General features: G+C 47.6%; 3 protein-coding genes across 6 annotated transcripts; 1 reads left to right on the forward strand and 2 right to left on the reverse strand.

Moving 5' to 3' along the window:
* Positions 1 to 9,746: 9,746 nt before the first annotated feature.
* HOOK2 (hook microtubule tethering protein 2) lies at positions 9,747 to 72,098 on the reverse strand. 4 transcript variants are annotated; one of them, XM_077261885.1, is made up of 22 exons: positions 72,015 to 72,098; positions 43,279 to 43,364; positions 37,927 to 37,999; positions 37,666 to 37,716; positions 31,048 to 31,180; positions 29,953 to 30,020; positions 28,012 to 28,074; positions 27,562 to 27,642; positions 18,850 to 19,013; positions 18,529 to 18,669; positions 18,174 to 18,375; positions 17,977 to 18,087; positions 17,741 to 17,828; positions 15,339 to 15,405; positions 15,120 to 15,257; positions 14,940 to 15,027; positions 14,829 to 14,863; positions 14,299 to 14,381; positions 13,816 to 13,919; positions 11,702 to 11,806; positions 11,546 to 11,617; positions 9,747 to 11,465 (listed from the first exon to the last, which is right to left on the reverse strand). In XM_077261885.1, the coding sequence occupies exons 2-22, from the start codon at positions 43,362 to 43,364 to the stop codon at positions 11,304 to 11,306; spliced, it is 2,115 nt and encodes a 704-aa protein (XP_077118000.1). In that variant the 5' UTR covers positions 72,015 to 72,098; the 3' UTR covers positions 9,747 to 11,303. The 4 variants fall into 4 exon arrangements, with proteins under 4 accessions (XP_077118000.1, XP_077117997.1, XP_077117996.1 ...); XM_077261882.1 differs by lacking the exon at positions 72,015 to 72,098 and adding an exon at positions 56,060 to 56,197 and having other exon boundaries at positions 11,702 to 11,797; XM_077261881.1 differs by lacking the exon at positions 72,015 to 72,098 and adding an exon at positions 56,060 to 56,187.
* A 5,888-nt stretch (positions 72,099 to 77,986) lies between these two features.
* Positions 77,987 to 80,249, forward strand: JUNB (JunB proto-oncogene, AP-1 transcription factor subunit). The gene has a single exon (XM_077261886.1). It carries the CDS (start codon positions 78,109 to 78,111, stop codon positions 78,955 to 78,957), a length of 849 nt encoding a protein of 282 aa, XP_077118001.1. The 5' UTR covers positions 77,987 to 78,108; the 3' UTR covers positions 78,958 to 80,249.
* A 50,584-nt stretch (positions 80,250 to 130,833) lies between these two features.
* Positions 130,834 to 140,484, reverse strand: PRDX2 (peroxiredoxin 2). Its single transcript, XM_077261887.1, has 6 exons — positions 140,190 to 140,484; positions 139,871 to 139,978; positions 138,123 to 138,276; positions 134,683 to 134,805; positions 134,471 to 134,601; positions 130,834 to 133,252 (listed from the first exon to the last, which is right to left on the reverse strand). The coding sequence occupies exons 2-6, from the start codon at positions 139,971 to 139,973 to the stop codon at positions 133,167 to 133,169; spliced, it is 597 nt and encodes a 198-aa protein (XP_077118002.1). The 5' UTR covers positions 139,974 to 139,978; positions 140,190 to 140,484; the 3' UTR covers positions 130,834 to 133,166.
* Positions 140,485 to 144,179: the final 3,695 nt, after the last annotated feature.

Below are 144,179 nucleotides of genomic sequence, written 5' to 3' on the forward strand. Positions count from 1 at the left end.
TCCATTTTGAAGGAGGGAATCAGCAGAAATTTATTCAGACCTTTCAAATTAATGATTGTACGGAAAGATCCATCAGGTTTTTTGACCAGAAAGAGAGGGGAATAGAACCCCTTACCTTTCTGTACCGTGGGTACTCTAACCAGCACACCCTTTTGCTGTAGATCCCGGACCTCCGATTCTAGAGCCAGCTGTTCTGTGGAGGTAGAACGGACGGGCGTTATACAAAATTTGTTATAGGGAAAAGTCTGAAATTCAAATCTTAGACCAGCCGAGATGAGACTGAGGATCCATGGGCTGTTAGAAATTTTCAACCAGGCAGGGAAGAAGGCTGAAAGTCTTCCCCCCCACCTGGTCCAGCAGTCATTGAGGCTTTTTATAGTCCCGAGAGGTGTCAAAGATATAGCCTCTACCTCTTTTTCTGTTACTGTCCCGTCTGGATCTTTCTCTAAATGATCTTCTACGGTTGTACCATCCTTTGTTGTATTCCCGTCTATATGGGGGTTTTCCCAGGAAGGGGAATCGTTTTTTATTATCACCAGCTTTCTCTAATAATTCGTCCAGTACAGGTCCAAACAAATGTGTCCCCTCACAGGGAATGCCGCACAATTTTGACCTTGCCTGTAAGTCTCCCGGCCAACATTTAATCCATAAAGCCCTGCGGGCTGCATTTGATAGAGCCGAGGACCTTGCGGCTAATTTTACCGAATCTGCCGAAGCGTCTGAGAGAAAAGCTGCTGCCTCCTGAATTATAGGAAGGGAAGACAGGATTTCACTCCTAGGGACTTTGCTCTTAAGTTGGTCTTCTAGCCGGTCAAGCCACACCATTAGTGACCGAGCTGTACAAGTGGCTGCAATTGCTGGTCTCAGAGATCCTGCTGCTGTTTCCCAGGTCCCTTTAAGAAAAACGTCAGCCTTTCTATCTAACGGGTCTTTTAAGTTGCCCAAATCTTCGAATGGTAGCGAGGATTTTTTACATGCTTTGGCCACTGCTGCGTCTAATCTCGGGGCTTTATCCCAAGAGGACGATGACTCTTCCTCAAAGGGATACCTTCTCTTGAATGCCGGTGGGAGTGAACCTTTCCTTTCAGGCTTCTTCCACTCCTTTGTAATTAGAGTTTTTATTTTCTCAATCACCGGGAAAGATCTACGGGATTTTTTGTCCAACCCTTTAAACATTATGTCCTGCATAGACCACTCTGACTGAGGCTCCTCAATCCCCATAGTGTTATTTACCGCTTTAACTAGCCGATTCACTTTATCAAGTGGCAAACAGGAATATCCTGATTCAACGTCTATAGATGAAGAGGAAGACGGAGAGGAGTCCGAGGTTAACTCAGCCGAGTCTGACTCAATTTCTGAAACTGGGGAAGTAAGTTTCTTCCCTTTAGAATTTGTCTTTTGGGAAAGAGACCTAATAGAACCCCTGACTTCTTGTCTAACCATATCCCTCAAGGTAGACGTAAGGTCAGAAGCTTCTTCCTCTATAAGGCGCTGTATGCAAGGCCTGCACAGTTTTTTCTCATAAGCATCCGGGAGTAGATCCCCACACTCGCCACATTCCCTGTGTTTGGACTTGGCGGTACATTTTCTCCCCTAATAAGGATAAAGGGGGACATAACAGGGACATAGGATCACTAGGTGAACTTTCACGTAGATCACTTACCCAGATGCGTAGTGAATGGTACCGTAGATAATGGGGTGTCCTTCCTGGCCAAAGTAGTCTTATGACCTGAGGACTTGCTTGACTTTTGAACATTTTTGACTCCACCAGCGCGACTACTGCCACTAGATCGACGCTGGGAGATGGCACGGGTCTCTTCAAGAGGCTGAGGCTGCTGCCGCACCTGCGGTGCTTCCTGCTCCGGCGACTCCATTATAATAAAGGGTCAGAGACATGCAGCGGCCGCCATATTGCCCTTAAATACTGCCCCCAAGCGGTACCACCCCCAGATGGGGGTCAGCAGGATAATCCAGGTGCCCTGCCCGGTACACATCTAATTGGCCCCTACTGCTAGAGCCGCGCCCCCAGCCCAGGCCTCGGCACACCACCGCTCCTGCCCCATAACGCCGATAGGCCCGCACGGCGATCGCGCGTGCGCAGCCGCGCCAATGGACCACGCCGCTGCGTCACCAGGAAGCGCCGACGAGGACGTCGCCCGGGAACGCCCCTTCCGGTTACAGGCGCTCCCACCGAAAGGCAGGAAAATAGAACCGCCCCATCCGGCGCGGCCACCGCGCATGCCCAGCCGCGCTAATGGACCGCGCCGGCCGCGTCATTAGGAAGCGCCCCAGAGACACCACCGGGACGCCCCAGCACACGCGGCGAGCCCACAGACATATGGCCGATGCAGAGGCAGGATGTGACCGGACCCGAGGCGCAGACATAGCTCCAGAGCAGGTAGCCTATACTTACCTCGTACCTGTAGCAAAAAAGGGTCACCCAGAAGCAAGCCATGTCTGAAGGCTGCTTCTCTCTGCTGTCACCTGACACAAGCAGTCCCCCTGCTGTGTGGTGCTTCCGGCGCCCTGGCTAGTCCGAGGTAGGGGCCCTCCCGCTACCTGCATCGGACTACCAGGACTGGGAAATCTTCCTTAATCTTCAACCTTCTTCATGAGGTCTTGTCTGAAGAGGTTCGCCTGTCAGGGACAGGAAACCAACTGACGGAGGAGAGAGGTGCCGCCCTTTTATGTCTGAAGGTTTCCTGTCCCTGAAGGGCGGATCCCCTCTCTCGTGGTGCTGTCATGGCGACTGAATAAATATACACCACGCCGCAGTCACTCAGGAATACACTGTAAATGTGCAGGGCAAAATAAATACAAATATAGGAAGGAGTAAATAAGACTAAGGAAAATACACCACCAGCAACGAATCTCCAACAACCAGCTCTCCACTCCGGACCGAGATAACAACGCACAAGACAGAAGCTATAATCGGCGACGCCCAATGATCAGGAGAACTATTTAAAGGCCATGGGCATGGCCCAGCCTCCAATCCGAGGATCAGGTAAATTAACCCTGGAACAGCTGGACAAAACCTAGCTGACGCCAATGAGCAAATAGTGGTCAAAAGCGGAATTACCGCTGTCTGTCGAACGACCTGGTCTGAACAGCGTCCGACATGACAGTACCCCGCCTTCTACGAGGGACCCCAGGGCCCTCACGGCTTATAGGACCCGGCTTGCCTGGATGGCGACGATGAAAAAACCTGACCAGCCGATCCGCATGAATATCCGAGGCTGGTACCCAGGACCTCTCCTCAGGCCCATAACCACGCCAGTGTACCAAGTACTGTAAAGTACGACGCACTATACGAGAGTCAACCACCTTGGAGACTTCAAACTCCAAATTACCATCCACCAAGACTGGAGGTGGCATAGGCGCCGCGTCCACAGAACCCACCACCTTCTTTAGAAGAGACCTGTGGAACACGTTGTGTATTTTATACACCGTAGGGAGCTCCAGTCGGTATGCTACTGGGTTAATGCCGGTGGTGACCCTAAATGGACCAATAAACCGTGGACCCAATTTAAGGTATGGTATTTTGAGTCTTATGTTTTTTGTGAATAACTACACCCAGTCATCCACACTCAGGTCCGGACCTGGCACACGCCTACTGTCAGCCACACGTTTGTACCTAGCACCCACACTCAACAGGCGCTGTTTAACTCTCCTCCAGACTGATAATTGTGCTCCTAACTGGTCCTCCTCCGGAACGCCGGAAGAGCCTCTCTGACTCAATGTACAAAACGGAGGATGTAGCCCGTAAACACAAAAAACGGAGACTCCCCAGATGACTCCTGGCGGTGATTATTGATGGCAAACTCAGCCAAAGGAAGAAAGGTAGACCACTCCTCCTGATTATCAGAGACAAAGCAGCGTAGGTACTGTTCCAAATTTTGGTTCACACGCTCGGTCTGACCATTTGACTGAGGATGGAACGCCGAAGAATGAGACAACTTGATCCCCAGCCGTGAGCAAAATGCTCTCCAAAATTTTGCCACAAACTGAGACCCCCTATCAGACACGATGTCAGACGGAACCCCATGAAGTCTGACCACCTCCTGCACAAATACCTGAGCCAGAGTCTTAGCGTTAGGCAACGAAGGCAAAGACACAAAGTGTGACATTTTTGAAAACCGATCAACAATCACCAAGATGACTGTGTTCCCAGCTGAGGGAGGCAAATCCGTGATGAAATCCATGGAGATTTCCGTCCATGGCTTACTAGGTACCTCCAGAGGAAGTAGTGTGCCAACAGGACGGGAGCGGGGCGTCTTAGCCCTAGCGCACGTGGTACAAGCTGACACGTATGAGACCACATCCTGTCGGATCTTGGGCCACCAAAACCGACGTGACACCAACTCCAAGGTACCTCTAACCCCTGGGTGGCCAGCCAGGACAGCATCATGATGCTCCGCCAAAACCTTTAGGCGGAGATGAAGCGGTACAAAAGATTTGTTGATGGGAAGCTCAGATGGTACCTCCTCCTGAGCCTCGGCAATCTCAGCCTCAACCTCGGTAGTGAGAGCCGAAACCACAACACCCTTTTGGTGGATGGGTACCGGATCTTCCCGAGGTTCTCCCCCCGGAAAACACCTGGACAGAGCATCTGCCTTAGTGTTTTTAGACTCAGGTCTGTAAGTGACAACAAAATTGAACCGCGTGAAAAACAATGCCCAGCGAGCCTGCCTGGGGGACAGACGCTTGGCTGACTCCAAATACAGCAGATTCTTATGGTCGGTAATAACAGTGACCTGATGTACCGACCCCTCCAAGAAGTGTCACCATTCCTCAAAGGCCAACTTAATAGCCAACAACTCCCTGTTGCCGATATCGTAGTTACGTTCGGCGGACGACAGTTTCTTGGAGAAATAGGCGCACGGACGTAAACCACTCAAAGATGAGCCTTGTGACAACACCGCCCCCACACCAACCTCAGACGCATCGACTTCCACAACAAAGGGTTTCGATACGTCTGGCTGCACAAGAATGGGGGCTGAAACAAAACTGTTCTTAAGAAATTCAAATGTGCGCACAGCAGCCTCAGGCCAAACGGAGAAATTGGTACCCTTTTTAGTCATGTCAGTTAGCGGTTTAGCAATGATGGAAAAATCCTTGATAAATTTTCTATAGTAGTTAGAAAACCCAAGGAACCGCTGAAGTGCTTTCAGGTTATCAGGACGTTCCCAATGCAGCACCGCTTGCACCTTAGCGGCGTCCATTTTAAAACCAGAAGCAGACACAATATAGCCCAAGAACGCACAACTCTTGAACAGAAAATACACATTTCTCAAGTTTAGCATACAGCTTATTCTCTCTGAGAAGATGTGACACCTGCCTGACATGATCTAAATGAGTATCATGGTCGCTAGAATATATGAGAATGTCATCCAGGTACACAATAACGAATTTCCCCAAAACATGCGAGAACACATCATTGATGAAATGTTGGAACACTGCAGGTGCGTTAGTCAACCCAAAAGGCATCACTAAATTTTCGAAATGACCCTCAGGGGTATTAAAAGCCGTCTTCCACTCATGACCTTGACGGACTCTTATGAGGTTGTACGCCCCCCTGAGGTCAAGCTTGGTAAACCACTTAGCACCCGCCACCTGGTTGAACAAATCTGGTATCAATGGCATAGGGTATGGATCACGAACCGTAATCTGGTTCAACTCCCTGAAATCCAAACACGGGTGTAATCCGCCATCTTTCTTCTTCACGAAGAAGAACCCTGCTGCCACCGGCGAGGATGACGGCCTGATGTGCCCTTTGCTCAAACTTTCAGCAATATAATCTTTTAACGCTTGTCTCTCCGGACCGGAGATGTTAAATATCCTTGCTTTAGGCAACTTGGCCCCTGGTTTAAACCTGATAGAACAGTCATAGGGACGATGTGGCGGCAACTCCGAACAACCCTTCTCAGAGAACACATCCACAAAATCCAGAAGTGACTCCGGAACGCTTGAAGTCACCGCAGCCACACATGTGGCCAGGCAATTCTCCTGGCAGAACTCGCTCCACCTAATTATGTCCTGAGTTTTCCAGTCAATTACCGGGTTGTGCATAGACAACCAAGGAAAACCCCAAACCACCTGAGCAGGAAGATTCCTGAGCACCTTACATGTAACCCGCTCGGAATGTAGAACTCCAATGTGGAGTTTCACCTCAGCCACAAATTCAGTAATCTCCCCCTGAGAGAGAGGAGCAGCATTGATGGTGACCACGCGATAGGATGAGACAGTTTTTCAATCCTAAAACCTGCTGTGCGCGCAAATTCCTCATCAATGAGATTTGTGGCTGAACCACTATCCACAAAAACAGTAATTGGCAGCTCACTGCCAGCGATAAAAACCTTAGCAGGGAGCATGCACTGAGAAACCACCATGGAGGATATACATAAGCTCAGATTGGCCTCCTCCACACCCTCTGAGCTTAGAAGTTTTCCGCCGTTTTTCTTAGACAGCAGAGGACAGATGTTAATAAAATGACCAGTTTTACCACAGTAAAAACAGGCTCCCTGCTTCCTGAGCTCAGGGGCTCGATGCTTCACATGTGACACCCCTGCGATTTGCATAGGCTCCGTGGGCTCACCTGCAGCAACCACACGTGAACCTAAACCCTCTCCCATAGGCGGTGTCTCATGCTCCCCCTGACGCATACGGCGATCAATGCGGACAACAAGACTAATAGCGCAATCTAGAGAAGCAGGAGTCTCGTACATCAGAAGGGCTTTTTTAACCCTTCCAGAAACCCCATGAATAAACTGACTCCGCAGTGCTGGATCATTCCATTGGGTATCGATCGCCCAGCGACGAAATTCAGAACAGTAATCCTCTGCAACTCGCTCCCCCTGGCGAATACTGCGTATCTTAGATTCTGCTAGAGCCATTCTGTCTGGTTCATCGTAGATTTTCCCAAGAGAAGAAAAAAAACACTCCACAGAGTCAAACGCAGCAGAATCAGGTGGCAAAGAAAACGCCCATGCTTGGGGATCCCCGCTTAACAATGACAACACCAAGCCCACATGCTGAGCCTCATTACCCGAGGAGATCGGGCACATATGGAAATATAGTTTGCAAGCTTCACGAAAAGAAACAAATTTACTGCGTTCCCCAGCAAATTTTTCAGGCAAAGGGAATTTAGGCTCAGCAACTCTTCCTGTCGCTCCAGCTTGCACATTAGATACTGCTAGTCCCTGTTGCTGAACTGCCCCCCTCAACTCAGTGACCTGTAGGGACAACGCCTCCAACTGGCTGGTTATGGAAGTCATGGGATCCATGACAAGAGGAAAAAAAAAAAAAGAGAAACCCCCTTTTTTTTTTTTTGTTGGGCCGATTATAATGTCACGGGGAGACTAGGTGAGCAAGAGCTAATAACCCGGACCCCTGCAATTTCCCTCAGACTAGGGAAATCCTGACTGACCCTCTACCTAGAGTTTACACTGATGGTGTGCATGTCTAGGCCTCGACCCTCGCCCTGTCTCCTGTTTCAACCCGAGGCGGACACCTCCGCCCACCACCCAGTGAAGAGGTAATACACCAATACCCACAGTTAGCACAGACAAGGATAAAGGAAAATATACACCACGCCGCAGTCACTCAGGAATACACTATAAGTGCACAGGGCAAAATAAATACAAATATAGGAAGGAGTAAATAAGACAAAGGGAAATACACCACCAGCAACGAATCTCCATCAACCAGCTCTCCACTCCAGACCGAGATAACAACGCACAAGACAGAAGCTACAATCGGCGACGCCCAATGATCAGGAGAACTATTTAAAGGCAATGGGCATGGCCCAGCTTCCAATCCGAGGATCAGGTAAATTAACCCCGGAACAGCTAGACAAAATCTAGCCGACGCCAATGAGCAAATAGTGGTCAAAAGCGGAATTACCGCTGTCTGTCGAACGACCTGGTCTGAACAGCGTCCGACATGACACATAGGAGCAGTATTATAGCAGTTATATTCTTGTACATAGGGGCAGTATTATAGTAGTTATATCCTTGTATATAGAGGGACAGTATTATAGTAGTTATATTCCTGTACATAGGGGCAGTATTATAGTAGTTATATTCTTGTACATAGGAGCAGTATTATAGTAGTTATATTCTTGTATATAGATGGACAGTATTATAGTAGTTATATTCTTGTACATAGGGGCAGTATTATAGTAGTTATATTCTTGTACATAGGAGCAGTATTATAGTAGTTATATTCTTATACATAGGAGCAGTATTATAGCAGTTATATTCTTGTACATAGGGGCAGTATTATAGTAGTTATATTCTTGTATATAGAGGGACAGTATTATAGTAGTTATATTCTTGTACATAGGGGCAGTATTATAGCAGTTATATTCTTGTACATAGGAGGCAGTATTATAGTAGTTATATTCTTGTACATAGGAGCAGTATTATAGTAGTTATATTCTTGTACATAGGGGCAGTATTATAGTAGTTATATTCTTATATATAGATGGACAGTATTATAGTAGTTATATTCTTGTACATAGGAGCAGTATTATAGCAGTTATATTCTTGTACATAGGGGCAGTATTATAGTAGTTATATCCTTGTATATAGAGGGACAGTATTATAGTAGTTATATCCTTGTATATAGAGGGACAGTATTATAGTAGTTATATTCTTGTATATAGAGGGACAGTATTATAGTAGTTATATTCTTGTACATAGGGGCAGTATTATAGTAGTTATATTCTTGTACATAGGGGCAGTATTATAGCAGTTATATTCTTGTACATAGGAGCAGTATTATAGTAGTTATATTCTTGTACATAGGGGCAGTATTATAGTAGTTATATTCTTGTACATAGGAGCAGTATTATAGTAGTTATATTCTTGTACATAGGAGCAGTAATATAGTAGTTATATTCTTGTACATAGGAGCAGTATTATAGTAGTTATATTCTTGTACATTGGAAGGACGGGGGAGAGACAGACTTGTCTTAGTAGGTTTAATCCTCTTTTTGATTAGATGGCAGATTCTTGAGGAACAAGTGGATAGCAATGGCACTGGCATTGGACCCAGGAATTGTGGGAAAGGTTTAGATACAGTGAGTCCATTTCTTCTGTCGTCTATAGTAAAGCTGGCACCATATAAGAGACTGACCTTGGAGAGTGCACAGTCCTTAGGCCCCTTTCACACATCAGTTTTTTGTCATCAGTCGCAATCCGGTGAATATTGAAAGAAAAAACGGATCCGGCAACTGATGCCATCAGATCAGTTTTTTCTCATAGACTTGTATTAGCGACGGATGGCCTCACGTTTCATCCGTCGTTCGCCGGATCCATCGAAAATTGTTTGTCCGGCGGCCGGAGACAACGGACAAAGTAACGTTTTTTGTGTCCGTCGAAAAAAAGGACAGCGATGGATCCGTCGCCGTCTGTTTGCTCGAATGGAAGCCTATGGGCACGGATCCGCCAAATGACGGAATCTGGCGACGGATTCCGTATTTTTTTTAAACTGAGCATGTTCCAAGTTTTTTAGGATCCAAGTAGCCAGCCCCCCTAGTCGGATCCGGTGAAAAAACTGGATCCGTCGCATCAGTTTTTCACAACCTGCGACGGATCCTTCGAGCCAACGGATTGTGACTGACGGCAAAAAACTGATGTGTGAAAGGGGCCTTATACTATTGGTCACAGCTTCCAGTCGGATGAGCAGCTCTGGAGCACTCACTGCAGCTCGGACAGATATAATAATGTGCACATAGAACCAGATACATAAGAACTCTGCAGGTTTTATTAACGAAAAAAGAAAATATTTTTGTTTTGGTAAAAAGAGATAAAAGTTTATTTGCAGTGTATAAAATTAGATAACTTTATAAAGAATACTACGAATGGTAACTAACAGCAGATAGAACAGACATCTGTGATTTGGGGGCCTCCCCAAGATAAACCTCGCCCTCCTGAAAAGCCAGAGGTCATCAGGTGATCGTACCAATCATACAGACATTAGCCGTACGCAGCGCCATCTACAGCCCGCGGGGACGTACTGCACCTCCATCAAGATGGTCCGAAATGGGTGTTACTTTCTCAAAAAAACCTTTTCTAAAAGCAGCTCATTTCCTATGAAGTTTTAAAAGTTTCTACCTTCGAGCACCCTAAATATTACTGAAACTGAAAGGGTCGGGGAAAAGGGGGAATGACACAAACCAGACACAATAGACAAAAAAATGAAATAAAACAGGTACAAATTCAGAAAAAGAAGCGATTCACAGCTTAGAACGAATATAAATACAGGCAGAAAACACACAGAGACTAAAACACCCCGAAACAAAGACGACCAAGAGGTCCGTGCTTCTCCCAAGGGACAATAAGGCAAAGATTGAGGGTGTAAGGGGGCCACGTCCGTACCTTTAAGGACCCTCTATTGCACACGTATAATATATGTAGTGATATCAATGACGCCGATGTATCCAGAATATTAGTGTTACAGACATAAAAAATTAAAAATTGGTGCTGTAAGCCCCCTTCCAATGGAACATGTACAATCTAGCAGGATCTTACATCCCCTGTTCCACTACAAGGGGGACATTATAAAAGCAGTAATATTCCTATGTGCCCGGAATTGATAGAGGTGAATGTGCAGCCTACGGGGAGGTTCTTTGGTTTGTGCTCAGCTACGATATAATTAAAGTGCGCCAGTCAAGAAGACAGGAAGGGAAATATTGCAAAAAAGTTATTAACCCGGGGACAATAAGTGGAAACTTAAAAAAAAATAAATTATATTTTATCCGCACTGCAGTAACTATAGACAGCCACTAGGTGGCCGCAGCAGCGCAGGTGCAGGACGGAGGACGTGGAGGGGTTTCCGTCTCCCCTTTAATGTGATGATAATTACTGGGTGAACTTGTGTATGGAGGGGATTTAAAGACACACTGACTCTAATAAAGCCATGTTTCTATAGGAGGGAGTCGATACTTAATGAGCAGGAGATTTGCAGGGAGGGGGGTCTTCTATAACGACAGCTCATCCAGGCCTAGAAGTCCCCCAGATCACCTGTAGGGGGCACTGCGAGTGCTCCACTCATTAGGATTGCTAAGAGAAAGCAAGGGAGTGTAATACGCAGGGTAAGTGGAGGCAGCAAAAGTTATAAAAAAAAAAAAAAAAAAACACAACCAGGCAGGACCCCCCAAAAGAAGGGGAATGGTTTTCTAAAAGAGGACAATCAGCGCCCCCTATAGGAGTGTGATTGTCAGGGCAGTGACAGGTTAGTCCCTAGCAGAAGATAACCCTGACCCCCTTCTAGCGATCCCCGGCTCCGTCGGTCACACGTCATGCCATGCTCTGGCGCTTGTCGCTGTATCTGGGCAGCAATGAGCGGGAGTGTTGCCCACGTCGGGCATTGGTAGCCAGCCTCTGCTGGGCCAGGAAGGACTGCGCTCCGCTAGGGACCTGTGTCCTCTCGTCTGTGACCTTCTGCTGCAGCGCCATCCCCTGGGAAAAGAGAGTGGACAATATATATAATCTGTGACGGCCTACCCCCCCATACCCGGCCCCTCCGAACCGTCACCCACCATGTTATACCAGGCGCTTATTATCAGCTTCTCCTCCTGGTCTCTCTGAGTCTTGGTCTTCTCAAAGTCATTCTAGAGAATAAGGAGAAAGTGGGTGATTATTACATTCCCCCCCATAATAAATATAAGGACCCCCGCCGTGTTCGTCCTCCTCACCTCTAAGTGCCGGATCCTGGTGTCCTTCTCCTGCAGTTGGTTCTTTAAGGCCTGGATCTCCGGAGGATTGTAATTCTGCTGCTTGGGATCCAGGGTCTTAATAACCTGAGAAAGGTTCAAAGTGATCGAGGGAAATCCAAAATCTGTGGGATAATGAGACTCGCCCACAGCGGACATCTATCATCATAAGTGACTTCTACACCCCCATTGATACTTCCACCTCAGCTGTCTCGAAGCTTCTATCTCTCACGGCCTCGCTCAATGCTCCTCAGCCGCCGCTCACAAAGATGGCCACACACCGGACCTCACCTTCACCCGCCTCGGTCACCTATCTAACCTCTCCCTCTGTCTGACCACAACCTATTACATTCTCTTCCCTCTCCAGGTGCACAATCTCCACTCCGCAAACTTGCACACCCTCCCATACATCTCAAACACCTCGATCTACACTCACGCTCCGAATCCCTTCTCTCCATCTTACAGACATAAGTTCCCTACACAATGCAGATGCTGCCGCACTTTGTAACACCACAACAGCTACAGCCCTCAAAACTGCTGCCTCCCCTCACACAATCAACAGACAGCCCTGGCACACCAGCCTGACCAAAGAACTGAGGTAGGCTTTCAGGGTTGCTGAGCGGAGATGGAAGAGATCCCACTCCAACGAGCACTTATCGCATTCATACAGTCCCTCACTACTTTCAAGTAGACATTCACTGCAGCTAAACAAATATACGTCTCATCTGTCATCTCCTGTCTCACAACCCTAAACAGCCATGCAACACCTTCAATTCTCTCCTCCGACCCCCAGCACCTCCTCCCTCTCCTCTCAGCTGAAGACTTTGCCTCATTCTTCAAGCAGAAGATCGATGTCACAGAAAGCTTTGGCCTCCAGGCCCCACAGCCCTTCCTCATAACTACTCAGCCCTCCTCCTCCAAAACCAGCTTCTCCGGCATTACAGAAGATCAACTTTCCTCCCTACTCTCCAGATCATTACTCATCACCTGTGCACTCGACCCGATCCCGTCCCACCTCATCCCAAACCTAACCCATCTCTTCAACCTATCACTAACAACTGGTGTTATCTTTATCTAGCCATCGCCCTATATCACTTCTCCCCTATGCCTCCAAACTACTGGAACACCACGTCCATCTTGAACTGTCCTCCCACCGCTCTTCTTGCTCCCTCTTCAACCGCTTACAATCTGGCTTCCGGTCACACCACTCCACTGAAACTGCCCTAACTAAGGTCACCAATGACCTCTTAACCGCCAAGAGCAAGCGACACTACTCGGTCCTCCTCCTCCTGGACCTGTCGGCTGCCTTTGACACAGTGGACCATTCCCTATTATTACAGACCCTCTCATCCCTTGGCATCACAGACTTGGCCCTATCCTGGATCTCATCATACCTAGCAGACCGGACATTCAGCGTCTCCCACTCACACACCACCTCCTCACCTCGCCCCCTATCTGTCGGAGTCCCACAAGGTTCAGTCCTTGGGCCCCTGCTCTTCTCCATTTACACCTTTGGCCTGGGACAGCTCATAGAATCTCATGGCTTTCAGTATCACCTCTATGCTGATGACACACAGATCTACATCTCTGGACCAGATATCACCTCCCTACTAACCAGAATCCCTCAATGTCTGTCCGCTATTTCATCCTTCTTCTCCGCTAGATTTCTGAAACTTAACATGGACAAAACAGAATCCATCATCTTTCCCCCCATCTCACGCGACCCCCCCAACGAACCTATCCATTACAGTAAATGGCTGCCCACTCTCCCCAGTCCCACAAGCTCGCTGCCTCGGGGTTATCCTTGACACTGATCTCTCCTTCAAACCACATATCCAAGCCCTTTCCACCGCATACCGACTCCAACTCAAAAATATCTCCTGAATCCACATATTCATTAAGAATCTGTAAAACCATGCATGCCCTCATCATCTCCCGCCTCGACTACTGCAACCTCCTGCTCTGTGGCCTCCCCTCTAACACTCTCGCACCCCTCCAATCTATTCTAAACTCTGCTGCCCGACTGATCCACCTATTCTATGCCATAAATGTATAAAGTGTAAGATCCGAGACCCCCACAGCTCTTAGTTACTCACCGTTCGGGCTTTCTCCACATAACGCTTGTATCTCTCCTCCATGGCTCGCATGTCCTCGTCTTTCTGCTGCAAGATCTGCTGCAACTCATCCACTTTCCGAGACACTGAAGAGAAGCAGTGTTAGATAAGGAATGAGCGATTAACACAGGAAAGGAGAGAATCCCACAGTGGTCCCCAATGTAAAGAGGGAAAAAAACATACATATATATATATATACATACATATATATACATATATATATATATATATATACACACACACACACACATTTCTGTCCACCAGGTGGTACTGCACATGGATCGTTCCAGGTGTGTGTGTGTGTGTGTGTGTGTGTGTGTGTGTGTGTGTGTGTGTGTGTGTGTGTGTGTGTGTGTGTGTGTGTGTGTGTGTGTACAGGGAGCTCCCTCTAGTGGTGACTGCAGGTATGTAGTAATCCTTAAAATTAATAAAATTATATAAAAATAGGAAAAAAAAAAAAGTTACTGTTCAGGTCAGCTTTGGGTTGCAGGGTTTCGATATATTCCCGCTTCTTCTGCAATTCTGAGTGAGCATCGTGCAGCAACTCCCTAAACACAAAGCAGAGATGTCAGTGCACCCGATATTACGACCAATGTTTATTACATTTCCTAAAATCACCAGTAATCTCCTATCCATTAGGGACATCGCTGGAGGTCAGAGCGCTGAAATCTGCCTTGACTGAAGCAGTGATGCACATGCTCAGCCTCCTCTCATTGTCTATGGGACTGCTGGAGAAAGCACAGACCAGCCCTCCACTATTTCTGGAAGTCCCGTAGTCAAGGAATGGAGCCCCGATCTCCGGATGGGTGGTGTTCCCAGTGGTCGGACTTCCAGCGATCAAGCTCTCCAATGTATCCACCATCCGTTCCCCGCACTGTAATTGGCACTCCGCCAACACGCACGGGTCTGTCTGTCTGTGTATTAGAGGGTCCTCATACTGCTCTCTAGCTCGGACTGTCCGCTTTGTGGCATTAGAGTGCCGGCTCTGTACTTACAGATGTTCATCCAGTTTCCTCTTCAGCTGTGAAGACTGTAACAGAGGAGCGACACATTAGGGTCCTGTTCGGACAGTGCAGACGGATGGTCACACATAAGGGGGCACTCACGTCTTCTGCCCGGCTGCCCTGCTCCTTCAGTTGGCTCTGCAGATCCTCAATCTGAGCTCTCAGCTCCTGGATCTGCTGCTGATTCAGCCTGAAATGAGGAACAGTCAGCATTGCTGGAGGTCTGTACGGGGGGCACACCTGGAGGGGACAGATGCCCTCGAACCCCCGCCACCTCCTCACCGGTTCTCGCTCTCCTGTCTGTTGCGACCGCGGTTCGATTCTTCCAGAAGATTCTGCAGCTCGGACAGACGCTCCTGGTACGAGGCCTCCTGCACACAAAGCATCTTATTCTCCTGCTGCAGACGGAGCACGGTCTCCCTACGGGAAGCACAGGGGTCAGTACAGAGCCGCGGTATACAGCCCCCTACCCAGCGCTGTATACAGGCAGGGGACGCTTACTTCAGCTCTGCAGGAAGGATCTCTGCAGCCAGGTTGTCCACCGTAGAAGACAGTCCAGAGAGGGCATCTGGGAATAGAGGAATATCTACAGTGCATGGCCAACATCGGTATCCATGGGCAAAATGCCTCCTATTATATGTACTATCAGTACTTCCTATCCACCATCAGCACCCATAGGTGAAATGCCCCCTATGCTATATACCAGGGGTCCCCAACCTGTAGCTTGGGAGCCACATGTGGCTCGCGGTCCCATGAATTGTGGCTCGCGGCTGTCTGTCAGCTTGGTGCATTAGCTCCAGTTATAGCAAACAGGTATGAAGAGCAAATCTGAAAATTGAGAATTTTGTGAGCAGCCCTGCACAGAAGAGCAGATCTGGCAGCACATACACTCACTGGCCACTTTATTAGGTACACCTGTCCAACTTCTTGTTAACACTTAATTTCTAATCAGCCAATCACATGGCGGCAACTCAGTGCATTTAGGCATGTAGACATGGTCAAGACAATCTCCTGCAGTTCAAACCGAGCATCAGTATGGGGAAGAAAGGTGATTTGAGTGCCTTTGAACGTGGCATGGTTGTTGGTGCCAGAAGGGCTGGTCTGAGTATTTCAGAAACTGCTGATCTACTGGGATTTTCACGCACAACCATCTCTAGGGTTTACAGAGAATGGTCCGAAAAAGAAAAAAAATCCAGTGAGCGGCAGTTCTGTGGGCGGAAATGCCTTGTTGATGCCAGAGGTCAGAGGAGAATGGGCAGACTGGTTCGAGCTGATAGAAAGGCAACAGTGACTCAAATCGCCACCCGTTACAACCAAGGTAGGCCTAAGAGCATCTCTGAACGCACAGTGCGTCGAACTTTGAGGCAGATGGGCTACAGCAGCAGAAGACCACACCGGGTACCACTCCTTTCAGCTACGAACAGGAAACTGAGGCTACAATTTGTACAAGCTCATCGAAATTGGACAGTAGAAGATTGGAAAAACGTTGCTTGGTCTGATGAGTCTCGATTTCTGCTGCGACATTCGGATGGTAGGGTCAGAATTTGGCGTAAACAACATGAAAGCATGGATCCATCCTGCCTTGTATGGAGCATCTTTGGGATGTGCAGCCGACAAATCTGCGGCAACTGTGTGATGCCATCATGTCAATATGGACCAAAATCTCTGAGGAATGCTTCCAGCACCTTGTTGAATCTATGCCACGAAGAATTGAGGCAGTTCTGAAGGCAAAAGGGGGTCCAACCCGTTACTAGCATGGTGTACCTAATAAAGTGGCCGGTGAGTGTATACTGGTCTTAGGGGTTTTGAGATGATTTAAGTATGGTACGCTGGAGACAAGATGACACCACCTGTCAGAGAAGGTGTTGGAAGCCAGATGTGACAGTGTCTTCGGACTGCTTTATAGGAGAATACTGAAAGGGGGTATTGTAGGAACCCCTGGATCTTTGTATACTGCTTTGGGGTGGTTGATTTTTGTGGAAAAGCTTTGGTTACCATTATGCCTGTAATGGGGGCTTTAGTTGCCACTACTGTGAGGGGGCGGGAGCTGAATGTGGCTCGCGACTCTCTCTCAAGGCTGGATGTGGCTCACGACCCTCTGTCAGAGCTGAGTGTGGCTCTCAAGATCAGAAACGTTGGGGACCTCTGCGATATACCATCAGCACCCATGGGTGAAATCCCTCCTATCCACCATCAGCACCCATGGGTGAAACACCCATTATATGTACCATCAGGACCCATGGGTGAAATGCCTCCTATTATATGCACCATTAGAACCTATAGGTGAAATGCCTCCTATATACCATATGCACCATCAGGACCCATAGGTGAAATGCTTCCTATCCACCATCAGCACCCATGGGTGAAATGCCTGCTATCCCATGCACCATCAGCACCCATAGGTGAAATGCCTCCTATCCTATGTACCATTAGCACCCATGGGTGAAATACTTCCTATTATATACACCATCAGCACCCATATGTGAAATGCCTCCTATATACCATCAGCACCATGGGTGAAATGCCTCCTATCCTATATACCATCAGCACCCATGGGTTGGATGCTTCCTATTATATTCACCATCTACACCCACGGGTGAAAGGTCTCTTACTATATGTGCCATCAGCATTCAAGGGTAAAACTCCTCACATACCATCAACATCCATGGGTGAAACACCTCCTATTATATGTACCATCAGCAGCCATGGGCAAAGCACATCCTTACAAGTACCATTAGCACACATGGGTGAAACACTTTCTATAATATGGAGGAACAGACTCTGGCCAGCCGGCTGCATGCTGTATGTCGCAATGAACCACCCCCATCACAATGATCCAAAGATTTCCTTTAAGTAGCAACTAATGTATGTAATATGGAGGCAGCGTCCCGTCCTCCTCTCACCTGCTTGTACCAGGCACGTCTGCTGGAGGTGCGAGCACCGCAGCTCTTCATTCGTCTCGCGCAGAGAGTCTCGCTCTGCCAGCAGCCGCTAAGAGAGAGCACATGACAGCGGTTGGTCGGTGACGGTGCCCCCTGCTGGTGAAGAAGCAGCCGTGCCCAACACCTCCTATAACACCCGGCTACCCCCCCCCATGGATCTCCGGATAAGACCCCATAAATGTAGGACGCATCCTCACCTCTCGCTCCTTCTGTAAAGCCTCAAACTTTTCCTTTAAGGTGTGGAACTCGAATTGCCACTTCTCCGCCCGCAGAGACTCGGCGGAGTGCTTCCTGTTCATCTCCTGGACCTGCCATGGTGACAGAGGGCAAGGTAACGCTGCACCGATCACACACCTCCGTGTTGTTGTAGTCCGCCCTGGTGTTACCGTCTCACCTGTCGGCTCAGGCTCTCCACCTGTCCCCGGGACGCGTGCGCCTTGTGCAGCTCATCCTCCAGCTGACACGTGCGCTGCATGTACACAGTGTTTCGCTCCTCTAGGAGCTTCACCTGGCGGCGCAGATCGCCCAAATCCTCCAGCTTCTTCTTATAAGATTCAACCAGAGACTCCAACTTCCCCACACGGTCTGAAGAGTGCCTGATGGGGGAGAGGCAGAAACGAGGGGCCACGGTCAAATCTGTCCCGAGGGGCTCCAGCAGGTGCCCTCAATTCTTGTGTGATACTTGCCCAGAAATCAAGAACACTCCCCTTATGATCGCTGGAGACCTCTGATCGGGTCCCCACCCTTACCTGAGTATGTCCATCTCGTCCCGCAGAGACTGGGCCTCGTGGGCCAGACCTGTTAGGTCCTGGTTACGCTGATGTAGGTCCTGCACCTCCCGATCCAGCTCCTCACACCGCTGCCGGTAGTCATCACGCGCACTCTCCAGCCTGGAAGAAGGAGATGTGGTCACCAAGGCAGGTAAGATCGGCCATCTTTGACCACGGGGATCATTACCAAGCATTAGACAGCCCGGTAATTAGCATATTTATGCAGAGGGCCCTCCCCCTATCATCACGGTGTCAGTCTACACTGCAGAGCTGTCATTCTACTCTCGGCTCGGCTTGTACCTGTAGTTCTCCTCCTGCAGTTGCTCGATCTGACTCTGCAGCAGGAGCATCTTCTTGCCGAACATCTGGGGGGTCCCAGTTTCTCCGTCGGGGGAATCCTGCCGCTCTCGGAGGGCTCGGTTCTCGGACATCAGATTACGCTTCTCTTCCATCAGCAACGAGATCTTAAAAGGCGTAAAAGGTCGGGGGAGGGGAGGGTGGCACGACACGGGAAGGAAAGGAGCAAGGTGCACAAACACGGCGTGAGAAGGGTTAACAGGAAGAGGAGGGCAAGTTAAGGGGAAAGGGGGTCAGCGGCGCACCGCCTGCTGTGAACTACAACTCTCAGCATGCACTTGGGAGTTTTAGATTCACAGCAGGTTACTGTGTGAGGATCAACAGCTATTGGCAAAAGTGACTTCAGGAGCAGGCCGCAGTGGAACTACAACACCCAGCATGCCATCACAGCTGAGGAAGTCCCAGATGGCGCCAGCCCAACACTTTCGTGACTTGTAAAAATGTTTGTCGAGCAATCCCATGCATAGGGGGTGGGGGGCAAACTACGGAGATCGCATGCAACATTCTGCAAACCCCCTCACCCTCGGCGTCCCACCGTACGTCCTGGGGTGGGGGAGATGTGGTCTTGTGTGGCACCTATGGCAGAGGAGACTGTGGCTTCTGGTCTGTGCCCGCACACAAGCTGCCAGCAGACATATATATAGCACAACCTGGTCGGGAAGTAAGAAAGCGGGACAGCTGACGGGCGACAGCTGCTCCATGCTTCCCTCTCTCCACCCTGCAATGATGGGGGGATATGTGTGGCCACCCTGCACGGACAGTAAGATATGTGCGGCCACCCTGAACGGACAGTAAGGACGGGGGGGTATATGTGCAGCCACCCTGCAAAGACAGTAAGGACGGGGGGATATGTGCAGCCACCCTGCACGGACAGTAAGGACAGGGGGATATGTGCGGCCACCCTGCACGGACAGTAAGGACAGGGGGATATGTGCGGCCACCCTGCACGGACAGTAAGGACGGGGGGGGGGGGGGGGGGGGATATGTGCGGCCACCCTGCACGGACAGTAAGGACAGGGGGATATGTGCGGCCACCCTGCACGGACAGTAAGGACAGGGGGATATGTGCGGCCACCCTACACGGACAGTAAGGACAGGGGGATATGTGCGGCCACCCTGCACGGACAGTAAGGACGGGGGGGGGGGGGGGAATATGTGCGGCCACCCTGCACGGACAGTAAGGACGGGGGGGGATATGTGCGGCCACCCTGCACGGACAGTAAGGACAGGGGGATATGTGCGGCCACCCTGCACGGACAGTAAGGACGGGGGGTATATGTGCAGCCACCCTGCACGGACAGTAAGGACAGGGGGATATGTGCGGCCACCCTGCACGGACAGTAAGGACAGGGGGATATGTGCAGCCACCCTGCACGGATAGTAAGGACGGGGGATATGTGTGGCCACCCTGCACGGACAGTAAGGACAGGGGGATATGTGCGGCGACCCTGCACGGACAGTAAGGACGGGGGGGGGATAAGTGCAGCCACCCTGCACGGACAGTAAGGACGGGGGGATATGTGCGGCCACCCTGCACGGACAGTAAGGACTGGGGGGGGGGATATGTGTGGCCACCCTGCACGGACATTAAAGAACGGGGGGGGATATGTGCAGCCACCCTACACGGACAATAAGGACGGGGGGGATATGTGCAGCCACCCTGCACGGACAGTAAGGACGGGGGGATATGTGCGGCCACCCTGCACGGACAGTAAGGACTGGGGGGGGGGGGGGATATGTGCAGCCACCCTGCACGGACAGTAAGGACGGGGGGATATGTGCAGCCACCCTACACGGACAATAAGGACAGGGGGATATGTGCGGCCACCCTGCACGGACAGTAAGGACGAGGGGGGGATATGTGCAGCCACCCTGCATGGACAGTAAGGACGGGGGGATATGTGCGGCCACCCTGCACGGACAGTAAGGACGGGGGGATATGTGCGGCCACCCTGCACGGACAGTAAGGACAGGGGGATATGTGCAGCCACCCTGCACGGACAGTAAGGACAGGGGGATATGTGTGGCCACCCTGCATGGACAGTAAGGACGGGGGGGGGGGGGGGGGGGATATGTGCGGCCACCCTGCACGGACAGTAAGGACGGGGGGTATATGTGCAGCCACCCTGCACGGACAGTAAGGACGGGGGGTATATGTGCAGCCACCCTGCACGGACAGTAAGGACAGGGGGATATGTGCGGCCACCCTGCACGGACAGTAAGGACAGGGGGTATATGTGCAGCCACCCTGCACGGACAGTAAGGACGGGGGGGGGGGGGGATATGTGCAGCCACCCTGCACGGATAGTAAGGAAGGGGGGGGGGCTATGCGCAGGCACCCTGCACGGATAGTAAGGACGGGGGATATGTGTGGCCACCCTGCACGGACAGTAAGGACAGGTGGATATGTGCGGCCACCCTGCACGGACTATAAGGACGAGGGGATATGTGCGGCCACCCTGCACGGACAGTAAGGACAGGTGGATATGTGCGGCCACCCTGCACGGACTATAAGGAGGAGGGGATATGTGCGGCCACCCTGCACGGACAGTAAGGACTGGGGGGGGGATATGTGTGGCCACCCTGCACGGACAGTAAGGACGGGGGGGATATGTGCAGCCACCCTACACGGACAATAAGGACGGGGGGATATGTGCGGCCACCCTGCACGGACAGTAAGGACTGGGGGGGGGGGGGATATGTGCAGCCACCCTGCACGGACAGTAAGGACGGGGGGATATGTGCAGCCACCCTACACGGACAATAAGGACAGGGGGATATGTGCGGCGACCCTGCACGGACAGTAAGGACGCGGGGGGGGGGGGGGGGGGGGGGATATGTGCAGCCACCCTGCACGGACAGTAAGGACGGGGGGATATGTGCAGCCACCCTACACGGACAATAAGGAATAAGGACAGGGGGATATGTGCGGCCACCCTGCACGGACAATAAGGACGGGGGGGTATATGTGCAGCCACCCTGCACGGACAGTAAGGACGGGGGGGGGGTATATGTGCAGCCACCCTGCACGGACAGTAAGGACGGGGGGGGGTATATGTGCAGCCACCCTGCACGGACAGTAAGGACGGGGGGGGGGGGTATATGTGCAGCCACCCTGCACGGGCAGTAAGGACGAGGGGGGGATATGTGCATCCACCCTGCATGGACGGTAAGGACGGGGGGATATGTGCGGCCACCCTGCACGGACAGTAAGGACGGGGGGGATATGTGCGGCCACCCTGCACGGACAGTAAAGACAGGGGGGGATATGTGCGGCCACCCTGCACGGACAGTAAGGACGGGGGGATATGTTTGGCCACCCTGCACGGACAGTAAGGACTGGGGGGGGGGGATATGTGCGGCCACCCTGCACGGATAGTAAGGATGGGGGGGATATGTGCGGCCACCCTGCACGGACAGTAAGGACGGGGGGATATTTGCATCCACCCTGCACGGACAGTAAGGACGGGGGGATATTTGCATCCACCCTGCACGGACAGTAAGGACGGGGGGATATGTGCGGCCACCCTGCACGGACAGTAAGGACGGGGGGGGATATGTGCGGCCACCCTGCACGGACAGTAAGGACGGGGGGATATGTGCGGCCACCCTGCACGGACAGTAAGGACGGGGGGATATGTGCGGCCACCCTGCACGGACAGTAAGGACGGGGGGGGGGGGGATATGTGCAGCCACCCTGCACGGACAGTAAGGACGGGGGGGGGGGGGGGGATATGTGCAGCCACCCTGCACGGACAGTAAGGACGGGGGGGGGGGGGGGATATGTGCAGCCACCCTGCACGGACAGTAAGGACGGGGGGATATGTGCGGCCACCCTGCACGGACAGTAAGGACTGGGGGGGGGGGGATATGTGTGGCCACCCTGCACGGACAGTAAACGGGGGGGATATGTGCAGCCACCCTACACGGACAATAAGGACGGGGGGATATGTGCGGCCACCCTGCACGGACAGTAAGGACTGGGGGGGGGGGGGGATATGTGCAGCCACCCTGCACGGACAGTAAGGACGGGGGGATATGTGCAGCCACCCTACACGGACAATAAGGACAGGGGGATATGTGCGGCGACCCTGCACGGACAGTAAGGACGCGGGGGGGGGGGGGGGGGGGGATATGTGCAGCCACCCTGCACGGACAGTAAGGACGGGGGGGATATGTGCAGCCACCCTACACGGACAATAAGGACAGGGGGATATGTGCGGCCACCCTGCACGGACAATAAAGACGGGGGGGTATATGTGCAGCCACCCTGCACGGACAGTAAGGACGGGGGGGGGTATATGTGCAGCCACCCTGCACGGACAGTAAGGACGGGGGGGTATATGTGCAGCCACCCTGCACGGACAGTAAGGACGGGGGGGTATATGTGCAGCCACCCTGCACGGACAGTAAGGACGGGGGGATATGTGCGGCGACCCTGCACGGACAGTAAGGACGCGGGGGGGGGGGGGGGGGGGATATGTGCAGCCACCCTGCACGGACAGTAAGGACGGGGGGGATATGTGCAGCCACCCTACACGGACAATAAGGACAGGGGGATATGTGCGGCCACCCTGCACGGACAATAAAGACGGGGGGGTATATGTGCAGCCACCCTGCACGGACAGTAAGGACGGGGGGGGGTATATGTGCAGCCACCCTGCACGGACAGTAAGGACGGGGGGGTATATGTGCAGCCACCCTGCACGGACAGTAAGGACGGGGGGGTATATGTGCAGCCACCCTGCACGGACAGTAAGGACGGGGGGATATGTTTGGCCACCCTGCACGGACAGTAAGGACTGGGGGGGGGGGGGGGGATATGTGCGGCCACCCTGCACTGATAGTAAGGATGGGGGGGATATGTGCGGCCACCCTGCACGGACAGTAAGGACGGGGGGATATTTGCATCCACCCTGCACGGACAGTAAGGACGGGGGGATATTTGCATCCACCCTGCACGGACAGTAAGGACGGGGGGATATGTGCGGCCACCCTGCACGGACAGTAAGGACGGGGGGGGATATGTGCGGCCACCCTGCACGGACAGTAAGGACGGGGGGGATATGTGCGGCCACCCTGCACGGACAGTAAGGACGGGGGGATATTTGCATCCACCCTGCACGGACAGTAAGGACGGGGGGGATATTTGCATCCACCCTGCACGGACAGTAAGGACGGGGGGATATGTGCGGCCACCCTGCACGGACAGTAAGGACGGGGGGGGATATGTGCGGCCACCCTGCACGGACAGTAAGGACGGGGGGGGATATGTGCGGCCACCCTGCACGGACAGTAAGGACGGGGGGGATATGTGCGGCCACCCTGCACGGACAGTAAGGACGGGGGGGGGATATGTGCGGCCACCCTGCACGGACAGTAAGGACAGGGGGATATGTGCGGCCACCCTGCACGGATAGTAAGGACGGGGATATGTGCGGCCACCCTGCACGGACAGTAAGGACGGGGGGATATTTGCATCCACCCTGCACGGACAGTAAGGACGGGGGGGGGGGGGGGGGATATGTGCAGCCACCCTGCACGGACAGTAAGGACGGGGGGGGGGGGGGGGGGGGGATATGTGCAGCCACCCTGCACGGACAGTAAGGACGGGGGGATATGTGCGGCCACCCTGCACGGACAGTAAGGACGAGGGGATATGTGCGGCCACCCTGCACGGACAGTAAGGACTGGGGGGGGGGATATGTGTGGCCACCCTGCACGGACAGTAAGGACGGGGGGGGATATGTGCAGCCACCCTACACGGACAATAAGGACGGGGGGATATGTGCGGCCACCCTGCACGGACAGTAAGGACTGGGGGGGGGGGGGGGGATATGTGCAGCCACCCTGCACGGACAGTAAGGACGGGGGGATATGTGCAGCCACCCTACACGGACAATAAGGACAGGGGGATATGTGCGGCGACCCTGCACGGACAGTAAGGACGCGGGGGGGGATATGTGCAGCCACCCTGCACGGACAGTAAGGACGGGGGGATATGTGCAGCCACCCTACACGGACAATAAGGACAGGGGGATATGTGCGGCCACCCTGCACGGACAATAAGGACGGGGGGGTATATGTGCAGCCACCCTGCACGGACAGTAAGGACGGGGGGGGTATATGTGCAGCCACCCTGCACGGACAGTAAGGACGGGGGGGTATATGTGCAGCCACCCTGCACGGACAGCAAGGACGGGGGGGGTATATGTGCAGCCACCCTGCACGGACAGTAAGGACGAGGGGGGGATATGTGCATCCACCCTGCATGGACGGTAAGGACGGGGGGATATGTGCGGCCACCCTGCACGGACAGTAAGGACGGGGGGATATTTGCATCCACCCTGCACGGACAGTAAGGACGGGGGGATATTTGCATCCACCCTGCACGGACAGTAAGGACGGGGGGATATGTGCGGCCACCCTGCACGGACAGTAAGGACGGGGGGGGATATGTGCGGCCACCCTGCACGGACAGTAAGGACGGGGGGGGATATGTGCGGCCACCCTGCACGGACAGTAAGGACGGGGGGGATATGTGCGGCCACCCTGCACGGACAGTAAGGACGGGGGGATATTTGCATCCACCCTGCACGGACAGTAAGGACGGGGGGGATATGTGCGGCCACCCTGCACGGACAGTAAGGACGGGGGGATATTTGCATCCACCCTGCACGGACAGTAAGGACGGGGGGATATGTGCGGCCACCCTGCACGGACAGTAAGGACGGGGGGGGATATGTGCGGCCACCCTGCACGGACAGTAAGGACGGGGGGGATATGTGCGGCCACCCTGCACGGACAGTAAGGACGGGGGGGGATATGTGCGGCCACCCTGCACGGACAGTAAGGACAGGGGGATATGTGCGGCCACCCTGCACGGATAGTAAGGACGGGGATATGTGCGGCCACCCTGCACGGACAGTAAGGACGGGGGGATATTTGCATCCACCCTGCACGGACAGTAAAGACAGGGGGGGATATGTGCGGCCAAACTGCACGGACAGTAAGGACGGGGGGGGGGATATGTGCAGCCACCCTGCACGGACAGTAAGGACGGGGGGGGGATATGTGCAGCCACCCTGCACGGACAGTAAGGACGGGGGGGGGATATGTGCAGCCACCCTGCACGGACAGTAAGGACGGGGGGATATGTGCGGCCACCCTGCACGGACAGTAAGGACGAGGGGATATGTGCGGCCACCCTGCACGGACAGTAAGGACTGGGGGGGGGGATATGTGTGGCCACCCTGCACGGACAGTAAGGATGGGGGGGGGGATATGTGCAGCCACCCTACACGGACAATAAGGACGGGGGGATATGTGCGGCCACCCTGCACGGACAGTAAGGACGCGGGGGGGGGGGGGGGGGGGGGGGGGATATGTGCAGCCACCCTGCACGGACAGTAAGGACGGGGGGATATGTGCAGCCACCCTACACGGACAATAAGGACAGGGGGATATGTGCGGCCACCCTGCACGGACAATAAGGACGGGGGGGTATATGTGCAGCCACCCTGCACGGACAGTAAGGACGGGGGGATATGTGCGGCCACCCTGCACGGACAGTAAGGACGGGGGAATATGTGCGGCCACCCTGCACGGACAGTAAGGATGGGGGGGGGGGGGGGGGGGATATGTGCGGCCACCCTGCACGGACAGTAAGGATGGGGGGGGGGGATATGTGCGGCCACCCTGCACGGACAGTAAGGACGGGGGGGGATATGTGCGGCCACCCTGCACGGACAGTAAAGACAGGGGGGGATATGTGCGGCCACCCTGCACGGACAGTAAGGATGGGGGGGGGGGGGGGGGGGGGAGATATGTGCGGCCACCCTGCACGGACAGTAAGGATGGGGGGGGGGGGGGATATGTGCGGCCATTGTGCAGGTGGGCACAATCTCTAGTAACCGCTGACGCCCTCCCACCTTTGCCCACCAGACATATATAAGTGACACACAGACGACACGGGGCACAGGCAGCAGACAAGCGCGCGGAGACCAGGCAGAGCGTATCAGGGACACGGCCGATCCCTGGCACTGTGATAGCTGGGCATTGCCCCGGGGTTAGGCATTGCTGGCATGCAATAAAATAAAGGGTCAGGATTAGAGGCGGCGGGTACGAGGCAGGCAGTACACTCACCCAACATCTCCGGATGCCAAACCAAACTCAGCTTAAAACCTTTTAGAGGGTGAAATCACGCAGTGAAGAGCCATGTTTAGAAGATGCCCGGCCCACTACCACCACCCCCCGAGTCTGCAGGTCAGAGACCACGCCGGGGGACGGGCCACATCAGACGATAGGAAAAAAAAAGGGAACTTCCCCTTTAAAATATCCTGATTGCATTATGGGTGCAGGTATTGAAAGATTATAATTTGATGATCAATGAGGATTGTCATAGGGACGGGGCTCTGACAACCCCTACGGTGTGTAAAATGGATTTCACAGTAATGACGGCCCCGGCGTGGAGGCTCCCAGCAGACCGTCAGCAAATGCTAGATGCAGAGGTAGATGGTGACGTCACCCATGACACCCCCCGGGATATTTAGCATCAGGGGTCCATAATCCCCAAAAAATGCAGAATACGCTGCCACCATCACCACAAACAAGTGCAACGAGCAGCGAAGGCGCCATCGCCCCGCAGGGCAGTACCTGCTGCTCCAGCTCGTGGCAGCGGTGCAGGATGCCCGTCTTCTCATCCGTGTCCTCGCTGATGAAGTAATATTTACGGGACTGGGAGGAAAGAAGACAAAATGGAAGATGAGGAAGTCTATCACATGGTCTACTCCAGTCACAGCCAAAGCTGCAACAACACATTAGGCTTCTTGCAGCTTCCCGGTGCCCTGCTGGTTCAGTATCATCACTAAGCATTGTGGGGCTGCACTGGTGACACGGGGGTCTGTAACGTGCCCCTCACCTGCGGATTACAACTTCCAGAATGTCCTAGCATACTGGGAGTTGTGGTTCTACAAGAGCCGGAGAGTCGTGGGATACAGAACTACAAGTCTCACTGGAGATAGAGAGGATTATGGAGGGGACGCTTCCAATAAAAAGGGGATATAAAGCAGCGCGGGGCCACAGAGCCGCACGGGGGCCACTTACCTGACTGTCGTAGTTGACGTAGCTGTCATGTGTCACAACGTCTGTAGGTTCCTTGCTCAGGAGCTGAAGGGGTTAATACAGTGTCAGCAAGTACAGCCGCCATGCGGTACAGAACCTCACGGGCGAGTCCCCAGCCACCCAGGACCTCACGGGCGAGTCCCCAGCCACCCAGGACCTCACGGGCGAGTCCCCAGCCACCCAGGACCTCACGGGCGAGTCCCCAGCCACCCAGGACCTCACGGGCGCATGCCCCCCAGCCACCCTGGACCTCACGGGAACATGCCCCCAACCACCCAGGACCTCACGGGCGCATGCCCCCCAGGACCTCACGGGCACATGCCCCCCAGGACCTCACGGGCGCATGCCCCCCAGCCACCCAGGACCTCACGGGCGCATGCCCCCAACCACCCAGGACCTCACGGGCACATGCCCCCCAGCCACCCAGGACCTCACGGGCGCATGCCCCCAACCACCCAGGACCTCACGGGCGCATGCCCCCCAGGACCTCACGGGCGCATGCCCCCAACCACCCAGGACCTCACGGGCACATGCCCCCCAGCCACCCAGGACCTCACGGGCGCATGCCCCCAACCACCCAGGACCTCACGGGCGCATGCCCCCCAGGACCTCACGGGCGCATGCCCCCAACCACCCAGGACCTCACGGGCGCATGCCCCCCAGGACCTCACGGGCGCATGCCCCCCAACCACCCAGGACCTCACGGGCGCATGCCCCCCAGGACCTCACGGGCGCATGCCCCCCAGGACCTCACGGGCGCATGCCCCCAACCACCCAGGACCTCACGGGAACATGCCCCCAACCACCCAGGACCTCACGGGCACATGCCCCCCAGGACCTCACGGGCGCATGCCCCCCCAGCCACCCAGGACCTCACGGGCGCATGCCCCCAACCACCCAGGACCTCACGGGCGCATGCCCCCAACCACCCAGGACCCCACGGGCACATGCCCCCCAACCACCCACGACCTCACGGGCGCATGCCCCCAACCACCCAGGACCTCACGGGCGCATGCCCCCAACCACCCAGGACCTCACGGGAACATGCCCCCAACCACCCAGGACCAAACGGGCACATGCCCCCCAGGACCTCACGGGCGCATGCCCCCCCAGCCACCCAGGACCTCACGGGCGCATGCCCCCAACCACCCAGGACCTCACGGGCACATGCCCCCCCAACCACCCAGGACCTCACGGGCGCATGCCCCCAACCACCCAGGACCTCACGGGCACATGCCCCCCAGGACCTCACGGGCGCATGCCCCCAACCACCCAGGACCTCACGGGCACATGCCCCCCAGGACCTCATGGGCGCATGCCCCCAACCACCCAGGACCTCATGGGCGCATGCCCCCCAGCCACCCAGGACCTCACGGGCACATGCCCCCAGGACCTCACGGGCGCATGTCCCCAGCCACCCAGGACCTCACGGGCGCATGTCCCCAGCCACCCAGGACCTCACGGGCGCATGCCCCCCAGCCACCCAGGACCTCACGGGCGCATGCCCCCCAGCCACCCAGGACCTCACGGGCGCATGCCCCCCAGCCACCCAGGACCTCACGGGGCATGCCCCCCAGGACCTCACGGGCGCATGCCCCCCAGGACCTCACGGGCGCATGCCCCCCCCCCGGACCTCACGGGCGCATGCCCCCCCCCGGACCTCACGGGCGCATGCCCCCCCCCGGACCTCACGGGCGCATCCCCCCCCAGGACCTCATGGAGGGCATCCCCCCTACCCAATTACCCAGGACCTCACGAGTGACCCCAAACACCACAATGCCGTGACCCGGGGGCACGGCACCTTCCCTCTTGGCCCATGCTGATCCCCTGAACACGATCGCTAATCCCCCGAGCATTAGTGATAAGGATAGTCCGTTAGGCGCGGCCATCTTTGGGTGGCACCCTCCAGCCGGCGGCACCTACCTCCTGTATGGACTCCATGACGGCCTGCTGCACCGCCTCTCCCAGGGTCATGATCTGCTGGATGTGCTCTGAGCAAACACAAAATGCAATAAAACTTCACAGATCCTGATATCGGTCACATGCCGGAGGCGCGGGCCGAACGTGCAGACGCCTTCCGGGATCCTCACCGCCATGGGGCATTTAACCCTACAAGGCCAGGACGATTTTTTTTCTCCTGAACAAGATCTGTAAACTTTTACCTAACTTTTTTACTGGTAAGAAATGGGGAGGGAAATCTATACGGTATATATTTTTTTAAGGCTTTTACTACTGACAGGTTAACTGCAGGTCGACACATAAGTAACCAGGCCAAATATATATATATTTTAAAAAAAAACGTATCCCCCCATGACAAATGGTCTGTTAGGTTAGCGGTAACTTTAGGGATATAGGATTTGCCTTTATTTATGAAAATCTATAAAATTCATAGAATTTTGCAATGGAGCACACGACTGGTTGTGCAGTTTCTTTTGAGCGCGCAGATACCCCTTACGTGGTGGGCATCTAGTTTAGAGTCTCATTTACGCTACGACCATAGGGGGCGCTACCACAGACCCGTCTCTTGGGGGAGTGTACTTTTTCTCCTGCATTATGTTGACCAATCATGACTAACACGTGACATGCCAGAAGAAAAAAAAAAAAAATGATAAGCCCCCAAAAAGGTCAGATTGGCTTTCTCCTGTGACACATGCAGTCTCTGCTTTCCTCCATGATCCCATTGCTGGCATTTATTGTGCAGAGTTCAGCAGAGATGTGCGTCATTACCAACACCTCCACACTGACTGCTGGGACATGACAGCTGCAAGAAGTGTTGGTAATGACTCTTCTCTACTCTGCACAGTAGATGCCACTTATTTGATGCAGTGATTTACTGTCGCCTATTACATCCTGACTATGGCATATGGCAGACATGGAGGATGATGGGCTGACACTGGGAGCGTTTTCGTGCAAAGTCCTCAGAGACCACAGCCTCTAAGGAGTTAAACTGCAGGGATCGCTATTTAGACCGGTAAAATTGGGGGCAAATCTTCCCTTCTATGTCCAGCTATGGCTCACCTTCCTTCTTGTCACAGCTGATGGCGCACCCCAGCACCAGCTGCACCATCTTCTTCAGTTCAGTGGTGTTGGAAAACTCCCCGATCATCGCAACATCTGGTACGTGATCCTCCAAAACCGGGTGTCCGAGAACCTGGTCATGAAAAACCCATCTCATAATGGTGTTGGCTTCAGAGCTGAAATCTTCCTTCATCATTGTCTGCACAGAACTTACGCTGGTGATTTAAAGTCTGGGGTCAGTCACCCAGTGCTGAAAAATACTACTCCAATGAGCTGTACTACAAACCCAGCAGGCTTGCAGACGGTTTCCAGGATCAGTGCAAAACAAATGAAAGGAGTTTATAAAGATGCTCTTCTTGCAAAGCAGATTATAACTATAGAAAATTAGTTAAAGGAACAGACACCTGATTAATGTGCAGTGCCACTCCGTGACCACCAGGTGGCAGCAAGAAATAGCACAACGCAAGTCAGACGTCCTGATGGGTGCGCTGTCCTATACAAGAAAATGTCACACCGCCAGAAAAAAGGATCTGCCCCAACCTCCAGAACGTCCCCAGACTGCCCAAACCACCCGTCTCCTGCCCGCTTGGCTGTGGAAATATTATACTGTAAATCCTGAGAAAATACATTATTGCCTTTTCAGTGAGGGGTATAGACCTGTATACAATGGATGTAAAAAGTCTACACACCCCTGATGTAATAGCAGGTTTTGTCTTGTAAAAAATAAAAAATAAAAAAAAAAATCCTATTAAGAAAAATAATTTCAGATCTTTTTCCACCTTTAATGTCGCCCAAGGTCTGAAATCATTTTGGAGGTGGAAATAAAGCTAAAATAATGTGGTTGCATAATTGTGAGCACCCACTTATAATTGGGGATGAGGCTGTGTTCAGAATTAGCCAGTCACATTTACCCTCATGTTACACAATAGTCCGTGCTCGGCCACCATCATTTACACGGATTCAGATTACCCCCTAGAAACTTTTGCTGTTCTAGGAGGATTTTCCTGACATTTTCTTAGTTGCATTTTACAGTAAACGTCACAACAGCCGACAACACAGCAAAGGAATTTCATAGGCGAAAGTTATCAGTTAGGAGAAGGGTAGAAAACATGTCAGGGACACTAGATATATCATGGAAATTGTGAAAACGTCATCAAGAAGTGGCTCAAATTTCTCACAACAGCGACATTATCTAGAACTGGACGTCCCTCAGTAATTGATAAGAAAAGAAAATTAGCCCAATAGGCAGAAAAAGGCCGACAGCAACATTAAAGGAGCTGCAGGAACTTTTGGTCATTGCTGGTTGTGTCCTGTACGTGACAACAGTCTGCTGTATTCTTCATATGTCCGGCCTGTGGGTAAGATGGAAGACTTTCCTTACAAAGAAGAACTATGTTTTACCAAAGCGTCCATTAACTCTGACAAAAGCAGTAATCATGTTATGTTCTGATGAGACCAAGGGGGAACTTTATGGCCAAAAAAATTCCTAAGGGTGCAAAGCCGACACTGTGCATCACCAGAAGATCATCATCCCCACAGTGAAGCATGGTGGAGGCAGTGTTGTGCTTTGGAGTTGTTTTTCAGCAGCTGAAACTGGGGCTTTAGTTAAGGTGGAGGGAATTATGAACAGTCCCAAACATCTGTAAATTTTTGCATTAAAACCTCCAGGCCTCTTCTAAAAAGCTGAAGACGAATTTTACCTTTCAGAATAACGATCCTAAGCACCTTCCAAATCACCAAAAGAACAGCCTCACCAGAAGATGAGAGTTGTGGAATGGCCTCACCAGAAGAAGATCAGAGTTGTGGAATGGCTGAGTCAGAGTCCAGACCTGAACCCAAGGGACAATCTGTGGTGACCTGATGAGGGCGCTGTACACAGGAGAAGCCCCCGGAATCTGTGGAGCTACTCCAAGGAAGAGAGGGCAAAGATCACAAATTCTAGATGTGCCGCAAAGACAGACCCCGACCCCAAAACACCGACTGCTGCCAGAGATTCACAGTTGATGACAACAAAGTATTAGTGTAAGGGTGTGCAGACTTATGCAATCACATATTACTTTTTTTCCTACCGGAAAAGATTTCAGTTTGATTCTCAATGGATTTGCACAGATTATGGGCGTCATTAGAGCTGGAAAAAAGTTCTGAAGCGATTCTTGGTAGGATTTTATTACATGGCAAAAACTTTAAATTGTAACAGGGGTGTGTAGACTTTTTATATCCACTGTAATCCTAGAACTGGCTATAAATCTTTAATAGTGATCAGAGGAGCAGACAATGGATACCGGGCCAGGTTTTCTCTTACATGTATAGGTGCCTTAGGAGACCTATACCTCTGAACCCCTGGCCGACACACTGTAGCAAACCGTCAGCTCAATAGACCAATACACTGATAATGTATACAGTAGCGGTGAGATGTTTGACCCTGTTCATTCACCGGGGTTCCTTGCTCCTTTTGGAATTTACACATTGAAGATCCAGACAATGACCCCTGATGCAGCTTCCATCCCACGCCGCCTTCTTACATAGTCTGGAGGTGTTTTGGGTCATTGTCCTTTAGGAACAAATAATGGTCCTACTAAGTGCGAACCAATTGGGAAGCCGCCATCACACCCTCCCCAACAGTGGGCACCACACAAAAAAACATCCACTCGCCATTTTTGAGTCTCAGACATGGAGGTTTGTACCAAAAATCTCAAATTTTGACTCATCAGAGAACAGCACAGATTTCCTATGATCTAACGTCCTGTCCTTGTGGTTCTTGGCCCAAATAAGTCTCTTCCTCTTGTCTGCAGTTCTAGGTACTTTCTTCTTTGCAGCAATTTGACGATTAAGTCTCCTCTAGACAGTTGATGTTGAAATGTTGCTGCCATTTACTTTCTGTACATGATTTGAGGTGCTGTCAGTTCGCATTTTCTGAGGCTACGAAAAACTTAGATGAACTTATCCTCTGCAGCACAGGTAATTCTTAGGTCCTTTCTTTCCTGGGACAGTCATCATGAGAGACAGTTCCGTCGCAATGACTAGATAATTTTCATAATTGCACTTGAGGATACCTTCAAGGCTCTAGCAGTTTTCTGAATTGACTGACCTTTTTGTCTTGAATGCTGGCCGGTGGTTTTTCTTTAAAATTAGATGAGTGGTTCTCGCCATATTCTGGCTTAGAACAGTTGTGGAAAAGGGCTGAGCACTACATGGGCCCTGATGGTCACAGACACTTTCTGAAAGCCATTGATTAAAAAGAAACAAACAAACAAAAAAACACACTTTGACAACCGCTCATTGGGAGCCATTCTAGGCTGACCTAATGATGAGAAATGGAAAGAGGGCGCAAGTCTGTCATCAGAGTAAAAGGGGGGCACTGTGAGGAATCTAAGGTGCACCACATATTCTGGCCTGCGTCACTCATGTTCCTTTACGTTTTCCTTTGTGGTTTTGCTCAGTCTGAATCTACAACGTGAACATTCCAAAAAAAAAAACAAGGACCAAAAAACATCGCAAGAACAAGTATGTCCAAAGTTTGGAGCGGTATTGTATGTGGACCGTAGCGCGGCCCCAGCGTCATAAGTTGTGGACAAAAAAAAAAATATTTTTTTTTCTTTTTTTTTTTGCTGACAGGTTTGTTAATGATTCATCCTGATCACAGGGGACGTTTCCTTAGGACAGGACAGTACAGCTGGCGAGGAGGAAGTGCGGGTGGGTGGAGTACAGAACTTTACATAGATAAGAGCAATGAAATTCCAGATAAGGAAAACCCAACCGGACAAAAGCGCCATTGTGTATACAGCAGTGGAACAAGGTAGTGATAGGGGAAGGACAAGGGGATGATCACAGGTAAGCCCCAGAGCTGAGGGAGGGGGAAAAGCATCACCTAGACACTGTACATTCCAGAACAGAGGGAAAGATATGGTCAAAATGTGACAAAACAAGGACAAAAGAAGAAAAAGGAACACCACAAAGGAAATAAATGTCCCTATATACAGGAATATACCTACTATAATACTCCTCCTATATACAAGAGTATAACTGCTATAATACTGCTCCTATGTACAAGAATATAACTACTATAATACTGCTCCTATGTACAAGAATATAACTACTATAATACTGCCCCTATGTACAAGAATATAACTACTATAATACAGCCCCCTATGTACAAGAATATAACTACTATAATACTGCTCCTATATACAAGAATATAACTGCTATAATACTGCCCACTATGTACAAGAATATAACTACTATAATACTGCTCCTATGTACAAGAATATAACTACTATAATACAGCCCCCTATGTACAAGAATATAACTACTATAATACTGCTCCTATGTACAAGAATATAACTACTATAATACTGCTCCTATGTACAAGAATATAACTACTATAATACTGCTCCTATATACAAGAATATAACTATTATAATACTGCTCCTATGTACAAGAATATAACTACTATAATACTGCTCCTATATACAAGAATATAACTACTATAATACAGCCCCCTATGTACAAGAATATAACTACTATAATACTGCTCCTATATACAAGAATATAACTGCTATAATACTGCTCCTATGTACAAGAATATAACTACTATAATACTGCTCCTATGTACAAGAATATAACTACTATAATACTGCCCCTATGTACAAGAATATAACTACTATAATACAGCCCCCTATGTACAAGAATATAACTACTATAATACTGCTCCTATATACAAGAATATAACTGCTATAATACTGCCCACTATGTACAAGAATATAACTACTATAATACTGCTCCTATGTACAAGAATATAACTACTATAATACAGCCCCCTATGTACAAGAATATAACTACTATAATACTGCTCCTATGTACAAGAATATAACTACTATAATACTGCCCCTATGTACAAGAATATAACTACTATAATACAGCCCCCTATGTACAAGAATATAACTACTATAATACTGCCCCTATGTACAAGAATATAACTACTATAATACTGCTCCTATGTACAAGAATATAACTACTATAATACAGCCCCCTATGTACAAGAATATAACTACTATAATACTGCTCCTATGTACAAGAATATAACTACTATAATACAGCCCCCTATGTACAAGAATATAACTACTATAATACTGCTCCTATATACAAGAATATAACTACTATAATACTGCTCCTATGTACAAGAATATAACTACTATAATACTACCCCCTATGTACAAGAATATAACTACTATAATACTACCCCCTATGTACAAGAATATAACTACTATAATACTGCCCCTATATACAAGAATATAACTGCTATAATACTGCCCACTATGTATAAGAATATAACTACTATAATACTGCTCCTATATACAAGAATATAACTACTATAATACTGCTCCTATGTACAAGAATATAGCTACTATAATACTGCCCCTATGTACAAGAATATAACTACTATAATACTGCCCCTATGTACAAGAATATAACTACTATAAGACTGCCCCCGTGTACAAGAATATAACTACTATAATACTGCCCCTATGTACAAGAATATAACTACTATAATACTGCTCCTGTGTACAAGAATATAACTACTATAATACTGCCCCTATGTACAAGAATATAACTGCTATAATACTGCTCCTATGTACAAAAATATAACTACTATAATACTGCTCCTATGTACAAGGATATAGCTACTATAATACTGCTCCTATGTACAAGAATATAACTGCTATAATACTGCTCCTATGTACAAGAATATAACTACTATAATACTGCTCCTATGTACAAGAATATAACTACTATAATACTGCTCCCTATGTACAAGAATATAACTACTATAATACTGCTCCCTATGTACAAGAATATAACTACTATAATACTGCTCCTATGTACAAGAATATAACTACTATAATACTGCCCCTATGTACAAGAATATAACTACTATAATACTGCCCCCATGTACAGAATATAACTGCTATAATACTGCTCCTATGTACAAGAATATAACTACTATAATACTGTCCCTATGTACAATAATATAACTACTATAATAGTGCTCCTATGTACAAGAATATAACTACTATAATACTGCCCCTATATACAAGAATATAACTACTATAATACTACCCCCTATGTACAAGAATATAACTGCTATAATACTGCTCCTATGTACAAGAATATAACTGCTATAATACTGCCCACTATGTACAAGAATATAACTACTATAATACTGCCCCTATGTACAAGAATATAACTACTATAATACTGCTCCCTATGTACAAGAATATAACTACTATAATACTGCCCCTATGTACAATAATATAACTACTATAATACTGCCCCTATGTACAAGAATATAACTACTATAATACTGCTCCTATGTGCAAGAATATTACTGCTATAATACTGCCCCTATGTACAAGAATATAACTACTATAATACTGCCCCTATGTACAAGAATATAACTACTATAATACTGCCCCTATGTACAAGAATATAACTACTATAATACTGCCCCTATGTACAAGAATATAACTGCTATAATACTGCTCCTATGTACAAGAATATTACTGCTATAATACTGCCCCCTTAGTGTTAAACTGGGCAGTAACCATCCTTTATACTCACATCCTGATAATATTCGAGGACGCTCTGCAGGATCCTCTTCAGATTACTGACCTGATGGAGGGGAGGATATAGCGCAGGTTAGTAGTGTATGCTCTGGCAGTTATCTGTATGTAATATTTATTCATTCTCGGCAGGCGAAGCCATAGTCCCCTCTCACTGCCCGGACAATGAGCCATATGTGTCGGAATAGGGTAACACTCGCCCTGTAGGGGCAGGGTCCTGGTGGTCTCCTCTGCACCCCTTCCTATAGCTCACACTTACCTTCAGCCTCCAGTTATCACTAGAATCGGGCTTTATCCTCATCAGCCAGGCTTCATTAAACCACGAGGAGTCTCTGCAGACACAAGACACAGAATGAAGGATCCAAAGCAGTGGCAGCCATTAATAGTCATCACAGATGCAGTAAAGTGACAAGGGTTGCAACGTGGCCCACCTGACTGGCACGGAGCGCCTCCCCGAGCACAGTGAAGGTACAGGGTACAGCCTGGATAGATAGATATATATATATATATATATATATATACACACACACACACACACACACACACCAAAAGTTTGGACACACCTTCTCATTTAAAGATTTTTCTGTATTTTCAGGACTATGAAAATTGTACATTCACACTGAAGGCATCAAAACTATGAATTAACACATGTGGAATTATATACTTAACAAAAAAGTGTGAAACAACTGAAAATATGTCTTATATTCTAGGTTCTTCAAAGTAGCCACCTTTTGCTTTGATGACTGCTTTGCACACTCTTGGCATTCTCTTGATGAGCTTCAAGAGATAGTCACCAGGAATGGATTTCACTTCACAGGTGTGCCCTGTCAGGTTTAATAAGTGGGATTTCTTGCCTTATAAATGCGGTTGGGACAATCAGTTGTGTTGAGCAGAAGTCTGGTGGATACACAGCTGATAGTCCTACTGAATAGACTGTTAGAATTTGTATTATGGCAAGAAAAAAGCAGCTAAGTAAAGAAAAACGAGTGGCTATCATTACTTTAAGAAATGAAGGTCAGTCAGTCTGAAAAATTGGGCAAACTTTGAAAGTGTCCCCAAGTGCAGAGGCAAAAACCATCAAGCGCTACAAAGAAACTGGCTCACATGAGGACGGCCCCAGGAAAGGAAGACCAAGAGTCACCTCTGCTTCTGAGGATAAGTTTATCCAAGTCACCAGCCTCAGAAATCGCAGGTTAACAGCAGCTCAGATTACAGACCAGGTCAATGCCACACAGAGTTCTAGCAGCAGACACATCTCTACAACAACTGTTAAGAGGAGACTTTGTGCAGCAGGCCTTCATGGTAAAATAGCTGCTAGGAAACCACTGCTAAGGACAGGCAACAAGTAGAAGAGACTTGTTTGGGCTAAAGAACACAAGGAATGGACATTAGACCAGTGGAAATCTGTGCTTTCGTCTGATGAGTCCAAATTTGAGATCTTTGGTTCCAACCACCGTGTCTTTGTGCGATGCAGAAAAGGTGAACGGATAGACTCTACATGCCTGGTTCCCACCGTGAAGCATGGAGGAGGAGGTGTGATGGTGTGGGGGTGCTTTGCTGGTGACACTGTTGGGGATTTATTCAAAATTGAAGGCATACTGAACCAGCATGGCTACCACAGCATCTTGCAGCAGCATGCTATTCCATCCAGTTTGCGTTTACTTGGACCATCATTTATTTTTCAACAAGACAATGACCCCAACACACCTCCAGGCTGTGTAAGGGCTATTTGACCAAGAAGGAGAGTGATGGGGTGCTACGCCAGATGACCTGGCCTCCACAGTCACCAGACCTGAACCCAATCGAGATGGTTTGGGGTGAGCTGGACCGCAGAGTGAAGGCAAAAGGGCCAACAAGTGCTAAGCATCTCTGGGAACTCCTTCAAGATGGTTGGAAGACCATTCCCGGTGACTACCTCTTGAAGCTGATCAAGAGAATGCCAAGAGTGTGCAAAGCAGTCATCAAAGCAAAAGGTGGCTACTTTGAAGAACCTAGAATATAAGGGTATGTGTCCACGTTCAGGATTGTATCAGGATTTGGTCAGGATTTTACGTCAGTATTTGTAAGCCAAAACCAGGAGTGGGTGATAAATGCAGAAGTGGAGCATATGTTTCTATTATACTTTTCCACTAATTGTTCCACTCCTGGTTTTGGCTTACAAATACTGATGGAAAATCCTTACCAAATCCTGATGCAATCCTGAACGTGGACACATACCCTTAGACATAATTTCAGTTGTTTCACACTTTTTTGTTAAGTATATAATTCCACATGTGTTAATTCATAGCTTTGATGCCTTCAGTGTGAATGTACAATTTTCATAGTTATGAAAATACAGAAAAATCTTTAAATGAGAATGTGTGTCCAAACTTTTGGTCTGTACTGTATATCTAATATATAAAGCTGAATGTGTGTGTGTATGTATGTATGTATGTATGTATGTCCGGGATTGGCATCTGAACCGTAGCAGCTACAGCCACAAAATTTTGCACAGTCACACGTCTGGACCCCGAGAGCGTCATAGGCTATGTTGTGAGGTGAAATTTTAACCCCGCGCTTTCCAATTCACCAAACAATTTTGCCCCTATCTACATAATGGGGAAAAAGTGAAAGGAAAAGTGTTGGAGGCGTCGCAGCTACAGGCACAAAATTTTGCACAGTCACACGTCTGGACCCTGAGAGCGTCAAAGCTATATTGTGAGGTGAAATTTTAACCCCGCGCTTTCCAATTCACCAAACAATTTTGCCCCTATCTACATAATGGGGAAAAAATGAAAGGAAAAGTGTTGGAGGCAAATTAACAGCTGCCAGATGTGAACAAGGGGGACTTAAAGAATGACAGCGATGGCACCAAAGAGTATATACTGTACAGTTGCTAAGGTGGGGCCCCAACATGGGATAATCACACCACCACGGGGATATGAACACACACACAAAATGCGCCACACACTACCACGTGCTCGAACACATATACCACCCTCAGTGCACATTTCACCACACATACACCAACCTCGCCACATAAAAGTAGAAACACAAAAGTCGCCGCTCAAAACTCGCCACATGCAAAACTCGCCACACGTGCAAAACTCGCCACACGTGCAAAACTCGCCACACGTGCAAAACTTGCACACGCAGAAAAATTGCCACACGCAGAAAAATTGCCACATGCACAAAAGTTGCAACACATGCAAAAGTTGCCTCACACAAAACTTGCACATACTCAAAAGGCACCACACATAAAACTCGCCACGCGCAAAACTTGCTGCACACAACTTGCTACACTAACCTGTCACATGCAACTCGACACACAAAAAGTTGCTACACGCATGTCGCCACACAAAACTCATCTCACAAAAGTCCCTACATGCATGTCGCCACACGCAACTCAACACACACAACTTGACACACGAAACTCGCCCTAAAACACACACAAGTCTGGTATTGTCCTTCAAAAATAAAAATCTGATTAATAAGCAGACAAACTACAAGAGCAACAAATGTACCATATAGGAATCCGGCAGCTGTCAGTCACATGACCAGTCTATTATGTGTATGTGTGAGCTAATATATACTGCCAGGGGGTGGGCTTACTGTTGGCTGGGGATTTATCAGGCTGCCATTTTAGCTTACAAATACTGAGGTAAAAATACTGACCAAATAACGTGTGAACGAGGACTAATACAGGAGGAGATGACATACAGCTATATACTATATACAGGAGATGACACACAGGTATATACTATTTACAGGGGAGATGACACACAGGTATATACTATATACAGGAGGAGATGACACACAGATATATACTATATACAGGAGAGATGACACACAGGTATATACTATATAGAGGAGGAGATGACATACAGGTACATACTACATACAGGAGGAGATGACATACAGGTATATACTATATACAGGAGGAGATGACACACAGGTATATACTATATACAGGAGCAGATTACCTACAGGTATATAGTATATACAGGAGGAGATGACACAGGTATATGCTATGTATAGGAGGAGATGACATACAGGTATATACTATATACAGGAGATGACACACAGATATATACTATATATAGGTGAGATGACACACAGGTATATACTATATACAGGAGATTACATACAGGTATATCTAATATATAAAGCTGAATGTGTGTATGTATGTATGTGTGTATGTCCGGGATTGGCATCTGTACCGTCGCAGCTACAGCCACAAAATTTTGCACAGTCACACGTCTGGACCCCGAGAGCGTCATAGGCTATGTTGTGAGGTGAAATTTTAACCCCGCGCGTTCCAATTCACCAAACAATTTTGCTCCTATCTACATAATGGGGAAAAAGTGAAGGGAAAAGTGTTGGAGGAAAATTGACAGCTGCCAGATGTGAACAATGAGGACTTAAAGAATGAGAGCGATGGCGACAAAGAGTATATACTGTACAGTTGCTAAGGTGGGGCCCCGACATGGGATACTCACCACACACGGGGATATGAACACAAACACAAAATGCGCCACACACTACCACGTGCTTGAACACATATACCACCCTCAGCACACATTTCACCACACACACACACCAACCTCGCCACATAAAAGTCGAAACACAAAAGTCACCACTCAAAACTCGCTACATGCAAAACTCGCCATATGCAAAACTAGGCTCACGCAAAACTCGCCACACGTGCAAAACTCACCTCATGGAAAACTCACCTCATGCAAAACTTGCACACACAGAAAAATTGCCACATGTACAAAAGTTGCACCACATGCAAAAGTTGCCTCACACAAAACTTGCACATACTCAAAATGCACCACACATAAAACTCGCCACGCGCAAAACTCGCCATGCACAAATCTTGCTGCACACAACTTGCTACACTAACCTGTCACATGCAACTCAACACACAAAATGTTGCTACACGCATGTCGCCACACAAAACTCATCTCACAAAAGTCGCTACATGCATGTCGCCACATGCAACTCAACACACACAACTTGACACATAAAACTCGCCCTAAAACACACACAAGTCTGGTATTGTCCTTCAAAAATAAAAATCTGATTAATAAGCAAACTACAAGAGCAACAAATGTACCATATAGGAAATACGGCAGCTGTCAGTCACATGACCTGTCTATTATGTGTATGTGTGAGCTAATATATACTGCCAGGGGGGAGGGCTTCCTGTTGGCTGGGGATTTATCAGGCTGCCAATAGCAACCAATCACAGCTCAGCTTCTATTTTGCTACAGTTAATTAACCTGAGCTCTGATTGGTTAATATAGGCAACAAAGACATTCTCAGTATAACAAAGCTAATATATGTTGTGAAATTCTTCTATTTGCTTAGTTTTTGCCTTTTAATAATTACATTTCTATCTATTTGTTTTGTGGTTTTTGTGTGCAGAATAAATTTTTGTTAACACATTCTATTTTGCTAACAGCAGTCATTAACCCGGGCGAAGCCGGGTAGTACAGCTAGTATATATATATATATCTATATTTTGTACATGTATAATGTACACACACTATTGTTACTCCATGGGACCCTCATATGTCCACAAGGGGTCATAGGGGTCTTGGGATTGTAACCCCCATTATGTACTCACATGAGATTCAGCACCTGGGCGATGGCCAGTCCTCCCGCCAGGTCCTGATAGGACGCACACGGACCAGACACCTGAAATGTTTGCATCTATGGAGGAAAGATACATGACGGGGTTAATTCTCCAGCTCAGATGAGTCTGCGGTAACATGGAGGAATCCCCAGCAGGCAGTACTGGTCCCTGCAGGAGGTGGTCTTCAGGGGCATGCAGCCACAGAGCGGGACCCCACTGTAGTATAAGGGTGTAGAACTTCAGGTTGCAAAACCTGGCCAGAGCCCCGGGCCTCCTGACCTGAGCGTCCTCCTCAGAGGCACATGGAGGGCAGGCTGGGTATTGTAGTGCCACTATAGGAATACGCCTGTATCACTCAGTAATGGAGGAGCACTGGCCGCACTACCTGGACGTGGCAGAGAGAGGAGCCGTCACCTGCTGCCACCAAACCCCTCGAGTGGCTGCAGACGTCCTGCAGCAGATGTCTAAGGTTCTACTAAACTCTGAGGGTCTTCCTGTCAGAACTCCAAGACGTCGCCTCTAATTACCCGAGAAGTCGGCTCCAACATGCACAAAACCGGGGGCTCAGTGATGACGAACGCGGGAGGAAGCGCAGTGGGGGCTCGGCGATAACGACCGCGGGAGGAAGCGCAGTGGGGGCTCGGCGATAACGACCGCGGGAGGAAGCGCAGTGGGGGCTCGGCGATAACGACCGCGGGAGGAAGCGCAGTGGGGGCTCGGCGATAACGACCGCGGGAGGAAGCGCAGTGGGGGCTCGGCGATAACGACCGCGGGAGGAAGCGCAGTGGGGGCTCGGCGATGACGACTGCGGGAGGAAGCGCAGTGGGGGCTCGGCGATGACGACCGCGGGAGGAAGTGCAGTGGGGGCTCGGCGATAACGACCGCGGTGGGGATGGTTGTGTGGCGGGGGCTCATCATGTGTGCAGCAGGTTATAACAGCCAGAGGGGCTCTTCTCGTGAATAATGCGGAGCCTGCAGTGGTCAGTGGTGGACTCTCTGCACATGCGCGGTCAGGTTTGTACTTCGTGCTGATAAGCTCCTGCAGCACTACATGTGCAGGGACGACCATTGCTATGGGGCCCTATGATCACAGCCCGTGCAGTGGGACAGCAGACACTGGGGTAACACCGAGTAATGGGTACGGGAGTAACAGCAGCAGCTCTGACTGAAGTCTCCCCCTGCCCGCCATCCCCGGGGACGCATACCCATGTCAGCAGGGGGTCGCCCTGCTCCCCTCTCCTCTGGCCGCTCATCTCCGCTTTATCCACAGGCTCTTTTCCCTCCTGAACATACGTTACAGCCCGCAGAGGCCGCGCCAGGCGAATATCAGCCGCTTATGTCCCTCACCGACCACCGTAGCGTTCACGTATGCCGGACACCTTAGTCAGCCGTAAAGTAAACGCCCACTTCTAAAACATCGTCCAATCGGCAGGCTGCTTTCTCGGGTTGCTAAGGGCGACACTTCCTAGTGAGGGGGCTTTCGTGGACTCCTGAGGCTACTTTCACACTAGCGTCGGGAACAACCCGTCGCTGCGCGTCGGGCCGACGTTCCCGACGCTAGTGTGGTCTCCGCCGCACAACGGGGGCAGCGGATGCATATTTCCCACGCATCCGCTGCCCCATTGTGATGTGCGGGGAAGTGCGGGGAGGTGGGGGCGGAGTTCCGACTGCGCATGCGCGGTCGGAAAAAGCGGACCGTCGGGAGCAAAAAACGTTACATGTAGCATTTTGTTTTCCCGACGGACCGCTACCATACGCCCAAACGCCGCCAAACGCATTCACCGTTTGGAAATGCGTCGCAAATGCGTCGCGAATGCGTCGCTAATGTTACTCTATGACGAAACAACGTATCCAGCAAAAACTTTTGCTGGATGCGGCGTTTCGCAAAAACGACGCATTTGCGACGTATTGCAGTTAACGCTAGTGTGAAAGTAGCCTTAATGAAATGAGGGCTGTCCTGGGTTTTGCCTGTTTTATTTTATTTTTATTTTGGGGGGCTAGACTGAGAACACCTGACGTGTGGGTGGGACACACCCGGACGGGACACACCCGCACAGGACGCGTTGCTGACCCCTGTGTCACTGCCTCTGATTTTACCCTTTTTTTTTTTTGCTAACAACTTTGTACTAGATGCAACAAAGAGAAACTTTCGCTGGATTAACCCTTTAAGTACACGACTTTTTTTCTTAGTTTTTTGTTTTTGCTCCTCTACATCCCAAGGGCCATAACTTTCCTCATTTATAATAAAAGAAAAACACAAAAATAAACTTTATCCCCATGAAATACTATTGGGGGAGCCATTGGCCCCCGGTTCGCCTTGTGAGATAGAGTCTAGGCGGTCAGAAAGTTCTGAGGTCACTATTGGCTGCGGCATCTGAGGGGGTGACCACTGCCGGACGGTTTACCTCCTGGACCATCCCTGTAAATGAACGCCTCAGGTCGCCGAGGGGTTAATCGCTGGCCGTTAACCCCTTCCCCACCGCACTTAGTTTTGGCGCTACCGTTTTTTCCTCTTCTAACCTCCATATATGACGGGGTCAGTTCTCCGTCCACACAGACGTGTGAGGACGAGTCGTAGTTATGAATGACGCCGTTCACTTTACCGTATAATGTACCCGAAAACTAGGAAAAAAAATAAGCGGGTTGAAAAATAAAATTTTGTGGGGGGGTTGGATTTATGCTGTTTATTGCAGAAAAAAATGCCCTGGTGCCAGGATTCTCCAGGTCAGGATGGTGACGGGGAAACTAAATGTGTCACTTATTTTTTTCTTTAATTGTTTTAGTGGTTTAAAAGATTCTAAATTCTAAGAAATATATATATAAAGCAGAAGTTTGACTTGGTGCCATTTAGGGCTACATGCGATTTTTAGGAGCTGCGGCAACAGAAAAATCACAATTTTGGCTTTTTCCATTATTTTTGTCTGGTTTTTACCTACGGGTTAAATCCTTTTCTAGTTTCATGAGATAAGCGAATCGATTGATAGGACGCTGGTCGGTAATCTGTGGCCGGACAAGGGCGATCACCAATGTAGTCGCTGCACCGAGACCGATGAATCGAGTCGCTCAGCTCTCATTTTCATAGATCCGACCGTACAAACATGACGATACCAAATATACTGATTTTTTATTTTATTTTTGGATGAGGAACAGAAGGATGATTCACATTTCTGTGTTTTTTTTTTGTATTTTGTTCCATCACACTGAATGTTTTAATGCCCCTAAGGCCACATTCACACGGTCAGTATTTGGTCAGTATTTGACATCAGTATTTGTAAGTCATGGTCCATGCCAGGAACAGCAGAGATGTGCACAGGGCCCTGGAGAAAAATTAATTAGCCCCCTTCTTTCCTGGGGGCCATTTTTTTGGGGGGGTCTAGTTGCATTTTCCAACAGTCAGAACCCTAATTATCAACTATTTGCAGCACAGCGCCGTTCACTGTGTAGTGGCCGTTCTTGGGTACTGCAGCTCAGCTCCCATTGCAGTGAATAGAGGCTGATGTGCAGTACCTGGGAATGGCCACTACACTGTGTGGCGCTGTGCCGCTTCTGTGCACTGATATACGGAATCAGCGAGAGCTGATCAGTGAGGGGGCAGATATCAGACCACCACCAATCTGACATTGATGACCTATCCCCGCTGATGTTTGTCACAGTGTGTCGGTGCAGTATTCACATCGTCTCCCTTTTTGCTATGCACACGAATGGCCGACATGTGAGATCATCGAATTACACAGAACTTCAATTTCCTTGAAAGCTAAGTTCACGCTGTGAGTCATAGTATAGAGCCGCAATCTGACACCTGTGACCAGCCGGCTGCCGGGAAACTACAACCCTCAGTATATTCTGGCAGCCCCGGCTATTGGGAGTTGTTGTCATTTGGTGTAAAGTCTTATAGAGATTGTCCATGATTAGAAAAACATTTTCCAACAGCGCCACCAATGTCCTTGGGTTGTGTCTGGTACTGCAGCTCTTGAAGTAAATGAGGATGAGATGCAATACCAGACATGTCCTGTGGACTGGATGGGCGCTGTTTGTGGAAGAAAGCAGCCATGTTTTTTGTAATACTGGACAACCCCTTTAAGGGCTTCTGAAGTCATTTGCCGGCTGAAAAGCATAGTGGCAATGTTGGCATTCTGGCCCATGTCTGGTATGGGTAAGGTGGATGCCCATGGGACTGGGACCCCCCAGATCCTCATGCACAGCGCCCCTTGGGATTGGGCACATATAGGGAGGCAGGGAGATAGCGGGCTTGTCCCTGGTGGCATCCGCCTATAGATAAAGGGAGGATCAAGCACTCTTCTGACTTGTCTTTACTGCCCTCACACTTCCCATTGTCGTGGTGGTCTGAACTGTGAATAGAGGGGGCTGGCCTGGGGTCCAGGAATGTAACTTGAAAAGCCAGGGCTTCATAGCAATTTTGAATAGGGCTTCCCCTTGCGCTCCCACATCGCTGCTTGCTGACACCCTTCTGTAGAGCCACCAACCCTAAGACCCCCTCATCACGGCCAGCCCTTCTGGAGTACCACCAGTCCTGACACACACCTCTCACCATAGCCAACCCTCCTCCACTGCCGCCAGCCCACCTGCAGTGCCAGCAACTCTGACACCGTTATTTAGGGGGTACGTGGCTTGGAGAGGATGAGAAACCCTACATTAGATGGTTGTCAGGTATCACTGGAATTGGTGGTTGCAGCGGCACATTATGGCCATTGTGTGTGGCCACCTTATGGCCTCCTCCACGCAGATCCTCACATGCACCTGTCCTGTTGTTTGCTGGTGGATGAGGAAGTTCAGGGGGGGATTTCCTGCTTCCTCCGGTGACCTCATCCCATAAAATATCTGTGTGATCAGTGGCGTACACCGTGTGCTGTCACTCTGCTGAGTGTAAGTTCTGGGGGTGCCACATACTTGGGGGGGTTTCCATACAAGTGTCTATATGGTAATAATGAATGATGTGACTATGGAAACATAGGAAGCCACAGGTAAACTGCAGGATCCGGCAACAGTATTCTCATACACATAAATAGCTGACGCCCAGGTATTTGTCAGAAAAAAACAAATATGGCTAATGTGTTTCAGACAAATGGGAGGAGACCTTAATCAGATTCCATCAAATGCAAATCTTGAGGGTTTGAGGGGATGTAATGACATAGACCAACAGCATTTTAGTACAGTGGGGAAAAAATATGGTATTTAGTCAGCCACCAATTGTGCTAGTTCTCCCACTTACAAAGATGAGAGAGGCCTGTAATTGACATCATAGGTGACCACAACTATGAGAGTCACAATGAGAAAACAAATCCAGAAAATCACCTTGTCTGATTTATTTTGCAAATTATGGTGGAAAATAAGTATTTGGTCATTAACAAAAGTTCATCTCAATATTTTGTTATATATCCTTTGTTGGCAATGACAGAGGTGAAACGTTTTCTGTAAGTCTTCACAAGGTTGGCGCACACTGTTGGGGGTATGTTGGCCCATTCCTCCATGCAGATCTCCTCTAGGGCAGTGATGTTTTGGGCCTGTTGCTGGGCAACACGGACTTTCATCTCCCTCCAAAGGTTTTCTATGGGGGTGGGATCTGGAGACTGGCTAGGCCACTCCAGGACCTTCATAGGCTTCTCCAGGACCTTCATAGGCTTCTTACGAAGCCACTCCTTCATTGCCCTGATGGCATGCTGTCATCTTTATCATGTTGAAAGACCCATCCACGTTTCATCTTCAATGCCCTTGCTGATGGAAGGAGGTTTGCACTCAAAATCTCACTATACATAGCCCCATTCATTCTTTCATGTACATGGATCAGTCGTCCTGGTCCATTTGCAGAGAAACAGCCCCAAAGCATGATGTTGCCACCCCCATGCTTCACAGTAGGTATGGTGTTCTTTGGATGCAACTCAGCATTTTGTCTCCTCAAAACACAATATGTTTTGTTTCTACCAAACAGTTCTACTTTGGTTTCATCAGACCATATGACATTCTCCCGATACTCTACAGGATAATCCCAATGCTCTCTAGCAAACTTCAGATGGGCCCGGACATACTAGCTTAAGCAGGGGGACACGTCTGGCACTGCAGGATCTGAGTCCCTGGCGGCGTGGTGTGTTACTGATGGTAGCCTATGTTACAGTGGTCCCAGCTCTATGCAGGTCATTCACTAGGTCCCCCGTGTGGTTTGGGGATTTTTGCTCACCGTTTTTGTGATCATTTTGAGCCCACGGAGTGAGATCTTGCGTGGAGCCCCAGATTGATGAAGATTATCAGTGGTCTTGTTTGTCTTCCATTTTCTTATTTTTGCTCCCACTGTTGATTTCATCACACCAAGCTGCTCGCCTATTTCAGATTCAGTCTTCCCAGCCTGGTGCAGGGCTACAATTTTGTTTCTGGTGTCCTTCGACAGCTCTTTGGTCTTCACCATAGTGGAGTTTGGAGTGTGACTGCTGGAGGTTGTGGACAGGTGTCTTTTATACTGATAACAAGTTCAAACAGGAGCCATTACTACAGGTAATGAGTGGAGGACAGAGGAGCCTCTCAAAGAAGAAGTTACAGGTCTGTGAGAGCCAGAAACCTTGCATGTTTTTAGGTGACCAAATACTTATTTTCCACCATAATTTGCAAAATAAAATCAGACAAGGTGATTTTCTGGATTTGTTTTCTCACGTTGACTCTCATAGTTGTGGTTTATCTATGATGTCAATTACAGGCCTCTCATCTTTTTAAGTGGGAGAACTTGCACAATTGGTGGCTGACTAAATACTTTTTTCCCCACTGTATATACAGTCAATTAATATGGTAGTGAAAATCCAGCATGGGTGATCTAACACAGATACATCAGAAGTCATCAAACACATTACTTCAAGTAGTACACTTGGTAGAAAAAAAGATCAGTAAACAGCATTCTAATATATACAGCTGAAAAACCTCAATAGAGTCAGCTAAAAAAAATTCAAGAGTGATCTGGTACAGGCATATGGGAGCCATCAGACACATTAAATCAAGTGCAAGTCTTAGTAACAAAAAAAAAAGAAAGAGGATCCGTCAACAGCATTTTAATGTATATAACCAGTTAGCTTCAAAGGAGAGTAAAATCCATGGTAAATGGAACATCAGTGAGCTGATCCGGACATGTGGGAAACCATCAAATAAATTAAACCAAGCACAAATCTTGGCTAGAAAAAAAAAAAGAGAGAGGATCTGTCAATAGCATTCTCATCTATAAAGGCAGCTAGTTCCAGGAAGCTGAGAAAGTTGACCTCAATATATTACATCAAGAGCAAACCTTGGATGATCTGTCAACAGCATTTTATTTTATTTTACTCGCTTATATTATTATTTTAATATATTGTGAATAATATAATTACACATAGTATTTTATCTACAAGATTTAAGAAGCTGCAGCGTCCTCCCTCCCTTTTCATGTTATTACTCCAAGTGGCTGGAGATAACAATCAGAGAACTTCTCTGGAAAAAAGAGCACAACTAGTGAAACTAGGTACATACAGCAGTACAGAAACTACGCGCTGCTCAACACCATGGCCTGCACTAGTCTTATTACAGCCTGCCTATATAATATAACATTACATCCATCAGGATTAATAGCACCTGATACATCGTATTACACAGTAACCCGGCTCCTGATCCTCTTATTACCCTGTAACCTCTTATTACAGTAACCGGCTCCTGATCCTCTTATTACCCTGTAAGCTCTTATTACAGTAACCCGGCTCCTGATCCTCTTATTACCCTGTAACCTCTTATTACAGTAACCCGGCTCCTGATCCTCTTATTACCCTGTAACCTCTTATTACAGTAACCCGGCTCCTGATCCTCTTATTACCCTGTAACCTCTTATTACAGTAACCCGGCTCCTGATCCTCTTATTACCCTGTAACCTCTTATTACAGTAACCCGGCTCCTGATCCTCTTATTACAGTAACCCGGCTCCTGATCCTCTTATTACCCCTGTAACCTCTTATTACAGTAACCCGGCTCCTGATCCTCTTATTGCCCTGTAACCTCTTATTACAGTAACCCGGCTCCTGATCCTCTTATTACCCTGTAACCTCTTATTACAGTAACCCGGCTCCTGATCCTCTTATTACCCCTGTAACCTCTTATTACAGTAACCCGGCTCCTGATCCTCTTATTACCTCTGTAACCTCTTATTACAGTAACCTGGCTCCTGATCCTCTTATTACCCTGTACCCTCTTATTACAGTAACCCGGCTCCTGATCCTCTTATTACCCTGTAACCTCTTATTACAGTAACCCGGCTCCTGATCCTCTTATTACCCTGTAACCTCTTATTACAGTAACCCGGCTCCTGATCCTCTTATTACCCTGTAACCTCTTATTACAGTAACCCGGCTCCTGATCCTCTTATTACCCCTGTAACCTCTTATTACAGTAACCCGGCTCCTGATCCTCTTATTACCCTGTAACCTCTTATTACAGTAACCCGGCTCCTGATCCTCTTATTACCCTGTAACCTCTTATTACAGTAACCCGGCTCCTGATCCTCTTATTGCCCTGTAACCTCTTATTACAGTAACCCGGCTCCTGATCCTCTTATTGCCCTGTAACCTCTTATTACAGTAACCCGGCTCCTGATCCTCTTATTACCCCTGTAACCTCTTATTACAGTAACCCGGCTCCTGATCCCCTTATTACCCTGTAATCTCTCATTACAGTAACCCGACTCCTGATCCTCTTATTGCCCTGTAACCTCTTATTACAGTAACCCGGCTCCTGATCCTCTTATTACCCTGTAACCTCGTATTACAGTAACCCGGCTCCTGATCCTCTTATTACCCTGTAACCTCTTATTACAGTAACCCGGCTCCTGATCCTCTTATTACCCTGTAACCTGTCATTGCAGTAACCTGGCTCCTGATCCTCTTATTACCCTGTAACCTCTTATTCAGTAACCCGGCTCCTGATCCTCTTATTACCCTGTAACCTCTTATTACAGTAACCCGGCTCCTGATCCTCTTATTACCCTGTAACCTCTTATTACAGTAACCCGGCTCCTGATCCTCTTATTACCTCTGTAACCTCTTATTACTGTAACCCGGCTCCTGATCCTCTTATTACCCTGTAACCTCTTATTCAGTAACCCGGCTCCTGATCCTCTTATTACCCTGTAACCTCTTATTACAGTAACCCGGCTCCTGATCCTCTTATTACCCTGTAACCTCTTATTACAGTAACCCGGCTCCTGATCCTCTTATTACCCTGTAACCTCTTAGTACAGTAACCCGGCTCCTGATCCTCTTATTACCCTGTAACCTCTTATTACAGTAACCCGGCTCCTGATCCTCTTATTACCTCTGTAACCTCTTATTACTGTAACCCGGCTCCTGATCCTCTTATTACCCTGTAACCTCTTATTACAGTAACCCGGCTCCTGATCCTCTTATTACCCTGTACCCTCTTATTACAATAACCCGGCTCCTGATGATCCTCCTATTAACCTGTAACCTCTTATTACAGTAACCCGACTCCTGATCCTCTTATTGGCCTGTAACCTCTTATTACAGCAACCCGGCTCCTGATCCTCTTATTGCCCTGTAACCTCTTATTACAGTAACCCGGCTCCTGAGCCTCTTATTACCTCTGTAACCTCTTATTACTGTAACCCGGCTCCTGATCCTCTTATTGCCCTGTAACCTCTTATTACAGTAACCCAGCTCCTGAGCCTCTTATTGTCCTGTAACCTCTTATTACAGTAACCCGGCTCCTGATCCTCTTATTGTCCTGTAACCTCTTATTACAGTAACCCGGCTCCTGATCCTCTTATTACCCCTGTAACCTTATTACAGTAACCCGGCTCCTGATCTCTTATTACCCCTGTAACCTCTTATTACAGTAACCCGGCTCCTGATCCTCTTATTACCCTGTAACCTCTTATTACAGTAACCCGGCTCCTGATACTCTTATTACCCTGTAACCTCTTATTACAGTAACCCGGCTCCTGATCCTCTTATTACCCTGTAACCTCTTATTACAGTAACCCGGCTCCTGACCCTCTTATTACCCTGTAACCTCTTATTACAGTAACCCGGCTCCTGATCCTCTTATTACCCTGTAACCTCTTATTACAGTAACCCGGCTCCTGACCCTCTTATTACCCTGTAACCTCTTATTACAGTAACCCGGCTCCTGATCCTCTTATTACCCTGTACCCTCTTATTACAATAACCCGGCTCCTGATGATCCTCCTATTAACCTGTAACCTCTTATTACAGTAACCCGACTCCTGATCCTCTTATTGGCCTGTAACCTCTTATTACAGCAACCCGGCTCCTGATCCTCTTATTACCCTCTAACCTGTCATTGCAGTAACCCGGCTCCTGAGCCTCTTATTACCCTGTAACCTCTTATTCAGTAACCCGGCTCCTGATCCTCTTATTACCCTGTAACCTCTTATTACAGTAACCCGGCTCCTGATCCTCTTATTACCCTGTAACCTCTTATTACAGTAACCCGGCTCCTGATCCTCTTATTACCTCTGTAACCTCTTATTACTGTAACCCTGCTCCTGATCCTCTTATTACCCTGTAACCTCTTATTACAGTAACCCGGCTCCTGATCCTCTTATTACCCTGTACCCTCTTATTACAATAACCCGGCTCCTGATGATCCTCCTATTAACCTGTAACCTCTTATTACAGTAACCCGACTCCTGATCCTCTTATTGGCCTGTAACCTCTTATTACAGCAACCCGGCTCCTGATCCTCTTATTACCCTGTAACCTCTTATTACAGCAACCCGGCTCCTGATCCTCTTATTGCCCTGTAACCTCTTATTACAGTAACCCGGCTCCTGATCCTCTTATTACCCTGTAACCTCTTATTACAGTAACCCGGCTCCTGATCCTCTTATTTTCCCTGTAACCTCTTATTACAGTAACCCGGCTCCTGATCCTCTTATTACCCCTGTAACCTCTTATTACAGTAACCCAGCTCCTGAGCCTCTTATTGCCCTGTAACCTCTTATTACAGCAACCCGGCTCCTGATCCTCTTATTACCCCTGTAACCTCTTATTACAGTAACCCGGCTCCTGAGCCTCTTATTGCCCTGTAACCTCTTATTACAGTAACCCGGCTCCTGATCCTCTTATTACCCCTGTAACCTCTTATTACAGTAACCCGGCTCCTGATCCTCTTATTACCCCTGTAACCTCTTATTACAGTAACCCGGCTCCTGATCCTCTTATTACCCCTGTAACCTCTTATTACAGTAACCCGGCTCCTGAGCCTCTTATTGCCCTGTAACCTCTTATTACAGTAACCCGGCTCCTGATCCTCTTATTACCCCTGTAACCTCTTATTACAGTAACCCGGCTCCTGATCCTCTTATTACCCCTGTAACCTCTTATTACAGTAACCCGGCTCCTGATCCTCTTATTACCCCTGTAACCTCTTATTACAGTAACCCGGCTCCTGATCCTCTTATTACCCCTGTAACCTCTTATTACAGTAACCCGGCTCCTGATCCTCTTATTACCCCTGTAACCTCTTATTACAGTAACCCGGCTCCTGATCCTCTTATTACCCCTGTAACCTCTTATTACAGTAACCCGGCTCCTGATCCTCTTATTACCCCTGTAACCTCTTATTACAGTAACCCGGCTCCTGATCCTCTTATTACCCCTGTAACCTCTTATTACAGTAACCTGGCTCCTGATCCTCTTATTACCCCTGTAACCTCTTATTACAGTAACCCGGCTCCTGATCCTCTTATTACCCCTGTAACCTCTTATTACAGTAACCCGGCTCCTGATCCTCTTATTACAGTAACCTGGCTCCTGATCCTCTTATTACCCTGTAACCTCTTATTACAGTAACCCGGCTCCTGATCCTCTTATTACCCCTGTAACCTCTTATTACAGTAACCCGGCTCCTGATCCTCTTATTACCCCTGTAACCTCTTATTACAGTAACCCAGCTCCTGAGCCTCTTATTGCCCTGTAACCTCTTATTACAGCAACCCGGCTCCTGATCCTCTTATTACCCCTGTAACCTCTTATTACAGTAACCCGGCTCCTGAGCCTCTTATTGCCCTGTAACCTCTTATTACAGTAACCCGGCTCCTGATCCTCTTATTACCCCTGTAACCTCTTATTACAGTAACCCGGCTCCTGATCCTCTTATTACCCCTGTAACCTCTTATTACAGTAACCCGGCTCCTGATCCTCTTATTACCCCTGTAACCTCTTATTACAGTAACCCGGCTCCTGATCCTCTTATTACCCCTGTAACCTCCTATTACAGTAACCCGGCTCCTGATCCTCTTATTACCCCTGTAACCTCTTATTACAGTAACCCGGCTCCTGATCCCCTTATTACCCCTGTAACCTCTTATTACAGTAACCCGGCTCCTGATCCTCTTATTACAGTAACCCGGCTCCTGATCCTCTTATTACCCTGTAACCTCTTATTACAGTAACCCGGCTCCTGATCCTCTTATTACCCCTGTAACCTCTTATTACAGTAACCTGGCTCCTGATCCTCGTATTACCCCTGTAACCTCTTATTACAGTAACCCGGCTCCTGATCCTCTTTATCGTCTGCATTCTTTTACAGTAGTGTATATATTTATATATATATATACACATATATTATTGCTGTCTTCTAGTTTTAGACTTCCTTATTGCTGCGCGTCACATAAATTGCGTGGTCCTTGCCAAACAGGACGTGTAATTAAATTGTCACCTCCCGAGGACACTTAATGACATGTAATTATACACTTAGACGCGCCTATAATTACCGTGACGTGCAATCTCGCCCTCTCGTTAATCCGCTTGAGGATCGGATAATAAGGCGGCTGGAGTGGGGGTGGGGAGGACATGTCGGTGATCTATACTGTAGCGTAGTTCCAGCTCCAGCCATTACGCCTTGTTTTCCTTCTCTCCTTCCTGCTGTCTCTCTGGGTTTTGCTCTCTGGTTTGGGAGCTCTCCAGCTCTGAGAGTTGTTTCTGGGAAATCCAGGCACCTGGCATCTGTCTTCCCATGTTTAACCTTCCCCTGGAGACAAAGACTTGAACTTTCCCGTTAACCCCTTGTAGGCATTATTTAACCCTTTCCCTGGTGATGGCGTGTTTACGAGTTGCAGACCGCCTTAACACTTTACATACGTTATAGATAAGAGGCTATGAGGCACCCCCCAACATGCATACATGATTTTTAGCCCAAAATACATACATTTATATAAAAAAAAAAATCTCCAGGGTTGTCTGGCCATGGACAACCACAGGAGGAGTTGATGGGTGGTGGTCCGGCATCCCTACTGACACTGCGTAAGAGCAGGAAGAGCCAGGTGTGGATGGATTACCCCCTTTAGAGGGCTGTTCCCATCCTCATAGTTGGACGGTGTCCGGCTAGTTCATGTAAAAATAAACACTTTTGTAATTTACTACTTTTTCAAATTTGCAGCCGTTCTTGAGATATTAACACTTTCGTTTTGCTTCCAGCTTGTTTCCTAGGAGACCGACCACCTCTGCGGTCTTGCTTGTTAAGCACTGCACTGAACCTGGTCGGGATTAGGTGGTAACAGCACACTCCAGCGAGCCTGGTTTACTCTATATAAAAAAGCGCTTACAAGCTCAACAGAAAAGAACTTGCAAGCACTGTGCACGTTCTGGCATCTAGCAGCGGTGGTCGGTCTCCGAGCAATGAGCTATAATCAAAATAAAACTGTTAATATCTGAAGAACGGCTGAATATTTTAATCAGCAGTAAATTGCAAAATTGCTTGTATTTATTAGCACCCTCAGACAATATACCAATTTATGAAAATGGAAAAGCCCCTTTAAGCCGCATTTTGGCTGTGATCGGTAGCGATCAGGAGTGATTTCCCATCCCTTACTCCCATTACTCTGGTTTATGAAGGGTAGGCTTTATTAGAGACCCTCCATGTTCAGGTCCAGTGTGACATAATGGGTGGATGTTAGGGTTACCCTAAATCGATCTGGAGCCTGAAGTAATCCATTAACCACTTCTCTGCCCCCCTCCTCACATATACGCTAGATGGATGGCATCATAGCCGAACTTCCTAGTTATGTTTTCCAGACAAAGAATTTCCTCCTCAGGGTCAGAAAACATGTTTATGTCTGGATACGGAAAAAAAAGAGACGGACACCCCCCTTCTCTCAACACCCAGAAAGACAGACAGACAGACACACACCCTGCCCTGTCTGGGACATGTGACTCACCTCCCAGGGACTGACCCCCAGACACACACAGGTCACCCCCCAAGGTGTGTGAGTCACCCGCAGAGCACACAGACAGACAGAGACGTGCGCTGCCGCGAGGTCAGCCACACCGTCACTACATGTGTATATATATTTACATGCACACACATATGGCCACCATGACGGTTGTCAGTCTGCTTCCACGGACTCTTGAATCCCCCTACGCTTCAGTATTTTTGCATATCTACACATGGTTGCCATGTGAAGGCCACACAGCAACCATTCTGAGGCTACAACGGCGGCCATTTTGGTTGCCATGCAGCTTTTCCTGACTCATAGTTAATACATGAAGGGGTGAATGGACGCCGTTCCTAGAGATTGAGAACAGCTGGTGAGGGACACAAGGAGGGTGTGATTCAGCGACTTAATTAAAGGATAATAGGCCGGCTTGCGGCAGTGTGTAAAGGACACCATAAGTAGGTGGAGGATCATCGACGGTACTGAGGGACTCTAAGAGCAGAAGATTAATAGTGAGGGGTGTGTGGAGGTTCACAATTATTGGGTTATTTTGTAAATCTTTGCTTAGAACGCCCATGGATCAATCAGGAAATGTACCATAGGTAATAACCCTTTAAAGAGGATGTGGCCTTTTTTTTGCTCTTATTTTATCGCCATTGCTACCACGTTTTTTTTTTTTTTTTTAATCCACAGATATGGGCCTATTTTAGTGCTAATATTTATGTTCTTTAGCAAGGGGACACTGTTTACAGACTAATACAGGGCAGCCTAAAGACACCCCCCCAGGGAATACTGCAAGACACGCCCCCAAGGAATATGGCAAGACATGCCCCCAAGGAATATGGCAAGATACGCCCCCAAGGAATACTGCAAGACACGCCCCCAAGGAATATGGCAAGGCACGCCCCCAGGGAATACTACGAGACATGCCCCCCAGGGAATACTACGAGACACGCCCCCAAGGAATACGGCAAGACATGCCCCCCAAGGAATACGGCAAGACATGCCCCCCAAGGAATACTGCGAGACATGTCCCCAAGGAATACGGTAAGACATGTCCCCAAGGAATACTGCAAGACACTCCACCAGGGAATACTGTGAGACCTGCCCCCAAGGAATACTGCGAGGCACGCCCCCAGGGAATACTGCGAGACTCACCCCCAGGGAATACTGTGAGGCACGCCCCAGGTAATACTGCTAGACTCACCCCCAGGGAATACTGTGAGGCACGCCCCAGGGAATACTGCAACTCACCCCCAGGGAATACTGCGAGGCACGCCCCAGGGAATACTACGAGACATGCCCCCCAGGGAATACTACGAGGCACGCCCCCATGGAATACTGTGAGACACACCCCATGGAATAATGTGAGGCACCCCCCCCCAGGGAATACTGCGAGACTCGCCCCCAGGGAATACTACGAGACACGCTCCCAGGGAATACTGTGAGAACTGCCCCAGGGAATACTGCGAGGCACGCCCCCAGGGAATACTGCGAGGCACGCCCCCAGGGAATACTGCAAGACATGCCCCCAGGGAATACTGTGAGAACTGCCCCAGGGAATAATGCGAGGCACGCCCCCAGGGAATACTGCGAGGCACGCCCCCAGGGAATACTGCTAAACTCGCCCCCAGGGAATACTGCGAGGCACACCCCAGGGAATACTACGAGACATGCCCCCCAGGGAATACTACGAGGCACGCCCCCATGGAATACTGTGAGACACACCCCATGGAATAATGTGAGGCACCCCCCCCCCCAGGGAATACTGCGAGACTCGCCCCCAGGGAATACTACGAGACACGCCCCCAGGGAATACTGTGAGAACTGCCCCAGGGAATACTGCGAGGCACGCCCCCAGGGAATACTGCGAGGCACGCCCCCAGGGAATACTGCAAGACATGCCCCCAGGGAATACTGTGAGAACTGCCCCAGGGAATAATGCGAGGCACGCCCCCAGGGAATACTGCGAGGCACGCCCCCAGTGAATATAGTGAGACACGCCCCCAAGGACTACTGAGACACACACCAGCAAATACTGCAAGACACGCCCCATGGAATACTAACACCCCCCCAGCAAATACTGCAAGACACACCCCCAGTGAATATAGTAAGACATGCCCCCAAGGACTACTGAGACACACCACCAGCAAATACTGCAAGACACGCCCCATGGAATACTAACACACACTCCCAGCGAATACTGCAAGACACACTTCAGGGAACATTGCCAGATCAAGGAGGAAGATGGGCTGAGAATGAGAAAAGTTCAAGCTTCCAGTAACCCTGTCTCTTCCCCCAGGAAATACTGCAAGACACGCCCCCAGCAAATACTGCAAGACACGCCCCCAGCAAATACTGTGAGACACGCCCCCAGCAAATACTGTGAGACACGCCCCCAGCAAATACTGTGAGACACGCCCCCAGCAAATACTGTGAGACACGCCCCCAGCAAATACTGTGAGACACACCCCCAGGGAATACTGAGACACGCCTCCCAGGGAATACGTTTCTGTTGACAAAGATTTTTCAGTCCAACTCGGGGGATATGATATAAAAATGTGATCACTTGATGGCTCATATAAAACACTGTCAAGACCTAGCGGGTGAACCAAGATGGCAGATCTGCGGGCATGTTAACCCGTCCAATGCTGCTGTTGCTATTGAACACAGCATCTAATGCTATGTGCACACGCTGCAGACGGTGTGCGGATTTTTCCGCACTGATTTTGATAAATCCGCAGGGCAAAAACACTGCGTTTTTCCTGCGGATTTATCGCGGGTTTACCGCGGTTTTTGTGCGGATTCTACTGTGGTTTTCTAATATGGAGCAGGTGTAACACCGCTGCGGAATAAGCACAAAGAATTGACATGCTGCGGAAAATAAACCGCTGCGTTTTTTTCCGCAGCATGTGCACAGCAGTTTTTATTTTCCATAGGTTAACATGGTACTGTACACCACATGGAAAACTGCTGCGGATCCGCAGCGTCAAAAACGCAGTAAAAACCGCAACGTGCGCACATGGCCTAAGGGTCAAAAGGGAATCTGTCAGCAGAATTTCACCCCCCAAACTATTTATATGCATGTCTGGCTTTTTCAAACATAACTCCAACTATACCTTTACATGGCCGATCCCTACGTCCATTACTGAGAAATCAGCATTTGAATTGATATGCAAATGAGGCTGAAGAGCTATGGTAGATCTGAAGCCTCTGTCACTCCAGCTCTATTGCCCTGCTTGACTGAAAGACTTGATGCTGTGTGATTTCAGGCAAAGAAATTGTCAGTGAAGCCGGAGGAGGCTGGGGATAGAGCTGGAGTGACAGAGGCTTTAGATCTACCATAGCTCTTCAGCCTCATTTGCATATCAATTAAAACGCTGATTTCTCAGTAACGGAGGAACAGACTGGCCATATACAGGTATATGTAACTTGAATGTTATCTATTGTTCACTGGTATCAGCCATTTCAGACTGGGTATGACAAACAGGAAGTGCATGAAACCCCCCGCGATCATGTTACGGCCATATATGTGACTCATGTTATTATGTTACTGTACTATTATAAGTTGTCCCTTTATATAAGAGATGTGACTTTATTCCTAGAGTTTAACCCCGGGTCAGGATCCGGGTCAGGATGAGCTGCGGCTACACGTGAGGCGGCAGAGGCGGCGCTGGTTCTGGGGCCATCCGTGTACATCTGGCGTTACGGGGCCGGTCCTTCCCTCTGGCTGTGTCTCACATCTCTCTGTGGGGCGTCCAGCTGTAAAGCTGGGATTTTTACAGATGAATCACCCCAATCTTTCCCTAACCACAACATTAACTATTTCTTATCTTAGCAGTATCAGCGGCAGGCAGCAGATGACTGGGAAACTGTCAGAAGAGTACAGTCTGTACATCAGACGACTGATTAACAAGCTGCTGTCAATGGCCTCGCGAGTCTCACATCGCCTATTTGGGGGTCATGTGGATAAAGTACACGAGCAATACGTGGACTACATGGAAAAATATAGGGAAATCTCTTGACGGCAGTTAGCCTACTTTCTGATTGTTTCCACTTAGCTATTGCCTCCAAATACTAGTAAGACATAGATAGTTCAATGTGCTCGTGTGGCGACAACAGCTGGCAGCAGAAATATACTCACATTAGTTATAACGTGGGCGACACAACAAGCGGGGTATTAGTTATTGGCACCCAACCACTAAATGATGATTACTGGCCTCAGCCCATAACAATAACAGCAACAGTGTCCCTATAAAAGTGATATCCACTGTCCCCCATAATAGTGACATCCATAGTGTCCCTGAAGTGACATGCACAGTACCCCATAACAGTGACATCCACAGTGCCCCCATAACACTGGCATACACAGTGCCCCATAACACTGGCATACACAGTGCCCCATAACAGTGATATCCACAATTCCCCATAACACAGGCATACCCAGTGCCCCCATAACACAGGCATACCCAGTGCCCCCATAACACAGGCATACCCAGTGCCCCCATAACACAGGCATACACAGTGTCCCATAACAGTGATATCCACAATGCCCCATAACACAGGCATACCCAGTGCCCCCATAACATAGGCATACCCAGTGCCCCCATAACATAGGCATACCCAGTGCCCCCATAACATAGGCATACCCAGTGCCCCCATAACACTGGCGTACACAGTGTCCCCATAACAGTGATATCCACTGTGCCCCATAACACAGGCATACCCAGTGCCTCCATAACTTAGGCATACCCAGTGCCCTCATAACACAGGCATACCCAGTGCCCCCATAACATAGGCATACCCAGTGCCCCCATAACACAGGCATACACAGTGTCCCCATAACATAGGCATACCCAGTGCCCTCATAACACAGGCATACACAGTGTCCCCATAACATAGGCATACCCAGTGCCCCCATAACATAGGCATACCCAGTGCCCCCATAACACAGGCATACCCAGTGCCCCCATAACACAGGCATACACAGTGTCCCCATAACATAGGCATACCCAGTGCCCTCATAACACAGGCATGCCCAGTGCCCCCATAACATAGGCATACCCAGTGCCCCCATAACACAGGCATACCCAGTGCCCCCATAACACAGGCATACACAGTGTCCCCATAACACAGGCATACACAGTGTCCCCATAACAGTGATATCCACTGTGCCCCATAACACAGGCATACCCAGTGCCCCCATAACATAGGCATACCCAGTGCCCTCATAACAAAGGCATACCCAGTGCCCCCATAACATAGGCATACCCAGTGCCCCCATAACACAGGCATACAGTGTCCCCATAACAGTAACATCCACTGTGCCACCATAAGTGACATCTAGTGTCCCATAAGTGACATCCACAGAACCCCCATAACAGTGACATCCAGAGTGCCTCCATAAAAACAGCGACATCCACACTGCCCCATAACAATAACAGCCAGAGTTCTCTAAAAACAAAGGCACACAACCTCTAAAACAATAAGAGCAACACGACCCCCATAACAGTGACAGCAACAGGGCCCCCAATAAGTGGCCACCACAGCCTCCTAAAGATAGTGATAGTAACAGACTGCCCAAAAGCATAACAGCTACAGGGAATCCATAGCAGCAACAGCCCGAGGACTGCCATAACAGACAGCAAACAGGACTACCAAAACTTGTCAGCGCCACAGGTACCTAAAAAGAGTGACTAAATAATGTAGACTATGTGAAATGTAGAGAATATGAAGACACCCGTCTTGTCAGGGTCCAGAGAAACCAGCTAGTGGAAATTTACCGTAGATGGCCAGGCGAGCCAGGAGGGTTTCTGGATAACGCACTTGTCCTCCTTGACAAACTTGCCCACAATTATCCTAAATCCCTAAAAGCTCATGCTGATGGATGTGCATGTGTTATATATTTGTTACATATGAATATTGGCATGAGAGGTTGGAAGAGAGAACAATGGTGGAGAGACCTTCTGGGTATGAGAATATGGAGGAGGTGAGAAGAATTTTGGAGATGTCCAGGACATGAGAATATGGAGGAAGGGAGAATGGTGGAGGGATGTCCTGTCACGAGAATATGGAGGCAGGTGAGAAGAGTTTTGCAGAGTTGTCCTGGATATGAGAATATGGAGGTAAGAAGAAGGGTGGAGAGACTAGGAGAATATGGAGGAAGGGAGAATGGTAGAGGGACGTCCTGGACATGAGAATATGGAGGGAGAATAGTGGAGGGACGTCCTGGACATGAGAATATGGAGGAAGGGAGAATGGTGGAGGGACTTCCTGGACATGAGAATATGGAGGGAGAATAGTGGAGGGACGTCCTGGACATGAGAATATGGAGGAAGGGAGAATGGTGGAGGGACTTCCTGGAAATGAGAATATGGCGGAAGGGAGAATGGTGGAGGGACGTCCTGGATATGAGAATATGGCGGAAGGGAGAATGGTGGAGGGATGTCCTGGATATGAGAATATTGAGGGAGGGAGAATGGTGGAGATGTCCTGGATATGAGAATATGGAGGGAGGGAGAATAGTGGAGGTGTCCTGGATATGAGAATATGGAGGTAAGAAGAAGGGTGGAGAGACGTCCTGGATATGAGAATATGGAGGTAAGAAGGGTGGAGAGACGTCCTGGATATGAGAATATGGAGGTAAGAAGAAGGGTGGAGAGACGTCCTGGATATGAGAATATGGAGGGAGGGAGAATAGTAGAGATGTCCTGGATATGAGAATATGGAGGTAAGAAGAAGGGTGGAGAGACGTCCTGGATATGAGAATATGGAGGTAAGAAGAATGGTGGAGAGATGTCCTGGATATGAGAATATGGAGGTAAGAAGGGTGGAGAGACGTCCTGGATATGAGAATATGGAGGTAAGAAGAAGGGTGGAGAGACGTCCTGGATATGAGAATATGGAGGGAGAGTGGTGGAGGGACGTCCTGGATATGAGAATGTGGAGCACGGAAGAATGGTGGAGGGACGTCCTGGATATTAGAATATGGAGGCAGGTGAGAAGAATGTTGGATATGAGATGATGGAAGTGGGAAAAATAGTGTGGAGATGTCCTGGATATGAGAATATGGAGCAAGGGAGAAGAATTGTAGAGAGACATCCTGCAATATGAAAATATGAAGAGAGAAGTATGGTAGAGCGACGTCCTGAATATGAGAATAAGGAGGAGGTGAGAAGAATGGTGGAGCGACGTCCTGGATATGAGAATATGTAGGAGGTGAGAAGAATAGCGAAGAATCATCCTGGAAATGAGACTATGGATGAAGGCACAGGAATGGTGGAGAGACGTCCTGGATATGAGGTTATGGAGGAGGTGGGAAGAATAGTGGAGAGACATCCTGGATATGAAAATATGGAGGAGGTAAAAAGAATGCTGAAGAGACATCCTGAATCTCAGAATATCGAGGAAGGGAGAAGAATGGTGGGGAAACATCCTGCATATGAAATGGAGAAGGTGGAGAATTGTGGAGAGACGTACTGGATATGAGAATATGGAGGAAGGAAGAAGAATGGTGGAGAGACGTCCTGTATATGAGATGATGGAGGAAGGGTGAAGAATGGTGGAGAGATGTCCTGGATATGAGATGATGGAGGAAGGGAGAAGAATGGTGGAAAGAAGTCCTGGATATGAGAATATGGAGGAAGGGAGGAGAATGGTGGAGAGATGTTCTGGATATGAGAATATGGAGGAAGGGAGGAGAATGGTGGTGGACAGAAGTCCTGAATATGATAATATGAAGGAGGTAAGAATGGTGGAGAGATGTCCTGGATATGAGACTATGGAGGAAGGGAGAATGGTGGCGAGATGTCGTGGATATTAGAATATGGAGGAGGGAAGAAGAATGGTGGAGAGACGTCCTGGATATGAGAATATGGAGTAAGGGAGAATGGTGGAAAGACGTCCTGGATATGAGAATATAGAAGGGGTAAGAATGGTGGAGAGATGTCCTGGATATGAGAAAATGGGGGAGGTAAGAATGGTGGAGAGATGTCCTGGATATGAGAATATGGAGGAAGGGAAAAGAATTGTAGAGAGACATCCTGCAATATGAAAATAAAAAGGGAGTGAGAAGAATGGTGGAGCGACATCCCGAATATGAGAATATAGAGGAGGTGAGAAGAAAGGTGGAGGGTCGTCCAGGATATGAGAACATATAGGAGTTGAGAAGAATAGTGAAGAATCATCCTGGATATGAGAATATGGAGGAAGGGACAGAAATGTTGGAGAAAAGTCCTGGATAAGATAAAATGGAGGAGGCAAGGAGAACAGTGGAGAGAAGTCCTGGATATGCAAATATGGAGGAGGTGAAAAGAATGGTGGAGTGATGTCCTGGATATGACAATATGGAGGAAGGGAGAAGAATGGTGGAGAAACATCCTTCATATGAAATGATAGAGGTGAGAAGAATGGTGGAGAGACGTCCTGTATATGAGAATATGGAGGAGGGAAGAATAGTGGAGAGATGTCCTGGATATGAGAATATGGAGTAAGGGAGAAGGATAGTAGAGGGACATCTTGAATATGAAAATATGGAGGAGGTGAGAAGAATGGTGGAGAGACATCCTGGATATGAGATGATGGAGGAAGGGAAAAGAATGGTGGCGAGACGTCCTGGATATGAGAATATGGAGGTGAGTAGAATGATGGAGAGATGTCCTGGATATGAGAGTATGGAAGAAGGGAGAATAATTGTAGAGAGACATCCTGCAATATGAAAATATGAAGGAAGGGAGAAGAATGGTGGAGCGATATCCTGAATATGAGAATATGAAGGAAATGAGAAGAATGGTGGAGAGACGTCCTGGACATGAGAATATGTAGGAGGTTTGAAGAATAGTGAAGACTCATCCTGGTTATGAGAATATGGAGGAAGTGACAGAAATGGTGGAAAAAAGTCCTGGATATGAATATATGGAGCAGGTGAAAAGAATGATGGAGAGATGTGCTGGATATGAGAATATGAAGGAAGGGAGAAGAATGATGGAGAAACATCCTGCATATGAGATGATGGAGGAAGGGAGAAGAATGGTGTTGAGAAGTCCTGGATATGAGAATATGGAGGAGGTAAGAATAGTGGAGAGATGTCCTGGATATGAGATCATGGAGGAAAGGAGAAGAATGGTGGAGAAACATCCTGCATATGACATAATGAAGGTGAGAAGAATGGTAGAGAGATGTCCTGGATATGAGAATTTGGAGGAGGGAAGAAGAATGGTGGAGAGACGTCCTGGATATGAGAATTTGGAGGAGGGAAGAAGAATGGTGGAGAGACGTCCTGGATATGAGAATTTGGAGGAGGGAAGAAGAATGGTGGAGAGACGTCCTGGATTTGAGAATATGCAGGAGGGAAGAAGAATGGTGGAGAGACGTCCTGGATATGAGAATATGGAGGAGGGAAGAAGAATGGTGGAGAGACGTCCTGGATATGAGAATTTGGAGGAGGGAAGAAAAATGATGGAGAGACGTCCTGGATATAAGAATATGGAGGAAAGGAGATGAATGGTGGAGAAACATCCTGCATATGACATAATGAAGGTGAGAAGAATGGTGGAGAGAGGTCCTGGATATGAGAATATGGAGGAGGGAAGAAGAATAGTGGAAACTAGAGACGTCCTGGATATGAGATGATGGAGGTGACAATGGTGGAGAGACATCCTGTATGAGATAATGGAAGAAGGAATGGTGGAGAGATGTACTAGATATAAGATGATGGAGGTGAGAATGGTGGAGAGACATACTGGATATGAGATGATGGATGTGAGGAGAATTGTGGAGAGACATACTGCATATGAGATGATGGTGTGAGGAGAATGGTGGAGAGACATACTGGATATGAGATGATGGAGGTGAGGAGAATAGCGGAGAGACACACTGGATATGAGATGATGGATGTGAGGAGAATTGTGGAGAGACATCCTGGATATGAGATGATGGAGGTGAGGAGAATGGCGGAGAGACACACTGGATATGAGATGATGGAGGTGAGGAGAATGGCGTAGAGACATCATGGATATGAGATGATGGAGGTGAGGAGAATGGCGGAGAGACACACTGGATATGAGATGATGGATGTGAGGAGAATTGTGGAGAGACATACTGCATATGAGATGATGGTGTGAGGAGAATGGTGGAGAGACATCATGGATATGAGATGATGGAGGTGAGGAGAATGGTGGACAGACATCCTGGATATGAGATGATGGAGGTGAGGAGAATAGCGGAGAGACACACTGGATATGAGATGATGGATGTGAGGAGAATTGTGGAGAGACATCCTGGATATGAGATGATGGAGGTGAGGAGAATGGCGGAGAGACACACTGGATATGAGACGATGGAGGTGAGGAGAATGGCGTAGAGACATCATGGATATGAGATGATGGAGGTGAGGAGAATGGCGGAGAGACACATTGGATATGAGATGATGGAGGTGAGGAGAATAGTGGAGAGACATCCTGGATATGAGATAATGGAGGTGAGGAGAATGGTGGAGAGACATCATGGATATGAGATGATGGAGGTGAGGAGAACAGTGGAGAGACATCATGGATATGAGATGATGGAGGTGAGGAGAATGGTGGAGAGACATACTGGATATGAGATGATGTAGGTGAGAATAGTGGAGAGACATCATGGATATGAGATGATGGAGGTGAGGAGAATGGTGGAGAGACATACTGGATATGAGATGATGGAGGTGAGGAGAATGGCGGAGACACATACTGGATATGAGATGATGGAGGTGAAGAGAATGGTGGAGAGACATACTGGATATGAGATGATGGAGGTGAGGAGAATGGTGGAGAGACATCATGGATATGAGATGATGGAGGTGAGGAGAATAGTGGAGAGACATGGATATGAGATGATGGAGGTGGGGAGAATGGCAGAGAGACATCATGGATATGAGATGATAGAGGTGAGGAGAATGGCAGAGAGACATCATGGATATGAGATGATGGAGGTGAGGAGAATGGCGGAGAGACATCATGGATATGAGATGATGGAGGTGAGGAGAATGGCGGAGAGATCATGGATATGAGATGATGGAGGTGAGGAGAATGGCGGAGAGACACACTGGATATGAGATGATGGAGGTGAGGAGAATAGTGGAGAGACGTCCTGGATATGAGATGATGGAGGTGAGGAGAATGGTGGAGAGACATCATGGATATGAGATGATGGAGGTGAGGAGAATAGTGGAGAGACATCATGGATATGAGATGATGGAAGTGAGAAGAATGGTGGAGAGACATCATGGATATGAGATGATGGAGGTGAGGAGAATAGTGGAGAGACATCATGGATATGAGATGATGGAGGTGAGGAGAATAGTGGAGAGACATCATGGATATGAGATGATGGAGGTGAGGAGAATGGTGGAGAGACATACTGGATATGAGATGATGGAGGTGAGAAGAATGGTGGAGAGACATCCTGGATATGAGATGATGGAGGTGAGGAGAATGGTGGAGAGACATACTGGATATGAGATGATGGAGGTGAGGAGAATGGTGGAGAGACATCATGGATATGAGATGATGGAGGTGAGGAGAATGGCGGAGACATCATGAATATGAGATGATGGAGGTGAGGAGAATGGTGGAGACACATACTGGATATGAGATGATGGAGGTGAGGAGAATGGCGCAGAGACATCATGGATATGAGATGATGGAGGTGAGGAGAATGGCGGAGAGACATCATGGATATGAGATGATGGAGGTGAGGAGAATGGTGGAGAGACGTCCTGGATTTGAGCTGATGGAGGTGAGGAGAATAGTGGAGAGACATCATGGATATGAGATGATGGAGGTGAGGAGAATGGTGGAGAGACATCATGGTTATGAGATGATGGAGGTGAGGAGAATGGTGGAGAGACGTCCTGGATTTGAGCTGATGGAGGTGAGGAGAATGGTGGAGAGACGTCCTGGATAGGAGATGATGGAGGTGAGAATGGTGAAGGCACTTTGAGGATAGGAGAGCATGCTGGTGAGAAGGTTTGGATGGGCCACGTGGGAGGAGCAGAGTTGTACCGGGCCTTGTATCTTAGCGTTCTGAACTCTATTCTTGCAGTAATTTGCAGCCGGTGGAGACTGACACAGAGCTTTGGCATTTGAGGAACAGGAAGAGGAGCGGATACTGTGCGCAGCAGAGCTGGGGAAGGATTGTACAGGTGCCAATCAGTTCCTTGATAAACCACAGAATCATAAGTAGGAAAAAAAACCTATAACAAAATAATTCAAAAGCATCGCCTGCATGCTCCAATAAGCAAAACTAAAAAGAAAGAAGACCTCTTAATACAGTTATATAATGAACATGACGGATTTTACATTCCCGGATTATAGTCTGCATATAATACTTATGGCTTAGTGCAATGTTCCTTCTCGCCTCCATAAGTGGCTCTGGGTGGGGGTCGCATTTTGGCAATAAAGTGAGAGCGAATCCTGTGCCTCATCACTGACTCATTCTCACTCTCAATGGAGCTTGTGTAATGTGCCGGGAGGATTGGGGAAATTCTTCCTCCCAAAATCCTCAAATTACCAACAGATGTCAAACATTGCACTGGGTATTGTGGTCACGGGCTGGAGTCACTATATTGCCCCCCGCCTAATATCTGCGTCGCCCAGGTCCGTGTATTTTTCGGCCACATGTACCCGGCCCTATTTGCCACATCAAAATTGCACTGGATCCCACATCCAGCAGAAAGCCTGGAGGAATCTCAGGGCAGCACTCAGAGTCAGGCGGCTGCCACAAAGGGTCTGCTAGATCTGTAGCGTTCAGACCATCATGTAATGCTTAATTTAACCTATGGTGGCGCTACAGGGAACCCAAGCACTGGCTGGTGGGCGTCCTCTCTGCTCCTAGCTGTGCTGCAGTCACATTGTGGAACCTTCTGCTGCGTCTTCTCCATTACAGCATCTTCTAAGGGGCAGATTCCCTTCAGATTTCCCCTGTAAATGTCACCGCTCAGGAGGCGGCACCGCCTAATCTGCACATCCGCCTCAGGGTGGGAAAAAAGACATTTCTGGTGTAAAGCCGCCTGGTGCGTGGATGCCGGGCGTGTGCACACTCAGGACAGGAAAGGGTTAACGAGTTCTTCCCAAAACTGATCCTCCGTCATTTCCCGCTGTGTCATCGGATATTAATAGGATGGGGAAGTATGGGCCGAGCCATAGAGGGCACCCTGTGCTGCAGCCCAAACCTCCCTCCAGTCACCCTGTGCTGCAGCCCAAACCTCCCTCCAGTCACCCTGTGCTGCAGCCCACACCTCCCTCCCGTCACCCTGTGCTGCAGCCCACACCTCCCTCCTGTCACCGTGAGCTGCAGCCCACACCTCCCTCCTGTCACCCTGTGCTGTACCCACACCTCCCTCCTGTCACCCTGTGCCGCAGCCCCACACCTCCCTCCTGTCACCCGGTGGTGGGAGGAGCAAACTCCATGTCTATATCACCCTGTGGTGGGAGGGGTAAACATGTCACATAGCTCCTCCCTGTTGTCCATTTCCCTGTGGTGGGAGGGGCAGGCTCCATGTCACGTAGCTCCTCCCTGTTGTCCATTTCCCTGTGGTGGGAGGGGCAGGCTCCATGTCACGTAGCTCCTCCCTCTTGTCCATTTTCCTGTGGTGGGAGGGGCAGGCTCCATGTCACGTAGCTCCTCCCTCTTGTCAATTTCCCTGTGGTGGGAGGGGCAGGCTCCATGTCACATAGCTCCTCCCTGTTGTCCATTTCCCCGTGGTGGGATGGGCAGGCTCCATGTCACATAGCTCCTCCCTCTTGTCCATTTCCCCGTGGTGGGAGGGGCAGGCTCCATGTCACGTAGCTCCTCCCCCTGCTGGTAGATGCCTCCCTGTAGTTGCCCGCGGTGGGTCTTGCACCTCTCGGAGGTGAGGCTTCCGTGTACATGTAAGGAGCTGACGGAGGTGACAGGTGCTGGCTTGTGCCCGGCCTCTCCCAGCGCATTTCACAACCCCGGCTCTGACCTTAGGTGAACACCTCTGTGACCCCACACAAGACAGAAAGAGACAAGGAAAGGGTTAACTGCTGGAAAGCGACAACTACAGCGCATCCGTGGAGGGCGGCAGCGGGCGAGTAACGCGGTCATCATTATCATGCCCGAGCGGCCGGTGGAGGGAATCCCGGAGTGACGAGAGGTGACAGGTGCGGACACGTGGGGCAGGCCAGTCCTGCAGGATGCCAGCGCTGGAATCCCAGGAATGACAATCCTGGCACCCAGTCACCTCCCTGCATGGGGCGCGGCACATCCGGATTCCACAGGGTGCCGAGCGCCCCGGGCCAAGGAGCAGCCGCCTGCTGCCTCTCCAGGGACGGGCCGAGATCACTAGACATGAACTTGGCGGCCGATGCCGCTGCTCTGCCCAGCAAACGCCATCGGGGAGGCGAAACCCAATAATAATCTTTATTTTTATATAGCGCCAACATATTCCGCAGCGCTTTACAGTTTGCACACATTATCATCGCTGTACCCGATGGGGCTCACAATCTAAACTTACCGTTGTTATTACGGAGGTCCGTGGCCACTTAGTCACCCTCGCTCCATCATCTTCCCGTTCCTCATTCCTAATAGATCCACCTCTGGAACTGGAGACAGAAATAGATTAGTTTTTCCAACTTATTCGCACTTATTATCCTAATATCCTCCTCCTGTTCTTATCCTGCTAGGATCCACTTTTATACATCCCTTTAAGTAAGAGGTCTTTAAAAACAGCGCCCCTGCTGTGCACAACAGGTTGCGTGCGGTAATGCAGCTCAGTTCCATTCACTTTAATGCAGCTTGGCAGCAATACCAGCTACGACCTGTAGACAGGGGTGGCGCTATATACAAAAGTTGAAGAACAAGGCCCCATCATGTGTGTACAGACCTCCCAGTGTGTAATACTCCCTCTCCCCTGTGGTGGCGCTGCAGGGAAACTGAAGGCTTGATGGCCAGATCAGAGCTGATTGATAGGCCCCATCCGCAGGAGACGCCCCGTGATCATTGCTGGAAGCCTCTTCTAATTACAATGTGGAGACCCCCTTACAGACACTAATAACCTTTTTTTTGCCCCCATATCCTATTTCTCATCATGGCCCCCTCGTTCATTAACCCCTGATGATCCATACGTCTCCTCATCTCTCCTATACCCATACGTCTCCTCATGTATATTATTATTGCCCTACATTCCTTTCCTTGCCCGATAATTATCACCCGTCCTGTCATTATCAGGTTTCTTCTTCTCCATTAACCCCTCGTTACTCCCAATATTCCTCTTCTTCTCTATGCCTTGTGATGGCAGACGGCCCGAAGACCCAGCACGTCCCAGGACTTTGGACAAACCGCCATAAGGTCATACGGCGTGGCTTTAACAGGCAGCCGGATGCCACCATGTCTCCTGGGAAGCAGCAGACTGGCGCTTCCTCCATAACAATGTGCCAGACAGTGGTACCCCCATGATAGTGGGATCTACAGATTCCCCCATAACAATGTCTTCCCAGACCCCCTCCTACACCAGTACCAGAAGCCCCCATAATACTGGGCTCTATACATACCGCATTATGTTGGCAACTACAAATGCCCCCATAACGATGTGCGAGTCACAGATGTGCTCTTAAAAGGGACAGCTACAGATGCCCACAACAATGAGTCTGCCCCAGGTGAGGTGTCAGCTGCAGCCCCCCATAAGTATACTAGTGATCGATGCCCCCACAATACTGGGATCTATACAGGTTCTATAATGTTGCAAATTACCAACATTCCCCCATCATAGTGACAGCTACAGATGCCCCATAACAATAACCATTCCTAGATACTGCTGTTAGCTACACGTCACCCATAACACTGCCAGCCACTAACGCCATGGTAACCATGTGCGGAATATCCCCCATTAACACTCCCAGAAAGGCTAGAGGCTAAAATACCCCATAATATCAGTACAAAAATGTCCCCCAACAATGCGGCAGGCAAAGGAAACTGTGATACTACTGCCGGCTACGGGGTGGCATCAGGTCCCCCATAATGTCAGCGAGAGGATTCACTGCCAGCTGCTGCCCAGCAACAATGTGCCAGCCATGGAAGCCTCCGAACTCCTCAATCGCTGTCCTCCCCGGGGATGACTTTTTCACTCTAGTCCTCACTGGCCGGCCTCTACCCTCACTGACCGGCCTCTACCCTCACTGGCCGGCCCCTACCCTCACTGACCGGCCTCTACCCTCACTGGCCGGCCTTTACCCTCACTGACCAGCCCCTACCCTCACTGACAGGCCCCTACCCTCACTGACCGGCCCCTACCCTCACTGACCAGCCCCTACCCTCACCGGCCGGCCTCTACCCTCACTGGCCGGCCCCTACCCTCACTGACCGGCCCGTACCAAAACACTGACCGGCCCCTACCCTCACCGGCCGGGCTCTACCCTCACTGACCGGCCCCTACCCTCACTGGCCGGCCTTTACCCTCACTGACCAGCCCGTACCAACACTGACCGGCCCCTACCCTCACTGGCCGGCCCCTACCCTCACCACTGGCCGGCCCCTACCCTCACTGACCGGCCCGTACCAAAACACTGACCGGCCCCTACCCTCACTGACCGGCCCCTACCCTCACTGACCGGCCCCTACCCTCATTGACCGGCACCTACCCTCACTGGCCGGCCTTTACCCTCACTGACCGGCCCCTACCCTCACTGACCGGCCCCTACCCTCACTGACCGGCCCGTACCAAAACACTGACCGGCCCCTACCCTCACTGACCGGCCCCTACCCTCACTGACCGGCACCTACCCTCACTGGCCGGCCTTTACCCTCACTGGCCGGCCTCTACCCTCACTGGCCGGCCCCTACCCTCACTGACCGGCCCGTACCAAAACACTGACCGGCCCCTACCCTCACTGACCGGCCCCTACCCTCACTGACCGGCACCTACCCTCACTGGCCGGCCTTTACCCTCACTGGCCGGCCTCTACCCTCACTGGCCGGCCCCTACCCTCACTGACCGTCCCGTACCAAAACACTGACCGGCCCCTACCCTCACTGACCGGCCCCTACCCTCACTGACCGGCACCTACCCTCACTGGCCGGCCTTTACCCTCACTGACCAGCCCCTACCCTCACTGGCCGGCCCCTACCCTCACTGACCGGCCCCTACCCTCACTGACCGGCCCGTACCAAAACACTGACCGGCCCCTACCCTCACTGACCGGCCCCTACCCTCACTGACCAGCACCTACCCTCACTGACAGGCCCCTACCCTCACTGACAGGCCCCTACCCTCACTGGCCAGCCTTTACCCTCACTGACCAGCCCGTACCAACACTGACCGGCCCCTACCCTCACTGGCCGGCCCCTACCCTCACCACTGGCCGGCCCCTACCCTCATTGACCGGCCCGTACCAAAACACTGACCGGCCCCTACCCTCACTGACCGGCCCCTACCCTCACTGACCGGCGCCTACCCTCACTGACAGGCCCCTACCCTCACTAACCGGCCCCTACCCTCACTGACAGGCCCCTACCCTCACTGACAGGCCCCTACCCTCACTGACCGGCCCCTACCCTCACTGACCGGCCCCTACCCTCACTGACCGGCCCGTACCAAAACACTGACCGGCCCCTACCCTCACCGGCCGGCCTCTACCCTCACTGGCCGGCCCCTACCCTCACTGACCGGCCCGTACCAAAACACTGACCGGCCCCTACCCTCACTGACCGGCCCCTACCCTCACTGACCGGCCCCTACCCTCACTGACCGGCACCTACCCTCACTGGCCGGCCTTTACCCTCACTGACCGGCCCCTACCCTCACTGACCGGCCCCTACCCTCACTGACCGGCCCGTACCAAAACACTGACCGGCCCCTACCCTCACTGACCGGCACCTACCCTCACTGGCCGGCCCCTACCCTCACTGACCGGCCCGTACCAAAACACTGACCGGCCCCTACCCTCACTGACCGGCCCCTACCCTCACTGACCGGCACCTACCCTCACTGGCCGGCCTTTACCCTCACTGACCAGCCCCTACCCTCACTGGCCGGCCCCTACCCTCACTGACCGGCCCCTACCCTCACTGGCCAGCCTCTACCCTCACTGGCCGGCCCCTACCCTCACTGACCGGCCCGTACCAAAACACTGACCGGCCCCTACCCTCACTGACCGGCCCCTACCCTCACTGACAGGCCCCTACCTTCACTGACAGGCCCCTACCCTCACTGACAGGCCCCTACCCTCACTGACCGGCCTCTACCCTCACTGGCCGGCCTTTACCCTCACTGACCAGCTCGTACCAACACTGACCGGCCCCTACCCTCACTGGCCGGCCCCTACCCTCACCACTGGCCGGCCCCTACCCTCACTGACCGGCCCGTACCAAAACACTGACCGGCCCCTACCCTCACTGACCGGCCCCTACCCTCACTGACCGGCGCCTACCCTCACTGACAGGCTCCTACCCTCACTGACCGGCCCCTACCCTCACTGACAGGCCCCTACCCTCACTGACAGGCCCCTACCCTCACTGACAGGCCCCTACCCTCACTGACCGGCCCCTACCCTCACTGACCGGCCTCTACCCCCACTGACAGGCCCCTACCCTCACTGACCGGCCCCTACCCTCACTGACAGGCCCCTACCCTCACTGACCGGCCCCTACCCACACTGACCGGCCCCTACCCTCATTGGCAGGCCCCTACGCCCACTGGCTGGCCCCTACCCACACTGACCGGCCCCTACCCCCTTACTAACCTGTCCTTCCTGACTACGCTCCCATCCTCTCTGACTGCCCCATCTTCCCTACCATCCTACCCTCCATGACTGCCCCCTACCATCCTGTCTCCCCCAACTACTGTCCTATCTTTCCCGACTACTCTCCTGTCCTCCCTGATGTCCCTTGCAACCCCCCTCCTCCCTGACTACCCTCCCCGTCCTGTCACCCCCGGCTACCCTCCCTGATTACCCCCACCCTCCCTGACTACTCTCCCCCATTACCCCCGCCCTCCCTGACTACTCTCCCCCATTACCCCCGCCCTCCCTGACTACTCTCCCCCATTACCCCCACCCTCCCTGACTACTCTCCCCCATTACCCCCACCCTCCCTGACTACCCTCCCCCATTACCCCCACCCTCCCTGACTACCCTCCCCCATTACCCCCGCCCTCACTGACTACTCTCCCCCATTACCCCCGCCCTCCCTGACTACTCTCCCCTATTACCCCTGTCCTCCCTGACTACTCTCCCCCATTACCCCTGCCCTCCCTGACTACTCTCCTATCCCCCCTAACTACTGTCCCTGACTACTCCCTGTCGTCCCTTACTACCCCCGTCCTCCCTGACTACCCTCCCCCGTCCTGTCCCTGACTACTCTCCCCCGTTCTCCCTGACTACCCTCCCCCATCCTGTCCCCCCTGGCTACCGTCCCTGACTACTCTCCCCCGTTCTCCCTGACTACCCTCCCCCGTCCTGTCCCCCCTGGCTACCGTCCCCGGTTACCCCCACCCTCCCTGACTACTCTCCCCCATTACCCCCGCCCTCCCTGACTACTCTCTCCCCCATTACCCCCGTCCTCCCTGACTACTCTCCCCCATTACCCCCGCCCTCCCTGACTACTCTCCCCCATTACCCCCGCCCTCCCTGACTACTCTCCCCCATTACCCCCGCCCTCCCTGACTACTCTCCCCCATTACCCCCGTCCTCCCTGACTACTCTCCCCCATTACCCCTGCCCTCCCTGACTACTCTCCTGTCCCCCCTAACTACTGTCCCTGACTACTCCCTGTCGTCCCTTACTACCCCCGTCCTCCCTGACTACCCTCCCCCGTCCTGTCCCTGACTACCCTCCCCCGTCCTGTCCCCCCTGGCTACCGTCCCTGACTACTCTCCCCCGTTCTCCCTGACTACCCTCCCTAGTCCTGTCACCCCTGACTACCGTCCCTGGTTACCCCCACCCTCCCTGACTACTCTCCCCCATTACCCCCGTCCTCCCTGACTACTCTACCCATTACCCCCGCCCTCCCTGACTACTCTCCCCCTTTACCCCTGCCCTCCCTGACTACTCTCCTGTCCCCCCTAACTACTGTCCCTGACTACTCCCTGTCGTCCCTTACTACCCCCGTCCTCCCTGACTACCCCCGTCCTCCCTGACTACCCTCCCCCGTCCTGTCCCCCCTGTTCCTGACTACCCTCCCCCGTCCTGTCCCCCCTGGCTACCCTCCCCCGTCTTGTCCCCCCTGGCTACCGTCCCTGACTACTCTCCCCCGTTCTCCCTGACTACCCTCCCCAGTCCTGTCACCCCTGACTACCGTCCCTGGTTACCCCCGGCTCCCCCTGACAACCTTCCCCTCCTCCCTCCTGTTTACAAGCAGCACGAGTTTCCCGGCACTGACGTCACACGCACGCCTCCCCTCTCCTCACGTCGATAGCCGTGACGTCCCTAAAGCCTGGACCAATGAGCGCTCGGCTTGTCGCTTCCGGGGGCCGGGCTGGGGTATAAAGCCTATGGCGCCTGGGCGAGAGCTGTCAGATGAGAGCTGAGCGTCCCGTGTGACATCGCTGCCAGTGCCGGGAGAGAAGTGACCGCCGCTCGCCTGTCCGCTCACTTTCCCGCCTTCTGCCCGGTCTCATGTGCTCCAGGATGGAGCAGCCCTTCTACCACGATGACTCCATGCTGTCCCCGTACTCCCGGCCGGAGCCGTCTCTGCTGAAGCCCGGCCTGGCGTCCCTCACCGACCAGTACCGGACGCCGAAGCCCGACATGTCCTACTACACGGAGCAGCCGAGCCTGAAGATGTCCGCCCCGGAGCTGGAGCGGCTGATCATCCACAGCGGCCCCGGCGTCATCAGCAGCCCGGCCGGGGGGCAGCTCTACTACCGGGGCGGCACGGAGGAGCAGGAGGGCTTCGTGGACGGCTTCGTGCGGGCGCTGGACGATCTGCACAAGATGAACCGGGACGTGGCGCCGCCGAACGTGTCCCTGAGCGGTGGCGGGAGCACCGTGTCCCCGGTGACCGGCGGCGGCCTGTTCGGGGGAGACCCGGCCGTGTACACCAACCTGTCCGCCTACAACTGCTACCGCCAGCCGTCCGCCACCATCAGCTACCTCCCGCCCGCCGCCGCCGGCTACAGCCCGGTCTTCAAGGAGGAGCCGCAGACCGTCCCGGAGGCCGGCGGCAGCAGAGACAGCACCCCGGCGCCCATGTCCCCCATCAACATGGAGGAGCAGGAGAAGATCAAGGTGGAGCGGAAGCGGCTGCGGAACCGCCTGGCGGCCACCAAGTGCCGCAAGCGGAAGCTGGAGCGGATCGCCCGCCTGGAGGACAAGGTGCGGGAGCTGAAGAGCGAGAACAGCGGCCTGAGCGGCACCGCCGGGGCCCTGCGGGAGCAGGTGGAGCAGCTGAAGGGCCGGGTGCGGGAGCATGCGCGGCACGGCTGCCAGCTGCTGCTGGGGGGCAAGGGGCACGCGGTGTACTGAGGCCCCGCCCCCGAGGAGCTGCCCTGCAAGGATGGCTACAGCGCCCCCTGCTGTTTATAACCTGCGACATCCAGGGGTGGATAAGGACTGCAGCGCCCCCTGTTGTTTATAGACTGACCTGCAACATGCAGGTGGCAAAGGTGGATGACTACAGCGCCCCCTTACTGACTGGCACCATCCAGTGGGCCTCCTTGCCAGGGGTGCATAAGGACTACAGCGCCCCCTGCGATCTATAGACTGTCCTGCAACATGCAGGTGACAAAGTTGGATGACTACAGCGCCTGACTTACCACATCCAATGCCAGGCGTGGATAAGGACTACTGCGCCCTCTGTTGTCTGCCCCATCTGTACACTCCGGAGGGTGGAACTCTGCCCCCTACTGACCTCCAACATCCGGTGGGCAGAGGTGAATGCCTACAGCGCCCCCTGCTGTCTGCCCCATGTAAAGACTCCAGAGGGTGGGGTGTTGGCATCCCATCTATAGACTGAGCCCGCGGGGGGCACGGCGGGCAGAGACTTGTTGCTATCGGGGCTGATACCACCCATCCATGGTATTGCTGCTCTAAGAAGGACCATGACTTGGGAGAGACTCTTCCCTCTTTACTGAGGAACTACAAGCCCCAGCTTTTTTTATTTCTAGTGCGGAGACTTGTGGCCCCTCAGTAATCAGGTGCAGGGAGTCTATTAACCCTTCTTCTGCCACCACCAGGTTGCCCACGTGGCAGCGGCGGGGTTAATCCTTGCTGTGCGCTGACTAATCCCTTCCCCCGCCAGCACTTAATGTCTTCCTAATTTGTGTTGTATCACGATGTGAAATGAGGAAGAGGGTGTCGGTCATGTGACCGGCGTGGAGGGGGACGGGTGAGGCGGGCACAGCCTGTGGTATAGGGACCACCCTCGCCAGTCACGCACTGTAATGGGGACTGCACCCGACTGGCGATCACGACAAGTGCAAATCTGGGGTTTCTTCCAGTGTGAGGTTTACAGACCAACGTTGTGACTCCTATCGCTGGGGGTGCGTGCTGTGCGGAGGAGGGTCCTGCTGGGCAGGCCGGCACGGCGCCACCCCCGGTGTAGAGCTGGGCAGGGGGCTCCGCAGGCCTCGGACCACCCTCCTGCCCCTCTAAGGTAATAAGTATTTAATGCACAGTAGTTTATTTAAGGTACTTCGCTGCCGGAGATTTCTGGGAAGTGTCGGAGCTTCTATTTGTCTGTTTTTATACCGCGCCGTCTCCAGACGTTTTCTATGTCTTGTTTCTGTATTTAAGTAAAATGATTGTTTACAGATGTACGAGTGTGTCCTGCCTTTATTACACCGATGAGCCGGACTGCGGGGGGCAGCACCCCCAATATGGGTCTGCAGGGGTACAGCCCGCATGAGGGGAGCCAGACTGCGGGGGGCAGCACCCCAATACATGTCTGCAGGGCATGAGGGGAGCCGGGGGGGGGGGGGGGCAGCACCCCCAAAAAGTGGTCTGCACATGAGAGCCGTACTCCGGGGAGTCACACCGCACATGATGAGAGCCGTACTCCGGGGAGTCACACCGCACATGATGAGAGATGTACTCCGGGGAATCACACCGCACATGATGAGAGCCGAACTCCGGGGAATCTCACCGCACATGATGAGAGCCGTACTCCGGGGAATCTCACCGCGCACTATGAGAGATGTACTCCGGGGAATCACACCGCGCACGATGAGAGATGTACTCCGGGGAATCACACCGCACATGATGAGAGCCGTACTCCGGGGAATCACACCGCACATGATGAGAGCTGTACTCCGGGGAATCACACCGCACATGATTAGAGCCGTACTCCGGGGAATCACCGCACATGATGAGAGCTGTACTCCGGGGAATCACACCGCACATGATGAGAGCCGTACTCCGTACTCCGGGGAGTCACACCGCACATGATGAGAGCCGTACTCTGGGGGGATCACACTGCACATGATGAGAGCCGTACTCCGGGGAATCACACCGCGCACTATGAGAGATGTACTCCGGGGAATCACACCGCGCACTATGAGAGATGTACTTCGGGGAATCACACCGCGCACTATGAGAGATGTACTCCGGGGAATCACACCGCACATGATGAGAGCCGTACTCCGGGGAATCACACCGCACATGATGAGAGCTGTACTCCGGGGAATCACACCGCACATGATGAGAGCCGTACTCCGGGGAATCACCGCACATGATGAGAGCTGTACTCCGGGGAATCACACCGCACATGATGAGAGCTGTACTCCGGGGAATCACACCGCGCACTATGAGAGATGTACTCCGGGGTATTTGCTCCCAGAAAAGGGCTTCTGTTAACAGAGTCGTGTACTAGGTTCATGCACATAAGGGGCTCTGCTGCAAGGGGGCAGCACAGGGAGGGTATAGCTTGTGCCCCCTCATGGTTGTGGGGACTGTAGTCGCCCCTGGGGTCTCTGCTGACCTGCATATAAGGTCTAGCAAAAATCTTGGCTCCAGGACTCTGAGGACGTCCGCAGTCCAGGAGCTATGAAGAACAGACATGAGGCCCCTGACACTGGGCACATGCCACATCCCGCAGAGTAAGGAACGGGGCCCTGAGACCAGCGATGGGTCTTCATGTCCTTGATGGCCGCTGTTTAGAAATGGTGCACTGCATCCCCCTCCACTGCACAGCTGTGACCCCCAAGAGCTCAGCCACGAGGAAGCTGGGGCAGAACAGTCTATGGGGTAGATAGGGGGTCTGTTACATACCAGCAACAATAGGGGGCGCCGTATATGGGATATGGCCTGACGCTGCCTCCATCCATCCCAGGCCACGGGTCATCAGCTGGTGACTTCATTCTGGGTGGTGTCATCACCTCGTTATAGGCTGCCGTGATGCGATGTCCTGGGATCACACTCCGCCTGTCATCTTTTACTACCTGACCCTATAAATCTGCTGCTCGTGCTCCTATATAATGTGCGGCTGTGATGTCATCATCGTTCTCTGCAATGATTGGCTGATAAATGGTTATAAGGTCCTTTTATCGTGGAGCAGGACGTTCTACCACGTCGTGGTCACCTGTAGGCTCCATCCAGTACAATGACCCAGTATCCTTCCCTGTGTTAGTGGTGTTCGGCATAAATGAGTACACCCCCTCCTAAAAGTAAGATTGTATTCGATATCTCACTGAACACAATTTCCAACATTCTGACAATTCAGAGTTTCATAGAACATTTTTTAACCCATGACATAACTGCTACATCCTATATTGTGTATGACCTCCATGATTATTGAGGACAGCACCGAGCCTTCTAGGTCTGAGATCAACAAGTTGGCGACATTGTACTTCTACCTTCTTCCATTCTCCAAGGACGAGCTCAACGGAAAGTGATGACAACTTGTGTCGTAGGTTTCCCCAGGTGATCGGTTTGGATCAGGAGACACTTGGCCACTGAGTCACATTCACTTGTTCTTCATAAATGCATCAGATGTGAGTATTGTATCACTGAGGTGTAGGAAAAGTGAACGTCTACCAAAGGCACGGAGTGATGGCTGATTCTTCTGTCACTATGGAGCAGCACATCTGTGATATCCTGACACTATTAATGACATGCAGCCCCCGACACCATCAGCTCATATGCCCCCCGACACCATCAGCTCATGTGCCCCCGACAGCATCAGCTCATGTGCCCCCCGACACCATCATCTCATGTGCCCCCCGACACCAGCAGCTCATGTGCCCCCCCGACACCAGCAGCTCATGTGCCCCCCGACACCAGCAGCTCATGTGACCCCCGACACCAGCAGCTCATGTGCCCCTCGACACCAGCAGCTCATGTGCCCCGACACCATCAGCTCATGTGCCCCCCGACACCATCAGCTCATGTGCCCCCCGACACCAGCAGCTCATGTGCCCCCCGACACCAGCAGCTCATGTGCCCCGACACCATCAGCTCATGTGCCCCCGACACCATCAGCTCATGTGCCCCCCGACACCATCAGCTCATGTGCCCCCCGACACCATCAGCTCATGTGCCCCCCGACACCATCAGCTCATGTGTCCCCCGACACCATCAGCTTATGTGCCCCCCGACACCAGCAGCTCATGTGTCCCCCGACACCATCAGCTCATGTGCCCCCCGACACCAGCAGCTCATGTGTCCCCCGACACCAGCAGCTCATGTGCCCCTCGACACCAGCAGCTCATGTGCCCCGACACCATCAGCTCATGTGCCCCGACACCATCAGCTCATGTGCCCCCCGACACCAGCAGCTCATGTGCCCCCCGACACCAGCAGCTCATGTGCCCCCGACACCATCAGCTCATGTGTCCCCCGACACCACCAGCTCATGTGCCCCCGACACCATCAGCTCATGTGCCCCCCGACACCATCAGCTCATGTGCCCCCCGACACCATCAGCTCATGTGTCCCCCGACACCATCAGCTCATGTGCCCCCCGACACCATCAGCTCATGTGTCCCCCGACACCATCAGCTCATGTGCCCCCCGACACCAGCAGCTCATGTGTCCCCCGACACCATCAGCTCATGTGCCCCCGACACCATCAGCTCATGTGCCCCCCGACACCAGCAGCTCATGTGCCCCCGACACCATCAGCTCATGTGTCCCCCGACACCACCAGCTCATGTGCCCCCCGACACCATCAGCTCATGTGCCCCCCGACACCAGCAGCTCATGTGCCCCCCGACACCATCAGCTCATGTGCCCCCGACACCAGCAGCTCATGTGTCCCCCGACACCATCAGCTCATGTGCCCCCGACACCATCAGCTCATGTGCCCCCGACACCATCAGCTCATGTGCCCCCCGACACCAGCAGCTCATGTGCCCCCGACACCATCAGCTCATGTGCCCCCCGACACCATCAGCTCATGTGCCCCCCGACACCAGCAGCTCATGTGCCCCCTGACACACCAGCAGCTCATGTGCCCCCCGACACCAGCAGCTCATGTGCCCCCGACACCATCAGCTCATGTGCCCCCCGACACCATCAGCTCATGTGTCCCCCGACACCATCAGCTCATGTGCCCCCCGACACCATCAGCTCATGTGTCCCCCGACACCATCAGCTCATGTGTCCCCCGACACCATCAGCTCATGTGCCCCCCGACACCATCAGCTCATGTGTCCCCCGACACCACCAGCTCATGTGTCCCCCGACACCACCAGCTCATGTGCCCCCCGACACCATCAGCTCATGTGCCCCCGACACCATCAGCTCATGTGTCCCCCGACACCATCAGCTCATGTGCCCCCCGACACCAGCAGCTCAAGTGCCCCCCGACACCATCAGCTCATGTGCCCCCGACACCATCAGCTCATGTGCCCCCCGACACCAGCAGCTCATGTGCCCCCCGACACCATCAGCTCATGTGTCCCCCGACACCATCAGCTCATGTGCCCCCCGACACCATCAGCTCATGTGCCCCCCGACACCAGCAGCTCATGTGCCCCCGACACCATCAGCTCATGTGCCCCCCGACACCACCAGCTCATGTGCCCCCCGACACCAGCAGCTCATGTGCCCCCGACACCATCAGCTCATGTGCCCCCGACACCATCAGCTCATGTGCCCCCCGACACCACCAGCTCATGTGCCCCCCGACACCAGCAGCTCATGTGCCCCCCGACACCACCAGCTCATGTGCCCCCCAACACTAGCAGCTCATGTGCCCCCCGACACCATCAGCTCATGACAACATGAAATGGGAATGGGTAACGGCCCTTTATAGTCACCTATGTAATAAATAATTAGTTTTACAGTTGTGCTCAAAAGTTTACATACCCCGGCAGAATTTTTGCTTTCTTGGCCTTTTTTCAAAGAATATGAATGATAACGCCAAAACTTTTTCTCCGCTCATGGTTAGTGGTTGGGTGAAGCCATTTATTGTCAAACTTCTGTGTTTTCTGTCTTTAAATCATAATGACCACCCAAAACATCCAAATGACCCTGATCAGAAGTTCACATACCCTGGTGATTTTGGCCTGATAACATGCACAGAAGTTGACACAAATGGGTGTGAATGGCTACTAAAGGTAACATCCTCACCGTGGACCTGTTTGCTTGTAATCAGTGTGTGTGCATAAAAGCTGAGTGAGTTTCTGGGATCCAGACAGATTCTTGCATCTTTCATCCAGCCACTGACGTTTCTGGATTGTGAGTCATGGGGAAAGCAAAAGAATTGTCAATGGATCCACGGGAAAAGGTAGTTGAACTGTATAAAACAGGAAAGGGATACAAAAAGATATCCAAGGAATTGATAATTCCAGTCACCAGCGTGATTAACAAATGGAAACTCAGGGGCTCTGTAAAAACAAAACCACGGTCAGGTAGACCAACAAAAATGTCGTCCACAATTGCCAGGAAAATTGATCGGGATGCAAAGAAAAACCCACAAATAACATCAGCTGAAATACAGGACTCTCTGAAAACTAGCGGTGTGGCTGTTTCAACATACACAATAAGGAGGCACTTGAAGAAAAATTGGCTGCATGGTCGAGTCGCCAGAAGAAATCTATTACTGCGCAAATGCCACAAAGTATCTCTCTACAATATGCAAAACAGCACAGAGACAAGCCTCAAAACTTCTGGAACAAGGTAATTTGGAGTGATGAGACCAAAATTGAACTTTTTGGCCACAACCATAAACGTTACATTGGGAGAGAGGTCAACAAGGCCTATGATGAAAGGAACACCATTCCTACTGTAAAGCATAGAGGTGGATCGCTGATGTTTTGGGGATGTGTAAGCTACAAAGGCACAGGAAACTTGGTGAAAGTTGAAGGAAAGATGAGTGCAGCACGTTATCAGCAAATACTGGAGGCAAATTTGCACTCATCAGCCCAGAAGCTGCACATGGGACGTACTTGGACGTTCCAACATGACAACGGTCCAAAACACAAGGCCAAGTCGACCTGTCATTAGATACAGAAGAAGAGTGGGCAGCTTTACCATCTGAGAAAATAAAGAACCTCATCCACAACTACCACAAAAGACTTGAAGCTGTCATTGATGTTAGAGGGGGAAATACACGGTATACACGATCAGGGCCATTTAGATGTTTTGGGTTGTCATTATGATTTAAAAAGAGAAAACACAGTAGTTTGACAATAAATGGCTTCACCCAACCACTAACCATGAGTGGAGAAAAAGTTTTGGTGTTATCATTCATATTCTCTGAAAAAAGACCAAGAAAGCAAAAATTCTGCCGGGGAATGTAAACTTGAGCACAACTGGATTCTTGTTGGAATTATTTTGTCTAAACCTTAGCTTTTCTCCTAAGACTTTCGTTGGGGTGTACTCATTTTTGCAACAATGTCTTGATTAAAGTACTTTTTTGGGTGTGCAATATTACAAATCTTGTTTGTGATCAATGGCCGATATTTGTGGGAGGATTTTGTACTACGGTGTCCTATAGAAAATGTGGATTCTGAATGGAAACTAAAGATTTTCTGCCAAATCTGTTGGGGTGTACTCATTTTTGCTGATCATTGTATTTACTCTTTGTTATGATTACAATCAGACGTGTATACACTGATGGATCAGAAAAAGCAAAGCTGCAGTATAAAGCAAAGAGGAAGCAAAAGAGAGCTGGCGCTTATGCAAAACAGGCAATTAAAAGAAGCAGTGCAGCAGTGTAAAGCTGGACCGGTGACAGGCCAGGGCGCAAAAACTACAATCATAGCTGTCTATGTCTTCTTGTATTTCACATTTACAGCTCCTGAGCAGTCCTACGTGTCTCCATGGTAACAGACTACAAATAAACCCCATGTAGTCTGATTGTACAGTCATGAGTAGTCAATAGGATGGAGCAGACTGGCTCTCATTCAAACTGGACTGGCCCTTTAAGGGCGGAATCTCTGAGCTCTGTAGCACATAGATCTGCAGGATGGCTGCGTACACGGCTTGTTCTAGTCATGAGGATTCTTGTATGGAGACGGTATTTATTGTAATCTTGTTTTCTGGAGTTTTTGTGACTTTTTGCAGTTTTTTTTCCTGTTCTTTCACACATACAGAAAATAATACATTGCGGCTTCCTGTGATTCCTGACACTTCTGTCCACTTCCTCTATTCTATACCGATCTATAAGGGCAGAGACGAGGTTTCTATATCTCACAGCATCAGTGTATATAGGGAGCTGTATACATGGAGGATCAGTGTACACTGGCTACGGAAAGTATTCAGACCCCTTTACATTTTTCACTCTTTGTTTCATTGCAGCCATTTGGTAAATTCAAAAAAGTTCATTTTTTTCTCATTAATGTACACTCTGCACCCCATTATGTCTGAAAAAAAACAGAAGTGTAGACATTTTTGCAAATTTATTAAAAAAAGAAAAACTGAAATATGACATGGTCATAACTCTTCAGCCCTTTGCTCAGACACTCATATATAAGTCACATGCTGTCCATTTCCTTGTGATCCTCCTTGAGATGGTTCTACTCCTTCATTAGAGTTCAGCTGTGTTTAATTAAACTGATAGGACTTGATTTGGGAAGGCGCACACCTGTCTATATAAGACGCACACCTGTCTATATAAGACCTCACAGCTCACAGTGCATGTCAGACCAAATGAGAATCATGAGGCCAAAGGAACTGGCCGTCCACCAACGTTCACCATCCAACCTGACGGAACAGGAGAGGATCTGCAAGGAAGAATGGCAGAGGATCCCCAAATCCTGGGGTGAAAAACTTGTTGCATCATTCCCAAGAAAACTCATGGCTGTACTAGCTCAAAGGTGCTTCTACTCAATACTGAGCAAAGGGTCTGAATACTTATGACCATGTGATATTTCAGTTTTTCTTTTTTAATACATTTGCAAAAATTTCTACATTTCTGTTTTTTTTTTTCAGTCAAGATGTTGTGCAGAGTGTACATTAATGAGAAAACAATGAACTTTTTTGAATTTACCAAATGGCTGCAATGAAACAAAGAGTGAAAAATGTAACGGGGTCTGAATACTTTCTGTACCCACTGTATATAGGGAGCTGTATACATGGAGGGTCAGTGTATATAGGGAGCTGTATACATGGAGGGTCAGTGTATATAGGGAGCTGTATACATGGAGGGTCAGTGTATATAGGGAGCTGTATACATGGAGGGTCAGTGTATATATAGGGATCTGTATACATGGAGGGTCAGTGTATATAGGGTCCTGTATACATGGAGGGTCAGTGTATATAGGGAGCTGTATACATGGAGGGTCAGTGTATATAGGGAGCTGTATACATGGAGGGTCAGTGTATATATAGGGATCTGTATACATGGAGGGTCAGTGTATATAGGGTCCTGTATACATGGAGGGTCAGTGTATATAGGGATCTGTATATATGGAGGGTCAGTGTATATAGGGAGCTGTATACATGGAGGGTCAGTGTATATAGGGTCCTGTATACATGGAGGGTCAGTGTATATAGGGATCTGTATATATGGAGGGTCAGTATATATATATATATATATATATATATATATATATATATATATGTTCCTGTATACCTGGAAGGTCAGTATATATAGGGTCCTGTATACATGGAGGGTCAGTATATATAGGGTCCTGTATACATGTGGGGTCAGTGTATATAGGGAGCTGTATACATGTGGGGTCAGTGTATATAGGGAGCTGTATACATGGAGGGTCAGTATATATAAGGAGCTGTATACATGGAGGGTCAGTATATATAGGGTCCTGTATACATGGGGGGTCAGTATATATAGGGAGCTGTATACATGGAGGGTCAGTGTATATAGGGAGCTGTATACATGGAGGGTCAGTGTATATAGGGAGCTGTATACATGGAGGGTCAGTGTATATAGGGAGCTGTATACATGGAGGGTCAGTGTATATAGGGAGCTGTATACATGGAGGGTCAGTGTATATAGAGAGCTGTATACATGGAGGGTCAGTGTATATAGGGATCTGTATACATGGAGGGTCAGTGTATATAGGGAGCTGTATATATGGAGGGTCAGTGTATATAGGGAGCTGTATACATGGAGGGTCAGTGTATATAGGGAGCTGTATACATGAAGGGTCAGTGTATATAGGGATCTGCATACATGGAGGGTCAGTGTATATAGGGAGCTGCATACATGGAGGGTCAGTGTATATAGGGAGCTGTATACATGGAGGGTCAGTGTATATAGGGAGCTGCATACATGGAGGGTCAGTGTATATAGGGATCTGTATACATGGAGGGTCAGTGTATATAGGGATCTGTATATATGGAGGGTCAGTATATACACTCACTGGCCACTTTATTAGGTACACCTGTCCAACTTCTTGTTAACACTTAATTTCTAATCAGCCAATCACATGGCGGCAACTCAGTGCATTTAGGCATGTAGACATGGTCAAGACAATCTCCTGCAGTTCAAACCGAGCATCAGTATGGGGAAGAAAGGTGATTTGAGTGCCTTTGAACGTGGCATGGTTGTTGGTGCCAGAAGGGCTGGTCTGAGTATTTCAGAAACTGCTGATCTACTGGGATTTTCACGCACAACCATCTCTAGGGTTTACAGAGAATGGTCCGAAAAAGAAAAAAAATCCAGTGAGCGGCAGTTCTGTGGGCGGAAATGCCTTGTTGATGCCAGAGGTCAGAGGAGAATGGGCAGACTGGTTCGAGCTGATAGAAAGGCAACAGTGACTCAAATCGCCACCCGTTACAACCAAGGTAGGCCTAAGAGCATCTCTGAACGCACAGTGCGTCGAACTTTGAGGCAGATGGGCTACAGCAGCAGAAGACCACACCGGGTACCACTCCTTTCAGCTAAGAACAGGAAACTGAGGCTACAATTTGTACAAGCTCATCGAAATTGGACAGTAGAAGATTGGAAAAACGTTGCTTGGTCTGATGAGTCTCGATTTCTGCTGCGACATTCGGATGGTAGGGTCAGAATTTGGCGTAAACAACATGAAAGCATGGATCCATCCTGCCTTGTATGGAGCATCTTTGGGATGTGCAGCCGACAAATCTGCGGCAACTGTGTGATGCCATCATGTCAATATGGACCAAAATCTCTGAGGAATGCTTCCAGCACCTTGTTGAATCTATGCCACGAAGAATTGAGGCAGTTCTGAAGGCAAAAGGGGGTCCAACCCGTTACTAGCATGGTGTACCTAATAAAGTGGCCGGTGAGTGTATATATATATGGTCCTGTATACCTGGAGGGTCAGTATATATAGGGGGCTGTATACATGGAGGGTCAGTGTATATAGGGAGCTGTATACATGGAGGGTCAGTATATATAGGGGGCTGTATACATGGAGGGTCAGTGTATATAGGGATCTGCATACATGGAGGGTCAGTGTATATAGGGAGCTGTATACATGGAGGGTCAGTGTATATAGGGAGCTGTATACATGGAGGGTCAGTGTATATAGGGAGCTGTATACATGGAGGGTCAGTGTATATAGGGAGCTGTATATATGGAGGGTCAGTGTATATAGGGAGCTGCATACACGGAGGGTCAGTGTATATAGGGAGCTGTATACATGGAGGGTCAGTGTATATAGGGAGCTGTATACATGGAGGGTCAGTGTATATAGGGATCTGTATACATGAAGGGTCAGTGTATATAGGGATCTGCATACATGGAGGGTCAGTGTATATAGGGATCTGCATACATGGAGGGTCAGTATATATAGGGTCCTGTATACATGGGGGGTCAGTGTATATAGGGAGCTGTATACATGGAGGGTCAGTATATATAAGGAGCTGTATACATGGAGGGTCAGTATATATAGGGTCCTGTATACATGGGGGGTCAGTATATATAGGGAGCTGTATACATGGAGGGTCAGTGTATATAAGGAGCTGTATACATGGAGGGTCAGTGTATATAGGGTCCTGTATACATGGAGGGTCAGTGTATATAGGGATCTGTATATATGGAGGGTCAGTATATATAGGGGGCTGTATACATGGAGGGTCAGTGTATATAGGGATCTGCATACATGGAGGGTCAGTATATATAGGGAGCTGTATACATGGAGGGTCAGTGTATATAGGGAGCTGTATACATGGAGGGTCAGTGTATATAGGGAGCTGTATACATGGAGGGTCAGTGTATATAGGGAGCTGTATACATGGAGGGTCAGTGTATATAGGGAGCTGTATACATGGAGGGTCAGTGTATATAGGGAGCTGTATACATGGAGGGTCAGTGTATATAGGGAGCTGTATACATGAGGGTCAGTGTATATAGGGAGCTGTATACATGGAGGGTCAGTGTATATAGGGAGCTGTATACATGGAGGGTCAGTGTATATAGGGAGCTGTATACATGAGGGTCAGTGTATATAGGGATCTGTATATATGGAGGGTCAGTGTATATAGGGAGCTGTATACATGGAGGGTCAGTGTATATATGGTCCTGTATACCTGGAGGGTCAGTATATATAGGGTCCTGTATACATGGAGTGTCAGTATATATAGGGAGCTGTATACATGGAGGGTCAGTGTATATAGGGAGCTGTATACATGGAGGGTCAGTGTATATAGGGAGCTGTATACATGGAGGGTCAGTGTATATAGGGAGCTGTATACATGGAGGGTCAGTGTATATAGGGAGCTGTATACATGGAGGGTCAGTGTATATAGGGAGCTGTATACATGGAGGGTCAGTGTATATAGGGAGCTGTATACATGAGGGTCAGTGTATATAGGGAGCTGTATACATGGAGGGTCAGTGTATATAGGGTCCTGTATACATGGAGTGTCAGTGTATATAGGGATCTGTATATATGGAGGGTCAGTATATATATATATATATATATATATATATATATATATATATATATATATATATGGTCCTGTATACCTGGAGGGTCAGTATATATAGGGTCCTGTATACATGGAGGGTCAGTATATATAGGGAGCTGTATACATGGAGGGTCAGTGTATATAGGGAGCTGTATACATGGAGGGTCAGTGTATATAGGGATCTGCATACATGGAGGGTCAGTATATATAGGGTCCTGTATACATGGGGGGTCAGTGTATATAGGGAGCTGAATACATGGAGGGTCAGTATATATAAGGAGCTGTATACATGGAGGGTCAGTATATATAGGGTCCTGTATACATGGAGGGTCAGTATATATAGGGAGCTGTATACATGGAGGGTCAGTGTATATAGGGAGCTGTATACATGGAGGGTCAGTGTATATAGGGAGCTGTATACATGGAGGGTCAATGTATATAGGGAGCTGTATACATGGAGGGTCAGTGTATATAGGGAGCTGTATACATGGAGGGTCAGTGTATATAGGGAGCTGTATACATGGAGGGTCAGTGTATATAGGGAGCTGTATATATGGAGGGTCAGTGTATATAGGGAGCTGCATACATGGAGGGTCAGTGTATATAGGGAGCTGTATACATGGAGGGTCAGTGTATATAGGGAGCTGTATACATGGAGGGTCAGTGTATATAGGGAGCTGTATACATGGAGGGTCAGTGTATATAGGGATCTGCATACATGGAGGGTCAGTGTATATAGAGATCTGCATACATGGAGGGTCAGTGTATATAGGGAGCTGTATACATGGAGGGTCAGTGTATATAGGGAGCTGTATACATGGAGGGTCAGTGTATATAGGGAGCTGCATACATGGAGGGTCAGTGTATATAGGGAGCTGTATACATGGAGGGTCAGTGTATATAGGGTCCTGTTTACATGGAGGGTCAGTGTATATAGGGATCTGTATATATGGAGGGTCAGTATATATATATATGGTCCTGTATACCTGGAGGGTCAGTATATATAGGGTCCTGTATACATGGAGGGTCAGTATATATAGGGAGCTGTATATATGGGGGGTCAGTATATATATGGTCCTGTATACATGGGGGTCAGTATATATAGGGAGCTGTGTACATGGAGGGTCAGTGTATATAGGGAGCTGTATACATGGAGGGTCAGTGTATATAGGGAGCTGTATACATGGAGGGTCAGTGTATATAGGGTCCTGTATACATGGGGGGTCAGTATATATAGGGAGCTGTATATATGGAGGGTCAGTGTATATAGGGAGCTGCATACATGGAGGGTCAGTGTATAAAGGGTCTTGTATACATGGAGGGTCAGAGTATATAGGGAGCTGTATACATGGAGGGTCAGTGTATATAGGGAGCTGTATACATGGAGGGTCAGTGTATATAGGGAGCTGTATACATGGAGGGTCAGTGTATATAGGGATCTGCATACATGGAGGGTCAGTGTATATAGGGAGCTGTATACATGGAGGGTCAGTGTATGTAGGGAGCTGTATACATGGAGGGTCAGTGTATATAGGGAGCTGTATACATGGAGGGTCAGTGTATATAGGGAGCTGTATACATGGAGGGTCAGTATATAAACTCCCATGTAGGTAGGAGTGTAGTAGACCGCCATTACAGATCTGAACCTGGCAGATGTCAGCGCCCTCATAGTCACCCCACAAACGCACCTGTCAGACCACAGCCAACTTCTTCTGTACATGAAATCTACAGAGAAACCATCCACTCAGAAGCCACAGCAGAGCGGCCTCTTTACCCGGCCTCCATCCTATAAATGGTCCAAAATGTCGGCACTAAAGTATAAAGAAGCTTCCAGCAGACCTGAAATACAGCGGATGCTGCACCACTTCTACAACCTCAAGTACAAGCCAAACCCAGAGGGAGTGAGCCAAGCCGCAAAGGACCTCAACAATATATTCTACGCAATGGCCAGACTGTCCGACCTTAAAAAAGTCGACTACAAGAGACCAAAAGAAACACAGGTCAATGGCTGGTTTGACAAAGAATGTAAAGCTGTACGGAAGACCCTGAGAACAGCCTCCAACAAGAAACACAGAGACCCCAACCACCTGGGTCTGAGGGAAGCCTATGACTCCATACAAAGGCAGTACAAAACCCTCCTCAGGAGGAAGAAGCAGAGTTACATCTCTACCAAGCTTAACCAACTCCAAGACGCCCTCCAGGACAACTCCTTCTGGGAACTATGGAACCACATGGGCACCAAAGACAAGAAAAACAACACCCATATCCAAAATGGCAACCTCTGGCTCCAATACTTCAGAGACCTCTATAAAGACATTCCAAAGGAAGAGCTAAGCCAAGAACAGGAAAACATAATGGCGAAACTAAAAGCAATGGAGGAAAAAATCAAAAACTTCCAAAACTCGGTGGATACACCTATAACACTACAGGAAGTAGCCGAGAGACTCTCCTCCATAAGATGTAGAAAAGCCAGTGGCCTGGACGGAATCCTACCAGAAATGCTGAAGTACAGCCCACCAGAAATACAGGCTGCTATGGTTAAACTCTTCAATATTGTGCTGAGTGCCGGCTACTTCCCTTGTAAATGGAACCAAGGCCTCATCACACCCATCCACAAGAGTGGGGACAGGTATGACCCAGCCAACTACAGAGGCATATGTGTCAGCAGCAACCTGGGAAAACTGTTCAACAGTATCCTGAACAAGAGGATCCTCACCTTCCTCACCGAGCACAACGTCCTCAGCAAGAGCCAAGCAGGGTTCATGCCGAACCACCGAACCACTGACCACATCTACACTCTGCACAGCCTCATTCAGAGACACGTCTACAATACAAAGAATGGGAAGATATACGCCTGCTTTGTGGACTTTAAAAAGGCCTTTGATTCAGTGTGGCACCCGGGCTTATTCCTGAAACTGCTGGAGAGCGGAATAGGAGGAAAGACCTATGATGTCATCAAAAGCTCCTACACCGAGAACCGCTGCAGCATGAGTGTGAACGGCAGAAGAACGGCTTATTTCCAGCAGAACCGCGGGGTCAGACAAGGCTGCAGCCTAAGCCAACACTCTTCAACATTTACATCAACGAGCTGGCTACCGTCCTGGAATCCTCCTCAGCACCAGGTCTCACCCTCCACGACACGCAGGTGAAATTCCTGCTGTATGCAGATGACCTGCTGCTGCTGTCACCAACCGAGAAAGGCCTCCAGGACAACCTGAAAATCCTAGAGAAATTCAGCTCCACCTGGGCTCTACCGGTCAACCTAAAGAAAACCAACACCATGGTGTTCCAGAGGAGAAAGAGAAAATCAGACCAGCACCCATCATTTGTCCTCAACAACTGCGACCTCACAGGAACGGACAAATATACCTACCTGGGCCTAGAGATTCACCGGTCAGGGAGCTTCAAACAAGCCATAGAGACCCTGAAAGACAAGGCCTGCAAAACCTTCTATGCCATCCAAAGGAAACTCTACCATCTGAAGCCACCAGTGAGGGTCTGGCTAAAAATTTTCGACTCCATCATCGCCCCAATCCTCCTGTATGGCAGCGAAGTCTGGGGTCCTCACACCTACCCAGACTGGTCAAGGTGGGATTCCAGTCCAACAGAAATATTCCACCTGGAATTCTGCAAGCACCTTCTCCAGGTCCATCGGAGCACCTCCAACAGTGCTTGTCGGGCCGAGCTGGGCAGATTCCCTCTACACCTAACAGTTCTAAAGAGGGCGCTGTCATTCCGGGCTCAGCTGCATAGGAGCAATCCAAGCTCCCATCACCATAAAGCCCTGATACATGTAGATGAAACAGATAAACCAGAACCCTCGGAACAGCCAAGCCAAACCCAACCGGACCAGAACACCAATCACAACAACCTGACAAAAGCCGGAATCAGGAAGATGGCAGAAGAAGGCCAGGAGAGGTATGTCAGTGACTGGAAGAATGATATCATCAGCTCACAGAAACTGAACACCTACCGGAGTCTACAGAGAGACTACAAACTGGCCCCATATCTGGAGAAACTCCCGGACCCCAGAGATCGCAAGATCCTGAGCCGGTATAGACTCAGTGCCCACAGTCTGGCCATCGAATGTGGCCGACACAGGCAGAACTACAAGCCCAGGGAGGAAAGACTGTGCCAAAACTGTGATCAGGAGGCCATAGAGGACGAAACCCACTTCCTGCTACACTGCTCCAAATACTCAGCAGTGAGGGACACTCACTTCAGGAGACTCTCACATCTCTTCCCGGACTTCATCACCATGAAGGAGGAAGAGAAGACATATATCCTGCTGGGAGAAGAAGAGAGAGCAGTGGAGATAGCAGCGCGGTATGTGAGCGAATGTCATAGACTGCGAGAAAGACAGCCATGATGCCATGGACTATAGCCCCCACAATTGATCTGCCCCCATCCACCTCCCCTATGCCATGGACTATAGCCCCCACCCTGGATCTGCCCCCATCCACCTCCCCTACAGCTCCTACCCAACATCCCCACAGTCCCTACTCCTATTGCCTTTATACACTTGCTTTGGCAAAACTGATGTGTATTTGGTCCTGCCAATAAAGCTTCTTTGAATCTTGAATCTTGAATCTATAGGGAGCTGTATACATGGAGGGTCAGTGTATATAGGGAGCTGTATACATGGAGGGTCAGTGTATAAAGGGTCTTGTATACATGGAGGGTCAGTGTATATAGGGAGCTGTATACATGGAGGGTCAGTGTATAATAGGGTCCTGTATACATGGGGGGCTAGTATATATAGGGAGCTGTATATATGGAGGGTCAGTGTATATAGGGAGCTGTATACATGGAGGGTCAGTGTATATAGGGAGCTGTATACATGGAGTGTCAGTGTATAAAGGGTCTTGTATACATGGAGGGTCAGAGTATATAGGGAGCTGTATACATGGAGGGTCAGTGTATATAGGGAGCTGTATACATGGAGAGTCAGTGTATAATAGGGTCCTGTATACATGGGGGGCTAGTATATATAGGGAGCTGTATATATGGAGGGTCAGTGTATATAGGGAGCTGTATACATGGAGTGTCAGTGTATAAAGGGTCTTGTATACATGGAGGGTCAGTGTATATAGGGATCTGCATACATGGAGGGTCAGTGTATATAGGGAGCTGCATACATGGAGGGTCAGTGTATATAGGGAGCTGTATACATGGAGGGACAGTGTATATAGGGAGCTGCATACATGGAGGGTCAGTATATATATATATATATATATATATATATATATATATATATATGGCCATGTATACCTGGAGGGTCAGTATATATAGGGTCCTGTATACATGGATGGTCAGTATATATAGGGAGCTGTATACATGGAGGGTCAGTGTATATAGGGAGCTGTATACATGGAGGGACAGTGTATATAGGGAGCTGTATACATGGAGGGTCAGTGTATATAGGGAGCTGTATACATGGAGGGTCAGTATATATAGGGAGCGGTATACATGGAGGGTCAGTGTATATAGGGAGCTGTATACATGGGGGGGTCAGTGTATATAGGGAGCTGTATACATGGAGGGTCAGTGTATATAGGGAGCTGTATACATGGAGGGTCAGTGTATATAGGGAGCTGTATACATGGAGGGACAGTGTATATAGGGAGCTGTATACATGGAGGGTCAGTGTATATAGGGAGCTGTATACATGGAGGGTCAGTATATATAGGGAGCGGTATACATGGAGGGTCAGTGTATATAGGGAGCTGTATACATGGGGGGGTCAGTGTATATAGGGAGCTGTATACATGGAGGGTCAGTGTATATAGGGAGCTGTATACATGGGGGGGTCAGTGTATATAGGGAGCTGTATACATGGAGGGTCAGTATATATAGGGTCCTGTATACATGGGGGGTCAGTGTATATAGGGAGCTGTATACATGGAGGGTCAGTATATATAGGGAGCTGTATACATGGAGGGTCAGTGTATATAGGGTCCTGTATACATGGAGGGTCAGTGTATATAGGGAGCTGTATACATGGAGGGTCAGTATACAGGTTACGTGTGATCAGCCGGGCAGTTCCCTCTTCTCTATCGCTCCTGTTTGTCGGGCCCGCCCGCATTCTTCTCTCTCCCCCGCACTCTGCCCTTCCCGGTGATGACGTCTGTACACGGGCGGGACCTGTCAGGAAGACCCGGGAGGAAGGTGTCCATATATGGGCAATTGTTGGTACAGTGATGTCACAGATTCTTTCCGGGAAGCCACGCCCATAACTTCCGGACAACCTGGTTACAGGTCACATGACGTGATGGGAAATCCCTGCAGCAAAGAAAGCTCAAATAGTACACGAGTCCCGTATACAGCCGGTATATAGTAATGTCCAGTATACAGCCGGTATATAGTAATGTCCTGTATACAGCCGGTATATAGTAATGTCCCGTATACAGCCGGTATATAGTAATGTCCCGTATACAGCCGGTATATAGTAATGTCCCGTATACAGCCGGTATATAGTAATGTCCCGTATACAGCCGGTATATAGTAATGTCCCGTATACAGCCGGTATATAATAATGTCCCGTATACAGCCGGTATATAGTAATGTCCCGTATACAGCCGGTATATAGTAATGTCCCGTATACAGCCGGTATATAGTAATGTCCCGTATACAGCCGGTATATAGTAATGTCCCGTATACAGCCGGTATATAGTAATGTCCCGTATACAGCCGGTATATAATAATGTCCCGTATACAGCCGGTATATAGTAATGTCCCGTATACAGCCGGTATATAATAATGTCCCGTATACAGCCGGTATATAATAATGTCCCGTATACAGCTGGTATATAGTAATGTCCCGTATACAGCCGGTATATAATAATGTCCCGTATACAGCCGGTATATAATAATGTCCCGTATACAGCTGGTATATAGTAATGTCTTATACACAGCCGGTATATAGTAATGTCCCGTATACAGCCGGTATATAGTAATGTCCCGTATACAGCCGGTATATAGTAATGTCCCGTATACAGCCGGTATATAGTAATGTCCCGTACACAGCCGGTATATAATAATGTCCCGTATACAGCCGGTATATAATAATGTCCCGTATACAGCCGGTATATAGTAATGTCCTGTATACAGCCGGTATATAGTAATGTCCCGTATACAGCCGGTATATAGTAATGTCCCGTATACAGCCGGTATATAATAATGTCCCGTATACAGCCGGTATATAGTAATGTCCCGTATACAGCCGGTATATAGTAATGTCCCGTACACAGCCGGTATATAATAATGTCCCGTATACAGCCGGTATATAATAATGTCCCGTATACAGCCGGTATATAGTAATGTCCTGTATACAGCCGGTATATAGTAATGTCCCGTATACAGCCGGTATATAGTAATGTCCCGTATACAGCCGGTATATAATAATGTCCCGTATACAGCCGGTATATAGTAATGTCCAGTATACAGCCGGTATATAGTAATGTCCCGTATACAGCCGGTATATAGTAATGTCCCGTATACAGCCGGTATATAATAATGTCCCGTATACAGCCGGTATATAGTAATGTCCCGTATACAGCCGGTATATAATAATGTCCCGTATACAGCCGGTATATAATAATGTCCCGTATACAGCCGGTATATAGTAATGTCCAGTATACAGCCGGTATATAGTAATGTCCCGTATACAGCCGGTATATAGTAATGTCCTGTATACAGCCGGTATATAGTAATGTCCCGTATACAGCCGGTATATAGTAATGTCCCGTATACAGCTGGTATATAATAATGTCCCGTATACAGCCGGTATATAGTAATGTCCTGTATACAGCCGGTATATAGTAATGTCCCGTATACAGCCGGTATATAATAATGTCCCGTATACAGCCGGTATATAGTAATGTCCTGTATACAGCCGGTATATAGTAATGTCCCGTATACAGCCGGTATATAGTAATGTCCCGTATACAGCTGGTATATAATAATGTCCCGTATACAGCCGGTATATAGTAATGTCCCGTACACAGCCGGTATATAGTAATGTCCCATATACAGCCGGTATATAGTAATGTCCCGTATACAGCCGGTATATAGTAATGTCCCGTATACAGCCGGTATATAGTAATGTCCTGTATACAGCCGGTATATAGTAATGTCCCGTATACAGCCGGTATATAATAATGTCCCGTATACAGCCGGTATATAGTAATGTCCCGTATACAGCCGGTATATAGTAATGTCCCGTATACAGCCGGTATATAGTAATGTCCTGTATACAGCCGGTATATAGTAATGTCCCGTATACAGCCGGTATATAGTAATGTCCCGTACACAGCCGGGTATATAGTAATGTCCCGTATACAGCCGGTATATAGTAATGTCCCGTATACAGCCGGTATATAGTAATGTCCCGTACACAGCCGGTATATAGTAATGTCCCATATACAGCCGGTATATAGTAATGTCCCGTATACAGCCGGTATATAGTAATGTCCCGTATACAGCCGGTATATAGTAATGTCCTGTATACAGCCGGTATATAGTAATGTCTTATACACAGCCGGTATATAGTAATGTCCCGTATACAGCCGGTATATAGTAATGTCCCGTACACAGCCGGTGTATAGTAATGTCCTGTATACAGCCGGTATATAGTAGTGTCCCGTATACAGCCGGTATATAGTAATGTCCTGTATACAGCCGGTATATAGTAATGTCCAGTATACAGCCGGTATATAGTAGTGTCCCGTATACAGCCGGTATATAGTAATGTCCCGTACACAGCCGGTATATAGTAATGTCTTATACACAGCCGGTATATAGTAATGTCCCGTATACAGCCGGTATATAGTAATGTCCTGTATACAGCCGGTATATAGTAATGTCCCGTATACAGCCGGTATATAGTAATGTCCCGTATACAGCCGGTATATAGTAATGTCCCGTATACAGCCGGTATATAGTAATGTCCAGTATACAGCCGGTATATAGTAATGTCCCATATACAGCCGGTATATAGTAATGTCCCGTATACAGCCGGTATATAGTAATGTCCCGTATACAGCCGGTATATAGTAATGTCCCGTATACACCCGGTATATAGTAATGTCCCGTATACAGCCGGTATATAGTAATGTCCAGTATACAGCCGGTATATAGTAATGTCCCGTATACAGCCGGTATATAGTAATGTCCCGTATACAGCCGGTATATAGTAATGTCCAGTATACAGCCGGTATATAGTAATGTCCCATATACAGCCGGTATATAGTAATGTCCCGTATACAGCCGGTATATAGTAATGTCCCGTATACAGCCGGTATATAGTAATGTCCCGTATACACCCGGTATATAGTAATGTCCCGTATACAGCCGGTATATAGTAATGTCCAGTATACAGCCGGTATATAGTAATGTCCCGTATACAGCCGGTATATAGTAATGTCCCGTATACAGCCGGTATATAGTAATGTCCAGTACACAGCCGGTATATAGTAATATCCCGTACACAGCCGGTATATAGTAATGTCCAGTATACAGCCGGTATATAGTAATGTCCCGTATACAGCCGGTATATAGTAATGTCCAGTATACAGCCGGTATATAGTAATGTCCCGTATACAGCCGGTATATAGTAATGTCCCGTACACAGCCGGTATATAGTAATGTCCTGTATACAGCCGGTATATAGTAATGTCTTATACACAGCCGGTATATAGTAATGTCCCGTATACAGCCGGTATATAGTAATGTCCCGTATACAGCCGGTATATAGTAATGTCCTGTATACAGCCGGTATATAGTAATGTCTTATACACAGCCGGTATATAGTAATGTCCCGTATACAGCCGGTATATAGTAATGTCCTGTATACAGCCGGTATATAGTAATGTCCCGTATACAGCCGGTATATAGTAATGTCCCGTATACAGCCGGTATATAGTAATGTCCCGTATACAGCCGGTATATAGTAATGTCCTGTATACAGCCGGTATATAGTAATGTCTTATACACAGCCGGTATATAGTAATGTCCCGTATACAGCCGGTATATAGTAATGTCCCGTACACAGCCGGTATATAGTAATGTCCTGTATACAGCCGGTATATAGTAATGTCCCGTATACAGCCGGTATATAGTAATGTCCCGTATACAGCCGGTATATAGTAATGTCCTGTATACAGCCGGTATATAGTAATGTCCCGTATACAGCCGGTATATAGTAATGTCCCGTATACAGCCGGTATATAATAATGTCCCGTATACAGCCGGTATATAGTAATGTCCCGTATACAGCCGGTATATAGTAATGTCCTGTATACAGCCGGTATATAGTAGTGTCCCGTATACAGCCGGTATATAGTAATGTCCCGTATACAGCCGGTATATAGTAATGTCCTGTATACAGCCGGTATGTAATAATGTCCCGTATACAGCCGGTATATAGTAATGTCCCGTATACAGCCGGTATATAGTAATGTCCCGTATACAGCCGGTATATAGTAATGTCCCGTATACCGCCGGTATATAGTAATGTCCCGTATACAGCCGGTATATAATAATGTCCCGTATACAGCCGGTATATAGTAATGTCCCGTATACAGCCGGTATATAGTAATGTCCCGTATACAGCCGGTATATAGTAATGTCCTGTATACAGCCGGTATATAGTAATGTCCCGTATACAGCCGGTATATAGTAATGTCCAGTATACAGCCGGTATATAGTAATGTCCCGTATACAGCCGGTATATAGTAATGTCCAGTATACAGCCGGTATATAGTAATGTCCCATATACAGCCGGTATATAGTAATGTCCCGTACACAGCCGGTATATAGTAATGTCCAGTATACAGCCGGTATATAGTAATGTCCTGTATACAGCCGGTATATAGTAATGTCTTATACACAGCCGGTATATAGTAATGTCCCGTATACAGCCGGTATATAGTAATGTCCCGTATACAGCCGGTATATAGTAATGTCCTGTATACAGCCGGTATATAGTAATGTCTTATACACAGCCGGTATATAGTAATGTCCCGTATACAGCCGGTATATAGTAATGTCCTGTATACAGCCGGTATATAGTAATGTCCCGTATACAGCCGGTATATAGTAATGTCCCGTATACAGCCGGTATATAGTAATGTCCTGTATACAGCCGGTATATAGTAATGTCCTGTATACAGCCGGTATATAGTAATGTCCCGTATACAGCCGGTATATAGTAATGTCCCGTATACAGCCGGTATATAGTAATGTCCCGTATACAGCCGGTATATAGTAATGTCCCGTATACAGCCGGTATATAGTAATGTCCCGTATACAGCCGGTATATAGTAATGTCCCGTATACAGCCGGTATATAGTAATGTCCTGTATACAGCCGGTATATAGTAATGTCTTATACACAGCCGGTATATAGTAATGTCCCGTATACAGCCGGTATATAGTAATGTCCCGTACACAGCCGGTGTATAGTAATGTCCTGTATACAGCCGGTATATAGTAATGTCCAGTATACAGCCGGTATATAGTAATGTCCCGTATACAGCCAGTATATAGTAATGTCCAGTATACAGTTGGTATATAGTAATGTCCCGTACACAGCCGGTATATAGTAATGTCCCGTATACAGCCGGTATATAGTAATGTCCGGTATACAGCCGGTATATAGTAATGTCCGGTATACAGCCGGTATATAGTAATGTCCCGTATACAGCCGGTATATAGTAATGTCCCGTATACAGCCGGTATATAGTAATGTCCCGTATACAGCCGGTATATAGTAATGTCCCGTATACAGCCGGTATATAGTAATGTCCCGTATACAGCCGGTATATAGTAATGTCCCGTATACAGCCGGTATATAGTAATGTCCAGTATACAGCCGGTATATAGTAATGTCCTGTATACAGCCGGTATATAGTAATGTCCCGTATACAGCCGGTATATAGTAATGTCCCGTATACAGCCGGTATATAGTAATGTCCCGTATACAGCCGGTATATAGTAATGTCCAGTATACAGCCGGTATATAGTAATGTCCCGTATACAGCCGGTATATAGTAATGTCCAGTATACAGCCGGTATATAGTAATGTCCCGTACACAGCCGGTATATAGTAATGTCCAGTATACAGCCGGTATATAGTAATGTCCTGTATACAGCCGGTATATAGTAATGTCTTATACACAGCCGGTATATAGTAATGTCCCGTATACAGCCGGTATATAGTAATGTCCCGTATACAGCCGGTATATAGTAATGTCCTGTATACAGCCGGTATATAGTAATGTCTTATACACAGCCGGTATATAGTAATGTCCCGTATACAGCCGGTATATAGTAATGTCCTGTATACAGCCGGTATATAGTAATGTCCCGTATACAGCCGGTATATAGTAATGTCCCGTATACAGCCGGTATATAGTAATGTCCCGTATACAGCCGGTATATAGTAATGTCCTGTATACAGCCGGTATATAGTAATGTCTTATACACAGCCGGTATATAGTAATGTCCCGTATACAGCCGGTATATAGTAATGTCCCGTACACAGCCGGTGTATAGTAATGTCCTGTATACAGCCGGTATATAGTAATGTCCAGTATACAGCCGGTATATAGTAATGTCCCGTATACAGCCAGTATATAGTAATGTCCAGTATACAGCCGGTATATAGTAATGTCCCGTACACAGCCGGTATATAGTAATGTCCCGTATACAGCCGGTATATAGTAATGTCCGGTATACAGCCGGTATATAGTAATGTCCGGTATACAGCCGGTATATAGTAATGTCCCGTATACAGCCGGTATATAGTAATGTCCCGTATACAGCCGGTATATAGTAATGTCCCGTATACAGCCGGTATATAGTAATGTCCCGTATACAGCCGGTATATAGTAATGTCCCATATACAGCCGGTATATAGTAATGTCCAGTATACAGCCGGTATATAGTAATGTCCCGTATACAGCCGGTATATAGTAATGTCCCGTATACAGCCGGTATATAGTAATGTCCCGTATACAGCCGGTATATAGTAATGTCCCGTATACAGCCGGTATATAGTAATGTCCAGTATACAGCCGGTATATAGTAATGTCCCGTATACAGCCGGTATATAGTAATGTCCCGTATACAGCCGGTATATAGTAATGTCCCGTATACAGCCGGTATATAGTAATGTCCCGTATACAGCCGGTATATAGTAATGTCCTGTATACAGCCGGTATATAGTAATGTCTTATACACAGCCGGTATATAGTAATGTCCCGTACACAGCCGGTGTATAGTAATGTCCTGTATACAGCCGGTATATAGTAATGTCCAGTATACAGCCGGTATATAGTAATGTCCCGTATACAGCCAGTATATAGTAATGTCCAGTATACAGCCGGTATATAGTAATGTCCCGTATACAGCCAGTATATAGTAATGTCCTGTATACAGCCGGTATATAGTAATGTCTTATACACAGCCGGTATATAGTAATGTCCCGTACACAGCCGGTGTATAGTAATGTCCTGTATACAGCCGGTATATAGTAATGTCCAGTATACAGCCGGTATATAGTAATGTCCCGTATACAGCCAGTATATAGTAATGTCCAGTATACAGCCGGTATATAGTAATGTCCCGTATACAGCCGGTATATAGTAATGTCCCGTATACAGCCGGTATATAGTAATGTCCAGTATACAGCCGGTATATAGTAATGTCCCGTATACAGCCGGTATATAGTAATGTCCCATATACAGCCGGTATATAGTAATGTCCCGTACACAGCCGGTATATAGTAATGTCCCATATACAGCAGGTATATAGTAATGTCCAGTATACAGCCGGTATATAGTAATGTCCAGTATACAGCCGGTATATAATAATGTCCCGTATACAGCCGGTATATAGTAATGTCCCGTATACAGCTGGTATATAGTAATGTCTTATACACAGCCGGTATATAGTAATGTCCTGTATACAGCCGGTATATAGTAATGTCCCGTATACAGCCGGTATATAGTAATGTCCAGTATACAGCCGGTATATAGTAATGTCCCGTATACAGCCGGTATATAGTAATGTCCCGTATACAGCCAGTATATAGTAATGTCCCGTATACAGCCGGTATATAGTAATGTCCAGTATACAGCCGGTATATAGTAATGTCCCGTATACAGCCGGTATATAGTAATGTCCCGTATACAGCCGGTATACAGTAATGTCCAGTATACAGCCGGTATATAGTAATGTCCAGTATACAGCCGGTATATAGTAATGTCTTATACACAGCCGGTATATAGTTGTGTCTTATACACAGCCGGTATATAGTAATGTCCAGTATACAGCCAGTATATATTAATGTCCCATATACAGCCGGTATATAGTAATGTCCAGTATACAGCCGGTATATAGTAATGTCCAGTATACAGCCAGTATATAGTAATGTCCCGTACACAGCCGGTATATACAGTTAGGTCCATATATATTTGGACAGAGACATCATTTTTCTAATTTTGGTTATAGACAACACCACAATGAATTTTAAACAAAACAATTCAGATGCAGTTGAAGTTCAGACTTTCAGCTTTCATTTAAGGGTATCCACATTAAAATTGGATGAAGGGTTTAGGAGTTTCAGCTCCTTAACATGTGCCACCCTGTTTTTAAAGGGACCAAAAGTAATTGGACAGATTAAATAATTTTAAATAAAATGTTCATTTCTAGTACTTGGTTGAAAACCCTTTGTTGGCAATGGCTGCCTGAAGTCTTGAACTCATGGACATCACCAGACGCTGTGTTCCCTCCTTTTTGATGCTCGGCCAGGCCTTCACTGCGGTGGTTTTCAGTTGCTGTTTGTTTGTGGCCATTCTGTCTGAAGTTTAGTCTTTAACAAGTGAAATGCTGCTCAATTGGGTTGAGATCAGGTGACTGACTTGGCCATTCCAGAATATTCCACTTCTTTGCTTTAATAAACTCCTGGGTTGCTTTGGCTTTATGTTTTGGGTCATTGTCCATCTGTAGTATGAAACGACGACCAATCAGTTTGGCTGCATTTGGCTGGATCTGAGCACACAGAATGGCGGCTCTGAATACCTCAGAATTCATTTGGCTGCTTCTGTCCTGTGTCATATCATCAATAAACACTAGTGACCCAGTGCCACTGGCAGCCATGCATGCCCAAGCCATCACACTGCCTCCACCATGTTTTACAGATGATGTGGTATGCTTCGGATCATGAGCTGTACATGCCTTCGCCATACTTTTCTCTTTCCATCATTCTGGTAGAGGTTGATCTTGGTTTCATCTGTCCAAAGAATGTTCTTCCAGAACTGTGCTGGCTTTTTTAGATGTTTTTTTTAGCAAAGTCCAGTCTAGCCTTTTTATTCTTGACACTTATGAGTGGCTTGCACCGTGCAGTGAACCCTCTGTAGTTACTTTCATGCAGTCTTCTCTTTATGGTAGATTTGGATATTGATACGCCGACCTCCTGGAGAGTGTTGGTCACTTGGTTGGCTGTTGTGAAGGGGTTTCTTTTCACCATGGAGATTATTCTGCGATCATCCACCACTGTTGTCTTCCGTGGGCGCTCAGGTCTTTTTGCATTGATGAGTTCACCAGTGCTTTCTTTCTTTCTCAGGATGTAACAAACTGTAGATTTTGCCACTCCTAATATTGTAGCAATTTCTCGGATGGGTTTTTTCTGTTTTCGCAGCTTAAGGATGGTTTGTTTCACCTGCACGGAGAGCTCCTTTGACCGCATGTTTACTTCACAGAAAAACCTTCCAAATGCAAGCACCACACCTCAAATCAACTCCAGGCCTTTTATCTGATTAATTAAGAATGACATAACGAAGGGATTGCCCACACCTGCCCATGAAATAGCCTTGGAGTCAATTGTCCAATTACTTTTGGTCCCTTTAAAAACAGGGTGGCACATGTTAAGGAGCTGAAACTCCTAAACCCTTCATCCAATTTTAATGTGGATACCCTCAAATGAAAGCTGAAAGTCTGAACTTCAACTGCATCTGAATTGTTTTGTATAAAATTCATTGTGGTAATGTCTATAACCAAAATTAGAAAAATGTTGTGTCTGTCCAAATATATATGGACCTAACTGTAGTAATGTCCCATATACAGCCGGTATATAGTAATGTCCCGTATACAGCCAGTATATAGTAATGTCCCGTACACAGCCGGTATATAGTAATGTCCCATATACAGCTGGTATATAGTAATGTCCAGTATACAGCCGGTATATAATAATGTCCCGTATACAGCCGGTATATAGTAATGTCCCGTATACAGCCGGTATATAGTAATGTCTTAGACACAGCCGGTATATAGTAATGTCCTGTATACAGCCGGTATATAGTAATGTCCCGTATACAGCCAGTATATAGTCATGTCCAGTATACAGCCGGTATATAGTAATGTCCCGTACACAGCCGGTATATAGTAATGTCCCGTACACAGCCAGTATATAGTAATGTCCAGTATACAGCCGGTATATAGTAATGTCCCGTACACAGCCGGTATATAGTAATGTCCAGTATACAGCCGGTATATAGTAATGTCCCGTATACAGCCGGTATATAGTAATGTCCCATATACAGCCGGTATATAGTAATGTCTTATACACAGCCGGTATATAGTAATGTCCAGTATACAGCCGGTATATAGTAATGTCCTGTATACAGCCGGTATATAGTAATGTCCCGTATACAGCCAGTATATAGTCATGTCCAGTATACAGCCGGTATATAGTAATGTCCCGTATACAGCCGGTATATAGTAATGTCCCGTATACAGCCGGTATATAGTAATGTCCAGTATACAGCCGGTATATAGTAATGTCCCGTACACAGCCAGTATATAGTAATGTCCAGTATACAGCCGGTATATAGTAATGTCCCGTACCCAGCCGGTATATAGTAATGTCCCGTACACAGCCAGTATATAGTAATGTCCAGTATACAGCCGGTATATAGTAATGTCCCATATACAGCCGGTATATAGTAATGTCTTATACACAGCCGGTATATAGTAATGTCCAGTATACAGCCGGTATATAGTAATGTCCTGTATACAGCCGGTATATAGTAATGTCCTGTATACAGCCGGTATATAGTAATGTCCAGTATACAGCCGGTATATAGTAATGTCCAGTATACAGCCGGTATATAGTAATGTCTTATACACAGCCGGTATATACAGGTCCTTCTCAAAAAATTAGCATATAGTGTTAAATTTCATTATTTACCATAATGTAATGATTACAATTAAACTTTCATATATTATAGATTCATTATCCACCAACTGAAATTTGTCAGGTCTTTTATTGTTTTAATACTGATGATTTTGGCCTACAACTCCTGATAACCCAAAAAACCTGTCTCAATAAATTAGCATATTTCACCCGTCCAATCAAATAAAAGTGTTTTTTAATAACAAACAAAAAAAACATCAAATAATAATGTTCAGTTATGCACTCAATACTTGGTCGGGAATCCTTTGGCAGAAATGACTGCTTCAATGCGGCGTGGCATGGAGGCAATCAGCCTGTGACACTGCTGAGATGTTATGGAGGCCCAGGATGCTTCAATAGCGGCCTTAAGCTCATCCAGAGTGTTGGGTCTTGCGTCTCTCAACTTTCTCTTCACAATATCCCACAGATTCTCTATGGGGTTCAGGTCAGGAGAGTTGGCAGGCCAATTGAGCACAGTAATACCATGGTCAGTAAACCATTTACCAGTGGTTTTGGCACTGTGAGCAGGTGCCAGGTTGTGCTGAAAAATGAAATCTTCATCTCCATAAAGCATTTCAGCCGATGGAAGCATGAAGTGCTCCAAAATCTCCTGATAGCTAGCTGCATTGACCCTGCCCTTGATGAAACACAGTGGACCAACACCAGCAGCTGTCATGGCACCCCACACCATCACTGACTGTGGGTACTTGACACTGGACTTCAGGCATTTTGGCATTTCCTTCTCCCCAGTCTTCCTCCAGACTCTGGCACCTTGATTTCCGAATGACATGCAAAATTTGCTTTCATCAGAAAAAAGTACTTGGGACCACTTAGCAACAGTCCAGTGCTGCTTCTCTGTAGCCCAGGTCAGGCGCTTCTGACGCTGTTTATGGTTCAAAAGTGGCTTTACCTGGGGAATGCGGCACCTGTAGCCCATTTCCTGCACACGCCTGTGCACGGTGGCTCTGGATGTTTCCACACCAGACTCAGTCCACTGCTTCCTCAGGTTCCCCAAGGTCTGGAATCGGTCCTTCTCCACAATCTTCCTCAGGGTCCGGTCACCTCTTCTCGTTGTACAGCGTTTTCTGCCACATTGTTTCCTTCCAACAGACTTACCATTGAGGTGCCTTGATACAGCACTCTGGGAACAGCCTATTTGTTGAGAAATTTCTTTCTGGGTCTTACCCTCTTGCTTGAGGGTGTCAATGATGGCCTTCTTGACATCTGTCAGGTCGCTAGTCTTACCCATGATGGGGGTTTTGAGTAATGAACCAGGCAGGGAGTTTTTAAAAGCCTCAGGTATCTTTTGCATGTGTTTAGAGTTAATTAGTTGATTCAGAAGATTAGGGTAATAGGTCGTTTAGAGAACCTTTTCTTGATATGCTAATTTATTGAGACAGGTTTTTTGGGTTTTCAGGAGTTGTAGGCCAAAATCATCAGTATTAAAACAATAAAAGACCTGACAAATTTCAGTTGGTGGATAATGAATCTATAATATATGAAAGTTTAATTGTAATCATTACATTATGGTAAATAATGAAATTTAACCCTATATGCTAATTTTTTGAGAAGGACCTGTAGTAATGTCTTATACACAGCCGGTATATAGTAATGTCTTATACACAGCCGGTATATAGTAATGTCCTGTATACAGCCGGTATATAGTAATGTCCAGTATACAGCCGGTATATAGTAATGTCCCGTACACAGCCGGTATATAGTAATGTCCCGTACACAGCCAGTATATAGTAATGTCCAGTATACAGCCGGTATATAGTAATGTCCTGTATACAGCCGGTATATAGTAATGTCCCGTACACAGCCGGTATATAGTAATGTCCCGTACACAGCCGGTATATAGTAATGTCCCATATACAGCCGGTATATAGTAATGTCTTATACACAGCCGGTATATAGTAATGTCTTATACACAGCCGGTATATAGTAATGTCCCGTACACAGCCGGTATATAGTAATGTCCCGTATACAGTCGGTATATAGTAATGTCCCGTACACAGCCAGTATATAGTAATGACCAGTATACAGCCGGTATATAGTAATGTCCCGTATACAGCCAGTATATAGTAATGTCCAGTATACAGCCGGTATATAGTCATGTCCCGTACACAGCCGGTATATAGTAATGTCCCGTACACAGCCAGTATATAGTAATGTCCAGTATACAGCCGGTATATAGTAATGTCCCGTACACAGCCGGTATATAGTAATGTCCCGTACACAGCCAGTATATAGTAATGTCCAGTATACAGCCGGTATATAGTAATGTCCCGTATACAGCCAGTATATAGTAATGTCCAGTATACAGCCGGTATATAGTAATGTCCCGTACACAGCCGGTATATAGTAATGTCCCGTACACAGCCAGTATATAGTAATGTCCAGTATACAGCCGGTATATAGTAATGTCCCGTACACAGCCGGTATATAGTAATGTCCCGTACACAGCCAGTATGTAGTAATGTCCAGTATACAGCCGGTATATAGTAATGTCCCATATACAGCCGGTATATAGTAATGTCTTATACACAGCCGGTATATAGTAATGTCCAGTATACAGCCGGTATATAGTAATGTCTTATACACAGCCGGTATATAGTAATGTCCCGTATACAGTCGGTATATAGTAATGTCTTATACACAGCCGGTATATAGTAATGTCCCGTACACAGCCGGTATTTAGTAATGTCCCGTATACAGCCGGTATATAGTAATGTCCCGTATACAGCCGGTATATAGTAATGTCCAGTATACAGCCGGTATATAGTAATGTCCAGTATACAGCCGGTATATAGTAATGTCCCGTACACAGCCGGTATATAGTAATGTCCCGTACACAGCCAGTATATAGTAATGTCCAGTATACAGCCGGTATATAGTAATGTCTTATACACAGCCGGTATATAGTAATGTCCCGTATACAGCCGGTATATAGTAATGTCCAGTATACAGCCGGTATATAGTAATGTCCCGTACACAGCCGGTATATAGTAATGTCCCGTACACAGCCGGTATATAGTAATGTCCTGTATACAGCCAGTATATAGTAATGTCCAGTATACAGCCGGTATATAGTAATGTCTTATACACAGCCGGTATATAGTAATGTCCCGTATACAGCCGGTATATAGTAATGTCCAGTATACAGCCGGTATATAGTAATGTCCCGTATACAGCCGGTATATAGTAATGTCTTATACACAGCCGGTATATAGTAATGTCTTATACACAGCCGGTATATAGTAATGTCGCGTATACAGTCGGTATATAGTAATGTCTTATACACAGCCGGTATATAGTAATGTCCCGTATACAGTCGGTATATAGTAATGTCTTATACACAGCCGGTATATAGTAATGTCTTATACACAGCCGGTATATAGTAATGTCCCGTACACAGCCGGTATATAGTAATGTCCCGTATACAGTCGGTATATAGTAATGTCTTATACACAGCCGGTATATAGTAATGTCCCGTACACAGCCGGTATATAGAAATGTCCCTTATACAGCCGGAATATAGTAATGTCTTATACACAGTCATATCAAGATGATCTGATATGGATTTTGGAGAGGGCCTATGGAGCTGGCATTATCCCTAAGAGGTTTGTGGATGCCATTAAAAATTTGAACCCCAGAATGTCAACTTTGTATCTCTTACCGAAGGTGCCTAAAGATCCATTGGACCCTCCCGGGAGACCAATTGTCTCAGGAAACGGCAGTTTATGTGAAATTGTAACACAGGTTCTAGATTTCTATTTGAAACCTCTAGTTAGAGAACTGCCGTCTTATATAAAAGATACCACAGATGCTTTACGAAGACTGGACAATTTGGTTCTAGGTCCTAATAGTGTCATGGTTACAGCAGACGTAGAATCTTTGTATACGTCAATCAGACATGTGGATGGTATCAGAACTGTGTCATGGTATCTTGAATCTAGCAATTTGGATAAAGATTTATGTGCTCTGCTGTTGGAATTGCTGGAATTTATACTTACCCACAATGTGTTCCTATTTGGGCGGGACACGTACCTGCAGCTACAGGGGACTGCCATGGGGGCTTGTTGTGCCCCCTCCTACGCAAACTTGTTTCTGGGGGCATGGGAAAGGGAAATTTTCATCTGTAATCCCACCCGCCAGAGTCATCTCATCCAGGAATGGATGAGATACATAGATGACATTTGGTTTGTGTGGGAGGGGGGACTTGATGAATTGGATCAGATGATGAATATGTTGAATCAAAATAATCTTAGCATCAGACTTACCTTCTCCCATGGCAGGTGTGTTGATTTTCTGGATCTGCGGGTTCGTGTCCTGCCCAATGGGAACATTACTACAAAAGTATTTCGGAAGAAGACTGCGACTAACTCTGTTCTCCATGCAGAGTCTGCACATCCAAAAATTACAATTAATGGAATCCCGGTTGGTCAATTTTTAAGGGTTAGACGCATTTGCTCAGATACTCATGATTTTGAAGTCCAATCAGAGGAATTGGCAGGGAGATTTCTTGAACGGGGGTATAACCCTAAAGTGATACAAAGGAGCTACTTGCGGGCAAGAAATACAGCAAGAAATGGGTTGCTATATGATAATGCAACCAAAAAAGGTAGTGCTAAGGAAGCTAAAAGCAATCAAGTAAGATTCATTACAGGATTTCACAACAAACGGTATCAATTCAAACGGCTCGTGAATAAACATTGGTCAGTTCTGTTCGCGGATCCTACTTTGAAAAAATTTGGCCGCCCACTCCATCTATAGTAGCTAAGAGATCTAGAAACCTTCGTGACATATTGGTACATAGTCACTATGAGGCTACTAAGAAAGCCAATGCCCTTCATCAAGAAATAGAGGGTTTTTATCCATGTGGGAGATGCAAGGCATGTGCCAACTGTGTTAAAACCAAGTCCTTTTCCAATTTCGATGGGTCCAAGAAGTTTGAAATAAGAAGATTAATTACGTGTACTTCGAAAGGAGCTATTTACCATGCTAGTTGCCCTTGTGGGAAGGTGTATATTGGCCTTACCACAAGGGAGTTGAAAGTACGAATACGGGAACATCATTTGGACATTGAGAGAGCAAAAGGTGTAGATGATATTTCGAGTCTGAAGACAATCCCGAGACATTATAAGAAGTTTCACAATTGTGACCCATATTTGATGAAGGTAAAAGGGATTGATTTGGTTTCTTTGGGGCCTAGGGGAGGTGATTTGGGAACAGCTTTGGCCCAGGTAGAGAGTCGGTGGATTTACCGCTTGGGCACTTTGGCCCCCAATGGCCTCGATGAGAATCTGGGATTTAGTGCATTTCTATAGAAATTAAAATTAATGTTTATATATATACATCTCCGGTTTTAATTTGTGTTTGTGATAGGTTGTTATTTATCTGAGTGTATGGTTTTATTCTTTTAACAGTTTTTGCTTTGTTTGTTTTGTTACTTTATAGGAGTATATGATGGAACCAATGCATGTATAGGGTTGAATTTATACCATTTGGTATTTATGGAGCAGATTCCGGTTTTGAGGATTTCAACATGGATACCTCTGATTATTGGGGAAGACTTTCGTGATGGCTGGAAAAGGTGAAAAGTGGAGAGGAGAAAAAGGAAATAAGGAGGAAGATAACCGTAAAAGATTAATGATATATATGAAATACCATACAGTGTACATTTGATGCATAGCGGATGTGTTTTGCATTGGGGTGGAGTCTATGGTGATCTTATTCACCCACACAATCTGTTATGGGAGTGCTTGAGATTGTTTTAAAGATGTTTTGCTTTATTACTAAGAATATATTTGTAAATTGAAGTATGGTACAATGAATGTATCTTTATTTTAATTTTCTGGGGTATTTTCGCCTTGCCATATCTCGCAGGGTGGTGCTCCTTCTGCTGTCCCCTTTCCTGCAGGGGGGATAGTGGAGGGTTCTCACCTTTTAGCTTGATTGTGGTAGAGGTTCACTTATTTATCTGTCATTATATTTATGTGTTGTGTATTAATGTGTTCAACTATGTGGGCAATTGACATACGTATCACTTTGGTTTTAAGGAGGAAGATAACTGTATAGAGTAACGATGTATAGGAAAGACTATACAGTGTATATTTTACAAACATGGGATTTGTATTTCATTGGGGTGGAGTTTTAGGTGATTTTGTCACCAACATAATCCATTTTGGACAGTAAAAGAATTGTTTAATATTTCTGTTTCACTGACATTAGGATTGTTTATACTATTTCACAATGTAGGTTTCGTTCTTTTCTTTTTTTGAGGTGTCTCTGCCTTGCCACATCTCGTAGGGTGGTGCTCCTGTCGCTGTCCCCTTTCCTGCGGGGGGGATAGTGGAGGGTTCTCACCTTTTAACTTGATTGTGGTATAGGTTCACTTATTTTCATATTTATTTATTGATGTATCTATTTTAATATTTATGTGTTGTATATTAGGTGTTCAATTGTTTGGGCACTTGATATACATGCCATGTGACACATCACTTTGGTTGTATTAGTTTAGTTTACACATTGAGTCTAAGCACTGGCTACCATAGTGTATGTCCTCCACGGGTAGAAGGCTTTAGACCTTTTTCACTCTGGTTAGTGATTTATGGCAGTGCGGCGCTTTTCAACTATATTCAAGTGCTTCCCACTTTAGGATGATTGGCTGCGTTGTGGCGCTGTGATGCCTTGAAGGTCCCTCCCACTCTAGTGTAACTGGTTGCGTTATTAGTCTAAGGTTCCTCCCATTATGGAATGATTGGTTGTGCCAGCATGTGGGGGTGTGGCTAGGGCTCCTCCCACTTTCCACCTATTGGCTGCGTTACGGCTTTTAATTTCTTTTGGGATCTAGGGTTAATCCATGCGCTTACATGCGGGCGGTATACACCGTTAGGAGGGTCCCCTAATGCTAATAACCAATAATCGCTAGTGGTTTAAGGTTCCTCCCATTCTATAACGATTGCTTGTGTTAGGATGTGGGGGTGTGGCTAAAGCCCTTCCACTCTCCACCGATTGGCTGCGTTACGGCTTTCAATTTTTGGATCTATGGTTTCTATGCGCTTATATGCGGGCGGTATGTATCGCTAAGAGGGTTCCCCAATTTTGGTCGACACGCTGTTTCGCTGGTACCTAGTCTGCCTGATATCCATCTATAATCACCGGTTGTTATGGGGAGGTGGCTCATGTCTTTAGAGGTTCCATCCTACTTTGATTTGACTGGCCGCTTGTCGGCATTAAACACTCAAACTCCGCCTACAAGCGGATTTGATTGGCCGCTTTTCGGCATTAACACTTTAGCTCTGCCCACATTTCTATTTCTGTACAGACATTGGTTCTCTGTTAGTATAACTCCTCCCAGGTCAATTTGATTGGCTGTGGGACTATATAAATTCATATGATGCCTGTCCATAGAGACACCCCCAGGAAGAAGCAACGGCGAAACGTGCGTTGGGGTACGGAGGCACGGCTTGCCATTTGGCAGTGAAATTCTTGTGGGACTCACGTTCAGGTAATATGTGGAGGATTTGATTCTGCGCACCTTATATTATGTACAAGGGTGGAGGAACTACATAGCATTAGACTGATTAGGGCGGCTTGGTCTATCAGGGGTAATTTGTGCCCTCAGCACCTGCTTTAAAGTGTTGATATATTGTTCGGTCTTGTTGCCCTTTGTTCTTTCAAAGATTCTGCTGTTAATATGCTTGACATAGTGATTTTATCATTTATATTTGAAGGAAAAAGTTTGTAATATGTTATGCATTGAACTAAGTAAATTATAAGCCTCTACAAATCCTATAGGATATTGCAAAAAAATCTTTTTCTAGTAAAATTTCATGTTCTTTGCCTGGCCTCCGGTTTTGCTGAGTTGTAGGCATCATCTGTTTTTAATGTTTCTTGCTATTTATATATGAATAAAGAATTTGTTATATATTTTACAAAAATTGTGTTTGGTGGCACTTCTTGATCCTTTGAAATGGGGTCGTTATGTGAGAATAGTATGATGAAGTGTGGCCCTTTCCCGGTCTGGGTTTAAGGGTCAGGGTAGTATGTTTACCATTACCTGTACACTATACACTATATACAGAGCTCTTGTGTATAATATCAGTGGTGATCACTGTATTACCTGTACACTATACACTATATACAGAGCTCCTGTGTATAATGTCACTGGTGATCTCTGTATTACCTGTACACTATACACTACATACAGAGCTCTTGTTTATAATGTCACTGGTGATCACTGTATTATCTGTACACTGACACTATATACAGAGCTCCTGTGTATAATGTCACTGGTGATCCCTGTATTACCTGTACACTGACACTATTGTTATGATCCGGTGACCTTGGAGCCGCATGAAAACTTTCTCTGGAGTCGGTGGAACCTGTACTGACCGCAAATCCTGAACTAACACCGCAACTAGAAGTAGCCGTGGGGTGTGCCTAACAAACCCTAGACACCTCGACACAGCCGGAGGACTAAATACCCCTATAGATGGAAATAGGAATGCTATCTTGCCTCAGAGCAGACCCCCAAAGGATAGGCAGCCCCCCACGAATAATGACTGTGAGTAGGAGAAGAATAGACACACGCAGGTAGAAAACAGGATTTAGCAAAAGAGGCCACTCTAGCTAAATAGGAAAGGATAGGACTAGGCGGTCAGTATTAAAACCCTTCCAAAAATATCCACAACAGATAATACAAAAAGTTCCACAATCTAACTAAAGACATGGAATGTATATCTGCCACTCCAGAGAATCCAGCAAGACTGAGAAAATACTGACACAATCTAAGCTGGACAAGAAAACACAAAGAATAGCACTGAATTGTGAAGCACACAGCATGTGTGCCACAGGAAAAAAAAAAACAGACACTTATCTTTGCAGATTTGGCAGAAAGACAGGAGGAACCAGGCAGAGGTCCAACACCTCCCAACAACAATTGACAACTGGCAAGGACTAATGAATCCTGCACACCTAAATACCCCAGTCAGAACTGCAATCAGCAGACACACCTGACCAGGACTGCAACCCAGGGACAACTGCATTACCACCTACTACCACCGGAGGGAACCCAAAAGCAGAATTCACAACAGTACCCTCCCCTTGAGGAGGGGTCACCGAACCCTCACCAGCGCCCCCAGGCCGATCAGGACGAGCCAGATGAAAGGCACGGACCAGATCAGCAGCATGGACATCAGAAGCAAAAACCCAAGAATTATCCTCCTGGCCATAACCCTTCCATTTGATAAGGTACTGAAGCCTCCCCCTCGAAAAACGAGAATCCAAAATCTTCTCAACCACATACGCCAACTCCCCATCAACCAAAACAGGGTCCGGAGGATCAACAGAGGGAACAACGGGCACCACATATTTCCGCAATAAAGATCTATGGAAGACATTATGGATAGCAAAAGAGGCGGGAAGCGCCAATCAAAAAGACACCGGATTAATAATCTCAGAAATCCTATAAGGACCAATAAACCGAGGCTTAAACTTAGGGGAAGAGACCTTCATAGGAACATGACGGGAAGACAACCAAACCAAATCCCCAACCCGAAGCCGGGAACCAACACACCGACGACGGTTAGCAAAACGTTTAGCCTCCTCCTGAGACAATGCCAAATTGTCCACCACATGAGCCCAAATCTGCTGCAACCTGTCAACCACAGAATCCACACCAGGACAGTCAGAAGGCTCAACCTGCCCAGAAGAAAAACGAGGATGAAAACCAAAATTACAAAAAAAAGGCGAAACCAAAGTAGCCGAACTAGCCCGATTATTAAGGGCAAACTCGGCCAATGGCAAAAAGGCCACCCAATCATCCTGATCGGCAGACACAAAGCATCTCAAATAAGTCTCCAAAGTCTGATTAGTTCGCTCGGTCTGGCCATTTGTCTGATGATGAAATGCAGAAGAAAAAGACAAATCAATGCCCAACCTAGCACAAACGGCCCGCCAAAACCTAGAAACAAACTGGGAACCTCTGTCGGACACAATATTCTCCGGAATACCATGCAAACGAACCACATGCTGAAAAAACAACGGAACCAACTCTGAAGAGGAAGGCAATTTAGGCAAAGGCACCAAATGAACCATCTTAGAAAACCGGTCACAAACAACCCAGATAACCGACATCCTCTGGGAAACCGGAAGATCAGAAATAAAATCAATAGAAATATGCGTCCAGGGCCGCTCAGGGACCGGCAATGGCAAAAGTAACCCACTAGCACGGGAACAACAAGGCTTGGCCCGCGCACAAGTCCCACAGGACTGCACAAAAGAACACACATCACGTGACAACGAAGGCCACCAAAAGGACCTACCAACCAAATCTCTGGTACCAAAACTACCAGGATGGCCAGCCAACACAGAACAATGAACCTCAGAAATCACTCTACTAGTCCATCTATCAGGAACAAACAGTTTCCCCACAGGACAGCGGTCAGGTCTATCAGCCTGAAATTCCTGAAAAACCCGCCGTAAATCAGGGGAAATGGCAGAAAGGACCACCCCTTCCTTCAGAATGCCGACCGGCTCAAGGACTCCAGGAGAATCAGGCAAAAAACTCCTAGAAAGGGCATCAGCCTTAATATTCTTAGAACCCGGAAGATACGAGACCACAAAATCAAAATGGGAGAAAAACAGGGACCATCGAGCCTGTCTAGGATTCAGCCGTTTGGCAGACTCGAGGTAAATCAAATTCTTATGATCGGTCAGGACCACAATACGGTGCTTAGCTCCCTCAAGCCAATGTCGCCACTCCTCAAACGCCCACTTCATAGCCAACAACTCCCGATTGCCGACATCATAATTGCGTTCAGCAGGCGAAAACTTGCGGGAGAAGAAGGCACACGGTTTCATCAAAGAACCAACAGAATCCCTCTGAGACAAAACGGCCCCTGTGCCAATCTCAGAAGCATCAATCTCAACCTGAAACGGAAGAGAAACATCTGGTTGGCGCAACACCGGAGCAGAAGTAAATCGGCGTTTAAGCCCCTGAAAGGCAGAGACAGCCGCAGAGGACCAATTCGCCACATCAGCGCCTTTTTTAGTCAAATCAGTCAAGGGTTTAACCACGCTGGAGAAGTTAGCAATGAACCGGCGATAAAAATTTGCAAAACCCAAAAATTTCTGAAAGCTCTTCACGGATGTGGGTTGAATCCAATCATGAATGGCCTGAACCTTAACCGGATCCATCTCCATAGATGAGGGAGAAAAAATAAAGCCCAAAAAAGAAACCTTCTGCACCCCAAAGAGACACTTAGACCCCTTCACAAACAAAGCATTGTCACGAAGGATCTGAAATACCATCCTGACCTGTTCCACATGAGACTTCCAATCATCGGAAAAAATCAAAATATCGTCCAAATATACAATCAAGAATTTATCAATATAAGTCCGGAAGATATCATGCATGAAGGATTGAAAAACAGATGGAGCGTTAGTGAGCCCGAATGGCGTCACAAGGTATTCAAAATGGCATTCGGGCGTATTAAACGCATTTTTCCATTCATCACCCTGCTTAATACGAACAAGATTATATGCCCCCCGAAGGTCAATCTTAGTAAACCAACTAGCCCCCTTAATCCTAGCAAACAAATCGGAAAGCAAAGGTAAAGGGTATTGAAACTTGACCGTGGTCTTATTCAAGAGGCGATAATCAATACAAGGTCTCAAGGAGCCATCCTTCTTAGCAACGAAAAAAAATCCCGCTCCCAACGGTGAAGAAGATGGCCGAATATGCCCTTTCTCCAAAGACTCCTTAACATAACTCCGCATAGCAGTATGTTCCGGCACAGACAGGTTGAAAAGTCGGCCCTTAGGAAACTTACTGCCTGGAATCAAGTCAATCGCACAATCACAGTCCCTGTGCGGTGGAAGGGAACTGGACTTGGGCTCATCGAATACATCCTGAAAATCAGACAAAAACTCTGGAATTTCAGAAGAGGAAGAAGAGGAGATTGACATCAAAGGAACAACATTATGAACCCCCTGACAACCCCAACTAGTCACAGACATAGATTTCCAATCCAACACAGGATTATGTACCTGCAACCACGGGAAACCCAGCACGATAACATCATGCAAATTATGCAACACCAGAAATCAACAATCTTCCTGATGGGCTGGCGCCATGTGCATGGTCACCTGTGTCCAAAACTGGGTCTTATTTTTAGCCAAAGGTGTAGCATCAATCCCCCTTAAAGGAATAGGGTTCTGCAAAGGCTGCAAGGGAAAACCACAACGCCTGGCAAATTCAAAGTCCATTAAGTTCAAGGCGGCGCCTGAATCCACAAACGCCATGACAGAAAATGATGACAATGAGCAGATCAAGGACACCGATAACAGAAATTTAGGTTGTACAATACTGATAGTAAATGAACTAGCGATCCTTTTTGTCCGCTTAGGGCAGACTGAAATTACATGAGAAGCATCGCCACAATAAAAACCCAACCTATTCTGACGTCTGAATCCTTGTCGTTCCGTTCTAGACAAAATCCTATCACACTGCATTGGCTCAGGACTTTGCTCTAAGGACGACGCCACAGCGCGCACAGTTTGACGCTCCCGCAAGCGCCGATCAATCTGAATGGCCAGAGACATAGAATCACTCAGACCGGAAGGCGTGGGAAACCACCATAACATCTTTAACGGATTCAGAAAGACCCTTTCTGAAAATTGCCGCCAAAGCATCATCATTCCATTTAGTCAACGACCATTTTCTAAATTTCTGACAATACAATTCTGCCGCCTCTTGACCCTGAGACAGGGCCAACAAGGTTTTCTCCGCTTGATCCACAGAATTCGGTTCATCATATAATAATCCTAAAGCCTGAAAAAAGGAATCTACATTAAGCAAGGCCGGATTCCCAGATTCCAGGGAAAATGCCCAATCCTGTGGATCGCCACGCAGCAGGGAGATGACAATTTTAACCTGCTGAATGGAATCACCGGAGGATCGCGGTCTCAGAGCAAAAAACAGTTTACAATTGTTTTTAAAACCCCAAAATTTGGACCTATCACCAAAAAACAAATCAGGAGTAGGAATCTTCGGCTCTAAAGCAGGAGTCTGAACAATATAATCAGAAATACCCTGTACCCTAGCAGCAAGCTGGTCTACACGAGAAGCTAATTCCTGAACATCCATGCTGGCAAAAGACTCCTCAGCCACCCATAAATAAAGAGGGAAGAGAAGACAAAACAGACTGCAGAAAAAAAAATGGCTCAACACCTTTCTTCCCTTCTTCTGAGATGCATTTAACTCATTATTGGCCAGTTGTACTGTTATGATCTGGTGACCTTGGAGCCGCATGAAAACTTTCTCTGGAGTCGGTGGAACCTGTACTGACCGCAAATCCTGAACTAACACCGCAACTAGAAGTAGCCGTGGGGTGTGCCTAACAAACCCTAGACACCTCGACACAGCCGGAGGACTAAATACCCCTATAGATGGAAATAGGAATGCTATCTTGCCTCAGAGCAGACCCCCAAAGGATAGGCAGCCCCCCACGAATAATGACTGTGAGTAGGAGAAGAATAGACACACGCAGGTAGAAAACAGGATTTAGCAAAAGAGGCCACTCTAGCTAAATAGGAAAGGATAGGACAGATTACTAGGCGGTCAGTATTAAAACCCTTCCAAAAATATCCACAACAGATAATACAAAAAGTTCCACAATCTAACTAAAGACATGGAATGTATATCTGCCACTCCAGAGAATCCAGCAAGACTGAGAAAATACTGACACAATCTAAGCTGGACAAGAAAACACAAAGAATAGCACTGAATTGTGAAGCACACAGCATGTGTGCCACAGGAAAAAAAACCAGACACTTATCTTTGCTGATTTGGCAGAAAGACAGGAGTAACCAGGCAGAGGTCCAACACCTCCCAACAACAATTGACAACTGGCAAGGACTAATGAATCCTGCACACCTAAATACCCCAGTCAGAACTGCAATCAGCAGACACCCCTGACCAGGACTGCAACCCAGGGACAACTGCATTACCACCTACTACCACCGGAGGGAACCCAAAAGCAGAATTCACAACACACTATATACAGAGCTCCTGTGTATAATGTCACTGGTGATCACTATATTACCTGTACACTGACACTATATACAGAGCTCCTGTGTATAATGTCACCGGTGATGTTGGCATTAATATTGCATTTTTTTTGTTAATAATCAGTATGGTAGTATTATTCAAAGTACTTGTTCTCACCCACAAAGCTCTCCACAGTGCAGCACCCCCATACATCTCCTCCCTCATTTCGGTCTATCAGCCTAGCCGACCTCTGCGCTCTGCAAACGACTTTCGACTAACCTCTGCACTGATTCGTACCTCCCACTCCCGACTCCAAGACTTCTCCCGTGCTGCGCCAATCCTCTGGAATGCTCTACCCCAAGATATTAGGACCATCCACAATTTTCATAGTTTTAGGCGCTCACTCAAAACACATTTGTTCAGAGTGGCCTATCACATTAACTAATCAAACTAATCAAAGTCATTTTATGTTTGTTTGTAGCCCATTCACTATCTCCATCTTTCCCCCACCCCCTGAAGATGGCTGGACCATCATTGTTAATACATCATTGTAAATACACACCTGTGCTTTGTATCTCCCCCACCTCATTGTAGATTGTAAGCTCTCACGAGCAGGGTCGTCTTATTTTGCTTTATTACTGTATTGTTAACATTGTTACCTATGACTGTTGTGTTTGAAACTGTTAAACTGTAAAGCGCTGCAGAATATGTTGGCGCTATATAAATAAAGATTATTATTATTATTATTATTCAGTCCTATGTTGTGGTTATATATGGTCTATTCATGGCGTCACTGTATTTGTCCCTTGTATGTGGTATCATTCACTAACTATGTGGTGGTAATGTGTGGTCTGGTCATGGAGTGGCCATACTTCTCCCTAGTATGTGGTATTATTTGATCTCTGTATGGTGGTAATGTGTGGTCTGGTCATGGTGTGGTGGTATTTGTTCCTTGTATGTGGTATTATTTGGTCAGTATGTGGTGGTAATATGTGGTCTGGTCATGGTGTGGCCATACTTCTCCCTAGTATGTGGTATTGCTCAGTCACTATGTGGTGATAATATCTGGTCTGGTCATGGTGTTGTGGTATTTGTTCCTTGTATGTGGTATTATTTGGTCAGTATGTGGTGGTAATATGTGGTCTGGTCATGGTGTGGCCATACTTCTCCCTAGTAGGTATATGGTATTATTCAGTCACTATGTGGTGATAATATCTGGTCTGGTCATGGTGTGGCGGTATTTCTTTCTTGTATTTGGAATTATTGATTTTGGAATAGTGGATTATGTTGTATATGGAGGTCACTTGTTCTCTCTGCTATCACTAAGGAGACAATTCTTTACATTATAGATTGAAGAATAACCTTTGTTTTCATTTTTTGTTGTCATAAATCATTAGTTCACATGAAAATATGACATTTTGTAATCAATATTATTAGAGAAATCTGCTTCTTTCTCCTTCTGGACTCATCACTCATTCATAATATTCTCAATTCACAAGCAAAATCTGTCTTCACGTTATTGAGATAGGTGACAGCTGGTGCTTACAAAGTTCTATCAACAGCTGTACCTCTCATGTCAGGAGAACTCGCAGCAGAATGTCTGTATCGGCATCTAGCGCCTCCCCCTCCATAGAATATTACGAGCACCAACTGTCTTCTATCTCAGTAAGTCATTTACTGTATTTTTATGTGTACTATTGATTGATGAAATAAAAAATTAAAACGATGGTTACTCTTTAAGAGCTATTCCCAAAATTACAAGTTTTCCCTTATCCATGGGTTAGGAGGTCACTTTTGTTAATGTTGCCGTACCTGGATGCAGGTGGGATATAGTGGATCGCGCTCTGTTCGCTCTTGGGAGGTGTACACTCATATTAGAGGTTTCTGATCAGGGGACAGTTATTTTCACACCAGTCCTGTAATTTTCGGACCGTGCTATGTGCTTATATTACGCAGAATTCGGCCTTGGCTATATTTTGGCGCGAGGCCCGGCTTATTATCCACAGTAGGCAAATCTCATAGCCTAAAGCTTATAAATGGGCATGTGATTCGGAATTACAGCGCTCTATGGAATTGCTTTGTAAGCGATTCCCCAGTAGATCAGGTTGTTGACTCATTGCTTTTAGTTTAGTACAATATTACATGGATAACACAAGGCACAGAAGCTGCTCGGTTTTAATAGAAGCGAAAATATTAGTGTTTGCTTCAGTTCTCCCCTACGATACATTCAGATCCTGTCAGCGTTTGGTGTTATCTGGCACAAAGAGCACACCCACGGCCATGATTACGAGGGCAAGCGACGTCACTGTGTGCACGAAGATAGCACCGAGCCAGCACTGCACCCACCAGCTAATGATGCAGCAGTGGAAACAGCGCGCGACGTACGTGACAAAAGACTAATATGGGGAGGAACAGTGCAGGGTAACTGTAATAAGAGGTTACAGGGGTAATAAGAGGATCAGGAGCCGGGTTACTGTAATAAGAGGTTACAGGGTAATAAGAGGATCAGGAGCCGGGTTACTGTAATAAGAGATTACAGGGTAATAAGAGGATCAGGAGCCGGGTTACTGTAATAAGAGGATACAGGGTAATAAGAGGATCAGGAGCCGGGTTACTGTAATAAGAGGTTACAGGGTAATAAGAGGATCAGGAGCCGGGTTACTGTAATAAGAGATTACAGGGTAATAAGAGGATCAGGAGCCGGGTTACTGTAATAAGAGGTTACAGGGTAATAAGAGGATCAGGAGCCGGGTTACTGTAATAAGAGGTTACAGGGTAATAAGAGGATCAGGAGCCGGGTTACTGTAATAAGAGGTTACAGGGTAATAAGAGGATCAGGAGCCGGGTTACTGTAATAAGAGATTACAGGGGTAATAAGAGGATCAGGAGCCGGGTTACTGTAATAAGAGATTACAGGGTAATAAGAGGATCAGGAGCCGGGTTACTGTAATAAGAGGTTACAGGGGTAATAAGAGGATCAGGAGCCGGGTTACTGTAATAAGAGGTTACAGGGTAATAAGGGGATCAGGAGCCGGGTTACTGTAATAAGAGGTTACAGGGTAATAAGAGGATCAGGAGCCGGGTTACTGTAATAAGAGGTTACAGGGTAATAAGAGGATCAGGAGCCGGGTTACTGTAATAAGAGGTTACAGGGTAATAAGAGGAGCTGGAGCCGGTTACTGTGATCTGTGATTGTGTTCTCGCACCTGGTTGGGGCCTGTCTTTCTCCTGCACTCATTGACCCCACCACTCTTGTAATTGAGCAATCATTTAGTGTTGAAATCCATCTCACAGAGACATTTCCTTTGAACTTCAGATACATCACACCCTCCTTGTACGCAGGGGAAGCAGCGGCGTCTGGAAACTTGAGGATCACAGAGTTCATATTGTGCCATGAGCTTTGCCTGTGCACATCCCGCACTGTACATTATACACACACACATATATATATTTTTTTTTAGATTGTACTATATGTCAAGAGGTGATGAGATTGGTACTGACCCGGTCCCTACAAGGTGGGAATTAGTTTTAACCATTTCAGTTCACTTGTATCATAGATCAGGACAGATTTTTGCTAGGCTGACTTCTAAGTTATGGGAGGTTGCAGCAATTCGGACCCCATAATAATCATTGGGGCCCACTCCTCTTTATTTACAGAAATGATGAAAACTTTTCTGTTCCCACAGATGGTGCCAGTTCCATCAATACTGGAGGGACAGACACTTTTTCTGTGGTGATCAGCCTTATCATGGGCCGCACTGTCTTCTCTCCTTTCTTGTACTTATCTATATGGTCAATGCACGGATCCCCCTAATAACTTCCAGGGATGAGACCATGAACCCTGGCACTATGTCAGGCATCAGAATCATCACTCATGCCAAGAATGGATTGATCAACCCCTTTATGTCATTAATAACTGGATCATAAATCCCTTTACCAGGATGGAATCCCCAAGCACAGGGAGTAAAATTTATTCTAGCCCCTATGTAAATGCCAAGCCCACGCTAAGCTGTCCTGAGCATAGCACAGAAATAACTGCAACTTTACTGTGTGCTGTTAGCAATGCTGTCCAATTCTACTGCATTGTAAGTGGCCACACTGCCCTCTTGTGGTGATAATGTATTTTGCCCTTTGTTTTATATGTTCCTAGAAATGAAGTACAAGCTGGCCAAAAGTAGTATGTTCAGCATGTACTTGAAAAATAGGCGCACGTGTACTACTCGAAAGAACAAAGGCATATTCTAATATATATGAATTATCACCTCACCACTGGATACGGGATAACTGTTAGTTTGGAGCGCCCAATGCTAGAACTTTGTCAGTGCCATCAACATAGAGCAACATGATGAAAATGTGAGTGATTGATCCTTTCAACTCTGCAGCCTGAAGAAAAGCAAAGTGTATTTATCACTGTACAAAAAAATATTTATTATGTAATAAGTTCAGTGTATTTCAGGATAATCTCTACTTGCAAGTTTAAGGAACCGCAATGGGGTCAAATGTAGCCCCTCCATATGCAAATTCTTTTTAAACTTCCTTTAAAGATAATTATGTAACTTGACTTATTTTTATTACACGCCAGGGTACGATGAGGTGAGATTTAAAGCTCTATTATTCTTCACGAGCCACACTGGATCCACCTGTTTGTTTACTTTCATTCTCTGATGTCATCTTTATGGGACTGGACATTGTTTTTTGTAATCCTGTCATGATTTACATGGCAGGTTCTTGGAGATGGACGAAAACGCGTCCGGTATACTGTTCTGCCTCAGTAAAAGGATTTATAAACAGCTTTGAGGGATATGATTCTCGCTACTATATAGACTGTATGTCCTGCAACGGGAACAATCACCTTCATGGATTCTACAATGGTGTTTAATCATGGCCATAACCTGAATGTACTCTCAATATTGTAGTTGTGTGAAACTAAACTCTCTGACTTTTCTGAGGAAGAAGTATTCCCAAACAAGGTGCTTTAATCTCTGGCTCGAAAACCCCCAAGTAAACACTTTCATGCTCTGTTCACATGTATGCAAGTACATTTTTATTAAATAATCACTAAGATTTTGCACTTAAACCAGGAACTGCATTTTTCTGCCCAAAGGAATCCTTTTTGTTTACCAGATTCACAAATAAAGTCACCACAGTTCAACAGCATCTTCCAACGCATCGTAGACATGAATTTTTAAATAAAATTACACCCATTTTGCCTCAAGTGCTAAAGCAGATTTCCTGATTATATATATATATATAGTATATACATACACAGACCAAAAGTTTGGACATACCTTCTCATTTAAAGATTTTTCTGTATTTTCATGACTATGAAAATTGTACATTCACCCTGAAGACATCAAAACTATGAATTAACACATGTGGAATTATATACTTAACAAAAAAGTGTGAAACAACTGAAATTATGTCTTATATTCTACGTTCTTCAAAGTAGCCACCTTTTGCTTTGATGACTGCTTTGCACACTCTTGGCATTCTCTTGCTGAGCTTCAAGAGGTAGTCACTGGGAATGGTCTTCACTTCACAGGTGTGTCCTGTCAGGTTTAATAAGTGGGATTTCTTGCCTTATAAATGGGGTTGGGACCATCAGTGGTGTTGTGCATAAGTCTGGTGGATACACAGCTGATAGTCCTACTGAATAGACTGTTAGAATTTGTATTATGGCAAGAAAAAAAGCAACTAAGTAAAGAAAAACGAGTGGCCATCATTACTTTAAGAAATGAAAGTCAGTCCGAAAAATTGGGCAAACTTTGAAAGTGTCCCCAAGTGCAGTGGCAAAAACCATCAAGTGCTACAAAGAAACTGGCTCACATGAGGACCGCCCCAGGAAAGGAAGACCAAGAGTCACCTCTGCTTCTGAGGATAAGTTTATCCGAGTCACCAGCCTCAGAAATCGCAGGTTAACAGCAGCTCAGATTAGAGACCGGGTCAATGCCACACAGAGTTCTAGCAGCAGGCACATCTCTACAACAACTGTTAAGAGGAGACTTTGTGCAGCAGGCCTTCATGGTAAAATAGCTGCTAGGAAACCACTGCTAAGGACAGGCAACAAGCAGAAGAGACTTGTTTGGGCTAAAGAACACAAGGAATGGACATTAGACCAGTGGAAATCTGAGGTTTGGTCTGATGAGTCCAAATTTGAGATCTTTGGTTCCAACCACCGTCTTTGTGCGACGCAGAAAAGGTGAACGGATGGACTCTACATGCCTGGTTCCCACCGTGAAGCATGGAGGAGGAGGTGTGATGGTGCTTTGCTGGTGACACTGTTGGGGATTTATTCAAAATTGAAGGCATACTGAACCAGCATGGCTACCACAGCATCTTGCAGAGGCATGCTATTCCATCCGGTTTGCGTTTAGGTGGACCAACATTTATTTTTCAACAGGAAAATGACCCCAAACACCTCCAGGCTGTGTAAGGGCTATTTGACCAAGAAGTGATGGGGTGCTACGCCAGATGACCTGGCCTCCACAGTCACCTGACCTGAACCCAATCGAGATGGTTTGGGTGAGCTGGACCGCAGAGTGAAGGCAAAAGGGCCAACAAGTGCTAAGCATCTCTGGGAACTCCTTCAACATTGTTGGAAGACCATTCCCGGTGACTACCTCTTGAAGCTCATCAAGAGAATGCCAAGAGTGTGCAAAGCAGTCATCAAAGCAAAAGGTGGCTACTTTTAAGAACCTAGAATATAAGACATATTTTCAGTTGTTGTTTCACACTTTTTTGTTAAGTATATCATTCCACATGTGTTAATTCATAGTTTTGATGCCTTCAGTGTGAATGTAGAATTTTCATAGTCACGAAAATACAGAAAAATCTTTAAATGAGAAGGTGTGTCCAAACTTTTGGTCTGTACTGTATATGTATTAGCATATATGCTACGTGGAAATACGGCTCCATGATAAACATGTTAGTCAGATATAGAGCTTGGGAATGTCTGATTTATGGGACTAGTGGTGTAATGGGGTGAGTTTCCTTAACCAACATTGCCCCCTAGTGGCACATTACCTTCAATAATTTTTTGGGTTCCTTTTCCTCGACAAAGCACAAAATTCTGGTAAGCAAGCAGATAAGTCACGATACCACTCTTGACAAGCAGAAAAATCAGGACTCCACACTTAGGCTGTTTCCATGGTCAGGAAACACTGCGGGTTTGATGCTGCATACAGCCGCAGTGTCAAACCCGCAGCGTCCAGTTGTTACAGCATAGTGGAGGGGATTTTAAGAAATCCCATCTCCACTATGCATTAATAGACACAAGCGGCAGACCTGTGTAACCGGACATGCGGCGCGTCTTTATAGATCGCAGCATGTCTATTTACGATGTGGAGATGCTCAATCCCCGCAGTGTAAATTTCCCATTGACTTATCGTTGGATGCGGTCAAACTGCATCTAATTATTACTCACATGCATAACTGCAGAAACGCAGCTTACTACGCATGCAAACTAATTTAAATAATCTTACCTTGACACTGCCGGAAGTCCGCGTCCACTCCAGTTCTCGCGAGGAGATCAGCTGACTACGAGAACTGCCATGCACGTGACCGCAGGGTTCTCTCTAGTCACTAGGCTGGTTCTCACAGTCAGCTGATCACCGGAGAGTTCTCCCCGGTGGTCATCTACAAGCTCTGCTACATCTGGATGTCAGACATGCAGATGTAGCAGAGCTAGACGCATCATGGGACAGTCATTATTAAGGACTATGTCAGAACAGGGAGTATTTGTGTCGGTTTATTATTTTTTGCTTGAGATCTAGGGCATCGGGGAATTAGGTGTACAATAAAGATGGGAAACTTGTGTTTTATTTAATTAAATGACTTTATTCTGGCTGTGTCTTTAACATGCAACAACTATAGGATAAGTAATGGATAGGCGTCTTATTGACTTCTCCATTACCAAGCTGGGCTTGATGTCACCTTACAATACAAAGGTGACATTAACCCCCAAACTATTACCCCACTTGCCACCGCTACAGGGCAAGTGGGAAGAGCAAGGGTAAGTGCCAGAATTGGTGCATCTTAACGAGGTGCCATTTCTGAGGTGGTTCAGAGCTGGTGTTTGTAGCCGGGGGGGCATTCAATATCCATGGCCCTTTCCTAGGCTATTATTATCAGCCCGCAGATGTCTGCATAGTCTTTGCTGGTCATTAATTATAGGGGGCCCCCCACATCATTTTTTGAGAGGTCCCCCATTTTAATAGCCAGTAAAGGCTAAGTATACAGCTGTGAGCTGATATTAATAGCCTGGGAAGCTCCATGGGCATTACCCCTTCTCAGGCTATAAACATTGCCCCCCAGGTGCTGGCTTTCCCTCTGCTGGATTTGAAAATTGCACGGGAGCCCAAGCAAAAATAAAAAGTTTTCAAACTTCAAGTTTTTTACATCCATAAACCACCTAGTCATGCTGTACAAAATTTTTAAGTAACATTTGCCATGTCTACTTCACATCCGCATCATCTTGAAACGTCCTTTTGTTAGGAAGTGGTAAGGGTTTTGTTTGTTTTTTTAGGACCACATCACTTTTGAAGTCACTTTGAGGGGTCTATATGATAGAAAATACCCGAACGTAACACCATTGTAAAAACTGCACCCCTCAATGTGCTCATAACCACACGCAAGAAGTTTATTAACCCTTCAGGTGTTTCACAGAAACTGAAGCAATGTGTGAGAAAAAAACCCACATTTTAATTTTCCCACCAAAATATTCCTTTAGCCCCAAATTTTGCCTTGTCACAAGGGTAACATGAGAAAATGGACTATACAATTTTTTTGTGTAATTTATGCCGAGAACAAAGATACCTGAAGTGTGGGGGAAAGCTACTGTTTGGCACACGGCAGGGCTCATAAGGGAAGGAGCGCCTATTTACTTTTAGAGTGCCAAATTTGCTGGAATAGATAGCCATGGAGACACACACGACCATTTTGGATGCTGCAGTGGAGAAAAGAAAACAAAAAAAATTAAATATATTTTTCCCCAAAATATGTTGTTCATTTTCACAAGGATAACAGGAGAAAATGAGGAGTAACTGGTTATGCAGTGTCTCCCGAGTACCCTACATGTACTCAGAAACTACTTTAGGCACAGTGCAGAGGCGCCATATAGTGCAAATTTTACAGTTATGGTTTGCAGGTGCCATGACCCACTGGAGAGCCCCTGAGGTGCCAGAACAGAAGAACCCCCCATAAGTGACCCCATTTTACAAACTACACCTCAATGAACTCATCTAGGGGTGCAGTTATATTAACACCATGGGTGCGTCACAGACTTATACCATTGGGTGAATAATGAATAAATTACACGTTTTCTCACCAATACTGTTTTAGCCCAACATTTTTCATTTTCGCACAGGTAAATGATTGAAATAAAAGCCCCATAGTTTGACCCACAATTTTTCCCAAAGTGGAAATACCGTACTGTTTAGCCGCACGGTGGAATCTGGGGACAAGGAACGCTATTTGACTTTTGTGGAACAGATTTATTTGCGGACTTCATGATGTGCCTTAACAGTAGAATCCCCCCCAGTGATGCCTTATTGGAAATCACACCCCTTTGGGAATTTACAGATGCAGCGATTGACTATAGGACTTTTCCAGATAAACACGTAGTGGAAATTGCATGTCTGCCATTGTAGTGCCTATACATTATTGGGCTCAGCTGATGGTGCTGGAGACTTGTTTTCAGGCTCATGACTTTTCTACTCAAAATTGTGGGAGGCAGAATGAACAAAAAACAACAATTCAGGAATTGTTTTGGTTTTTCTATTTTAATGCTGCTCAGTCTGTGGTAAGAGGGACAAGACTGCTTTATTCTTCAGGTCAGGAACGCAAGAAAATAAAGTGTCAGGACAGGAAAACCCCGAATTATGCCCATCAATGGGGGTCTTAGAGATGACACCCCCTCCCTCCATAGACAAGTTTCTTTCCAGAATGTGACCTCGGTTGATTTTGGTACCGATATCAGTAAGGATAGATTACTACAAGCCAGTAGGAACCAGTAACTTTTTTTATTTAAAGAACGAGACTAAGTGGTGGCATCCCCCAGGCAGAGGATGGAGGTGGCAGCAGCAGGGTCCGGACCACAGGTCTGTGCATGTGAGGAGCCCTTCAGCCACAGGGGACACTTCGCAAGAGTCGGGGCAGCTCAGTTCTCCTTGGAGAAATATTCCTTGCTGTCCTTCACATTGGGCTTGATTGTGCGGCTGCCGGGTTTCCATCCAGCAGGACAAACTACAAAAGGAAAGACCGAAGGAGACAGGTCAGGGAGATTGTCCAAGGGTGAGGAAACGATTAATAATAAAGTATCAGACGTTTTGGCATCTCCCTTTTGAACCCAGCAGCTGAAGCAGAGCCCGATGCTTATACTACAACTGTGGCACCAAATAAAGCCAGTAATGAGCCCCAGGTAAGCAACCAAATAGATAAGGAAGGGGGGAAGTTAGACTAAAGCACGCGAGTAAAATACAGCTTGTGCATAAAATCTAATTATGAAGCATCATACACCCGAGTATATTGGATCACTGCTGTCTAATATTATATAACTGCACAGCTGGAATCCACTACAGTCCCGGCCTGTTAGGCAATCCCCGCACGTGTTGTGTCTAACAGTCGTGAGAACACAAACATGATATCAGCCTTGCGCGAATATTATATCAGAGCACACTCGCTCCTCACTAGACATAACCCTTTCTCTTAGTCATTTAATTTACATGACCCCATACCAGCACTATTAATGAATTAGATATTAAAAGGTCAGGACTTTTGCTATAAGAGGCATTGGTCAGGAACTTATTGATAAATTATAGCATTTAATATATTTACACCTGGGCACAATACCGGGACTGGATCACAGCTGTCACACTCTAGAATATGTATACAGCAGTGATCCAACTCACTTGGGGGTATGATACTTCATAGTTATACAAGACAAATAAAACAACTTCTTTTCCCCCTTATTATCTCCAGCCTTATAGTGGTGCACACTTAAGTAAATTAATGTCGGATAAGATCGGACAACTCATTTATTGTAATAAACAAAACACATAGTTTTGGTAGTGAGCCCATGTATATTAGCGCTAGGTTATGAGGCTCCCTCCCGTTACACTAACAAGCGTTAATGATGAGCAGACGTGCTGGGATAAGGTGTTAGTTTGCTCGGGTGCTAACCGAGTGTCTTCAGCGTGCACAAATAATATGTCGAGTCCTCGTGGCTGTTTGACAACTGCAACACATGCAGGGATTTCCCGTTTATTAGACAATCCCTGCATCTGTCGAACAGCCACGAGACACAGCTGCAGGGATTAAAATAGGAGCACGCCAAAGACTTAGTTAACACACGAGCATGCTCAGATAACACCTTATCTGAGCATGTGGCTCATCACTAATAAGCATTCACTGAAAAAAACAAAAAAAAACAAACATCACTCCTAACGGGGGTCCGTGTCTCACCTTCTCCATGTTTGTCGTTGAACTGAAATGCCTGCACCAGTCGCAGCACCTCATCTACACAGCGACCGACCGGCAGATCATTGATGGTAATCTGACGGAGGATGCCCTTGTTGTCGATGATAAATAGACCCCTAAAGAGAATAATGTGGTCAGCCATAGCAGGTGTCAGGAGGTGGGAGAGAATGTAACAGACATTTCACCGAAAGCCTTACCTGTATGCGACACCATCTTCCTCCTTCAGAACGCCGTAGTCCTTGGAGATTGTGCGCTTTAGGTCTGACAGCAGAGGGATGTTCATGGGGCCCAGACCCCCATCTTTGCGGGGAATATTAGTCCTGAGAGGAGAAAAATCCATTGCAGATTAGGTCTCTACTTACACATCGTGTGAGCACTTACTTCTGGCACTACAGCTTTATACAGAACACTGAAGATGGGAAATTGGACTTGTGATAGCCGTTATTCGGTGAACGATGATCACGTGACTGCCGTCCTTAAAAGGAGGCATATTGGTGGTCGTTAAGGGGTAAAAAAAAAAAAATCAAATAAAATTAGTTAACCCTTTTCATGACCGCCAAAATGTCTTCACTGACCTAAGACAAGAATAGTATCCCCATACAGGTGACAATCCAGCAGCTGTCGGCTGTACACTATAGCTGACAACTTGCCACGATCAGTGTCGGCACCGTCCATATCTGCTTAACCCCTTAGATGCTGCTGTTAATAGTGACTACATCATATAAATGGTTACAAGAGTGTGGGGGCTTCCGCTTTATCCCCATCGGCCCCCTGAGATCATGATTTTGTGGTCCTGATTTTTGCTGTGGCAATTTACAGCCAAATAGCGGCCTTAGAGTCTGCCGGCTACAGCGGCCTGTTCAGAAGTTAGCGGCATTTAGGAGGTAAAAATACACTTTCATTGTCATGCCACTTTGCATTAATTCCTGAACAGCACCTGAAGGGTTAATAAACTACCTGACATGTCCTCGATATGTCAGGGGGTGCTGTTTTTAACATGGTATCACTTTTGGAGGTTTTCCAATATATAGCAACCCCAAAGTCACTACAAACCTTAATATGTCCTTCAAAAATATAAAATTGTAAATTTCCTAGAAAAATAAAAAATGAATGAAAGATTGCAGCTACATTTTTAATCCTCCTAAAATGCTAACAAAATAAAAGAACATTTTCCAAATGGTGCTGATGTAAAGCAGACACGAGGGATATAAGCCTAGGGTGGGAAATGCACCAGGTACTGGTAAATGTCAAAAATAAAAATAGATACCAATAAAAGTAAAATTAATTGAGACATCAGTAGTGTTTTTGAATATCCATATTGAATCAGGAGCCCCATACAGTTCATGATGGCCCCATAAGATGCTCCATATTAAAATATACCCCATATAATGCTGCACAAAGGTTAATAATGGCCCCATGAGATGCTCCACACATTTTCCCCATTTCCTGTTGCTGCGATTAAAATTTAAAAAAAAAAAAAAAAAAAAAAAAAATCACATACTCACCTCTTCGCTCAGGCCCCCGACACTTGCGATAGTCACCTTCCTCGTTCCATCGCTCACACTAATCGCGTCATCGCGCCCTCTGACCTGAACAGTCACAGCCAGAGGACTGAAGACAGCAGCGCACAACGGTGGAACGAGGAAGGTGACTATCGCGCAATGCTCACCTCCCCCGATCTACTCACCTGCTCCAGGCGTGGTCCCTGGCAGCATCTCACTGTCAGATTGTCTCTGGGAGCATCTTCCTGTGTTCAGCGGTCACGTACCGCTCATTACAGTAATGAATATGCGTGCATATTCATTACTGTAATGAGCGGTACCACGTGACCGCTGAACACAGGAAGAGCTGCCTGGAGACCACCGGACATGCAGGGACCGCGCCAGGAGCAGGTGAGTATGTTACAGCCGCCTCTCCCCCTCACCCGCCGACCCCACGCTGACACTGACTCGAGTATAAGCCGAGAGGGTCACTTTCAGCCTAAAAAAGTGGGCTGAAAATCTCTGCTTATACTCGAGTATGAGAGATATCGATCTATCAATTTAACAAATAAACAAAACAAAGGGACACTGGTCAGATTTCAAAAATTTGACCTGCTCACTAAGGGGTTAGAAAAACAACGCTTTACACTGTACTGGCCATTCTCAGGCACTGCAGCTCAGCTCTTATGGATGTAAACAGTAGCAAAGCTGCAGTGTCACGAAAGTCCACTTTTTGCCATTGCGGATCTGTGGGGTCCCTAGTGTCAGACCCCCACTGATCTGATTTGCAGGTAGTCCTCAACAACCCCTATAAATTAAGGTACAGATGAGGTAGAGGGAGCCCCCTCACTGTTTAGATGCCACAGCATCAGACTGCTGCACTGAAGGTGTTGGACTATGCACACGTTGCGGAATGGGGTGCAGAATTTTCTGCACAAAATCTGCATCGCCTGGCAGAAACCGCAGGGGCAGATTTGCAGCGGATTTTCTGCGGTTATAACCACTACGCATTTCTATAATGGAAGGGTGCAGAAACTATGCAGATCCACACAAAAGTAGTGACAAGCACTTTTAAATCTCCAGCGTTTCTGCTCAGAAAAATTCGCTGCAGATCCGCACCAAATCCGCATCGTGTGCACATAGCCTTACTGGCGGGGTCAGAGTTACCCCTAATCTCTGCTGTCGCAGCACAATCTACATTACACTACATCTAGCCAGCGCTGTAAATGTACAGAATTGTCTATTTTAAGCCTGAGCCCATTGTAGTCCAGCTGAGCAATGCAAGTGTATAAAGCTGACCGGAGGCGAGCTGGAGGAATGCATTCTCCGTCATATCTGCAGGGGGCGTATGTCAGAGCCACTATATCAATCACCAAAGCAATGAGACGTGAAGGGCGACACGACTAAACCACAAGGACGTCTGGTGAAAGGATCAAGTTTCTATGATGGTCGGGACACAACACCCAATGGTGACCAGATAATATTAACTAGCTATAAAGCAGCACGAACAAGATGGTCACCAACTACACCGTAATCTGCAGCTGGAGGCAGCAGATAAGACATCTCCTTCTGCACAACAGTTATGTGAAGGGTCTGCATCATATGTGCAGGGTGGAGACCCTCAGATAAGGGCGGATGCTGCCCATGATTACCACCTCCACACCCTGCACTATTCTGCTGAGTTTTTGTGCTCTTGTATTAACCATTCACCACCATGGTAGGAGTCACTTACCAGGGACAGACATCACAATTAGTGCTGCAGATGCCAGTAAGTCGGCACTTTACAACAGCTGCAGAATGGTCTAGGAAATCTAAACTTACCCCATAGCTTTTATGTCTGCACAGATCAGGCTTTGCAAAGTCCATAATCTGCAATAGGATTATATGCAGCTCCTCTTGTGTTAGTAGGTTGCATGTAATCGAAGTCACATCAACAAGGGCCAGCCAGCAAAGAAAGGCACGCTAATGGCTAGGACCGCTGCACAAGCTACCTGCTGGTCCTACACGTCCTGGGACGTCACCAGCACTACTCACCTGGCATTGTGAGTATCTGGCAGGAGTTACCCTTTTAGTATGTTACCGCCTCCAGCAAAGCCTACTGTCCCGATTGTAGCATTAATTTACACCTTTGTCCAAAAAGAAAGTCTGGATCTCACCATGCCAGGTGTGAGAAGTGCGAGTCCACAGATGCTCCGATAACTTCGCAGCCGATCTTACGAAATTCCTCCGCGTGTTCACTGAAGGCAATGATCTCTGTAGGGCAGACGAAGGTGAAGTCCAGAGGGTAGAAGAACAGGACAACATATTTACCTGTCAAAAGAAAGACTACAGATCAGCTACAACACTGCATTCAATGCACAGAGGGGACTGGGAGAGTGATCATTACGGTAAGGAGCCCCCACTACTCAGCAATTCCCCATTGTCAGCAGCTGATCTGGACTCCTCTCCTGCATCATGAATCAATATTTCTGCCTCAGACAATGGTCCCTTTAAGAACATCATTTCTAATATGCAAACTTTGCAAATCAGACTTTACCAGATAAGTGGTGCACATAACCTGCAGCTAATATGTACAACAAACAGGACACCCAACCAACACCATAACCCTCAAGGTCCACCAAGGGGCCACACTACAGCCGGTCCTGAAATACAGATCCCTCCGGCATGTGTTCTGCCCAGCGGTGCTGAAAAGGTTCAACATAATGGGCCTGAGCAAGTCACTCAATGTCCATAATGGAAAGTGAGAGGGGTCACCCATCAGACCACCATTGTCTAAGGCTCCATCACCCAACAAAGATAAAACCATTAATGGGAGTCTGGCAGCCCAGACTGAGTATGAACTCAGAAAGCCTTGGTGCATTGTGGGTGGGGCCCAGAGGCTTTGTGCACTGACCACCTACTGGTTATGCTGGTCCCTACCTCCCTCACTGGTGACAGACAGCGCGGTTTTCCCAGGGGTGAGCACTCTGCAGAGTAAGAAAAGGCAACCATTGGGGGTTAAGCCCAGGTCACCATGCACACCAGAGGGGAGGCCCAGGGCGCCACAGTGCACCAGAAGGGAGGCCCAGGGTGCCACAGTGCACCAGAAGGGAGGCCCAGGGCGCCACAGTGCACCAGAAGGGAGGCCCAGGGCGCCACATTAACATTTATAGCCATATTTGCTTAAACTTCAGTTTTAGCAGAACGGTCACAGCAAGCAGATCTGTCTATAGCGATCATATTCCTATCTGCTTAGGTCTTACAGTCCTGTTTGGGCTTTAGATCACTCGTGGCTAGAGGACCCCTTTAAACATGATAAAACTCAATTTCCATAATGGGGCGATTGTGTGAGAGGAGCGCAGTACACTCCATTAGTAACACCCAGAAATGGCAATATTAGGCCAAGTTCACATTAGCGTCTGTGTGCGCAGCGTACGATTCGCATGTGTAACGTGTACATATCTTTTACACTGTGTACGCAGGGACATTTTTTTTTTGCATGCGTTCGCTTCCAGATGCGTACGCATGCGTCTTTTTGAGGTGTGCGGCAGGGTCTGGTGAACGCAACATGTTGCATTTTTTGAGGCATCAAATTTTTCACAATCATCCACATGCGGCCGATCACGTCCAAAAAATGCATTACTGTCTATAGGAACACGTGTACTTTAGACTGCGCATGTCCAGATAATGATGTCACGGCCCCCACCATGCACATAAAAGACGCAAACACATGCTGAAACGCATTTAAACACATGCGCACGCAGCATTTTGGTTTGTGTCATGCGCACAATGATGCAGAGGCATAAGCATGCTTTTGCATGAGTTTTCGCATGCAGATGATACGCTACGGACACATACGCAAATGTGAACTTAACCTTAATCAGAGCCCCCACACACCAGCACCATATACTGTCACGTCGCTCACCCCTGTAGTCCGCCAGCTTAATTTCCTTAAACTCGCCATTCACAACCGCGGTGGCCTGGAAATCTGGAGCGGGCTTCCCAATGTGAGCGTTCCCAGCAGCCATGATGTCTGGGGAAAAGGAAAAATCATAAATGGCGTAAACCATAAATAAAATCCACACAAAATAATTTCTCCAGTAATAACACATCCTGCAGGAGACAGAGCGAGAAATCCCAGGATAAGAATGTAACACCATCACTAACTACACACAGGCGCCCCAACTGCCCCCCTCAGCCCACCACTGGCCCCCTCAGCCCTTAAGCCTCCATGCCGCACTGACCTCCTTCAACAGCGTCTCACCGCACACTGCGCGCGTTCTCCTCACGGACTGACCCTTATACATCCTCGGACTCTACCACTGAAGGACACACCGGGTGGCAACAGTTCATCCCTCTCCGTTTGCATTAAACGAAGATTAATTAAGCTGCTTACACCGCGATAGTGATAACAGAATGAAAGTCTTGTCAGCGGCTGAAAAAGCTGTAAGTAAATTGGAAGAGACGAGGAAAACACTCCCCCATTCTGCTCTGCTAAATAGACTCGTCCACACCTGCCGTATTCTTCTCACAGCATCCTCTGTGAGGGATCACGTCACGTGACGCGGCCCTGTATACTGTATATATAATATATGGGGCACACACAGCCCTCCTGTATACTGTATATATAATATATGGGGCACACACAGCCCTCCTGTATACTGTATATATAATATATGGAGCACACACAGTCCTCCTGTATACTGTATATATAATATATGGGGCACACACAGCCCTCCTGTATACTGTATATATAATATATGGGGCACACAGCCCTCCTGTATACTGTATATATAATATATGGGGCACACACAGTCCTCCTGTATACTGTATATATAATATATGGAAAACACACACAGCCCTCCTGAATACTGTATATATAATATATGGGGCACACAGTCCTCCTGTATACTGTATATATAATATATGGGGCACACACAGCCCTCCTGTATACTGTATATATAATATATGGGGCACACACAGCCCTCCTGTATACTGTATATATAATATATGGGGCACACACAGCCCTCCTGTATACTGTATATATAATATATGGGGCACACACAGCCCTCCTGTATACTGTATATATAATATATGGAGCACACACAGCCCTCCCGTATACTGTATATATAATATATGGGGCACACACAGCCCTCCTGTATACTGTATATATAATATATGGGGCACACACAGCCCTCCTGTATACTGTATATATAATATATGGGGCACACACAGCCCTCCTGTATACTGTATATATAATATATGGGGCACACACAGCCCTCCCGTATACTGTATGTATAATATATGGGGCACACACAGCCCTCCTGTATACTGTATATATAATATATGGGGCACACACAGTCCTCCTGTATACTGTATATATAATATATGGGGCACACACAGCCCTCCTGTATACTGTATATATAATATATGGGGCACACACAGCCCTCCTGTATACTGTATATATAATATATGGGGCACACACAGCCCTCCTGTATACTGTATATATAATATATGGGGCACACAGCCCTCCTGTATACTGTATATATAATATATGGGGCACACACAGCCCTCCTGTATACTGTATATATAATATATGGAGCACACACAGCCCTCCTGTATACTGTATATATAATATATGGGGCACACACAGCCCTCCCGTACACTGTATATATAATATATGGGGCACACACAGCCCTCCTGTATACTGTATATATAATATATGGGGCACACACAGCCCTCCCGTATACTGTATATATAATATATGGGGCACACACAGTCCTCCTGTATACTGTATATATAATATATGGGGCACACAGCCCTCCTGTATACTGTATATATAATATATGGAGCACACAGCCCTCCTGTATACTGTATATATAATATATGGGGCACACACAGCCCTCCCGTATACTGTATATATAATATATGGGGGCACACACAGCCCTCCTGTATACTGTATATATAATATATGGAGCACACACAGTCCTCCTGTATACTGTATATATGATATATGGGGCACACACAGTCCTCCTGTATACTGTATATATGATATATGGGGCACACACTGCCCTCCTGTATACTATATATATAATATATGGGGCACACAGCCCTCCTGTATACTGTATATATAATATATGGGGCACACACAGCCCTCCCGTATACTGTATATATAATATATGGGGGCACACACAGCCCTCCTGTATACTGTATATATAATATATGGAGCACACACAGTCCTCCTGTATACTGTATATATGATATATGGGGCACACAGTCCTCCTGTATACTGTATATATAATATATGGGGCACACAGCCCTCCTGTATACTGTATATATAATATATGGGGCACACACAGCCCTCCCGTATACTGTATATATAATATATGGGGGCACACACAGCCCTCCTGTATACTGTATATATAATATATGGAGCACACACAGTCCTCCTGTATACTGTATATATGATATATGGGGCACACAGTCCTCCTGTATACTGTATATATAATATATGGGGCACACACAGCCCTCCTGTATACTGTATATATGATATATGGGGCACACAGTCCTCCTGTATACTGTATATATAATATATGGAGCACACACAGCCCTCCTGTATACTGTATATATAATATATGGGGCACACAGCCCTCCTGTATACTGTATATATAATATATGGGGCACACACAGCCCTCCCGTATACTGTATATATAATATATGGGGGCACACACAGCCCTCCTGTATACTGTATATATAATATATGGAGCACACACAGTCCTCCTGTATACTGTATATATGATATATGGGGCACACAGTCCTCCTGTATACTGTATATATAATATATGGGGCACACACAGCCCTCCTGTATACTGTATATATAATATATGGAGCACACACAGCCCTCCTGTATACTGTATATATAATATATAGGGCACACACCCCTCCTGTATACTGTATATATAATATATGGAGCACACACAGTCCTCCTGTATACTGTATATATAATATATGGGGCACACACAGCCCTCCCGTATACTGTATATATAATATATGGAGCACACACAGCCCTCCCGTATACTGTATATATAATATATGGGGCACACACAGCCCTCCTGTATACTGTATATATAATATATGGGGCACACACAGCCCTCCCGTATACTGTATATATAATATATGGAGCACACACAGCCCTCCCGTATACTGTATATATAATATATGGGGCACACACAGCCCTCCCGTATACTGTATATATAATATATGGAGCACACACAGCCCTCCCGTATACTGTATATATAATATATGGGGCACACACAGTCCTCCTGTATACTGTATATATAATATATGGGGCACACACAGCCCTCCTGTATACTGTATATATGATATATGGGGCACACACAGCCCTCCTGTATACTGTATATATAATATATGGGGCACACAGCCCTCCCGTATACTGTATATATAATATATGGGGCCCACACCGCCCTCCTGTATACTGTATATATAATATATGGGGCACACACAGCCCTCCTGTATACTGTATATATAATATATGGGGCACACACAGCCCTCCTGTATACTGTATATATAATATATGGAGCACACACAGTCCTCCTGTATACTGTATATATAATATATGGGGCACACACAGCCCTCCCGTATACTGTATATATAATATATGGAGCACACACAGTCCTCCTGTATACTGTATATATAATATATGGGGCACACACAGCCCTCCTGTATACTGTATATATGATATATGGGGCACACACAGCCCTCCTGTATACTGTATATATAATATATGGAGCACACACAGTCCTCCTGTATACTGTATATATGATATATGGGGCACACACAGCCCTCCTGTATACTGTATATATAATATATGGGGCACACAGCCCTCCCGTATACTGTATATATAATATATGGGGCCCACACCGCCCTCCTGTATACTGTATATATAATATATGGGGCCCACACCGCCCTCCTGTATACTGTATATATAATATATGGGGCACACACAGCCCTCCTGTATACTGTATATATGATATATGGGGCACACACAGCCCTCCTGTATACTGTATATATAATATATGGGGCACACAGCCCTCCCGTATACTGTATATATAATATATGGGGCCCACACCGCCCTCCTGTATACTGTATATATAATATATGGGGCACACACAGCCCTCCTGTATACTGTATATATAATATATGGGGCACACACA

This window comes from Ranitomeya variabilis, chromosome 5, assembly GCF_051348905.1.
Source record: "Ranitomeya variabilis isolate aRanVar5 chromosome 5, aRanVar5.hap1, whole genome shotgun sequence".
NCBI lineage: Eukaryota > Metazoa > Chordata > Amphibia > Anura > Dendrobatidae > Ranitomeya > Ranitomeya variabilis.

Excerpts from the sequence above, each read along its gene's own strand:
- JUNB (XM_077261886.1), top strand. The coding sequence starts at position 78,109 with ATGTGCTCCAGGATGGAGCAGCCCTTCTACCACGATGACTCCATGCTG.
- HOOK2 (XM_077261881.1), bottom strand. The coding sequence starts at position 56,140 with ATGTCCTCCCCACCCCCACTCCAGCCGCCTTATTATCCGATCCTCAAG. Across the intron at positions 30,021-31,047 it reads CAGCTGTGACAAGAAGGAAG|AGCACATCCAGCAGATCATG; the intron begins GTGAGCCATAGC and ends GTGTTTGCTCAG. Across the intron at positions 14,382-14,828 it reads AGGAAACTGGATGAACATCT|GGAGTTGCTGCACGATGCTC; the intron begins GTAAGTACAGAG and ends CTTTGTGTTTAG.
- PRDX2 (XM_077261887.1), bottom strand. The coding sequence starts at position 139,973 with ATGGCTGCTGGGAACGCTCACATTGGGAAGCCCGCTCCAGATTTCCAG. Across the intron at positions 134,806-138,122 it reads CACTTCTCACACCTGGCATG|GACTAATATTCCCCGCAAAG; the intron begins GTGAGATCCAGA and ends TTCTCCTCTCAG. Across the intron at positions 134,602-134,682 it reads GAAGATGGTGTCGCATACAG|GGGTCTATTTATCATCGACA; the intron begins GTAAGGCTTTCG and ends TATTCTCTTTAG.